The sequence below is a fragment of the Oryx dammah genome, unplaced genomic scaffold (assembly GCF_014754425.2).
Source record: "Oryx dammah isolate SB20612 unplaced genomic scaffold, SCBI_Odam_1.1 HiC_scaffold_9, whole genome shotgun sequence".
Taxonomy (NCBI): domain Eukaryota; kingdom Metazoa; phylum Chordata; class Mammalia; order Artiodactyla; family Bovidae; genus Oryx; species Oryx dammah.
The window spans coordinates 59,557,490-59,679,385 of record NW_024070193.1 but is presented as its reverse complement, the minus strand read 5'-3'; the positions used below and the strand labels follow the sequence as shown (position 1 = coordinate 59,679,385).

The 121,896-nt window shown below is 41.6% G+C and overlaps 1 protein-coding gene across 1 annotated transcript; it reads right to left on the bottom strand.

Annotated features, from left to right (window-relative positions):
- Positions 1–10,629: 10,629 nt before the first annotated feature.
- Positions 10,630–109,452, bottom strand: LANCL2 (LanC like 2). The gene is made up of 9 exons (XM_040246360.1): positions 108,927–109,452; positions 73,985–74,102; positions 49,344–49,551; positions 48,347–48,494; positions 46,596–46,742; positions 43,482–43,664; positions 20,432–20,608; positions 17,639–17,711; positions 10,630–13,246 (listed from the first exon to the last, which is right to left on the bottom strand). Exons 1-9 carry the CDS (start codon positions 109,113–109,115, stop codon positions 13,131–13,133), a joined length of 1,359 nt encoding a protein of 452 aa, XP_040102294.1. The 5' UTR covers positions 109,116–109,452; the 3' UTR covers positions 10,630–13,130.
- Between the last annotated feature and the right edge of the window lie 12,444 nt (positions 109,453–121,896).

Here is a 121,896-nt window from a genome sequence, read left to right as displayed (position 1 = left end):
CAGAAAGGCTTTGTGCTTCCATAGCCCAGACACTGATGTGGGGTGAGCATCTGGAGAGTCTTGGATAGGGCTGAGTGTATTTTTTCAGGTGGAGCATGTAGCCAGCCTCCAGGATGTCCTTCATGACCCCTACCTCCTGAGACATGTGCTCCCAGCAGTCCTTCCGCACTTAATACAATACTATACAAGTGATGGTGTACGACTGATATCTGGCCATGAAAGGATGACCTTGGTCTCTCCTAGATCCTCGCTCTGGGGCATCCGGCTGCTGTGTCATTTGGACTCTTGGGCAGCTATATGGTGAGTGTACTGGGTTGGAAGTGTTCCCCTCCTTCATCTCCTCCTTGAAACTTCAGGATGAGATCTTATTTAGAGATAGGGTCTTAGTTAAGAGGAGACCATAACTGGGTAGAGTGGGCCCATAATCCAGTATGACTGATGTCCTCAGAAGAATAGAAAGAGCCCAGAAGCACACACACAGTTGAGGACGTGTGTGAAGATGTAGACAGAGATCAGAGTGATGTATCAGCGAGGAAGAGGGCCAGGTGTGGTTGACAATCCTAGAAGCTATGAGAAAGGCATGGAAGAGATAGACCCTCCCCCAGATCCTGAAAGCGTGACTCTGACAACACCTTGATTCCAGATGTCCAAGTACTGAGACAATGAATGTTTCAAGCCACCCAGAAGTTTAACTTTGTATGGTGGCCCCAGGAAATGACAGAGATGAACTGAGCCCTCCTGTTGCCAACGCCAGCTTGCTAGCCCAGTGGGTACCCATCTTGGAAGTCTCCCTTCAGCTATAACCTCATGACAGACTCTGAGCTAGAAATGCTGACTGAGTTGTTCTTCAATTTCTGTCCTATAAAAACAGACATGTTTACTGTTATTTTAATTGATGTTTGGGGTATCTGGTTACACAGCTAAGACTAATACTGCACCGGTCTTGGGGAAAGGCCATACACTTTCATCAATGAATAAATTATTTATTTAGATCAGTTTATTTACTTTGATCCTGAACTCTGATGATGCTTTGGAGGCTTGTTTTAAGCAATCAACTTAAGTCAGAGATTATCAGACTGAAATAGTGGTTTGGGAAATGGTATGGCCTTTCAACCACCTTTTTCCAGTGGTCATGTATGGATGTGAGAGTTGGACTATAAAGAAGGCTGAGCACAGAAGAATGATGCTTCTGAACTGTGGTGGTGGAGAAGACTCTTGAGAGTCCCTTGGACTGCAAAGAGATCCAACCAGTCCTTCCTAAAGTTCAGTCCTGGGTATTCATTGGAAGGACTGATGTTGAAGCTGAAACTCCAATACTTTGGCCACTTGATGTGAAGAGCTGACTCATTGGAAAAGACCCTGATGCTGGGAAAGATTGAGGGCAGGAGGAGAAGGGGATGATAGAGGATGAGATGGTTGGATAGCACACCGACTCAAAGGACATGGGTTTGGATGGACTTTGGGAGTTGGTGATAGACAGGGAGGCCTGGCGTGCTCTGGTTCATGGGGTTGCAAAGAGTCGGACATGACTGAGCGACTGAACTGAACTGAACTGATGGCCTTAAAGGTGGTTGAAAATCCAAACTTTTATTCCACAGGGCACAAACCCTGATACTTCACACCCCCTGAACACACTGCCTTTCCTCCTGGGGCTCTCTCTTCAGCTTCTTGCCCAGTCTCTACTGCACGTCACAGTCATGGTTCTAATGGTCCTTTCCAGACCATTGTACTCCCATGGTTCCAGTTTCAACTAGGCCCCAATTACAGGAAACTTCAAAATATACAAACGAACAGAGATTAGGATAATGAACTCTTATGTAGCCATCACTGAGCATCAACAATTGGCCTTGAGTCCAACAGCCAATTTTATATCCTCTACCTCTACTCCTTCTGATCCTTCCTTGAATTATTTGGAAGTAAATCTCAAACATTTCATCCATAAGTATTACAACATGTAGCATTATCACACAATTAAAATTAATAATAGCTCTTTAATATTGTTAAAGGTATAATCAGTATTTATATTTCTTGTTATTTTCTTGCAGTTTTTTTTTTTTAAATCATGTTTGTCTCCAAATAAGGTCATAATACTGATTTCTGTACCTCTTGGACCTCTAGGTTTTCCCTCCATTTCTTTTAATCCCTTTGCTCTTTTTTTTTTTTTTTTTTTAAATGCTGTAAACGAAACCAGGTTGTCTGTCTTGCAGGCTTAGCCATAGTCTGGAATTTTCTGGTCGTATCGCCATCATCACAGTGATTCAACTGTCTCTGTGATGTGTGTCTTTCTTGTAAACTGATAGGCAGACAAGTTTAATCAGACTCATGGGTTTTTTTTTTTCCTCAATTTTTTTGAAGGTCAGCTTCAGAAGTAATGGTGTGTATTCAAATCAGGAGATACATGAAGTCCACTTATCTCCAGATAGCAACTATCACTGATGAGACTGATTAATTAAGGGGCAAAGTAGTAATATTCACATTCTCTTATTTCTTCGAGTGGCTGGAACACTGAGGACCGCACTTGTAAGAACAGAGTATAAGATAAGAACCATCCAGTTCACGTGCATGAGTAAATGCTTTGATTTGGAGAACATTTTCTGGCCACAGCCTTGCTATCTCTGCCCACTAAACCTTAAAAGTGATGTCACTCTATTATCCATTCTAATGGCCTATATTCCTACACTACCCTCACCTCTCAGTGAGAATGAAAATCAGTTCCATTTTTATCCTTGACTTTGAAATGTCTGAAGCAACACCCATAAATTTGTGTCTCACTGAATCTCTTGTCCACACCTCAGCAACTCATAGCTTGGGCAGCTTATCCAACTGTGAGTTGCCTTGTAGTAAAACATAGTTTGGACTTCCCAGGTGGTGCTAATGGTAAAGAACCTGTCTGCTAGTGCAGGAGATGTAAGAGATGTGGATTCAATCCCGGGGTCAGAAAGATTCCCTGGAGGAGGGCATGACATACCACTCCAAGGCAACTCTCATTCCCATTCTTGCCTGGAGAATCCCATGGATGAAGGAGCCTGGCAGGCTACCGTCCATAGGGTTGCAAAGAACTGGACACAACTGAATGACTTAGCATGCATGAAAATGTGGCTGAGCAGCCTCTGCAAAGGCATCATAAAGACGAGCGTGACATTGCTTGTAAGTGCTTCACACAGTCCAGCCCAGCATGTCATCATACATTAGAAATGAAATGCACTCAAGCAATTAAAGCCAGTAGATGCATGAGAGTCTAGAATAAAACTGTGAAGAATACCCTGATGCTGCAGCCCTCAAGCAGGTTATTGGGAACACTACTAATGACTCAAAAATATGCCAACTTTATCTTTATTTATATTTACTTTTTATTGAAGTATAGTTTCAGGTATACAACATGGTGAGTCAGTACTTTTATAGATGATACTCCATTTAAAGTTATTAAAACAATATTACTAGAATATGCTGTGGGTGTGTACATGCTACAGTGGCAGGGCAAGCATCTCCTAGGAGGAAGACCTCATGGTTCCTAGAAGAGATAGGGACGTGCTGTCACAACAGCAGGAAGAACTGGCAAAAGCTGCTGTGCCTGGTGGCCGGGCTGCCCACTGCGCTGTGAGGTGGTGCTGGCGCAGAAGCAGCCAGTCCATTATCACAAACTTTTTCCCCTGGAAAATGATCTGATGTCAGTTACTTAATCCCTGCTTACAGTAAAAGTGACAATTTTATTGAATATTTTCACTGTGCTAGAATTATTTAATTCTCCCCACAACCCTTTATTCTTTATTGAAAGTGGCAGAGCTCAGACTGGAACTCAGTGAGGCTGGTGTGAGAGACCACTTAGTCTCCCCACTTCTCCCCGGACACGGCATGGGCGATGTCACCAGGCCCGGCCCCTCTGTCCTCCCCTTCCCTCCTTCCACCTTGCTGCTCTCGGTGACCTTCGAGGTCTATTCTTCCAGACATGGCAAATATTTGTGATGGTAAAATAACTGAGAAACTATGGTGTTTTACAAACGCTTAACATTTTTCCATTATGTATTTTTCTATTTGACAAAAATAAAATGGTTTTCTATATGGGACAAAATCAAAAATAAAATGTTAGTAAGACCATTCAAGGTGAGGAAACTTCCACAAACAATCTGGGCACAAACAGCACCCACCCCTCACTACACCCTACACCTACTCGTGGCGGTAAAAAGGCTGGTGCATTAATGGGACATTTCAGTTCTGCTCCAGGTGTGGTGATTATGGCATGGGGTAGTGCTCAGTATAGCTCAGGAATAGTCCCTGAACACTCTCGTGAGCTCAAAAGCATTGGGCCATGCCAGGCCCTGCAAACTCACTGGGGAGCTGGGGAGAGGAGCTGTGGTCTGAGCATTTGGGCCCTCCCAGAGTCAGCGAGCAGCCTGTGCCCAGCTGATACCCAAAGAGCATGAAGTCAAGGGGGAGGAAACAGCCTCATCCTGAGGAAGCCCCCAGCCCACATCAAGAAGGGCAGAGCCCTCTGGCAGCTGCCCAGACCCTGCACACTGCAGGCATCTCAGCAGCACCAGGGCATCTGGAGGGCGGGGAAGAGGCTGGGCCCCCAGATACCATGATGCCTCCCTACCTGCCCAGCAGTGGGCTCCTCCCCTTCCTGAGACAAACTGGAGCCTTCTTTTCTACATGGAGTTTTGACCTTTGACTCAGAGGATAGGAGAGCAAGGTCATGGTTGCAGTACCATCAGAGAGGGTCGTTGTCCGTTCTTCCTCACTGGGGGGCTGCTCAGCAGGGACTGATGGATCCCAGACACTGATCCCAGCGCTTCCCCAACTGCATGATCCAAGCCACTCAACACCACTCGGACCAGAATTTCCAATCAGCTTCTGCAGCATAAAACTAGTAGACCAACCTTCTAATATGAAAGATAGAAACTAAAGCCAACAAACAGGAAAAGTAATTCAGATAAACTAAAAACCAAGTGGGACATGGCTGGAAAAACTGCTCTTCCCCTCCTGCTGACACATCGCAGCACATCCAGACTGGTCCTTCAGAAGCAACCAAGAGGAGAATGGGGTCCCCAGGGAGGCTCAGCCTGGCAGTTGCCAGAAAACGAATTCTCAGGTCATACCCCAGCCCTACTAAATCAGACAATCCCAGCAATCCATGTCCTAACAAACTGCTCCTGGAACTGCTGAGTGAAGTCTGAGCCCCTCCTCCCCTTTCCCACTCTTCTGGGCAACATTCACACTTTCTCTCCTCTCCTCACATCCCACACCTCATCTTCTTCCATCTTCACTCAGCAGATGCTGCCTCACTTCTCACTTCACCAAGACAAGCGAAGAAGCCAGAGGACTTCCAAGCTCCCCCCGCCACCACCCACCCTCTGACTCTGCACCCATCTGTTACCCACAGGCTCCTCGGGCTGAGCAGCCACCTGATGCCAGCTCCAATCTCCTCTGCCTACCTGAAGTCATCACTCCACAAATATCCCTTTCTGTTCTGCATCACTTTTAAAAGAAGCCCTCATTGGATCAGACTAATTTACAAACATGCTGTTATTTTTCTGAATAAAAAAGTTTTTTTCTTGATCCTATTTCTCTTGAAAACTATGGCCCCATTTCTTTCCTCTCTTTTGCAACAAAACCCCTTTAGTGTTGTCCGTTCTGCTCCCCAATTCATTAAGGACCTCGGGGTGATGAATGCAATGGCCAGTTCTGAGGTTTTCACTTATCAGGATCATCTGAAAGAGCCAGTCACTCTGCTGCACACTGCATTTTCCTCAGTGGCTCCAGGAACACAGACCCCTATCCAGTGACCTCTTCTTATCCTCCTTTGCTGGAGCAAACTCCTTTGGATTCTTAAAGCTGTAGGCTGTGCTTTCCCTGTTCCCTTTATCCTCACCTTCTGGGTGAGCTCATCCAGCTCTTAGGTGTAAATAATCAATATGCAAATGACTCCAAAGTGACAGTTCCCTCCCAGATCTCCCTCCCAACTCCAGCAGTCAGGCTACCTCACACTCCACATGCCTAAGCAGACTCTGATCCCCCCAGTAGCTTCTTGCACATCTAAGCTGCAGGCAACATCCTTTCCAAGGCGTAGGCACTCCAATTCTGCTGGCTCTTCCATGCTCTGGACCTGGCTGTCAGGAATCCTACTGGCTCTAGGACATATCTAGAGAACAAAGCTAGTGGAAGTGATCCAATTCCACTTGAGCTATCTCAAATCCTAAAAGGTGATGCTGTGAAAGTGCTGCACTCAATATGCCAGCAAATTTGGAAAACTCAGCAGTGGCCACAGGACTGGAAAAGGTCAGTTTTCACTCCAATCCCAAAGAAAGGCAATGCCAAAGAATGCTCAAACTACCACACAACTGCACTCATCTCACATGCTAGTAAAGTAATGCCCCAAATTCTCCAAGCCAGGATTCAGCAATACATGAACTGTGAACTTCCAGATGTTCAAGCTGGTTTTAGAAAAGGCAGAAGAACCAGAGATCAAACTGTCAACATCCGCTGGATCATGGAAAAAGCAAGACAGTTCCAGAAAAACATCTATTTCTGCTTTATTGACTATGAGAAAGCCTTTGACTATGTGGATCACAATAAACTGTGGAAAATTCTTAGAGATGGGAATACCAGACCAACTGATCTGCCTCTTGAGAAATCTGTATGCAGGTCACAAAGCAACAGTTAGAACTGGACATGGAAAAACAGACTGGTTCCAAATAGGAAAAGGAGTACATCAAGGCTGTATATTGTCACCCTGCTTATTTAACTTCTATGCAGAGTACATCATGAGAAACGTTGGGCTGGAAGAAGCACAAGCTGGAATCAAGATTGCCGGGAGAAATATCAATAATCTAAGATATGCAGATGACACCACCCTTATGGCAGAAAGTGAAGAAGAACTGAAGAGCCTCTCAATGAAAGTGAAAGAGGAGAGTGAAAAAGTTGGCTTAAAGCTCAACTAAGCTAACTAAAACTAAGATCATGGCATCTGGTCCCATCAGTTCATAGTAAATAGATGGGGAAACAGTGGAAACTGTGGCTGACTTTATTTTCTTGGGCTCCCAAATCACTACAGATGGTGACTGCAGCCATGAAATTAAAAGACACTTACTCCTTGGGAGAAAAGTTATGACCAACCTAGACAGCATATTAAAAAGCAGAGATGTTACTTTGCCAACAAAGGTCCGTCTAGTCTAGTCCGTCATGATTATGGTTTTTCCAGTGGTCATGTATGGATGTGAGAGTTGGACTACAAAGAAAGCTTAGCGTCAAAGAATTGATGCTTTTGAACTGTGGTGTTGGAGAAGACTCTTGAGAGTCCCTTGGACTGCATCCTAAAGGAAATCAGTCCTGAATATTCTAAGGACTGATGCTGAAGCTGAAACTCCAAAACTTTGGCCGCCTGATGTGAAGAACTGACTCATTTCGAAAGACCCTGATGCTGGGAAATATTGAGGGCAGGAGGAGAAGGGGATGACAAAGGATGAGATGGTTGGTTGGCATCACCAACTCGATGGACACTAGTTTGAGTAAATTCCAGAAGTTGGTGATAAACAGGGAGGTCTGGCCTGCTGCAGTCCATGGGGTCGCAAAGAGTTGGACACGACTGAGGGACTGAACTGAACTGAACTGAGAGTCCCATCATTCTTGCCTAGCCACATTGTTTCTCTCCTGGACCAGCCTTCTGGTTTCCTTGCATCCTCCTGGCATTTTCTCAGGAGTCAACACATAAATTAGGTATCATCCTTCCTTTGCACAAACCCTCAAGTGACTCTGTGCTTCACCCAGAGTAAAAGTCAAGAGTCTTTAGAATGGCCTTCCCTCCCCACTGTCCTGTCTCTGCTCTTGAGCAGGGCACACCATCTGTCTGATGCTTTTTCCAGACACTCGTCTGGCCAACTCCATGAACTTCAAGTCTTGGCTGTCACTGTCTCTAGTCTCACTCTGACCATCCTGCTTAAAACAGTAATGTTGTGTTCTCTCTACCATGTCAGTCTCTTGCTTTATTATATCCTATTATTACTTAATATCTTACAACATAGGAGAAAATTTGCTTATCTAGACTTACTGTCTCTCTGCTATACCACAAACTCCACAAGATGAGATTTTTTTTTGACTTTTGATCATTGATGGATTCCAAGTGCCTAGAAAAATGTATGGCACTGAATAAGCACATGACGACCATGTGCTGAATAAACTAACATCCTCAAAGAGATAAGATACTGCAATAAGAAATAAGAAGACATACACAAAAGATATACTAAGGACAAGAAAAACACCTGGAAATAAAGACACAATAGAAGGCTTTGAAAATGAAGTTGCAATCTCTAAGAAAGCAAAAGGCAGAGGAGAAAAAGCAAAAAAAAAAAAAGTAAATTTTTTAAAAAGAAAGTATTAGAAAATTTCTTAGACTTGAAATAGAGTTTCTAGGTTGGAAGGGCCTAACAAGAATCCAAGACTAAGCTCATTATCATGACAGAGAGAAAAATTCTACAACTTGCAAAGTAATCACATCAAAACACAAGACTGAACACAAAGAAACAAGAATCACTGTGACTTTGAGGTTCTCAGAGGTAACACTGCAAACTAGAAGTCCATATGATACCTTGAAATTTCAAGAGGAAAGTGGCTTCCAATGCAGAATTCTCTAAGCAATCTATGATTTAAGCGTCAGAACAATGACATCCTTCAGGCAGAAAAGGTCTCAGAACTTTCTGTTCAGCTGCAGGGAGTGTGGTCCTCCTTGATACTGGCGAGACTCTGGGAGCAAGTCTGTCCCTGTTCACAACCCTCCCTTTCAGAGTTCTGCAGTCAAGCATAAAGTTCTTGATAACTTCCCTATGGCCTCCCTGAGGAAATGGTTTGAAAAGCAGGCCTCCTCAGTTCTTGGGACTGTGGGGGTTATTTATACGATTATGGGTAGATTTAGGATTATGCCACTTTGGTACATGTTTTATTCTCTCATGAACGATACTTTAAGGAATGAGGTAGGGTCCCCATTAACACACGACCAGGACTGCGTCTGTGGGATGACCCCATGATAGCCACAAGAATCTACCTGGTACAGAAGCAGGAAGATCTCCAGGGCCATTAAACAAAGAACAGGCCAGAGAAACAGAAAACGCAGCCTCTGAACTTTTTGGTTTGGTGAAAGCCTGAAGTCGTGGTTTGGCTCCTCCTTGCCCCTGTGGCAACTCTTCCCCTCAGAGGACCATCGTGCAGCAGGCACCTGCAGTGTACACAAACAGCAGGCTGAAAGGGACTGAGGAGAGGCTTGGGATCTGGGAGCTGGACAGATCTGGATTTTCATTTTTACTCAGGAGAGTGAGCCCATTTCTCCACACAAAAGCACCACACCCACTCCTTCATCTACCCCATCACAGAGCACTCTCATGTGCTAGGTGCTTCCTCCACTTGTTGTTTCATTCTAATTCTCCCACTAACCAAATAAGGTTATCCTGGTTACACAGAAAAGCTCAGGAGGAAATTCCTTGTCCAAATTCATACAAGTAGCAGAGCCCAGATCCCACACATCCAGATTCCACAGTCTGTGCTCTTGACTTCCATTCCACAGGGTAATGGATGACAAGGACCAGCCTAACCTCACGCCAGAGGCATCACACTGCAAGACTGACCTGGTCAGCTTACCTGTGGTCCCCTCCTGCTGGGACCAGGAAGTGCACTCAGACCACAAGCCCCGCCCACACACCGAGGGGCTGTCCAAGGTCCTGCCAAAGGAGGGCGAGCACTGAGCCTGAGCTCCAGCCTGCTCACTTCCCGCAGGTGCTCAACAGAGATGGTGAGCTGCAAGAGGCGGGTTAGCAGTTCACTGTCAGCAATGAGCACGAGGCCAGGCATGCAGCACGTGTGACCCAAACATTTGCTGGGAGGAACTGAACCTCCCACCTCCAAGCTGGAGAAGGAAGGGGGTGGCAGTGGCACTTGGGATGCAGACTGGACATCTTTATAGCCCCCATGATCCAGAGACCTATCTCCAAGGAGCAGGGGCTTTGAAGGAGCCTGCAATCTTCCTCTGATCAGGAAAAACAGTGGTGCAGCACAGCCTGCCAGGGCCACTGGCCAGTGCGACAGAAGGGTGACAGGAATCGCGGTCACAGTCATGCTGGAAATGACACCTGGCTCTCCTCCAGACGTGATGTGGAAAAATTCAGACTTGGAAGGGCCCTTTTTAAACTTCAGCAAAGAGACTGGGACAGAGTAAAGGCAGTCTATAAAAACATTTAGGGAACCTGGGCTTCACACCTGAGTATTGCTTTTGTGAATTTAGCAAATGAAATAACAGCTGTAGATTGCCTCACAAAGTTAAGAATAGTTTGAGACTGCACTGAATGGTTCGAGGGGCCCAGAAGCTGGGGAGAGACGACAGGGCTTCTCTCAGGCTTCACTTTCTCACCTTCTGTATTGGGCACACAGGAGAGAAAGTGCTGAGTACAACTCACAGGTTTGGCCACGGGCAAGAACTATCCCTCATTTCAGCTGTGACCAATGGCAGGCCATCAGCTTCCTCACTGGAAAATAGTAATGAGTACAGTGCCCACCCCCAGGCATGCAGTGACCCCCTCCCCCCCAGCCATGCCATAACTGCACTAGCCATGCCATGATCCCGATACGCTGTTGACTGTTCATGCAAGCTCAACATAGGCTTCTCTTAGCATTACCCAGGTTCTGGAGGGCCTTGGAGTCAAAAAAGAAAGCTATTATTCTAGTGAGCTATCTAGGACATCACAACACAAGCAGTCGCCACATGTTCTATGAGGAAGGCAACCTTCACAGTGGTGATCAAGGCTCCCAACCATTGCTCTTGAAGGCAGAGAGGAGAGAACAGAGGAAGACCCCACAAGTGTCACAACAAAACCGTTTTTACTAAGTACTGAACTAGAGTACCCCACGCACTTTTTGTGGACATCAACTTTTTCTCTTTCAAATTTTAAAATGGAATTGTGCATACACATTATTTTAAAAGCTTAGACACATTTTGGAGAAAACGAACAAATCTAAGAAATCACTGAAGTGCTCTGAAATCCAAATTCACACACTCTCAGGACCACTACCTCAGTGGTGGGTGTTCTCTTTCTTCGGGGGACTGGAGCCTGTGTCACCACCAGGAGTCACAGACTGCACTGTGCTAACACATGCGGCAGGTAAGCAGGCTTCTAAACAAGCCCTGTAGGTAACATCGCCTCCATTCACCTCACAAGGGCTCTATCTCCCCTCAGTGTGTTCGGCAGAAGCAAGCTGAACACACAAGGCAAGATGCCCAGGTAATAAGGGTCACCCTCACTGCTTCTGGTCAGGAGACATGGCCAGAACCAGGGTTTCCACGAGCGGCTCCCTCTTGCCAAGTGGGGTGATTCCCGTGCTGCTGCTCTGGCCTCCCCTGGGAAATGAGCCAGCCTGGATATAACTCCGTGCCCAGGCCTGGAGGGCTGCCACTGAGGTCTGGCTGAGGTGGGAATGGTGCATGTTGCCTGACGTCAAGGGAGCTTTTCTGACGACAGCCCAACCCACTCCAGTCCCACCTGTGGGTCCTGGGAAACTGGGCTGCCTGAGAAGCACATGAGGAGACCCACGAAGCTGGTTAGAATATACAATCATGAGGATTTATACCTATGGAAGTCATCAAATTAACTTAAAAAACAGTCATGACACAGAAATGAGTGTCAGAAAATGAAGAAACGCATGAGGCATCGTTTAGAAACCAAAGGGCACATGTTAGGATGTTAGCCCCACAAACAAGGCTTGGCATCCCAAGAACTGTACATGTGCAAAGGAATCTCTCTTCTACGTGGACATTCTTCTTCTTCCTTTATGAAAGGAGTGGAAACCAGGGCTGACAAACATCTGACAACCCTTTGTAGACAAGGACCAGATGGATCTACCTTGTCTTCTATGATCAGGCCTTAGCCCATAAGCGGAAGTCTGTAGGAAGTCTCAGACTATTCAGACCATGACAACAAAATTCTTCTAAAGACAGATCTATGGTAAAAATACCATGAGGGTATGCTAATCCAAGCTAATGCCCAGTTTTAAAACAAAAAACGTCAGACAGACAGTGTAATTTTCTTGGTTAGAACTGTTTCCATATGCATATATGCAGACTAGTACTTTATGCTTAATACATTTCACCAAATGTTAGATTTCTATCACCTGAATAATAGACAAAAATAAGGACTATGTTCACCCCAAATTTGTACTTTGGTAACTTACTAAATTTTGAAAAAAGTTTAAGTGGAGGGACACGGGAATAACCTACCTGGAATTGTATCCACTGAACTTACAGCACTAAGTTATAATGCTGACAGAATTGAGGTGCAGTCTGTTTTAATAACATACACTGAACAGAGAGTTGCCAGCCCTCAGCCGCTGCTACTTGATTTACAATGTGGCCATGAAAAGCCTCCCCCAAATGTCCCCGGTGTCACGGGTCCACTCCTCAGGGTACAGGCTGCCTTGGATTGAGGAGGGTCTAGAACTTCACACACCAAGTCTGAGAATGGGAGTCCCAACAGGGGACAATGCTGGAATGCACCCCCTTTAGCTTCTTATAAACACTAAGATCACAACACACAGAGAGTGCACAGTTGACTATCTGGTGGAAAGGCTCTCCACCCCCGACTTCAGCAACCCTATTTTATTTTTTTCATTTTTGGAGTGGTCTTTCTCTCATGCTCATCTGAAAGGCACACGCAGAAAACGCTGGGAAGTTTTACCACTGGGACATCACTGTGGAGAATTTTGTTACATAAGAGACACCACCTGCCTATTTCCTTGTTTGTCAATACAGAAAACACCTCACTTTAAATAGTATGTACAGAGAAGTGGCTGCCGTGTGCCCTCATGCACAGCCAGCTCGGGCTCATGGACAGAGAAGGGCTTCTGTTTAGAACAACCTGCACCTACGACAGCAAACACCGAGAGTCATGCACACACAACAGAGGGCTGGACGTGCGGAAGTCATATTTCACACCAGTGAGGGGGCACTGTTACAGAATGCTGACGGGACGGCTGTCACCACACTCTGACACAGGGGGTCTAGGAAGACGTCTGCTTCTCCTTCTCCCGCCTTCAGGATTCCCAGTTGGCTCTGGGTCAGGCACTAAGCAACCTGGTGGCTTCAGGTCCAGTCAGGTCTCTTAGTAGTCTTTTTGAACCTTTGTATCCCTCTGGAAAGAGCTGAGTTCAAATGCTGGAAACCGTGATGCCTCTGGGGCCAGGATGTCAGACAGGAAGTGAACAGTGCCAGCCATGCCTGCAACGAGAAACGTGATCCATCATGAAAAAAACAGTGTGTGGTGGGGTCCCGAGCCAAGTGACCTTAATCACTGCCTTTACTGGGGCTGTAAGGATGTGGGGAAAGGTAGTGAGGACTTTAAAAATAACTTCACATACACAAATGGAAAATTCTTATATTAGCACATAGCAGGTTTTCTTCACTATCTTATTTTTAAATCTTGCATCTTGACACTTTATGGTGATTTCATAGAACTGCTAACAAAAAAGTTAAGGGCATTGCTATTGTGATATTCCAACATGTAAACTTCCTCTCAGAGTCTTTATGTTTTTATTTCAAATGTAAAGCTGCATTTTATATTTTCCTTAGGTTTTAAAAATATTAGTTAGAACAAACTTTACTTGCTTGGTTAAAATCCCCACCGCCAATCACTACAATAACTCAGCAGCCTACCCAAAGGAACCCTTGGTTGGAGGGAACTCCTGCAGAAAGGGGCCCAAGCGCTGGGGGCCCTGCCAGCCTCGTGGCCTCCACACAGCCACTCATCATCTGACTAGAACCAAGTTATTGGTGTCTCTTGCCAGGCATTTGTCAGGCACAGGATCCAGAAGAATTTGAGAGCTTCCCAGCCTCTGGGCAGGGAACATTCAAAGATTTTTACCCACTGGGGCTTTGAATTTGCCATTAATAAACTTGAATTTATGAACCTGAATTAACTTCATTTACAGTTAAGGTGATATCTATTATTCTGTTATTTCTACACACACACACACACACAGACACACACACACACACACAGAGAGAGAGACAGGTTATTCTGTTACATCTGAAAGAACTCATTTTTATGACATGATGAAAATTTTTTTCCTGAGAAACATTTTTTCATTATAAAATCTGTGAATACTAAAAGAGATCTTTTTGGCAAAAGATAATGACAAATATGCTAATTTTGCTCACTTGTCTATTATATGATTAAAATATTATCAATAGCAGAAATAAAACATGGCATATCACTACAGATAATTCAAAATATCAAAAAGATAATGAAGGGATACTACCAAAATTTTATGCACATAAATTTGACCCCACAGGTAAAATGGAGCAATATCTTAAAAATGCAAACTAATAAAACTCACTGAATATGAAATAGATAATTTACAGCCTGGTAAACTATTAAATTAAATTCATAAATCTAAGACTCTTGAAAAAGAAATCTGTACGCTAGGAAGGTTTTGTGGAAGAATGTTACCAAACAGTTAAATCAGAATTCTTCTACCAATTAACATACAATCTATTACAGAAAACAGAGAAAAATATCAATTTAGTAGGCCCAGTATTGCCCAGATAGCAAAACCAGACAGTGACAGTATAAAAAGTAAGGAAAACCACTAGACCATTCAGGTATGACCTAAATCAAATCCCTTATGATTATACAGTGTAAGTGAGAAATAGATTTAAGGGCCTAGATCTGATAGACAGAGTGCCTGATGAACTATGGAATGAGGTTCGTGACATTGTACAGGAGACAAGGATCAAGACCATCCCCATGGAAAAGAAATGCAAAAAAGTAAAATGGCTGTCTGGGGAGGCCTTACAAATAGCTGTGAAAAGAAGAGAAGTGAAAAGCAAAGGAGAAAAGGAAAGATATAAGCATCTGAATGCAGAATTCCAAAGAATAGAAAGAAAAGATAAGAAAGCCTTCTTCAGTGATCAGCGCAAAGAAATAGAGGAAAAGAACAGAATGAGAAAGACTAGAGATCTCTTCAAGAAAATTAGAGATACCAAGGGAACATTTCATGCAAAGATGGGCTCCACAAAGGACAGAAATGGTATGGACCTAACAGAAGCAGAAGATATTAAGAGGTGGCAAGAATACACAGAAGAACTGTGCAAAAAAGATCTTCACGACCCAGATAATCACGATGGTGTGATCACTCACCTAGAGCCAGACATCCTGGAATGTGAAGTCAAGTGGGCCTTAGAAAGCATCACTACGAACAAAGATAGTGGAGGTGATGAAATTCCAGTTGAGCTATTTCAAATCCTGAAAGATGATGCTGTGAAAGTGCTGCACTCAATATGCCAGCAAATGTAGAAAACTCAGCAGTGGCCACAGGACTGGAAAAGGTCAGTTTTCATTCCAATCCCAAAGAAAGGCAATGTCAAAGAATGCTCAAACTACCGCACAATTGCACTCATCTCACATGCTAGTAAAGTAATGCTCAAAATTCTCCAAGCCAGGCTTCAGCAATACGTGAGCCGTGAACTTCCTGATGTTCAAGCTGGTTTTAGAAAAGGCAGAGGAACCAGAGATCAAATTGCCAACATCCGCTGGATCATGGAAAAAGCAAGAGAGTTCCAGACAAACATCTATTTCTGCTTTATTGACTATGCCAAAGCCTTTGATTGTGTGGATCACAATAAACTGTGGAAAATTCTGAGAGAGATGGGAATACCAGACCAACTGACCTGCCTCTTGAGAAATCTGTATGCAGGTCAGGAAGCAACAGTTCGAACTGAACATGGAACAACAGACTGGTTCCAAATAGGAAAAGGAGTACATCAAGGGTATATATTGTCACCCTGCTTATTTAACTTCTATGCAGAGTACATCATGAGAAATGCTAGACTGGAAGAAACACAAGCTAGAATCAAGATTGCTGGGACAAATATCAATAACCTCAGATATGCAGCTGACGCCACCCTTATGGCAGAAAGTGAAGAAGAACTAAAAAGCCTCTTGATGAAAGTAAAAGAGGAGAGTGAAAAAGTTGGCTTAAAGCTCAACATGCAGAAAACGAAGATCATGGCATCCGGTCCCATCATTACATGGGAAATAGATGGGGAAACTGAAAACAGTGTCAGACTTTATTTTGGGAGGCTCCAAAATCACTGTAGATGGTGATTGCAGCCATGAAATTAAAAGATACTTACTCCTTGGAAGAAAAGTTATGACCAACCTAGATAGCATATTGAAAAGCAGAGACATTACTTTGCCGACTAAGGTCCGTCTAGTCAAGGCTATGGTTTTTCCTGTGGTTGTGTATGGATGTGAGAATTGGACTGTGAAGAAGGCTGAGTCCCGAAGAATTGATGCTTTTGAACTGTGGTGTTGGAGAAGACTCTTGAGAGTCCCTTGGACTGCAAAGAGATCCAACCCGTCCATTCTGAAGGAGATCAGCCCTGGGATTTCTTTGGAAGCAATGATGCTAAAGCTGAAACTCCAGTACTTTGGCCACCTCATGCGAAGAGTTGACTCATTGGAAAAGACTCTGATGCTGGGAGGGATTGGGGACAGGAGGAGAAGGGGACGACAGAGGATGAGATGGCTGGATGGCATCAGTGACTCGATGGACGTGAGTCTGAGTGAACTCCGGGAGTTGGTGATGGACAGGGAGGCCTGGCGTGCTGCGATTCATGAGGTCACAAAGAGTCGGACACGACTGAGCTACTGAACTGAACAGGCAAATATTCCTTATGACTATAGATGGAAAAACCATCAACAAAATATTAGCAAATACAATTCTGCAATACATAAAAAGCACTGTATATCATGGCCAAGTAAGGTTTTTTCTAGAGATGGAAGATTGTCTTACTATTTGAAAATGAACCAATGTGATTCACAGTGCTAGGAAGTTGAAGAGAAAACTTACATGATTTTTTCAGCTTTGTACTTAACAAAACTCAACACCCATCTATTATTTGATTTTTTTTATAAGTATTCATTTATTCCCTCTGGATTTTACTTTAGAATTACTATAAAATGTAGCCCTAAAGTAATTAAAAAGTTGCTGTCAATTTATCCCAAACCCATTTAACCTTTGCCCTTATTAGTTTCTGCAACTTATGTCAGAACATCTTAGTCTCTGCAGGTCTGTTTGGTTTTCCTGAATTATACTCTATGCATTCTGCCTGCAGCAGACTCTCAATGTGTTTGCTGGTTTCTTTCATTGCTCTTGTTTTTCAGACTTTCTTATTATTTTTCCAAGTACTAATAGTTTTACTTACTAATACTTTTAAATTACTAATATTAATTATTTATGCTTCTTTATATAACTTAAATAATTAAATGTATCTAAATAACTAACCAAGTTTGCTGTGAATAGATAAATACCATATGCAGGTGAAATGCAGAGGAAAAACTTATTATTTCTTCTATCACTAAGCAGCAAATAGTCTATGCATATATACTTCACAAAAGATCTAAAAATACATGGAAGAAGTTCACAGGAGCACAAATAGGCAATCTAAAGAGACTCAGTACAGTTTTCAGCAAGGAATAACTTTGCTCCTGTTATTTGCCAGCTTTGCACTGATCACTAAGTAAGATCAACTGTGATGGTGCACAGAGCCAGGAGGACCAAACGCACGCACTCAGAGACTTGAACCTGGAGTTTCCTTCTCTCTTACCTTCAAAGAGAGAATAGGGTCTGTCAGGAATTCGGCAGCCATGTGCTCCATAATCTAGACACCACTCTGCAAACTAGGAAGAAAGACATTTATTTTTAAGAGTGGTGTTTCACTTGGTGGAAATGGAACTAAGACACTGTAGTGACTTCACAAAGAATCAAAGGCCCAGATGCCCAGGCAACAGAGTGGCCAGCAGTGTGGGCCTGGAGGGACTTAGCACCTCTTCTGAAGAGGTGAGACCTGGCAAGTCCTGTCACCTGTCTAGGCCTGTTTCCTCATCTGTCAGGGAGGATTTACCCAGGAAGGTTGTCGGGAAGACTGAAGTAGAAAGCACACAGTTCACAACCTTCTATCTCTTCCAGGCATTGCCTTCCACCCCGGCAGGCACTCTGTGCGGATGAAAAGCCCTGCATGCTGAGCCCTGTTGCTGACTATGCAGCTTGCTCCTCTCTCCCCTCCTTTCCCCACTGAGCCCCTGGGCCTCCCACTGCTCACCCTATTCCTCTCAAAAACGCATCTCTTAGCTTTCTCAGCAACTCCTCTGAGCTCTCTGACACTTCCTTCTGAAACTTCTTCAACGGATTTTTGTGACACAATAAAACTCATGCTGCTTTCTACCCTCCAAACCCTCACACACTTCTCACTCTTTCGATGCACTATCTATCTGGTTTTCTTAGTCAGACATCAGGAAGATATTTGTACATTTCTGTCTTCTCCACATTAAAAAAAAAAATCCACCAAATTCTGTGGGCTCAACATCCTAAATGTTTCTAAATCTCTCTTTAGTATCACAGCCAGTATCCTTGGTTTGTAATTCTACATTTCTGCTTTTTAAAAAATATTAAGTGACTTAGTTGCTTGGCTGCATTGGGCCTTAGCTGCAGCACTGAGGTACACAAACTCTACAGTTGAGGTGCTCAGGCTCCAGAGCACACTGGCTCAGTAGTTGCAGCAAGCCAGCTTAGTTGCTCTGAATGTGGGATATGGGATCTTAGTTTCCTGACCAGGGATCAAGCCCACATCCCCTGAATTGGAAGGCAGATTCTTAGCCACTGGACCACCAGGGAAGCCACAACATTTCCTGCATTAATTATTAAACAACAATTTGGAGAAACCAAGATTGTTTACCTCTGCCTCATCCATCCACTGCAGCCATGGTGATCCTTCTGAGAGAGAACACTGAACGTGAATCACAAACCCTCATGAAGCTCCTCCTGACAGATGAGGACTCACGTGGCTGGTGGGGAGACCCACAGGTGCTGGGACCACAGGGCTTGGGCTCCAGCATCACGGGATCTAGGCAGGGGTCCAGGCCCTCTTAAGTGTGAGAGCTTTTAAGCACTCACAAGCTCCCAGTGAGTCTAAAGTGTAACCAAGGTTGAGATCTACTGACTAGGGGAAGGACTAGCTTTCTTTGGCCTCTGCCCTTCTGACTTCATCCCTCACCCTGCACCCCCTAACACTGGGCACTTGGGGTGTCAGGCTGCCCTGTGCTGTGCCTGCCTCCATGGTTCTGCAGGAGCTCTTCTCCTAAGGGAGAGACAGCCCCTCCCCATGCCATGCTTTCCTGGCCCACCTGAAAAGCTCTACATCTTTAGAACTAGCTGTGCCTCCTTCCTTGTGAAGTCTTCCCCAGTCCCCACAACTTCTTGCCCATCTGCCACTGTGACTGCTGTCACCCGAAGCTGCCCCTCATGTCTCTGCTCTAGCCAACGGAACGTCATGGCCCCAGGGTGCTCACCCTCCAGCTCCCTCTGCGGGCAGCTCTGCTCCCATCCCCCACCCCTGCAAAGTTTCCAGCTCTCCTTTGGGCCTCAGTTTACATGACACTCCTGGGCCAGCACCTGCCCTCAATGCCCTCACAAGACCCTGTGTGCACGGCCTTGGTGAGTGTGGGTACCACAGCTCTATTCCACCTGGTTTAAGAAAAGCCTTCAGAATAGTAACAAATATAAAAAATAAGCCACTCTGAATGCCCCCATCTACCCATGGTCTTATACATTTTGGTGTATTTTCTTCCAATCTTTTTTTCCAGTGTCTTCATAACTATTTTGTGACGTGTGTATAGCAAACGTTTACTGAGTCTTGCTTTGTGCATTCATTTTCAAACACCGGATGCATGTTTATTAGTCTCCACTTGGGGCCAGGCACTGTCTCGGCTCCTGGTTGAGAGCGTGGCACAGCAAGAGCAAGCGGAGCACCCCGCAGTGAGTAGCAGCTCCATCACTTGGGGTTGAGACCTCAGAGGTCCCCTCCACCAGGTGGATTTCAGAGGAACCCCAGGCCTGCTGTGCCCCACGGAGAGCATGGGCGGGGGGAAGTGGCAGTGTGGAGCACAGGGCAAGGCCAGAGGAGGCATGCGAGGGCTCAGGCACACGGGCCCTCCAGTGTGGGGGCCTGGGTTCTGTGCATGCAGCAGTGTGAAAGCACTGGAGGACTTTAAACAGGGGCACTTACTCATGATCTGCCCATTATCACAATTAATTTTTCTTGGAACAAATTTAGGAGGTGGATGGTATTTTTCCAGTTGAGGCTTAAAGAAGGCACATCCCAAAGTCATGAAGCTAATAAATGCACAGGAAGGCACACTTAACAGGTTGTGGGACTGCAGAGGGCATTTCCACTCGCCAGTCCCACTGCACAGAGAGGACCCCTGAGGCAGAGGGCCAGCAGGGACACGGCTGTGTAGAAGAAACTGCAGAGCTGGGCGAAGCATGTCTGAAACCAGAGAGCTGTTTTGGGCTTTGTGTGCTCTGGAGGGCTCAAAAGCTCTCTGGATAGACATGCTCTTACCTTGCAAGCTCGGTAGAGGTACTTTTTATCCTGTGTGATGTGGTATAGGGAAAGGAAGGAGTAGCCGTTCCCAGCGGTCCCATGGCAGATCCCATAGCCCTTCCGCAGCAGACCTCGCTGCCAAATCACGTCGCTGCACTCCACTGCGTCCTTTAGGTACTTCTCCTCCTTAAAAACCTGAGAAATGGAAAACAAAGCAGTGTTAAACTGGTGTCTTAAGTAACAAACAGCACAACACCTCCCCTTTCTGCTGAGAAAGTGTCCTGCCCTTAGGACACCTGAGGTGACTCGAGGTGAACTGAGCCCCGCGGCAGCAGCACCGCAGCAGGCAGCCTGCAGTCCCCTCCCCTCCACGTGGCTTAGGGGAGCCCCAAGACACTCCTCTCCCCCGCCCTCCTTCCAGTGCGCTGCTTCAAAAGCAGTTCAAAGGTTAAAAAATTATGAGGAAACTGACAAGATCTCTTTGGTACAACGGTCTGTCATACACAAACTGTTTCGTACTTCCTGGGACTTACAGGCTGAAGCTCTGAAACTACTACTCGTGTAGAAGGCACTGGAAGATTCCATACAGCCCTACCATCCACATCAAGAACATTCCATACCCTAGGTCAGCCATACACCCAATGCACCCGACAAGCTGTCATATAAACTGTCGCAAAGAAACCTGCACAGAGCATCTTCAGCCCCTCGGCGGAGGAAGCACCACCTCCACGCAGCGGTTTCCAGGGACAGAGACAAACACGCTCGGGAGAGATGACCCCGGCAGGGCAGGAGGACACGTTCACCATTCCAACTTCCCTTCACTCTGCTCTTTCTCCTCCCACTGCATTTGCTTTCCTTCCCACTCCTCTCCTCAGAATCTGTTATTTTATTCATAGCAATCTCTGCTGCTGAGCTCATTCCATTCTAGTGCAAACAAGTTTTAGACCATGGGTTCGAGGCAAACGGCCACTGGAGAAGAGTTCCCTAGGGTGGCCGAAAGGATCTTCCCTGTGACCTCTCAGGCATCCAACTGAGGAGGCACTGAGGAGCAGGAGAAACAGCACCTGAAAGGGCGTCAGCATCTGGGGGTCTGGCTGCTCACCATTCAAAAGCCAATGAGCAGGCCCGGTTGGTGGAAAGAAAATTTGCTTTATTTCAGATGTTGGCAACTGGGGTAGGGGGAGGTGGCGGACATATGTCCAAAGACCGACTCCGCCCTCAACACCACCACCAAGCAGGAGGTGAGAGCTTTTACAAACAGAGTCGGGTGGGGGGAGATTACATGCAGAAACAGCACAGTCATCTCTAACAGTCATCTTCAACTGGTCATCAGTGGTCTGACCGGCATCATCTTGGTTGTTATAGATACAGTTAATCTTCAGTTCTGCGGTGCACTTGTTCCCATTTCCTTGAAGTCAGTTCTCAGCACTGTGGCAGCTCAAGTCCTGGACAGTCTGGTAATCATGTAGATAGCTTCTCAAAGGTTGCTAAACAATGAAAGATGCAGGGATTCTTGGCCCCTGGAGAAGAATTCGATCCGGGGCAGAAACGAGGTCTGATTGTTCAGAGCTTTTGTGTAATAATGTGAAAGTGAAGTTGGTCAGTCGGGTCCGACTCTTTGTGACCCCAAGGACTGTAGCCCACCAGGCTCCTCTGTCCATGGGATTTTCCAGGTAAGAGTACTGGAGTGGGGTGCCATTTCCTCCTCCAGGGGATCTTCCCACCCACAGATAGGACCCGGGTCTCCTGCTTTGTAAGCAGACGCTTTACCATCTAAGCCACCAGGGAAGAACTGGTGTAATAAAGTTTTATTAAAGTATAAAAAACGTAGAGAAAGCTTCCGACAGACATCAGAAGGGGGCAGAAAGAGTGCTCCCTCCCTAGTGTTAGCAAGGCAGTTATATACTTTTTAATTAGTTATTACAATGAATCAGAAGAATGTTTGAAGATTGGAAAGACCTCCAAACCCATAATTTACAGACACATAATTTATAGACCCACTCCATAATTTACATTTTTAAGATAACAGGGTTAGCCAGAAGGTTTTCAGGAAGGTGAAACTGTCCTCAACCAGGATACACTGTTGTCAGTACAGAGTTCAGTTCAGTTCAGTCCTTCAGTCATGTCTGACTCTTTGCGACCCCATGAATCGCAAAACACCAGGCCTCCCTGTCCATCACCAACGCCCAGAGTTCACTCAAACTCATGTCCATCATGTCGGTGATACCATCCAGAAATCTCATCTTGTGTAGTCCCCTTCTCCTCCTGCCCCCAATCCCTCCCAGCATCAGAGTCTTTTCCAGTGAGTCAACTCTTTGCATGAGGTGGCCAAAGTATTGGAGTTTCAGCTTTAGCATCAGTCCTTCCAATGAACACCCAGGACTGATCTCCCTTAGGATGGACTGGTTGGACCTCCTTGCAGCCCAAGGGACTCTCAAGAGTCTCCTCTAACACCACAGTTCAAAAGCATCAATTCTTCGGCGCTCAGCTTTCTTCACAGTCCAACTCTCATATCCATACATGACTACTGGAAAAACCACAGCCTTGACTAGACAGACCTTTGTCGGCAAAGTAATGTCTCTGCTTTTGAATATGCTATCTAGGTTTGTCATAACTTTCCTTCCAAGGAGTAAGCATCTTTTAATTTCATGGCTGAAATCACCATTTGCAGTGATTTTGGAGCCCCCAAAACAAAAGTCTGACACTGTTGTCCCATTTATTTCCCATGAAGTGATGGGACCAGATGCCATGATCTTAGTTTTCTGAATGTTGAGCCTTAAGCCGATTTTTTTCACTCTCCTCTTTAGCTTTCATCAAGAGGCTTTTTAGATTCTGCGATAAAGATGGTGTCATCTGCATATCTGAGGTTATTGATATTTCTCCTGCCAATCTTGATTCCAGCTTGTGCTTCTTCCAGCCCAGCTTTTCTCATGATGTACTCTGTGTGTAAGTTAAATAAGCAGGGTAATAATATACAGCCTTGACGTACTCCTTTTCCTATTTGTAACCAGTCTGTTGTTCCATGTCCAGTTCTAACTGTTGCTTCCTGACCTGCATACAGGTTTCGCAAGAGGCAGGTCAGGTGGTCTGGTATTCCCATCTCTTTCAGAATTTTCCACAGTTTATTGTGATCCACACAGTCAAAGGCGTTGGCATAGTCAATAAAGCAGAAATAGATGTTTTTCTGGAACTCTTTTGCTTTTTCCATGATCCAGCGGATGTTGACAATTTGACCTCTGGTTCCTCTGCCTTTTCTAAAACCAGCTTGAACATCTGGAAGTTCATGGTTCATGAATTGCTGAAGCCTGGCTTGGAGAATTTTGAGCATTACTTTACTAGCATGTGAGATGAGTGCAACTGTGTGGTAGTTTGAGCATTCTTTGGCATTGCCTTTCTTTGGGATTGGAATGAAAACTGACCTTTTCCAGTCCTGTGGCCACTGCTGAGTTTTCCAAATTTGCTGGCATATTGAGTGCAGCACTTTCACAGCTTCATCTTTCAGGATTTGAAACAGCTCTAATGGAATTCCATCACCTCCACTAGCTTTGTTCGTAGTGATGCTTTCTAAGGCCCACGTGACTTCACATTCCAGGATGTCTGGCTCTAGGTGAGTGATCACACCATCGTGATTATCTTGGTCATGAAGCTCTTTTTTGTACAGTTCTCTTGTGTATTCTTGCCACCTCTTAATATCTGTGCCCAAGGACAGGGGAGGCACCCGAGAGGAGCCACCCCATGTCCAAAGAGTTGTGGCTGCGCAGGCGCAGGAGGGCCGAGAGGAGCTACTCCATGTTTAAGGTCAGGAGGGTTGGCTGTGAGGAGATACCTCTCATCCAAGATAAGAAGCAGTGGCTGCACTTTGCTGGAGCAGCCGTGAAGAGATACCCCACGTCCAAGGTTAAGAGAAACCCAAGTAAGACGGTAGGTGTTGCGAGAGGGCATCAGAGGGCAGACACACAGAAACCATAATCACAGAAAACTAGCCAATCTGATCACACGGACCACAGCCTTGTCTAACTCAGTGAAACTAAGGCATGCCGTGTGGGGCCAGCCAGGACAGGCAGGTCATGGTGGAGAGATCTGACAGAATGTGGTCCACTGGAGAAGGGAATGGCAAACCACTTCAGTATTCTTGCCTTGAGAAGCTCATGAACAGTATGAAAAGGCAAAATGATAGGATATTGAAAAAGGAACTTCCCAGGTCAGTAGGTGCCCAATATGCTACTGGAGATCAGTGGAGAAATAACTCCAGAAAAAATGAAGGGATGGAGCCAAAGCAAAAACAATACCCAGCTGTGGATGTGACTGGTGATAGAAGCAAGGTCGAATGCTGTAAAGAGCAATATTGCATAAGAACCTGGAATGTCAGGTCCATGAATCAAGGCAAATTGGAAGTGGTCAAACAGGCGATGGCAAGAGTACCCGTCGACATTCTAGGAATCAGTGAACTAAAATGGACTGGAATGGGTGAATTTAACTCAGATGACCATTATATCTACTACTGTGGGCAGGAATCCCTTAGAGGAAATGGAGTAGTCATCATGGTCAACAAAAGAGTCCAAAATGCAGTACTTGGATGCAATCTCAAAAACGACAGAATGATCTCTGTTCGTTTCCAAGGCAAACCATTCAATATCACGGTAATCCAAGTCTATGCCCCAACCAGTAATGCTGAAGAAGCTGAAGTTGAATGGTTCTATGAAGACCTACAAGACCTTCTGGAAGTAACACCTAAAAATGATATCCTTTTCATTATAGGACACTGGAATGCAAATGTAGGAAGTCAAGAAACATCTGGAGTAACAATCCAATTTGGCTTTGGAGTACAGAATGAAGCAGGGCAAAGGCTAATAGAGTTCTCCTAAGAGAACGCATTGGTCATAGCAAACACCCTCTTCCAATAACACAAGAGAAGACTCTACACATGGACATCACTAGATGGTTGACACTGAAATCAGATTGATTACATTCTTTGCAGCCAAAGATGGAGAAGCTCTATACAGTCAGCAAAAAACGAGACCAGGAGCTGACTGTGGCTTAGATCATGAACTCCTTATTACCAAATTCAGACTGAAATGGAAGAAAGGAGGGAAAACCACTAGACCATTCAGGTATGACCTAAATCAAATCCCTTATGATTATAGAGTGGAAGTGAGAAATAGATTTAAGGGCCTAGATCCGATAGACAGAGTGCCTGATGAACTATGGAATGAGGTTTGTGACATTGTACAGGAGATCGGGATCAAGATCATCCCCATGGAAAAGAAAAGCAAAAAAAGCAAAATGGCTGTCTGGGAGGTCTTACAAACAGCTGTGAAAAGAAGAGAGGTGAAAAACAAAGGAGAAAAGGAAAGATATAAGCATCTGAATGCAGAGTTCCAAAGAATAGCAAGGAGAGATAAGAAAGCCTTCCTCAGCGATCAATGAAAAAAAACAGAGGAAAAGGACAGAATGGGAAAGACTAGAGATCTCTTCAAGAGAGATATCAAGGGAACATTTCATGCAAAGATGGGCTCGATAAAGGACAGAAATGGTATGGACCTAACAGAAGCAGAAGATATTAAGAAGAAGTGGCAAGAATACACAGGAGAACTGTACAAAAAAGAGCTTCACGACCCAGATAATCACAATGGTGTGATCACTCACCTAGAGCCAGACATCCTAGAATGTGAAGTCAAGTGGGCCTTTGAAAGCATCACAGGAACAAAGCTAGTGGAGGTGATGGAATTCCAGTTGGGTAGCTCAGAGGTTAAAGCATCTGCCTCCAATGCGGGAGACCCGGGTTCAATCCCTGGGTCGGGAAGATCCCCCGGAGAAGGAAATGGTAACCAACTCCAGTAGTCTTGCCTGGAGAATCCCATGGACGGAGGAGCCTGGTAGTCCACGGGGTCGCAAAGAGCCGGACATGACTGAGCGACTTCACTCACTCACTCACAGTGTACAGAGTTTAAACTGAGTTGTTTGTTGTGTAATCATCAGTTTGAGGCTTAAAGATAAAAACGTTTTATATGACTAAGACTAAGGAATGTAGAGGGAAAAAAAAGTTTCTCCTTTCCTCCTCCTCGAGAATCCCAGACCCCATCTCCTCCTTGAGAACCCCAGACCCCTCTCTCCTTGGGGACCCCCAGACTTATCAACCTGCCTAGTAATTGACTCTCTCACTTCTCCTCCTGGTTTTTCAGTATCTGTAAGACAGCTCACAGGATATGGCTCAGAATATTATGTATAGCCCGTGCGAAAGAAGTAAAGGTCCCTGACTATGTTTAATGCGTACGTTATTAGTATTTAGTCTCGTCAGACTGTTCTCCTTTGTTTCGCATTTCTCACTTCTCTGATTAAACTTACTCTTGGACTGAAGTCTTCCACAGACAAAAGGCAGGCAGAGGAGATGATGGGGTGGGGGACGAGAACCATAGGGTCCTGCTCTGTTTCAAAGGAAGACTGTTTCAGAGGCTACGTCATGAAATCACAGAGTAAGCCCAGTCCCGAAGGAAACCTATGGCTCCTTTATCCTTTCCAGTGCTCTCCAGGAGTAGGTGAAATCAGGCAGAGCCCCTGCTCCCCTGCTTAGGCTGAAGCTGCTGGAGGTGCGCTGCGTACACTGAGCTTTCCCTTCCTCCCTCGGCACCAGGCGCACAGCCACCACACCCACCACCATGACAGGCTCATGCTCCAAGTGAGAAGCGACTTTTAATAGTGGGACATTTGGAAATTTAATGAACACGGACAAAAGCCCCCAGATTTAATCACAGATTTTATCTTTTCTACATTGTAGCCATTATAACTTGGCCAGAAAAATCTATTTACTGATCGACATTACCTCTCTCAAATGCTGAATTTCCCTGGAAGTGTCAGGACAGAAAGTCTGAAGAGACGTGCAATGCAGAGGGCAACATAAGGGATCTGGAGTCAGAAGACACCGGTTAGATTCTCTCTCCCACAACTGCTGACTGTATAACTTTGGGTGAGTTATCGTAACTTCTCTGAGCCTGTTGGCTTATGTAACAAAATGGACTGATGCTGAGATGACCAAATGTTGAAAATAAAGGCAAGGAATTGAGGCAGTCATTAAAAAACTTTAAGGATAAAAAAGAAACGATACTCAAAACATCAGAGAATGCTTTGGAAATCCCAGAGAAACCAGGCAGAATGGCCATGATCGAAAAATCCACACAAATAAATGCTGGAGAGAATGTGGAGAACAGGCAACCCTCTTGCACTGCTAGTGGGAATGTAAATGGATACAGCCACTATGAAAGACAGTATGGAGATTCCTTAAAAAATTAGGAATAAAACTACCAACTACCCAGCAAGACCACTTCTAGACATATACCCTAAGGAAACAAAAACTGAAAAAGACACATGTAACCAAATTTACAATAGCTAAGACATGGAAGCAACCTAGATATCCATCGACAGATGAATGGATAAAGAAGCTGAGGTACATATGGAAAGGAATACTACTCAGCCATAAAAGGAATGCATATGAGTCAGTTCTAATGAGGGGGATGATCCTAGAGCCTATTACACAGAGCAAAGTAAGTCAGAAAAGAGAAACACAAATATTGAATATCAATGCATATATATGGAATCTGGAAAGATGGTACTGATGAACCTATCCGCTGGGCAGCAACGGTGAGACAGACATAGAGAACAGACCTGCGGACACAGGCAGTGAGGTGGAAGGAACGGGTGAGACGAATGGGGGGAACAGCTTGGAAGTATATACACTAACAAATGTAAAATAGATAACCAATGGGAATCTGCTGTACGACTCAGGGAACTCAAACCCAGGCTCTGTGACAACCTAGAGGGGTGGGATGGGGTGGGAGGTGGGAAGGAGCGGATGTATGTATACTAAGGCTGACTGATAACACAATATTGTAAAGGAATTATCCTGCAATTAAAAATAAATACATTTAAAAGAAGAATGGAAAAAAATCAGAAAGAGGAAGACAAAAGAATAGCTTTGATCACATTAGAAAAATAATTATTTATTATTTTGTTCAGCATATGCTTCTTATAATTTAGGAAAACAGCTTTACAAAAATATTTATTTGCTAGCTTTCTCCATCTGATCACTTTTCTGTTATGAGTCAAAATGTCAATTAAAGTTGTTATGATAGAAAAAAAAAAAGACAGATATGCAGAAACTGATAAAACACCAATAGGTGAAATTAAAAACTTACTGGCAAGACTTAATACAGAAGAAATTATTAGTGAATATGAAGCTAAATAAATAGAAATTATACAATCTGAATTACAGAAAAAAAAATTAAAAACAAAAGCCTTAGGGACCTACTAAAAATTAAAGGCCTAACGTTTACCAAGTGTCATAAAAGGCATACAATTACAAGTTAAAAACCCAAAGGCTCTCAAGCAGGATAAACACAGATATACATAGGTACCTGATAAAACACTGAAAACCAAAAAGTAAAAGGATGTGTCAAGAGCTTCCAGAGAAAACACATACTTGTAAGAAAAATATACTACTACTAAAAAAAAGAATGACTAACATCTTAGAAACAGTTTGGGCCAGAAGACTGTGGAGCAGTATCTTTAAATAACTGAAAGGGAAAAAAGAACTGTTAGCATAGACATTCAGCAAAAATATCTTCAAAGAATGAAGGTGGAATTTACAAGAGCCTGGAAGCAACCTGACTATGCACTGATGGATAAATAAATAACGATGTGGTACATATACACAATGCAACATTGCTCTGAAATAGTACAAGGCTGAAAGAATGCCATCTGCAGCAATATGGGTGGACCTGCAGAGTAACATACTAAGTGAAGTAAGCCAAGTAACATATGATAGCACTTATGTGTGGAATCTAAAAAAATTATATATGTGTGTGTGTGTGTGTACATATATATATAATCTGAATTGCTTTGCTGTAACTATTGCTGTATACTATTGCTTTGTGAAGCTGACGATGACACTGTAAATCAACTATGTTGATGTTCAGTAGCCAAGTCATGTCTGACTCTGCAACCCCATGAACTGCAGCACGCCAGGCTTCCCTGTCCTTTGCTATCTCCCAGTTTGCTCAAACTCACGTCCATTAAGTCAGTGATGCCATCCAACCATCTTATACTCTATCGCCCCCTTCTCTGCTCGCTCTCATTCTTTCCCAGCATCAGGGACTTTTCCAGCAAACTGGCTCTTCACATCAGGTGGCCAAAGTACTGGAGTTTCAGCTTCAGCATCAGTCCTTCAATGAATATCCCGAGTTGATTTCCTTTAGGATTGATGGTTGGATCTCTTTGAAATTCAACGGACTCTCTCAAGAGTCTTCTCCCACACCACAGTTCAAAATCATCAATTGTTCAGCACTCAGCCTTCTTTATGGTCCAACTCTCATATCCACACATGACTACTGGAAAAAACATAGCTTTTGACTATACATAATTTGTCAGTAAGGTGGCTCAGAGAGTAAAGCATCTGCCCACAAAGCAGGAGACACGGGTTCGACCCCTGGGTTCGGAAGATCTTCTGGAGAAGGAAATGGCAACCTACTCCAGTACTCTTGCCTGGAAAATTCCATGGACAGAGGAGCATGGTAGGCTCCTACAGTCCATGGGGTCACAAAGAGCTGGACACGACTGAGCAGCTTCACTCACTCACTCACTCACTCAATTTGTCAGTAAAGTGATGTTTCTGCTTTTTAATATGTTGTGTAGGTTTGTCACAGCTTTTCTTCCATGGAGCAAGTCTTTCATGGCTGCAGTCACTGTCTGCAGTGATTCTGGAGCCCAAGAAAATAAAGTCTGTCACTGTTTCCATTATTTCCCTATTTATTTGCCAAGAAGTGATGGCATGACCTTGTTTTTTTTTTTTTTGAATGCTGAGTTTTAAGCTAGCTTTTTCACTCTCCTCTTTCACTTTCATCAAGAAGCTCTTTAGTTCCTCTTCACTTTCTGCCATTAGAGTGGTGTCATCTTCATATCTGAGGTTACTGATATTTCTCACAGCAATCTTGATTCCAGCTTGGGCTTCATCCAGCCCAGCATTACACATGATGTACTCTCCATATAAATTACATAAGCAGGGTGACAAAGGAGCCTTGACGTACTCCTTTCCCAATTTGGAACCAGCCTGTTGTTCCATGTTCAGTTCTAATTGTTGCTTCTTGACCTGCATTCAGGTTTCTCAGGAGGCAGGTCAGGTAGTCTGGTATTCCCATCTCTTTAAGAATTTTCCACAGTTTGTTATGATCCACATAGTCAAAGGCTTTAGCGTAGTCAACAAAGCAGATCTTTTTTTGGAATACCCTTGCTTTTTCTATGATCCAGCAGATGCTGGCAATTAGTTCTGGTTCCTCTGCCTTTTCTAAATTCAGCTTGTACATCTTAAAGTTCTCAATTTATGTATTCCTGAAGCCTAGCTTGGAAGAGTTTGAGGATTACCTTATAGCATGTGAAATGAGTACAAATGTACAGTAATTTTAATATTCTTTGGCCTTGCCTTTCATTGGGACTGGAATAAAAACTGACCTTTCCTAGTCCTGTGGCCACTGCTGAGTTTTCCAAATTTGCTGGCATATTGAGTGCAGCACTTTCACAGCATCATCTTTTAGGATCTGAAACAGCTCAGCTGGAATTCTATCACCTCCACTAGCTTTGTTTGTAGTAATGCTCCTAAGACCCACTTGACTTCTTACTCCAGGATGTCTGGCTATCGGTGAGTGATCACAGGATCATGGTTATCTGGGTCATTAAGATCTTTTTTGTGTAGTTCTTCTGTGTATTCTTGCCACCTCTTCTTAATCTCTTCTGCTTCTGTTAGGTCCTTATTGTTTCTTTATTCTTTTATTGTGCCCACCTTTGCATGAAACATTCTCTTGGAATCTCTGATTTCTTGAAGAGATCTCTAGTCTTTCCCCTTCTATTGTTTTCCTCTATTTCATTGCAATGATTGCTGAGGAAGACTTTCTTATCTCTCCTTGCTATTCTCTAGATCTCTGCATTCAGTTGGGTGTATCTTTTCCTTTCTCCTTTGCCTTCTGCTTTTCTTCTTTTCTCAGCTATTTGCAAGGCCTCCTCAGACAACCACTCTGTCTTGCTGTTGTATTTCTTTTCTTGAGGATGGTTTTGGTCACTACCTCCTATACAACGCTATAAACCTCCATCCATAGTTCTTCGGGCTATCTGTCTACCAGATCTAATCCCTTGAATCTATTCATCACCCACACTGTATAATCATAAGGGATTTGATTTAGGTCATACCTGAATGGCCTCATGGTTTTCCTTACTTTCTTGTATTTTGCAATAAGGAGCTGATGGTCTGATCCATAGTTAGCTCCAGGTCTTGGTTTTGCAGACTGTGTAGAGCTTCTCCACCTTTGGCTGCAAAGAATATAATCAGTCTGATTTTGGTACTGATGATGTCCACATGTACAGTCGTCTCTTGTATTGTTGGAAGAGGGTGTTTGCTATGACCAGTGTGTTCTCTTGGCAAAACTGAGCCTCTGCCTTCTTCATTTTGTACTCCAAGGCCACACCTGCCTGTTATTCCAGGCTATCTTTTGACTTCCAACTTTTGCATTCTAGTCCCCTATGATGAAAAGGACATCTTTTTTTTGGTGTTAGTTCTAGAAGGCCTTGTAGGTCTTCAGAGAATCATTCCAAGTTCAGCATCTTCAGCATTAGTGGTTGGGGCACAGATTTGGATTACTGTGATGTTGAATGGTTTGCCTTGGAAATGAACTGAGTTCATTCTGTTGTTTTTGAGATTACAGCCAAGGGCTGCATTTCAGACTCTTTGTTGAATATGATGGCTACTCCATTTCTGCTAAGGGATTCTCACCCACAGTAGTAGATACAATGGTCATCTGAATCAAATTTGGCCATTCCCCTCCATTTTAATTCACTGATTCCTAAAATGTCAGTGTTCACTCTTGCCATCTCTGGTTTGACCACATCCAATTTATCTTGATTCACGGACCTAACATTCCAGGTTCCTATGCAATATTGTTCCTTACACATCTTACTTTACTTTCACCACCAGACACATCCACAACCGGGTGTCGTTTCCGCTTTGGCTCACCCTCTTCAATCTTTGTGGAGCTATTTCTCTGCTCTGGCCCTGTAGTATACTGGACAGCTACTGACCTAGGAGGCTCATCTTTCAGTGTCTTATCTTTTTGCCTTTTCATGCTATTCAACTATACTCCAATTAAAAATAAATAAATAAACAAGAGTGAACAGAAGGTGCCAGTGGTTCCAGAGCCCTCTAAGATCACACTGTTTCATGTCTAATCCTCTGCAGAGTGAATCTAACTCTTGGGAGCCACTGGGCTAGAACATACTCTCTCCCTCCCTCAGACCTGGTCACTGAGACCTTGCTCCTCTCTCTCCTCTGTAGAACCCTGCTGTGGATTTCAAGGTATGAAATAAAATCCAGATTTTTTTTAATACCTTGTGAATTTTTCCATTGAGCTATAACATTCTGATATTACTTCCTTTTCCAAGGGAAAACTGGGTTGACTTTTTTCTTTTATGGTTTAATACATGACTATATGGAACAGCTTGTGGGGTGCAAATCATTATGTCTTATTGCCATGGTGTTTATCATTCCCTCATAAACACTGAATAACAATGTCTGCTCCAAGGAAATGAAGGCTTTTCCCTCTCTTCTTAAAGCTTTCATCTTTTTATCATATATTTCCTTTATCTTCTTCAAAATGGTTTCAACTATTAAAATTAAAGCCTTTAAGGAAAATACAAAAAAAGGAAAAAATGTAAGCTCATATTCAGTGAAGCTGGATTGGTGACAGGGTTTCGACTTGCCAAGAAACAAACATGACACAAAGTTAATAAAACTACTTAACTTTTTTTTTTTTTTAATTCTCAGAAGCAGAAGTGAAGTTTCAGGTGACTCATTTACTAAGACCTCTTCCAGAAATAATACTTACTTTATTAACTTACAGTATTTCACTAGTTAATTAAAAAAATAATTCCTAAGAGGCATTTTCATTGTACGTCTTGGAGAGATGGAATCCCGTAACAATAATAATATAAAAAAGCAACTTCAGTTTTTTTCTTTCTTTTTTTTTAACATCTTCCACTTAGCAGCCAATTTGATGGGGTGGAGGAATTGAGTTTCCCTAAGTATAGAGCAGTATTCATCTCCATCACTGCTTTTGCTTATTGTTGTGCGTGCTCAGTCGTTAATTCATATCTGACTCTTTGCAACCCCATGGACTGTAGCCCACTAGGTTCTTCTGTCCGTGGGATTCTTCAGGCAAGAATACTGGAGTGGGTTGCTATTTCCTTCTCCAGGGATCTTCCTGACCCAGGGATTGAACCCACATCTCCTGCAACTCCTGAATTTGCAAGCAGATTCTTTACCACTGAGTCTTATTGTTAGGCATTCTTAAAATGGTAGGAAACTTCTGGATCAGTTATTACTGTTCTCTGCAGTTTTTGGAATAATAAAGAAATGTCTGCAGAATAAGGAGAACATTCTTCACAAATCACCACAAGATGTAGAAGGAAGACTGAAGCACCACCCAGAGGGATGGCTTCAGATTTTGCCCATGAAAATGACCACTGTTGGAACAACCAGGAAATAACCAAAATGTTCATATATATTAGGAAAAGTTCCCTGGTATGTAATGTAGATGAACCAGTACTCCCAAAATGTCAAGCTCACCTTGAAATCTATAAAGCACTTTGGTACAAAATACCCACACACTAGTGCCACAGGAATATGAAACTACAGTAGGAATTCTACTGTTAGAATTTTATTGGTTCATTTGGATGTCATCATCATCACAGAGAACTGCAAGAAATTTCCTTAAATCAGGAAAAAGATACAAAATCTTTGTTACCACAAATACCACAACAATCAACAAACTGAAGGCTGTTTGCCAGACATGCATTCCTTGCACGAATCACCTCTTTGACAATGGATCACCCTCTCCTAAGTAATCTGCTGAATAAGCCAAAGCCGGGTCAAAGGAGTTCCAGCTGGCGCATTCAAGTGTGTGGTTCCAGGCAGAACAACCTGGTGCCTGTATGGTGCTAAGTACCTGAGGCAGGGCCTGAGGTATGAGACATTTAGCAACGTGTTGGGATCCAAAAGTATACACTACAACTAAAATATACTGTCCTTTATTTTCCATTTTTAAAAAAAAATGAAGGTGAAATAAAGACAAGTGATAAGTAACAACGGATAATCAATGTGTTGTTACCAAACTGACTATAAGAAATGCTAAAGGAAGCTCTTCAGCCTAAAGGAAAGATATGGACCTTCAAGAAGGAATGAAGAGCACTATAAAGAGCAAATATACAAATAAATATGAAAGACCATCTTCTTTGTCTTAATTTCTTTAAAATACTATTTAAAAAGCAAAATTATAAAACTAAAAATTATATCACTGGTTTTTAACATTTGTTGATTTATTTGTAATAAAGATATAAAGATATACATCTGACAGATGTAATAAAGATATAAAGAACTGTAGTCAAGAGAACTTGGCACTTACTACTTTATTCTTTTTTATGTGAAATGTACAATGTTAATTCTAAGGAGACTGTGAAAATTTAAGGATGTCCATTGCAATTTATATATTGAAATATTAAAGATGTATATTTAGCAACCACTAAAAAATGAGCAGCGAGCAGCTGAGAAGAGACCCCACGTCCAAGGTCAGGAGCAGCGGCTGCGCTTTGCTGGACCAGCTGTGTGGAGATATCCCACGTCCAAGGTCAGGAGCAGCGGCTGCACTTTGCTGGACCAGCCGTGACGATATACCCCAGTCCAAGGTCAGGAGCAGCGGCTGTGCTTTGCTGGACCAGCGAAGAGGAGATACCCCACGTTTGAGGTCAGAGAAACCCCAGAAGGACGGTAGGCACTGGAGTGGCTGTGAGGAGATACCCTACGTCCAAGGGCAAATGAAAAGCACGAGCAAGATGGTAGGAGAGGCGAATTCACACTTAGAATCAAACCCCGTTCCTGCCAGAGATGCTCAGAAGGCTCAAACAAACCTTGTGTGCACCAGGACCCAGGGGCCCCACAGAGACTGAGACAGAACTGTGTTTGAGCGTGTCCTGTGGAGGTACAGGTCAGTGGTGGGCTGTCACAGGGACAGGGGCTCTGGGTGCAGCAGACTTGGGTATGGCCTGAGCCCTCTTGGAGGAGGTCGCCATCAACCCCACCATGGAGCTGCCAGAACTTACACAGGACTGGGAAATAGACTCTGGGAGGGCACAAACAGAACTTTGTGCACCAGGACCCAGGAGAAAGGAGCAGTGACCCCAGAAGAGACTGACCCAGACTTGCCCGTGTGTGTCCAGGAGTCTCCAGTGGAGGCGGGGGTGGGTGCTGGCCTGCTGCAGGGCTGGGAACACTCGGTGTAGCAGTTCATGTGTGGGGTCTTTTGAAGGAGGCCACCATTATCTTCATTACCTCCACCAGAGATTCAAAGTGAAGTCGCTCAGTCGTGTCTGACTCTGCGGCCCCATGGACTGTAGCCCACCAGGCTCCTCTGTCCATGGGATTTTCCAGGCAAGAATACTGGAGTGGGTTGCCATTACCTTCTCCAGGAGATCTTCCCGACCCAGGGACTGAATCTGGGTCTCCTACATCTGAGCCACCAGGGAAGTCATTCCACCATAGTTTGGCCCTAGTTAAATAGCAGGGAGGGAACACAGCTCCACTCATCAATGGAAAACCGGATTAAAGATTTACTGAGAATGGCCCCACCACTCAGAATAAGACCCAGTCTCCTGCTGGCTCAGAGGTTTAAGCGTCTACCTGCAATGCGGGAGACCTGGGTTCGATCCCTGGGTCGGGAAGATCCCCGGGTCGGGAAGATCTCCTGGAGAAGGAAATGGCAACCCACTCCAGTATTCTTGCTTGGAGAAACCCATGGACGGAGGAGACTGGAGGGCTACAGTCCACGGGGTCCCAAAGAGTTGGACATGACTGAGCTACTTCACTTTCACTTTCACTTTTCCCCCTCAGTCAGTCTCTCCCATCAGGAACCTTCCGTAACCCTCTTACCCTTCTCCATCAGATGGCAGACAGACTGAAAACCACAATCACAGAAAACCAACCAATCGAATCACATGGACCACAGCCTTGTCTAACTCAATGAAACTTTTACCATGTTGTGTAGGGTCACCCAAGACCAGGTCATGGTGGAGAGTTCTGACAAAATGTGACCACTGGTGAAGGGAATGGCAAACTACTTCAGTATTCTTGCCTTGAGAACCCCACGAACAGTATGAAAAGGCCAAAAGATAGTACACTGAAAGAGGAACTCCCCAGGCGGTAGGTGCCCAATATGCTACTGGAGATCGGTGGAGAAATAACTCCAGAAGGAATGAAGAGACGGAGCCAAAAACAACACCCAGGTGTGAATGTGATTGGTGATGGAAGCAAGGTCTGATGCTGTAAAGAGTAATATTGCATAGGAACCTGGAATGTTAGGTCCATGAATCAAGGCAAATTGGGAGTGGTCAAACAGGAGATGGCAAGAGTGTGAATGTTGACATTTTAGGAATCAATGAATTAAGATGGACTGGAATGGGTGAATTTAACTCAGATGACCATTATATCCCCTACTATGGGCAAGAATCCCTTAGAAGGGATTCTTCATCATAGTCAACAAGAGTTCAAAACGCAGTACTTGGGTGCAATCTCAAAAATGACAGATCTCTGTTCATTTCCAAGGCAAACCATTCAATATCATGGTAATCCAAGTCTATGGCCCGACCAGTAATGCTGAAGAAGCTGAAGTTGAATGGTTCTATGAAGAACTACAAGACCTTCTAGAACTAACACCAAAAAAGTTGTCCTTTTCATTATAGGGAACTGGAATGCAAAAGTAGGAAGTCAAGAAACACCTAGAGTAACAGGCAAATTTGGCCTTGGAGAACAGAATGAAGCAGGGCAACGGCTAACAGAGTTTTGCCAAGAGAACACACTGGTCATAGCAAACACCCTCTTCCAACAACACAAGAGAAGACTCTACACATGGACATCATCAGATGGTCAGCACCAAAATTAAATTGATTATATTCTTTGCAGCCAAAGATGGAGAAGCTCTATACAGTCAGCAAAAACAAGACCAGGAGCTGACTGGCTCAGATCATGAATTCCTTATTAGCAAATTCAGACTTAAATTGAAGAAAGGAGGGAAAACCACTAGACCATTCAGGTATGACCTAAATCAAATCACTAACGATACACAGTGAAAGTAAGAAATAGATTTAAGGGACTAGATCTGATAGACAGCGTGCCTGATGAACTATGGATGGAGGTTTGTGACACTGTACAGGAGACAGGGATCAAGATCATCCCCAAGAAAAAGAAATGTAAAAAAGCAAAACGGCTGTCTGAGGAGGACTTACAAATAGCTGTACAAAGAAGAGAAGCAAAAAGCAAAGGAGAAAAGGAAAGATACACCCATTTGAAAGCAGAGTTCCAAAGAATAACAAGGAGAGATAAGAAAGCTTTCCTCAGTGATCTGTGCAAAGAAATAGAGGAAAACAATAGAATGGGAAATACTGGCAGTCTCTTCAAGAAAATTAGAGATACCCAGGGAAGATTTCATGAAGAGATGGGCTCGATAAAGGACAGAAACAGTATGGACCTAACAAAAGCAGAAGATATTACGAAGAGGTGGCAAGAATACACAGAAGAACTATACAAAAAAGCTTTACAACCCAGATAATCATGATGGTGTGATCACTCACCTAGAGCCAGACATCCTGGAATGTGAAGTCAAGTGGGCCTTGCTCCTGCTGCTGCTGCTGCTAAGTCGCTTCAGTCGTGTCAGACTCTGTGCGACCCCATAGATGGCAGCCCACCAGGCTTCGCCGTCCCTGGGATTCTCCAGGCAAGAACACTGGAGTGGGTTGCCATTTCCTTCTCCACAAGTGGGCTTTAGGAAGCATCATTACAAACAAAGCTAGTGGAGGTGATAGAATTCCAGATGAGCTATTTCAAATCTTAAAAGATGATGTTGTGAAAGTGTTGCACTCAATATGCCAGCAAATTTGGAAAACTCAGCAGTGGCTACAGGACTGGGAAAGGTCAGTTTTCATTCCAATCCCAAAGAAAGGCAATTCTAGAGAATGCTCAAACTACCACACAATTGCACTCATCTCACATGCTAGTAGAGTAATGCTCAAAAGTCTCCAAGCCAGGCTTCAGCAATTCATGAACCATGAACTTCCAGATGTTCAAGCTGGTTTTCGAAAAGGCAGAGGAACCAGAGATCAACATCTGCTGGATAATCAGAAAAGCAAGAGAGTTTCAGGAAAACATCTATTTCTACTTTATTAACTATAAGAAAGCCTTTGACTGTGTGGATCACCACAAGCTGTGGAAAATTCTGAAAGAGATGGGAATACCAGACCACCTGGCCTGCCTCTTGAAAAACCTGTATGCAGGTCAGGATGCAACAGTTAGAACTGGACATGGAACAACAGACTGGTTCCAAATAGGAAAAGGAGTGCGTCAAGGCTGTATACTGTCACCTTGCTCATTTAACTTATACGCAGAGTACATCATGAGAAACACTGGGCTGGATGAAGCACAAGCTGGAATCAAGATTGCTGGGAGAAATATCAATAACCTCAACTATGAAGATGATACCACGATTATGCTAGAAAGTGAAGAAGAAGTGAAGAGCCTCTTGATGAAAGTTAAAGAGGAGAGTGAAAAAGTTGGCTTAAAGCTCAACCTTCAGAAAACGAAGATCATGGCATCCAGTCACTTCTTCATGGCAAATAGATGAAGAAACAGTCACAGATTTTATTTTTTGGGCTCCCAAATCACTGCAGATGGTGACTGCAACCATGAAATTAAAAGACACTTACTCCTTGGAAGGAATGTTACGACCAACTTAGACAGCATATTAAAAAGCAGAGACATTACTTTGCCAACAAAGGTCTGTCTAGTCAAGGCTATGGTTTTTCTAGTAGTTATGTATGGATGTGAGAGTTGGACTATAAAGAAAGCTGAGCACCAAAGAACTGATGCTTTTGAACTGTGGTGTTGGAGAAGACTCTTGAGAGTCCCTTGGATTGCAAGGAGATACAACCAGTCCATCCTAAAGGGAATCAGTTCTGAATATTCACTGGAAGTACTGATGCTGAAACTGAAACTAATTCTTTGGCCACCTGATGAGAAGCACTGGCTCATCTGAAAAGACCTGATTGACTGATGCTGGAAAAGATTGAAGGGGGAAAAAAAGGGGACGATAGAAGATGAGATGGTTGGATGGCATCACTGACTCAATGAACATGAGTTTAAGTAAACTCTGGGAGTTGGTGATGGACACAGAGGCCTGGTGTGCTGCAGTCCATGGGGTTGCAAAGAGCCAGACATGACTGAGCGACTGACCTGAACTGAAAAAAATGTGCAAATAGATACAACTAAAGAGTCAACAGAGAAATTAAAATGGAATTCCTGAAAAAAATCCAATTAATCTCTCCTACCTCCCTAAAAGAGAAGGAAAAGAAAAGAAAAACAAAGTAGGGGGGAAAAAGTCCCAATATGTAGCCAATAGAAACCTTATTGAAAAACGGCAGAGCTAAATCCAACCATGTAAATATTATTAAACTAAACTTCCAAATTAAAGGCTGAGATTGTTAAAACTGCACTGCTAGACAAGGCCCAACTATGAAGAGACATACTTTAAATATAAAAACATCAAAAACTATAAAACATTGCTGACCTAATAGAAAGAAAATATAAACAGCAGAAACCATATTTGTGGACAGGAACATTGAATATCAATATCAAATCTACCAAAACTGATGTATAAATTGACTGCAATCTCAGTCATAATCCCAATAGGCCTCTTCTGCAGAGGTTGACGAACTGATTTCTAAATTTTATACTGGAATGCAAAGGGTCTAGGATATTTAAAACAATTCTGCAAAAGAAAAATAAAGCTGAAGTTTTAATATACCTGATTTTAAAGCTTAAAGCTAGAGTAATCCAAACAAGATGGTATTACGATGACAGATAAAGAGGCCAAAATAATAGAATAGGAAGCCCAGATATAAACCTATGCTTACTGGGTAATCGATCTTTGAATTAGTGCCTCTATAGGTATGAAATCAATTGGGGAAATAAGTCTTTGCAACAAACAATATGGGAACAATCAAACATCCGTACAGTGAGAAAATGAGCCTCAGTCCTTCACACAGTATATAAAACTTAATTTGAGACAATTCTAAATCTAAAATCTAAATCCATGATGCATGTAGGAGAATACTGTCTGTATAACCTGAGAGCGAGTAAAATTTCTTAGGTAGAGGGAGAGGGAGAGGGAGAGGGAGAGGGAGAGGGAGAGGGAGAGATGATTTGGGAGAACAGCATTGAAACATGTATACTATCACAGAAGGATCGAATCGCCAGTCTATGTCCGATGCAGGATATGGCACGCTTGGGGCTGGTGCACGGGGATGACCCAGAGAGATGTTGTGGGCAGGGGGGTGGGAGGGGGGTTCATGTTTGGGAACGCATGTACACCCGTGGTGGATTCATGTCAATGTATGGCAAAACCAATACAGAATTGTAAAGTAAAATAAAAAATAAATTAATTAATTAAAAAAAAAAAAGATTCAGAAAGTAATTGCCATTAAAAAAAAGAAAACACAACACTGATAAGGTAGACTTCACCAGAAGTTAAAACTTGATTCATTAAAAGATACCATACAGAATATTAAATTAGGCTGACTACAGACTGAGAGAAATTATTTCCAAAACGTATCTGCAAAAGGGCTTACAACTAGAAGAATTTTTATAACTCAATAATAAAAAGATAAAAAAGTAAATAAAACAATGTGGGGAAAAGATATGAACAGACACTTAACAAAAATATACAGTTAACCCTTGAACAATATGGGGGCGGGGGTACCAGTCCCCACTTGGTTGAAAATCCTTGTATAACTTTACAGTGGGGCCGATCTGTATGCCATTCTGTATCTTCATTCAACCCATCATGGACTGTGTTGTACCACAGTACTGTGTTTATTGAAAAAGATTCAAATGTAAGTGGCCCCACAAAGCTCAAACCTATGTTGCTAAAGGTTCAACTGTATGAACAACCCATGAGCACAAGCAAAATTGCTCGATATTATTAATCATCAGGAAAACATAAATCAAAACCAGAATGAAATACCCACCAGAAATGAAGACAACTTTCAACACCAAGAGTTGGCAGAGATGTGCAGCAACTGGAATTCTCTTACCCTGCTGACTGAATGTGAGACTGGTACAGCTCTTTCTAGCAGTGTCTTATGAAGCTAAACAAGTCATTCTGATCCAGCAACTCCACTCCTAGTTATCAGCCCCCAAAGAAATGCAAACATGTCTACAAAAAGACGTGTTCAAGTGCTCACTACACCTTATTCATAGTAGTAAAATAACCGAAACAACTGAAAGACAAAGGGATAAACTAATATGTCTATAACGACACTTCGTATCAGGAAGGTACCAGAATCTTGAGGAAGAAGGAAAGAAAGTATAGTTTGAAAATAATCTCTCCAGGTGACTCTGACAAACACCACCCAGAAGAAAGATATTCCATGTTAGAAATAATTAACTAACAAATGAGTTTTTAGAGAATTATTTATACGAAAACATTTGCTGATGAAAAGTTAAGGTCAAGAGCTGACCGTCAAGATGCATTTCCAACAGTTCTGCTGTGGAAATTACAGAGCAGGACTGTGGGTACAGGAAGGGAGGGTATGGTTTTCTCATACATTTAGCCCAGAATCAAAGGATAACTTTGATATTACTTTGCTATGACTTACATGGTTTTCTTGTGAAACATGTTTACTTTTTCAAATATAACTTTATTTAACTAATGTTAGTATTTGTTTATTAGTGGCTCAGTCCACACAAACTGCTAATGCCCTAAGGCCTAAATGTGTGGTTAGAAAGTGGAAGATTTTGTTACTATAACCTATAATTTACCATAAAGAACTGATCGTAGAAAAGTGAAAGTGTTAGTTACTCAGTCATGTCTGACTCTTTGTAATCCCAGGGACTTGTAGTCCACTAGGCTCCTCTGTCCATAAGATTCTCTGGGCAAGAATACTGGAGTGGGTAGCCACTCCTTTCTCCAGAGGATCTTCTCAACCCAGTAATCAAAACCAGGTCTCCTGCACTGCAGGCAGATTCTTCACCATCTAAGCTACCACAGAAACTCACTGATTGTAACTATTCACCAAAACAGCTTCCATCCATGAGGTCCGCAAACGTCCACAAACGTCCACAAACGTAACTGTTAGGAAATCACTTTCAATTAACAAAATACCTAATACATCACAGAAATAGTATTAAAAATCTTGACATTTTCTCCAAGACCATCTAAAATACTACATAATTTCAAATAATACATGTTCATACCAAGAAGAGTATGCCGTATGTGAAATGTGAGTAGCATCTATAGGAGGGAAAATCAAACATCAACCATTACAAAGATGCATTAAAAGAAAAAATTTCAAAAGCCATTTTACATGATAATTTCAATTTACATGGTAATTTTAAGTCCAGGAGAGAAATAACAGTATTCTTAACACTGTCCACTGACAGATTGAGAGTCTACTACAGTTAATCAGTAAAGGCATTGCCAAATTTCCAATAATACCCTGTATGTGTGAAAATTTGAACGCCATGTCCGTCTTTCATAAATAATTTTATAATACTTTTAAATTCAGATTTAAAATTTCCCAAATCATCATCATCATCATCCTGCAACAAAGGCTTATTCAGGGAAGGAAATGAAATGATGTGAAGTCAAACAAAAAGCAATGTGGCTATAATGCTACCTTACTGGTTATTCATACGTATGTCATCTAGGTTTTCTTACACATAAATATAATCCCTTTTAAGACACACATACACACTTACAGCTCTAACTATAGTGGTGATGAACAGTGAAATAAAATTTTCTGCTTACTAGTAGAAATATTAGCCCTAAAAGGTTTTTAGTTTGCAAGCAAATATGATTATCAAGACCAAACTGAAAACCCGGTGGTGAACACTGTGTGTGTGCACGTCGGATGCTAAGGACATAGCCTGAGCACTGACCTTGTATGCCTGCATGAGCACGTGGATGACACCGGGGGCCCCATGGCACCAGTGCACCAGTCGGTCTGTCTCATTGCTTAGTGACGACGGATAATTCCCAGATCGGAATCTTTTGTGGCGCATATAGTCAATACTAGGTTTCACCATTTCTGTCAAGGTTTCTTGGTCCACTTTTGCTGCTGGCTTTTAAACAAATAAAAAATTTAATTAATTTTTCCATAAGTATTTTCTTTTTTAACCCATATTGCAGCTAATATAGTTAAGCATCAATTACCTAGAATACTGAGGAACATATAAAACTAGAATTAATTTACCTCTCTGGTTACTTAAGGCCTGGGCAGACTTTTGCATCAATGCTTGCTGAGGCTGCAGATGAAGCTGAAGGCTGTCTGCTGGGGATTCCTCTTGCTCAGGGGAGGCCTTCAACTGACTGGATGAAGCCCACCCACAGTGCAGAGAACAGACTTCTTTATCAGAAGTCAACCTCTTTAAATGTAAACATCACCTATACACCCTCACAGAAATACCCAGAATAATGTCTGACTAAATGTCTGGGTACCACAGCCCAGTCAAGTTAACACATAAATTTAACCATCACAGACAGCTGGGGACTTTCCTATACCTTTATGTACAAATCTTTTATCTGAGCTGTTTCTGCAAGAGACTTCAATTCCCTATGTGAGGCAGTGAAGCACTGACAGCTGGGCTGAGGGAAGGTGCTGGAGAGAGGCTGGCTGTGGCCACAGTGAGGTCTCCTTGCTGACCGTGGGAACAGTCATGAAGCCCCGCCTTCAGTTCTGTGCTTCACTTCCAGTCTCATCTACACCTGACTTTCTGGAGTTAAAAAAACTGGGTTTACTCTTTCAGTCTACTTCCTGTTATCTCTAGTCACCTCACTGTGCAGGGTGATTCCTGCAGAGGCCCAGGTGGGCTCCACAGAGAGTTTCAAAGATGCCCTCCTGTGGCCCAGACTCACTCTCCACCTGCATACATGTCTGGCACTGGCTTTGAGGGCACCTTAAATTCCTGAGTGCAGGGCTTAAATTCCTGGCTTGCTTCTTGCTGGCATCCTCTTCCGCAGGCAGCTTGTGCAACCATCCTTTCCTCTCAGGTCGCCGACCGTTTCTTTGTTCCTTCATCTGTTCTCAGTCTACAGACTTGTCTAGTGGGGCTACCGAAGTCTCCAAGTCTCATCAAAGAAGCTGGGTGTCAGTTTTCTGTTTTCCTTGATGTTTTGACATGATGTTCAAGAACTGTTCTTTATTCTTCATTGTAAAAGTGGAGTTCAGTTCAAGTGATATTTTGAAAGCTTTTTTGTATGCTGTTCTGTTAGCTGTTCAAATGAAACCACACAGGAGCCCCCGCATGGTCAGGCTGGCACCATTGGGGAGAGGCGTGCACGGCCAGCTTCACGAGACCAGCTCTGGCATATCATTGCTTAGTGATCAGGAAGAGAACGCTGACATCAATTAGTATCCTTTACAAAACAGTGTCTCTATGTTTGTCACTTGAAAAGTAGGTGAGTTGAAAATTTTATGATTTGTGATTCTCTCAAGGAACCCCCTAATCTCTAGCAAAATTAAACTAAACACCTAAGACTAAATTATTGGTGATTTTCTTATGATTATGTTCCCCCTAAAGGTTTTACCACTTTTAAAAAAGGTTCAAAGGCCACTGTTATGAACATTTTTCTGAGAAAATAGAGAAAAAAAGACAATCTACCAACTGTCTAGAACAAAACTGCCATTTTAAAATGAGACATGGAATTCTGGCTGCTTGGGAACATGTCTGAACTAAGACAAAATTCACAAGTTGGAATACATAGGTGTTTTACTTTCTACAATGATAACCAAATATACTTAATCACCAGAGAAAGGAGTTCTAGTCCTGGGCAAATAGGAATTTTCTATTTTCCTTTAGTGAGTACCAGCATGATGAAAAAGATAAAAATAAAAAAGGGATTAGTAAGTAAAAAGTTTAAAAAGGAATATACAGGCTTTTAATTAAAAAGATCTAAACTCTAATCCATGTTCCTTGACACACTAGCTTTGTAATTTTGAATAAGTTTATGAAGTACTCTGTTATGGGTGTGGTAGAATAAAAAAAGGCTTAATTGGGGAAAAAAAAGCACAAACAGACCTTATTTTATTGTTCTTTGTTTTATTGTGCTGCACCTGTGTTTTTAAAAAACTGAAGGTTTGTGGCAACTCTGAATCAAGCGAGTCTGTTGGCACCACTTTTTCCAACAGGATTTGCTCATTTTGTTTCTCTGTGAAACATTTTGGTAATTCTCACAATATCAAACTTTTTCATTGTTATTATATGTGACATAGTGATATACAATCAGTGACCTGTGATGTAACTACTGCAAAAAGATTACCACTCACTGAAGGTTCCGATGACAGTTTAGCATTTTTTAGCAATAAAGTATTTTAAAATTCAGGTATGTACATGTTTTTTAAGGACATAATAGTATTGCACACTTTAAACAGACTACACTACAATGTAAACATAACTTTTACATGCACTGGAAAGCCAACACCTGTATGACTCCCTTCACTGTGACGTTTGCTTTACTGCAGCAGTGTGGAAGTGAACCTTCGATGGTGCTGAGGTCTGCCCAGAGAGGAGGGACTCACAGGCCGTAAGGCCGGACGCAGGCTGAAGCAGTATCTGGTGCAAGGTCTTAGACTATCTGATGCAAGAGTCAGTACGTGATTCAGCAGACAGGGGTGATTCAGAGACAAGAGCATAACCACAACAATAAACTGGTTAAAATTGTCAACACACCTGATACCAAGTTGGGGTTATCTGAATATGAAAAAGCCTCTGCCCTAGTCTGCATTCTAGAAGCCTTTTCTGCTTCTTGAAGGTTTTCCCCAATTAAAAGAGCAGGGGAAAATGGACAGAAATAAAGTGTGGGCCATCGACACCTTGTCCAGTACAAAACTGCACACAGAAGTACTCTCTCTCAGGAGGTCCCTGCTTGAGGATCCATGATTCTTATTTCATTTCAGCCTGCTTGGTTTGTGGTGAAACTTCAGTTCCCATTCTCAATTCAATCTATTACTTTATAACGTGGTTACTGCACTGCTATTACAGACTGTCACTCACCTGCATTAACATGTAGTAGATCCCGGCCATGCCATGGGCTGCTCCAACATACTGCTTCCTGTGCCACTGATACAGCAGGGGACAGCGCTCTACCTTCCTCTCTTCCCTGGACAGAGCTTTGCCCGATTCAATGATAGCACTGACTACCTACACAGATGATGAGACAGGTAAGTCTAGAAAACTTACATCTAATCTGTTTTAGTTTAATTAACAATAACAGCATGTCTTTATATACATAGATTACTTAATCTGAAAATCATTACATACATAGATCACTTAATCTGAAACTCTTTAATCTTTAATACATAGATTACTTAATCTGGAAAGATAAGCACCATTATCTTTATTAATCAATAAATATGGTCAGGGAGATATCAGAAGACAATCTCAGAATAGAAAAAGATATTAAGAAGTAGAACCAAGAGATCAAAAGGCCTTTGTATGGACAGTTTACGAGAACCTAGAAAAACTTCTTATAAAAACTATCCTGGACTACTTAGACTCAATGCTGCTGCTGCTGCTGCTAAGTCGCTTCAGCCATGTCCAACTCTGTGCAACCCCAGAGATGGCAGCCCACCAGGCTCCCCCGTCCCTGGGATTCTCCAGACAAGAACACTGGAGTGGGTTGCCATTTCCTTCCCCAGTGCGTGAAAGTGAAAAGTCAAAGTGAAGTCGCTCAGTTGTGTCCGACTCTTAGAGTACTGGAGTGGGGTGCCACTGCCTTCTCCAACTTAGACTCAATATTTTCCCCCAAAAGGCAAGTACAGTTGGCCCTCCATATCTGCTGTGGGTTTCACACCCATGGATTCAACCAACCTCTGAAAAAAATAATGGGGAAAATATATTCCAGAAAGTTCCAAGAAGCAAAACTTGAATTGGCTGCATGGGGACAACTGTTTACATAGTATTTTACATAATACATATCATATGGTGTTAGGTATGAAAAGTAATCTAGAAGTACACAGGAGGATATGCATAGCTTACATGCAAAGACTACATCACTTTATTAAGAGACTTCAGCATCCTGTCATTTTGGTATCCAGAGGGGGTCCTGGAATCAATCCCCAGCAGGTACTAAGAGATAACTGTATATCCACCAATGCTGGAGGAACTGGCTTTATTTATGAGAGATTATAGCAATGAGGTTTGCTGCAGGATTTTAGAATGACTATGTGGCAAAGTAGTATTTAACTGTTTCCTCATATCCTCTCTCCCCTCATACTTTTGGTAACAGGGCTCCAAGTTTTAGTGAGACATATCGCCTCAGAGATACAGACAGGGGGACACAGTCATCTGACGGGTAGGATGTGCGCACAAGTGAGGTGGGCAACTTCTGGTTCCTCCACGTCCTCACCACCCCCTGGGCTGGGGGCTCTCAGTGCCGTGCCGATAAGGGCATGGCCCGAGGATAAGGCAGAACAAAGAGAAAAGCTGGTCCCTAGCCATATTCACCTATCAGTTTAATTCACCATACTGCCTATCAGTTCAGATACCTCATGAAAGAGAAATAAACATTCTCTCTTCTTTAAGCTACTGTTTGGTTCTAGTAAAAACAGCTGACTTAATACAAACTTAAATTTTAAAAAAATCCCCAGAAGAAAAAATAAAAGAGCTATTTATTAATTTTATGAGAGGCCTTAGGAAATTACTCTTATCTAGAGGCAGAGTCCAGCTACTACTATAACTCTATGCTAGCAGACAGGCTGCCTGATGGAAAGGAGAGGACTCCCCAACCCATGGCCCCACAATACCTCTTTGATAGCTGACTCACACACAGCGCCTGGACCTATCTCCGTGTTCACGTAGAGTAAGGCGTACAGATAACCTGCCCGTCCATAAAGCAGCTCATCAGGAAGGTCTGAATCTCGACAGACGATGGTTCTCTGGAGTTGCAAAAGTCTACCCAACAAGAAAAATTCTGTTTTCCCAGAGAATGCCTAAAATACCTCTTCCTGAAACTGCAAGTAACCCTATCAGTTTAGGAATTATCTGTTTTTATTTTTCATTTAAAAGTGATTTTTTAAAATATCAAAAAAGAGGGAAAACAACAAAAACTTCCACTACAACACCAAACAAAAGCTTCTCTCTCAGATATCAAAATTAATAACACATCTTGCAGTTCAAAAGTTCTACATTTACTAATATATCTAAAGTTTATCGGAATATATACATATAAGAGAATTTACTCAGTTTTGAAACCCAGAATTAAAAGAAAGTGATTAGAAATTTTAATAAAAATCTTACTAAAATGTAGCCAAAGCTTGAGAATTAGCTTGAGTCACCCCATCTTTAACTAACATTAACTGACCAGCACATGCCAGACACTTCACTAGACCATGGCAGTGAGCTCTGATTCAAAAGAGAATAGAAACCAATATATGCAATAAAAGCTTACATTCTCTATATTTCATAACAACTGAACCAAAGAATAACTCAGTTACTATAGTGAATCTAAGGCATATAAGCCAATTTTCATGCACTGAAGGCAACCAAAAAATACTTAGGAAAAAACATGTTTACTCTCTTCCCTCAAATTAAGACAAACACATGCTTGGATAGAAAAGGAGCAAACAATCCCAATATTGAGACCAATCAGGCTCAAGATTAATTTTCAAACTTTTTTCTATTTGGAGAGAACTATTTGCAAGAGCAGGTGAATTAAAACAGAAAGTCATTTTCATTTTTTGAGTTTCTTTCAACATCAATACTGAGAATTTGGAAAAAACACTTCCAGTAGTAAAAACTCACTTTGTGATGCATTCCTGGGACTCACAATCACTTTTGAGTTTATGATATACAACAGCTCCAACGGCCAGGGGCCCAGCATCTCCACAGAGGAAAGTGACCCTTCGGCCATTCAGATTCCGAAGTGTTCTCTTTACGTAATCCAAGGATCGGAGCAAATAGGACTGGTCACATGTGACCCGGTACAACTGCAGGTACAAAAGGGCTATGCCTGGAATAGTCCCCCACCCCCACAAAAGAAGACAAGCATTAGAGCCTCTCCTTGTTATCATCAGGACATTAATTCATAATTACATGAAACTCCTATACAAAGTTTACACTTCTGAAGGAGTAACATTAAAAAAAATCACATATGATTTGTTTCTTAAAAATGAGGGGGAAAAAAACCCAGGGTAGAAAAAAATTTAGACAAGTTTAAAAGTTGCCAATTGCTCTAACACAATGATTCAGTAACTCCTAGATAAGGGAAATGTAAGACTTCCCATTCATTCCTCTTCAGTTTTCATTTGTCTCAAGGTTGTACATATTTTCCTTTGATAACTTGGGTCCTTTTCTTCTTAATTCTTATATAATGTCCTCCTCCTATATCTTATGCCAAATTACATGATTGCCTTTCTGAATTTTATACCCTTTTCTTTCCAATACCTATTTCTCACAATTTTTCAATTTTCTTTAGTGACCAACCAACCAGTTATCCAGCTCACCCTTTATGGAAGAGCCACATGACCCACTTTAAGGTAGTGATTTCACAGGACATAGCTTACCACCTATCCAACTTTCCTCTGTTAGATTAAAGAGCAGATCTGTTTACTCAAGGGAACCAGAGAGGTGTCTTTTTCTGAAAATCGAAGGAGGATGAACTATATGGCTTCTAAGGAAGCACGCTATTATTCCTGGGCTCAGGAAGTCAGTGTGACAGCTAAATAATATACCAATCTGTATAAATATATACTTAATAAAATTTACTCAGGAAAAAGTATTTTTAAAAAATGATATGCTGGTCAAAAGGCCAAAAAAAAATCTATTAATGTTTGAATTGAGGTTCACTAATATTCTATTCTTTATCTAATATCCTATTTTCACTTTTTATTTTTCATTTTGCTTTTTAAATTTCTCAAAATAGGTAGCTTCTTTCTTCTTTAATTTTGCTGTTCAAGGTATACTACTTCCCTTTGAGATTAACACCCACATATATTTTTTGAGAAGTCCTTTTCTCATTATCCATTGTTTTTACAAGTCATTGTGTCAAACAGATACAAACGGAGCACATTAATAAGCCCTAAAAAAGATCCTTCCGTATGATTCAATTATGATTTCAAGTGTGTGTTTTTTATATTCCAAAACTGAAATTATAAACATATAGAAAACAAGTTCAATACCAACAAATTTCAAATATAATAATCACTATAAAAGGTTCACCAGTACTCCCTTATTGACTCAGAAACCCCTAAAAAAAGGATGATGATCTGGGCAACATATGAACCTAAAAATCTATGGTTCTATATATTCAAAGCTTAAGTATTTTAAAGTAAATGATGACAGGCAAAGTATAAAAAAAAAAGTCATCATGACATTCTGCCCCTGAATACTTCAGTATGAAAATCTAAAACACAAACCTTTTCTTAGAAGCCAAATTAACACTGTAACTATCAAAATTAATAATTAGTAAAATTGAACTGTTTTTATTTTTTTTCTTTTTAGTAAATCTTTATATCAGTTTCGACATTAGTATTAACCTTGCTTCATAAAACAATGAAAAGTATTCCTTATTTTCCTGTTCTCTGAAACAGTGTAAGAGTAGCAATGATATTCCCTGTTCTTTAAAAAACAAAAACACTGACTCTTTTACTGTTTAAAAAACCTCCAGTTTTATGGAGGTACAATTGACAAAAAAATGTCCTTTTCATTATAGGGGACTGGAATGCAAAGGTAGGAAGTCAAGAGATACCTGGAGTAACAGACAAATTTGGCCTTGGAGAACAGAATGAAGCAGGGCAAAGGCTAATAGAGTTCTGCCAAGAGAACACGCTGGTCATAGCAAACACCCTCTTCCAACAACACAAGAGAAGACTCTACACATGGACATCACCAGATGGTCAACACCAAAATCAGATTGATTATATTCTTTGCAGCCAAAGATGGAGGAGCTCTATACACTCAGCAAAAACAAGACCAGGAGCTGACTGTGGCTCAGGTCATGAACTCCTTACTGCCAAATTCAGACTGAAATTGAAGAAAGGAGGGAAAACCACTAGACCATTTAGGTATGACCTAAATCAAATCCCTTATGATTATAGAGTGGAAGTGAGAAATAGATTTAAGGGACTAGATTTGATAGAGTGTGCCTGATGACTATGAATGGAGGTTCGTGACACTGTACAGGAGACAGGGATCAAGATCATCCCCAAGAAAAAGAAATGCAAAAAGGCAAAATGGCTGTCTGAGGAGGACTTAGAAACAGCTGAAAAAGAAGAGAAGTGAAAAGCAAAGGAGAAAAGGAAAGATATAGCATTTGAATGCAGAGTTCCAAAAAATAGCAAGGAGAGACAGAAAGCCTTCCTCAGTGATCATTGCAAAGAAATAAAGGAAAACAACAGAATAGGAAAGACTGGAGATTTCATCAAGAAAATTATACCAAGGGAACATTTCATTCAAAGATGGGCTCAGTAAAGGACAGAAATGGTATGGACCTAACAGAAGCAGAAGGTATTAAGAAGAGGTGGCAAGAATACAGAGAAGAACTGTACAAAAAAAGATTTTCATGACTCAGATAATACAACGGTGTGATCTCTCACCTAGAGCCAGACATCCTGGACTGTGAAGTCAAGTGAGCCTTAGGAAGCATCACTACGAACAAAGCTAGTGGAGATGATGGAATTCCAGTTGAGCTATTTCAAATCCTGAAAGATGATGCTGTGAAAGTGCGGCACTCAATATGCCAGCAAATTTGGAAAACTCAGCAGTGGCCACAGGACTGGAAAAGGTCAGTTTTCATTCCAATTCCAAAGAAAGGCAATGCCAAAGAACGCTCAAACTACCGCTCAATTGCACTCCTCTCACATGCTAGTAAAGTAATGCTCAAAATTCTCCAAGCCAGGCTTCACCAATATGTGAACTATGAACTTCCAGATGTTCAAGCTGGTTTTAGAAAAGGCAGAAGAACCAGAGATCAAATTGCCAATATCTGCTGGATCACTGAAAAAGCAAGACAGTTCCAGAAAAACATCTATTTCTGCTCTATCAACTATGTCAAAGCCTTTGACTGTGTGGATCACAATAAACTGTGGAAAATTCTGAGAGAGATGGGAATACCAGACCACCTAACCTGCCTCTTGAGACACCTATATGCAGGTCAGGAAGCAACAGTTAGAACTGGACATGGAACAACAGACTGGTTACAAATAGGAAAAGGAGTACATCAAGGCTGTATATTGTCACCCTGCTTATTTAACTTCTATGCAGAGTACATCATGAGAAACGCTGGACTGGAAGAAGCACAAGCTGGAATCAAGATTGCTGGGAGAAATATCAATAACCTCAGATATGCAGATGACACCACCCTGATGGCAGAAAGTGAAGAGGAACTAAAAAGCCTCTTGATGAAAGTGAAAGTGGAGAGTGAAAAAGTTGGCTTAAAGCTCAACATGCAGAAAACGAAGATCATGGCATCCGGTCCCATTACTTCATGGGAAATAGATGGGGAAACAGTGGAAATAGTATCAGACTTTATTTGGGGGGGCTCCAAAATCACTGCAGATGGTGACTGCAGCCATGAAATTAAGACGCTTACTCCTTAGAAGGGAAGTTATAACCAACCTAGACAGCGTATTAAAAAGGAGAGACATTACTTTGCCAACAAAGGTCCCTCTAGTCAAGGCTATGGTATTTCCTGTGGTCATGTATGGATGTGAGAGTTGGACTGTGAAGAAAGCTGAGCGCTGAAGAATTGATGCTTTTGAACTGCGGTGCTGGAGGAGACTCTTGCGAGTCCCTTGGTCTGCAGGGAGATCCAACCAGTCCATCCTAACAGGGATCAGTCCTGGGTGTTTATTGGAGGGACCGATGTGAAGCTGAAACTTTAATACTTTGACCAACTGATGTGAAGACCTGACTCATTGGAAAAGACCCTAATGCTGGGAGGGATTGGGGGCAGGAGGAGAAGGGGACGACAGAGGATGAGATGGTTGGATGGCATCACTGACACAATGGACATGGGTTTGGGTGGACTCCGGGAGTTGGTGATGGACAGAGAGGCCTAGCATGGTCAGGTTCATGGTGTTGCAAAGAGTCAGACACGACTGAGCGACTGAACTGAATTTGTATGTAAATAGTTTTTTGTTTCCTGCTTCAGAAATTCTGTCTTTTATTTTATAGAGTTTTATTATAATGTGTCTCAGTAAAGTCCTGAGTTGAATCTCTTTGGGAAAGTACAGACATCTTGAACTCTTAATTTCCATCTCTCTTCCCAGATTTTGAAAATTATCAGCCATTATTTCTTTAAATAAGCTTTTGCTTTCCCCTGTGCCCTTTTTCCTTCTGTGACTCCTATAATGCATTAGTTGTTTTCTTGATGACATCCCTTAATTCATGTAGGCTTTCTTTACTTTTATTCATTCTTTTCCCTTTTTTCTCCTCTGATTGGTTAATTATAAAGGACCTGCTTCAAAGTTCATAGGTTATTTATTTCTTGTTGATTCATTCTGCTGCTGCTGCTTTCTGCTGCTTTATATCATTTGTTTGTAGTCTTCAGCTCTAGGCTTCCTTTTTGGTTCTATTATGTATTGTTTTCCTGAACTGTTTTGTTTATGCATTGTTTTGTATTGTTTCCCTGATTTCATTAAAATGTCTTTCTCCATTTTCTTGTAGTTCATGAGCTTCTTCAAAAATACTGATTTGAATTCTTTATCAGAGAAACCATCAATCTCCATTTCTTTAGGGGTGGTTACTGGACAGTTATTTTATTATAAAATTCTGAAGTATAAGTGGTATTGTTTCCTTGATTTTTCCTGTTTCTTAAAGTCGTGTGTTGCTGTTTCAGCATGTGAAGATGCAGTCACCTCCTTCAGTCTTTATTGACAGCCTTCAGGAATGAAATGCCTTCGGTCAGCCTTACGAGGGATTCTCAGGCTTTCTCCGAACGTCTCTATGGATATGCCTCCTCCACGCTTTTTGTTCCCTGCTAGGGGAGAATTCTTAAGACTGTATGCCTCTCCTGATTCCATAAAGTCAGGCTGAGTGTTGAGTCTCCTGTTTGCTTTTCCTAGGGTAGTTGAGGGCTGCTCAAGTGTATATGCTTTCTCCCAATCCCCAGCTTTCTGCCCATGCTGAATGTCCACAAAGGTTGCACACACTGCCCTCAGGGGCACAAATAAGGTGGGTCAGTGTGTGAGTGTGGAATGCAGCATGTTGGAGGCCCAAGGTTATGGTTATGGGCCAATTTCCACAGGTGGTGTCCCCAGTGACTCAGGGGTAGGCTTCCTGATGGAGTCTGCAAAGTGGTTAGTGGAACTGTGTTGAATTTTGAGCCCTGGCTGCTATGCTCTCAACCTCTCCTTGCCCCTCAGTTATGCAGATCACCTCTGTATTCTGAAAGGGGTGAGAAAGAAGTGGGTGTCCTCAGTAGTTTCACACAGAGTTGTGGAAGCTGGGCACTCACTCACATGTTTTCACTTTCCTCTGCGGGAGAAATCACAGGCCAAGCGTCTCTCTCTTGGCACTGAGCTGTTGAGGATGAGGTGACAGGTGATGTGGGAATTTTCCTCTTACCCTTTTCAATGTGTCCAATCTCAGTTCTATATTTTTTTCTTTGCTTCAGTGATATCGTATAACTCCTCCATTGGACTCTTGGCTCCCAGAAAGGTACTCTCATTTGTGTGCAATTATCAAAATCAGTATTCTTTGGGTGGAAGAGGGAAACAGTACAGAACTCATGTTACAGCATTTTTGTCATTCTCCTTGAGATTTCCTGTTCTTTAACTAAAGTTTGGTAAAATTTCCCAGTGAAATTTTTGGCCAGGTAGTTGATGACATTCTCAAATTTTTATCTGGAATTATATCTATTTACACATTGTATCTCTTCCAGCGTCAGGTTTGGTAGATTATGTATTCAGAGAATTGTCCATTTCAGTTATATTGTGAAATAAATTTACGTAGTGAAAAGTAGTCATGCTATTCCTAAAATTTCCTGCTTTAAGGTTTCCCAATTTTATTGACGTTTCTATGCCTGGTTCTCCTATCTGCAGAACTCTGTTCCTCATCAATTGCTCTATGCTTATGTCCCTGTTTCCTTGAATCGTATCTTAGCTAGTGTTCTAATACAGGAGTCAGCAAATTTTTTTCCCCATAAAAAACCTAGATAATAAACTCTAGGTTAGCCCTTGAGGACCACATTCAGTCTCTGTTGGGTATTCTTTTCTTTCAAAATTCTTAGGAATATAAATAAAAGCCCTTTTTGGTAACAGGCCTGTGAAAAAACAGGCTGTATCCCAGATTTGGCCCATGAGCCATTGTTTGTAAGCTACTACACTAGCAGAGTCCTCTGCAATGCTCTGAATAAAAATATTTTCTAGGTTCTTCTTATATCTTTTGTTATACTTTATACGTTAGGAGGGTGGTAACCTAGCTGGATTTAAAATCTCATCTTCATTTTTACCTCCTTGAAAATCTTGTAGGGTGCTGGTGAACTTCTGAATGTGGCCACTTAGAGGTTTAACACCAAGGTGACTTCCTCCCTGTTGATGCTTCTCTCATACACCTCCTCCTCAACGACTGACATCCCACACCACAGTAGCACATGTGACAACTGATGAATTGATACTGATGCACCATTTTCACCAAAAGCCCACAGTTCATACTGCCATACGCTCTTGGTGTTATATATTCTATGGGTTGGGACAAGTGAATAACAAGACGTATCCACCACTGTAGACAAGCCAGAGCAGTTTCACTGTCCTAAATACCCTCTGAGCTCTGTCTGTTCATCTGTCCTCCACCTCTAAATTCACTGAAACCAGTAACCACTTCTACTGTCTTCATAGTTACATATTTTCCAGAATACCACATAATTGAAATCATATAGTAGGTAGCCTTTTCAAAGCGTCTTCTAGAAAGACTAGAAAGTTTTAAGTTTCTTCCATGTCTCTTTTTGGCATACCTCCTTTTAATGCTGAGTAATACTTCACTGTTTAGATGCACCATTTATTTACCGACTTACTCACTGAAAGACATCTTGGCTACTTCAAACTTGTGGCAACTATGAATATAGTTTGCTATAAACACTCATGTGCAGCTTTTTGGTGAGCCTAAGTTTTCACTTCATTTGGGTAATAAAGAGCACAATTACTGGAACATATAGTAAGAATCATGTTTAGTTTTGTAAAAAATTGCCAAACCATCTTCTAGTATGGCTAACTATTTTGCATTTCCATTAGCAGTAAATCAGAGTTCTGGTTGTTCCACACTGTCACCAGCATTTGGTACTGTCAGTGTTTTCAAATTTGGCAATTCCCTAATGACATGAGATGTTGAACATCTTTTCATATGTTTTCATATGGCTTACTTGCCATCTGTGCATCTTTTTGGGTGAGGTGTCTGCTCATGCATTCTGTCTATTCTATAAGAGGGTTGTTCATTTCCTTATTATTGGGTTTTAAGAGCTTTTTTGTTTATGCTTGGTAAAAATCTTGTATCAGGTATGTCCTTTGCAATTTTAAAAAATTTATTTATTTTTTTAGTTGAAGGATAATTGCCTTACAGAATTTTGTTGTTTTCTGTCAAACCTCTACATGAATCAGCCATAGGATTTCTTCCCAGTCAGTCGCTTATCTTCTCATTGCTTTTCACAGGGTAGTTTTTGAAAAAGCCTTATCATTTACAGGGATCTCTCTCTCTCTTTTTTTTTTTTCCCAAATTAAAGCTTTCTGGCACCCTGAATTGAGTAAAACCTGTGGTGGATTCATGTCAATCTATGCCAAAACCAATACAGAATTGTAAAGTAAAAATTAAAAATAAATAAATAAATTTAAAAGCTTCCAAAAAAAAAAAAAAAAAGAGTTATTTTTCCAATAGGATTTGCTCATGTTGTTTCTTAGTATCACATTTTGGCAATTCTCACAATATTTCAAACTCTCTACCAACAAAAGGATAAAGACTCACTGAATGCTTATGTTAGCATTTTTTTCACCAATATTTTAAAATTAAGGTATGTATATTGCTGTGGGTTTTTTTTTTTTTGGACATGATACTGTTACAAACTTAACAGACTACACATAACTTCTATATGCACTGAGAAACAAAAATTTATATGACTCATTTTATTGTGAAACTTGCTTTACTGCGGTAGTCTAGAACTGAACCTACAATATTCCCAGGGTTTTGGCTGTACTTCTTTCACAGATCACATCTTCAGTGTTGTATGTAAAAAGTCAGTTCCACACCAAAGGCCATCTAGGTTTTCTCCTGTGTTATCTTGAGGAGTCTTATATTTTATGTTCAAGTCCATAATCTATTTTGCTAATTTTTTTTTTTTTTTTGCTAATTCTTTTGAAAGGTATCTAGATTCATTCTGTTGCATGTGGATGCCCAGGTGCTCTAGAAACCATTTGTTGAAATGACCATCTTTGCTACACTGCACTGCCTTGATCCTCTGTTAAATACGGGTAACTATATTTCTGTGGCTCTAGGTCTGGGCTCTCTTCTGTTCTTTCACCAGTACTACACTGGTTGATTATTGCAGCTTATGAGTCTTATAGTCTTAAAAGTCTTGTAAAACTTAAAGTTAGATAGTGTTAGTTCTCCATCTGTTCTTTTCCTTCAATACTGAGTAGAATATTCTGAGTTTCTTTCCTCTCTGTATAAACTTTAGAATCAGTTTGTTGATATTCACAAAATAACTTGTTGGAATTTTGATTGGGACTGCATTGAATCTATAGCTCAAACTGGGAAGAAATGACATCTTGACAATATTGAGTTTTCCTATCAAAGAAAATGAAATATCTCACTTTAGTTCTCCTTTTAGTATCTTTAATAAAGAGCTTTGTAGTTTACCTCTCACAGATTTTTGTATATATTTTGATAGATTTGTACCTCAGTATTTTGGGGGATGCTAATGTAAATGGTATTATGTTCTTTAAATTTCACTTATTCATTGCTGGTATATTAAAAAAAAAACAATTTGTAAACATACTTCATATCCCACAACTTTTCTCTAATTGTTTATTAGTTCCAGAAAATTTTTTTGTTGTTGATTCTGATTTTCTACATAGAATGGCTATAACATCTGCAAAGGCAGTTTTATGTCTTCCTTCCAAATTTGCATACCTTTTATTTCCTTTTTTTGTCTTATTACATCCTAGAACTTCAAGTATGATGCTGAAAGCAGTGGTGAGCAACATTTTCACCATGTTGCTGATCTTAGCAGGTAAGTTTTAAATATTTTACCATTAAATATGACACAGTTTTTTTGTGATGTTCTTAACCAAGTTGAGGATGTTCCCCTCTATTCCTAGTTCACTGAGATGTTTAAGTCACAAATAGGCACTGGATTTTGCCAAACGCTTTCTCTGTATTTTACGATGTGGTTTTCTTTTTTTCAATTTAATCCCACTCCACTTTCAAATATCACTATAACACTTCATGGGTAGAGCAAGTATCTTATGATAACAAAATGTTCCTAAATTCATCTTCCTTTCTGTTGTATCTTACTATTGTTCATTTTACTTATACATAACATATACATGGTAGTAGGGTCATGCTCAAAATTCTTCAAGTTAGGCTTCAGCAATATATGAATCGAGAACTTCCAGATGTTCAAGATGGGTTTAGAAAAGGCAGGGGAACCACAGATCAAATTGCCAGGATTCACTGGCTCATGGAGAGGGCAAGGGAATTCTAGAAAAACATCTACCTCTGCTTCATTAACTAAACTAAAGACTCTGTATGGATCACAAAAAACTGGAAAATTCTTAGAGATGGGACCTCCTTACCTGTCCCCTGTCTCACTTCTTGCAGGCTAGTAAGCAACAGTTAGAACTGAACATGGGAAAATGGTTCAAAACTGGGAAAGGAGGACAACAAGGCTGTATACTGTCACCTTGCTTACTTAACTTATATGCAGAGTACATCATGTGAAATGCCGGACTGGAAGAATCATAAGCTAGAACCAAGACTGCTGGGAGAAATATCAACAACCTCAGATATGCAGACGATCCCACTCCAATGGCATAAAGTATAGAGGAACTGAAGAGCTTCTTGATAAGGGTGAGAGAGTGAAAACGCTGGCTTGAAACTCAATATTAAAAAAACTAAACTCATGGCATCTGGTCCCAACACTTCATGGCAAATAGAAGGGGGGAAAGTGGAAGCAGTGACAGATTTTATTTTCTTGGGCTCCAGAATCACCAGTGTGAATGGTGACTGCAGTCATGAAATTAAAAGGTACTTGCTCCTTTGAAGGAAAGCTATGACAAACCTAGGCAACATATTAAAAAGCAGAGGCATCACTTTGCTGACAAAGGTCCATATAGTTAAAGCTATGGTTTTTCCAGCAGTTATGTAAAGACATGAGAGTTGGACCATAAAGAATGTTGAGCACTGAAGAATCAATAATCAGTGCTTTCAAATTGTGGTGCTAGAGAAGACTCAAGAGAGTCCCCTGGACTGCAAGGAAATCAAACCTGTCAATCCTAAAGCAAATCAATTCTCAATATTCATAGGAAGGACTGATGCTGAAGCTCCAATACTTTGGCCACCTGACATAAATGAATCATTGGAAATGACTCTGATGCTGAGAAAGGTTGAAGGCAAAAGGAGAAGGGAGCAGCAGAGAACGAGATGGTTAGATAGTACCACTGACTCAGTGGACATGAATCTGAGCAAACTCCAGGAGACAGTGGAGGACAGAGGAGGTTGGTGTGCTGCAGTCCACTGGGTCACAAAGAGTTGGACACAACAACATATACATAATCATATATATATATGTGCATATATATAAACATACATATATGCTTATGTAACAAATATATTCATTGCTGTTATTTGAATATATATAACTGCAAAAGTAACTGCAGTTGGTGCAAAGAAGTGGGGTTCAAAAGTGCTTGGTTCAAAAATAATTGCGGTTCACTGATCCTAAAGTCAACCACAATTACTTTTGAACCTCAATTACTTTTGCACCAACTAGCAATTACTTTTGCTCCAACAGCAATTACCTTTGCACCAATCTAATAATTTGATCTGCGAGATCATTTGAGAATAAGAAAAATAAAAGTTTTAATTTCACCTTCACTTATTCATACACTAAAGCTCTTCCTTATTTTAAATGCAGATCCAAGTAACTCCTGGTGACTCAGATGGTAAAGAATCCGTGTGCAATGAGGGAGACCTGGGTTCAATCCCTGACTTGGGAAGATCTCCCAAAGGAGGGCATGGCAACCCACTCCAGTATTCTTGCCTGGAGAATCCCACTGGACAAAGAAGTCCACGGGGTCTCAAAGAGTCAGACAAACCTGAGTGACTAAGCATAGCAACAAGTAGTTAACTAATACCATTTTCCTTCTCACAAAGACTTGGTTTACCATTTCTTGAAAACAGAGTCAAATGGCAACAAATTTCCTTGACTTTTGATAAAGTTTTTATACCTCCTTCACTTTTAAGGATAATTTGAAAGGGTACAAAATTCTAGGATTATTTTTTAACTCTCAACACTTGAAATATTTCACTCCACTCTTACCTTGCTTACATTGTTGCTGAAAAGAAGTCTGGTGTAATTCTGATCCTTGCTTCTCTATAACAGGGCAGTTTTTTCCTTTATGTTCTTCCAAGAGTTTAAAAAATAAATATTATTGAAGTCTAGTTGATTTACAGTGTTGTGTTTGTTTCAGGTGTAAAGCAAAGTGAATCTGTTATACATATACATATATCCAGTCATTTTTCAATTCTTTTCCCATTTAGGTCTTTACAGAGTATTGAATAGGGTTTCCTGGACTATATGTGTGCTCAGTTGCTCAGTTGTGTCCAGTTCTTTGTGACCCCATGGACTGTGGCCTGTCAGGCTCCCCTGTCCATGGGATTTCCCAGGCAGGAATGGTGGAGTGGATTGCCATTTTCTTTTTCAGGGGATCTTCCTGACCCAGGGATTGAACCCGCATCTCCTTCACTGGCAGAGGGCTGCTCTACCACTGAGCCACCTGGGAAGCCCCGTGCTATACAGTAGGTGGTTATTAGTCATCTATTTCACATATACTAGTGTGTATGTGTCAATCCTACTCTCCCAAATCATCTTTCCCTCCCTGCTTTCCCCACTAGTAACTGTAAGTTTGTTTTCTGCATCTGTGACTCTCTATTTCATAAACAAGTTCACTTGTATCCATTTTTAAGATTCCACATATAAGAGATATACAATACTTGTCTTTTTCTGTCTGACTTACTTCACTCAGTATGACAATCTCTAGGTCCATATGTTCCTGCAATGGCATTATTTCATTCTTTTTCATGGTTGAGTAAATTACACTGTATACTGCCTCGAGGCTCCCCTGTCCATAGCATTCTCCAGGCAAGAATACTGGAGTGGGCAGTCATTCCCTTCTCCAGTGATTTTCCTGACCCAGGGACCAAACCTGGGTCTCCCACATTGCAGGCAGATTCTTTTACTGTCTGAGCTACCAAGGAAGCCCAGATATGCCCCACGTGTTTTTACCTACTCCTCCGTAGTGGACATTTAGGTTGATTCTGTGTCCTGGCTACTATAAAGAGTGCTATGATGAACACTGGGACGCATGTATCTCTTTCAAGACTTTTCTACCTTTGGTTTTGTGAAGTTTGGATATTAAATGTCTAGATGCAGGTTTTTGTTCTTTGTTTTTGGTGTTTATCCTGTCTGGTATTCTCTGAGCTTCCTAGACCCGTGGTTTAGTGCATATTAATTTGGAAAAATTCTTAGTCATTATGGCTTCAAATATTGCTTCTGATCCTTTCTGTGTTTCTTTTCTTTCTGGTAGTCCCATTTCACAAATGTTAAACCTTTTGTCATTGTTTCCCATTTCTTGAATATTCTGTTTTCTTTTTTTTCAGTTTTGTAAGTTTCTCCTGCTGTGTCTTTAAGCTAAGGATTCTCTCCTTAGCTGTGTCTAGTAGAGAATTCTTCATCTGTTACCATGTTTTTGATTTCTAGCATTTGTGTTCAATTCTTAGAATTTACATCTCTCTGCTTACATTATCCATGGGTTCCTTCAAGTTGTCTACCTTTCATTAAAACCCTTAGCGTATCATCATAGTATTTAAAATTCCTGGTCCAATAATTCCAACATTCCTTCCATATCTCGTTCTGGTTCTGACGTTTGTTTAGTCACCTCAAACTGGCTTGTTTTTGCCTTTCAGTATGTCTAGCAATTTTTCTGTTGAAAGGAAGACAAAGCACTGGGAAAGAGAAACTGCAGCAAGTAGTCTTACAGTAACGGAGTGCTCAGGAGTGCAGGGGTGGGAGCCTTGTATGGTCCTATGAGCAGGTCGCAGTGTTTCGGTGAACATGTGCCCCTGGGCCACGAGCTCCATCATACTCCTCAGTGTCTTCCTCCCCTTAGGCTGAACGGGATGCCGAGGGAGCTGGAGTCGGCTACTACACTTTCCTCGGGTAGCTTCTGATCCAGTAGGTTAGGCTCTGGTAAAATAATTTCCCCTGAAGGCTGGCCTTGTTAAGAACAGAATGCTCTGAAATATTTTAAAATGGTTCCTTTGCCCCTCAACCCCACGAGAAGCATGCAGGGATTTTTCTCCAATAACCACAGTGAGGACCTGGGATAACTGCTGAAGTTAATGTCACAAAAGTGTGGAAGCCTCCCTATGACTGGGTCCTCCTGGAGTTTTTTCTTTCTCATATTTGCCTACAGTGAGTTTATAGCATTAATCAATTGCAGTTTAGGTTCCTGTGGTGATTTCCCTTTGTAGGTCTCTGCTCTAGTAAACTGTGATTTTCTGAATCTCCCTAAATATTGCTCCTATTTTAGGTGTAGCTATTTGTCATGTAACCCCAATTTTCTGATGGATCCAGAAAATTGGGGTTATATGACAAATAGAAAAGTTGTTGATTTTTCAGTTTGTTCAGTTTTTAACTTTTTAGGACAGAGTGGTGACTTTTATTAGTAACTCCTTACATGTCAGGCAGAAACTGAAAGTTTTCCTTCGATTTAATTTTTTCTTGTTTTATTTTTCCTTCTATGTATTCCTATATTTTCATTTCTTTCTTCAACTCCTTGCAAGTTAGTCCTCATTTCTGGCGTGATTTTGTCTTTTCCTTGAATTTCTTTCTTGAGTTCTATCAATTCTTATTTTACATCATCTTACTGCTTTACCATCTCTCCTCAGAGTTCCATTATTTCTGCATTGTGAATATATTGCATAATTAAGTTACAAAATTAACGCTGAAAAGTGCTGCACTTTTTCTCCATCTTGTAGTAGAATTTTCTTGCTATGTTTTCTTTTGCTGACAAACTCTGATTTTTTAATTTTTTCTAATATTATGTAAATAATTGATCTTTTCCTTAAATTTGAAACAGATGGGTTTTTCTGGATCAAATATTAATAGGAAGAGTCTCTAGAAGAGGAAGATGGTGAGAGTGGCTTCCATCAGAAAGCCATCTTCTTTTTAGGTAAGGAACAGTTTACTTAATAAATGATGACTTTGGGTGGCCAGCTTTCCTTTGACTCTCATCTTTTTTGTTTCAGAAGGCACCTACCATTGATGTTTCCCTCCTTCCTACACATTAGCAGTGTCACCAGGAATGCGGCTTCTGCTTTCTAAGTTAATCCTTTTTTTCAGAATAGTGCTTTGTTAGAAAGTCTATAAAACCTGTGTTCCCCATATAACCAGATACCTTTCTTCTCCGCTTTGTCCAGCATTACCTGCCCACTTTTCACTCAGATGTGCCCTCCAAGTTTCCCCTCAGGCTGTGTCTCCCTCCTGCTGGGAAGGATCACTTGTGGGGAGTGACAGCACAGATTTTGCCAGCCCTGGATCCTTTGTCTTTCTTCCCCTGCTCTACCAATGCTCTTTCCATAGTCATTCTGGATGGTATTTGTTTTTAACCCTGTATTATTTGTGTATACTCTCTATCTCATATTTTGCTAAAGAGATAAATTTTGAATGGTTCAATTATTCTTCTTATATTGTACAGTTTTAGGAGACAAAGTCAGGGAGGTGTGGGTCTAAGTGGATTCCATACTGCTACATGAACCCCAAAGCCCTAAATATTATTTGAAATCATTCAAGCCAAATACTTCCATGATAATTCTCAGTGATCCCCCAAAATGACAACAATTGGGGATTTTTAAAAAACAATGATTCTTAGAATCATACCCTCTGAGTTCCTGATATAACTGTCCTGGAATGGAGTCTCTGTTTATTATAAAGCTCTCCAGATAATTCTGATACATAGCCAATTTGGGGCCTAACAATAATGGAGTTAAAACCTCTTTTCAACAAGAAGAAATGCTTTAAGTAAAAGACTTCATAGGGGGAAACCTGTACTAACTGATTTTTCCTTTCAAAATAACTGTATTCTTTGTATTTTACTTCAAGTTAGCCAAAATTATTTAACTTTATATTTAGGATAAATTTCTTTGGCTCTGTAAGAGAACTAGCTCCATGTCTGTCTAGGTATAAAAGTTTGAAAAATTCAATTCTATTGTTACTATGTAATATTGTAGTCACAATAGGCAAATAATAAATAAAGCATAACATAGAGTACACATGTAAACACAAATAAAGAGATCATGGCCATCATATTTGGGTGTCACTTGAAAAACAAGTACCAGTTCCTGGCGACCCCAACATTACACTTGTGTCCATGCTGTTTACTGATTAAACTATAAAAATTTAGCAAGAAAAGACTATACATTTACATGTGAATTAGCATTAACAATAATCAAACTGTGTTTCTAATCCCTCAAAACAAGGTCTGTCCAGCAAAACAGACACAGATGTAAAGAACAGTCTTTTGGACTCTGTGGGAGAAGGCAAGGGTGGGATGATTTGAGAGAATAGCACTGAAACATATATATTATCATATGTGAAACAGATCGCCAGTCCAGGTTCGATGCATGAGACAGGGTGCTCAGGGCCGGTGCACTGGGATGACCCTGAGGGATGGGATGGGGAGGGAGGTGGGAGGGGGGGTTCAGGATGGGGGACACATGTACACCCATGGCTGATTCATGTGAATGTATAGCAAAACCACTACAATATTGTAACTAGCCTCCAATTAAAATAAATAATTTTAAAAAAAAAACCACCAAAGTCTGTCTCATTTCTATTCCCTAGATAGCTATTATAATGTATGACACCATGGTAAATAATAAAAAGAATATAAAGATTAGTTAAGGCAAACTGATTTTGAAATTAAAATTTTTGATGTGAAGTGTTACTACTGGTTGCTTGCTTAATTATAATTATCAAAATAAAAATCTTTATGTGTACAAATGATTTAAATGAGTACAAATAGAAGGTTAAATCATTGATAACTATAAGGCCAGAAAAGTCACACAAATTTGGCTTGTCGCAAAGAACAAAGACATAGAAGCAAACGAAGAAAAACAGGCCTTAGAGCAGGTCTGTTCTCATACATTTAAAAAAAATCAGACATATATTAGGTCAGGTAATTAATGTTACAAAAATGACATACTAACTTCATATGACATTTAAACTTCAAGCAGAAAGAATTTCTTTAGAAATAAAACTACAGGCCTGGAAGGAACATGTGGCCCAGAATGGAAGCAGTTGGGGCTCAGGACAGGTAGGCAAGTGTTTAAGAATATTAATGTCCAGGAGACCTTCAAATGGCAGACGAATAAGATGGGGAGATCACCTTTCCTCCAACAAACACATCAAAAATTCATCTGCATGGGGCACAACTTCTACAGAACAACTTCTGAACATTAGCAGAAGACAGACATCCAAAAAGATATGTCAATCTTATCTTTGAGATAAGAAAAGAATGAGGTACAGCAAAGGATAAAGATAAAGAAAGAGACAAAGGATTTTGAGGTGGGGACCAGCACCCCGTGGAGGGAGTCACGAAGGAGGAACAGTTCCCACACGCTCGGAAACCCCTCATGGGAGGGCTCAGGGGAACCCTTGGACTCTCAGAGGGGAATCCAACAACAGGTGCTCAGAAGGCAAAACCGAGATACTTCACCACAGAGATCTTGCCAAACAGCCCTTCCCAGTCGAGAAGTGGCCTGAATGCATGCCACAGTGAGTGGAGGCTGGGTATCAAGGCTCAGGCTTTGGGGGTCGGACTCCAGAGAGGGGATTGGGGTTGACTACCATGAAGATACTCTGATGAGGTTAGTATGATACAGCTAAGGGAGTTCAGGGAAAAGCCTGGGCCTGCTAGAGAAGCAAGAGATCATTGCTGCAGGAAAGCTCCAACTCCCCACGCTCATGGAATGCAGGACCCCATCTTCACAAGTGCCAGAGGGAAAAGGAGACAGCGGCGGTCAGGGACTCCAGAAACAGAAAATCTGGCAGGAGAGCCAGATGCAGAAATAGACGCAACTGCAGTTTGCGATACCAGAGGGGGAAACGTGGGATACGTGACTGCTGCCAGGCCAGTGTGGGGGCCAGAAGCGGTGGACAGGAAGCCACTATGGTCTCGACCCCAGGGGCTGCAACTGCCACCAACCTGTGAGAGGGCACAGGTCACTGCCCACACTTTCCTGGAGGCCTGAGCAGCTTGGCATGGCCCACAACCTGAGGCCAATTCCCCTGGGGAAGGGCACGACCTTCCTTAGAGTGTGGCGACTTCCTGCAGATCTCAGCCTCAGTGGGCACTCCCCACACACCCCAAATGTGTCTGCCGTACCCCTCCCTTTCCCCAGTCCAGCTGAACAAGGGAGCCCTAGTAAGCTGCTATTTTTGTTCCCTCATGTCTAGGTGGAAAACAGACACGAGGGAGGCCTACAAGCAGAGGCAGGGGCTAAACCAGATCAGAGAACCAGGGGCTGTGTGAGCAACAGAGAGAAGGGAGAACAGCTCTTACAGCTACAGGTGCAGCAGATTAAATCCCCACAATCAGCCCAAAATTGTAGGCTCTAGGGGCAACTGTGGACGCTGGGAACAAGCAAAGCAACTACTGAGTAAGGCAAAATCTGTGTTTGAGCTGACATTACACTGCCCACAACAGGTCCAAAGACCTTTCCAGAAATGTTGGAAGACTTTCTGAGTATGTAGATCAACCACAGCACACTGTATGAAGAGGAAAATAAGGAATTAGTACAACATTCTTCTAGCTATCACTCTATATATTTTTCTTTTTCATATTGTTCTAATGATGGTCTTTCTTTATTAAACCTTTAATTGTTATTTTTTTTATGAACTACTTTTGCCTTTGTTCAAACATCTTGTTTTTAAATGAATTCATTCTATTTTTTCCTGTTTTTACAATACTCTTTAGTTATATTACATTTTTTCCATGTTTTTTACTTTCTATTTGTGCTAGTCTGCTGCTGCTGCTGCTAAGTCGCTTCAGTCATGTCTGACCCTGTACAACCCCATAGATGGAGCCCACCAGGCTCCTCTGTCCCTGGGATTCTCCAGACAAGAATACTGGAGTGGGTTGCCATTGCCTTCTCCACTGTGCACTGATTTTCACATATAGATTTGTTTAATGGCTTGATTACTCTCTTTGTTTTCGACTCTTGTTTTTCTCTTTTTCTTTTCATCTCTTTTTTCTTGCTCTTTTCTCAAGATAAGTGTGTGAGTTTCTTTGGGTGTTCTTGGCTGTGCTTTAACCATTAGTCTTGGGGGTTTGTGTTCTGTGCTGTGTGGCCTGTGACGTCTTGGAGCTACATTAAGGGGCTGGGCCTTAACCCCTGAGATGGGAGACCCGAGTACAGGACTCAGGACCAAAACACCTTCCAACCATGGAACGTTAATCACCAAGAGCTCTTCCAAAGGTCTCTCAACACTAAGACCAAGCCTTACCCCAAAGCAAGCAATCTTCAATACCAGACACCTCAAGCAAAACCTCCAGCAAAATAGGAACTCACATTTGCCCATTATCAGACAGGCTGCCTAAAGCCATAACAAGCCCAGAGAAACCCCAAAATACACTACTGGATATGGCACTACCCTTCAGGGAGACAAAACACAGTTCCACCACCAACAAGAACACAGGCACAGGTCCCCAACACTAGGAAACTCCACAAGTCACTGGCCCAACCCCAGCCATGTGGGGGGGAAACCCTGACAAATAAGAGGAACTACTACCTTCAAGCCTACCAAAAGGAGACCTCAAAAGCAATAAATTAAACTAAATGAAAAGAAAGAGAAACATGAAGCAGATAAAGGAAAATGGTAAAAACCCACAAGACCAAACAAATGAAGGAGAAATAGGTAGTCTTCCTGAAAAAGAATTCAGAGCGATGATAGTAAAGATATCCAAAATCATGGTAACAAAATGGATGCACAGGTAAATAGAATGGAACACAGATCTAGAATATATGAAAAATGTTTACCAATGACCTAGAAGAAATAAAGACTAGAAAGCCAGCAGCAAACAACACAATAACTGAGATTAAAAATACTCTGGAGGGAACCAACAGCAGAATAACTGAGGCAGAAGAACAGATAAGTGAACTTGAATATAGAATGGTGGAAATAACTGAAGCAGAACAGGACAAAGGAAAAAAAATTAAAGAAATAGCAACACTCCAGAGAACTCTGAGACAATATTTAGTGCACCAATATTCAAATTATAGGCATCCCAGAAGAAGAGAAAAAGAAAGGGTATGAGAAAATATTTGAGAATATTATAGTCAAAAACTTCCCAACATAGGAAAGGAAATAGCTACCCAAGTCCAAGGAGACCAGAGAATCCCATAAAGGATAAACCCAAAGAGAAACACACCAGGACATATATTAGTCAAACTAATGAAAATTAAACACAAAGAAAAAATATTAAAAGCAGAAAGGAAATGGCAATAAATAACATACAAGGATATCCCTGTAAGGCTAATAGCTGATCTTTCAACAGAAACTCTACAAGTCAGAGGGAGTAGCAGGATATACTTAAAAGTGAGGAAAGGGAAAAAACCTACAACCAACATTACTCTATCCAGCAAGAATCTCATCAGATCCAAAGGAGATATTAAAAGCTTTACAGAAGCAAAAGTGAAGAGAATTCAGCACCACCAAACCAGCTTTAACAAATGCTAAGAAAACTTCTCTAGATAGGAAACACGAGAGAAACAAAAGTCCTACAGGGAAAAAAACCTCAAAGAAAAAAAGTAAATGGTAATAGGATCATATACATCAATAATTACCATAACTGTAAGTGGATTAAATGCCCCAGTCAAAACACACAGATTAGCTGAATGGACACAAAAACAAGACCCTTATATATGCTGTTCACAAGGGAATAACCTCAGATCTAGAAACACATAAAGACTGAAAGTGAGGGGCTGGAAAAAGATATTCCATGCAAATTGAAAACAAAAGAAAGTGGGAGTAGCAATATTCACATCAGATAAAATGGGCTTTAAATACACACCATTACAAGAGACAAGGAAGGACACCACATCATTATCAAAGGTGGTAATATCTTGGATATTACCACGAAGAACAAGATATAACAATTATAAATATATATCCACCCAACACTGAAGCACTGCAATACATAGGCAAAAGCTAACTATTAAAGGGGAAATCGACAGTAACTCAATAATAGTGGGAGACTTTAACCACTCACACCAATGGACAGACCATCTAGATAGAAAATTAATAAGGAAACACAAGCTTTAAATGATATATTGGACTAGTTGGACCTAATTGATATCTACAGGGCACTTCATCCAAAAACAGTAGATTCCACTTTTTTCTCACTTTTTTCCTGAACATTCTCCAGGATAGATCACATCTTGGGTCACAAATCAAGCTTTGGTAAATTTTAAAAACTGGAATCATCTCAAGATCTTTTTGACCACAATGCTATAAAATTAGATGTGAACTACAAGGGGAAAAAAAACTATAAAAATCACAAACAAATGGAGGTTAAACAAAATGCTTCTGAGTAATGAAGAGATCGCTGAAGAAAGCCAAAGAGACGATCAAAAAATACTTAGAAGCAAATGACAATGAAAACGTGACAACTCAAAACCTATGGGATGCAGTAAAAGCTGTGCTAAGAGGGAAGTATATAGCAACACAATCCTATCTCAAGAAACAAGAGAAAATTCAAATAAACTACTTAACCCCACACCTAAAGCAACTAGAAAAAGAACAAAAAAAACCCCAAAGTTAGTAGAAGGAAAGAAATCATGAAGATCGGAGCAGAAATAAGTTAAAAAGAAATGAAGGCAACAAAAGCAACGATCAATAAAACTAAAGGCTGGTTCTTTAAATGATAAAAAAAAATTGACATACCATTCAGTTCAGTTCAGTTCAGTAGCTCAGTCGTGTCCGACTCTTTGCGACCCCATGAATCACAGCACGCCAGGCCTCCCTGTCCATCACCAACTCCCGGAGTTCATTCAGACTCACGTCCATCGAGTCAGTAATGCCATCCAGCCATCTCATCCTCGGTCGTCCCCTTCTCCTCCTGCCCCCAATCCCTCCCAGCATCAGAGTCTTTTCTAATGAGTCAACTCTTCTCATGAGGTGGCCAAAGTATTGGCGTTTCAGCTTTAGCATCATTCCTTCCAAAGAAATCCCAGGGCTGATCTCCTTCAGAATGGACTGGTTGGATCTCCTTGCAGTCCAAGGGACTCTCAAGAGTCTTCTCCAACACCACAATTCAAAAGCATCAATTCTTCGGCACTCAGCCTTCTTCACAGTCCAACTCTCACATCCATACATGACCACTGGAAAAACCATAGCCCTGACTAGACGGACCTTAGTCGGCAAAGTAATGTCTCTGCTTTTGAATATGCTATCTAGGTTGGTCAAACTTTTCTTCCAAGGAGTAAGTGTCTTTTAATTTCATGGCTGCAGTCACCATCTGCAGTGATTTTGGAGCACAAAAACTAAAGTCTGACACTGTTTCCACTGTTTCCCCATCTATTTGCCATGAAGTGATGGGACCGGATGCCATGATCTTCGTTTTCTGAATGGTGAGCTTTAAGCCAACTTTTTCACTCTCCACTTTCACTTTCATCAAGAGGCTTTTTAGTTCCTCTTCACTTTCTGCCATAAGGGTGGTGTCATCTGCATATCTGGGGTTATTGATATTTCTCCTGGCAATCTTGATTCCAGCTTCTGCTTCTTCCAGTCCAGCATTTCTCATGATGTACTCTGCATATAAGTTAAAGAAGCAGGGTGATAATATACAGCCTTGATGTACTCCTTTTCCTATTTGTAACCAGTCTGTTGTTCCATGTCCAGTTCTAACTGTTGCTTCCTGACCTGCATACAGATTTCTCAAGAGGCAGGTTAGGTGGTCTGGTATTCCCATCTCTCTCAGAATTTTCCACAGTTTATTGTGATCCACACAGTCAAAGGTTTTGGCATAGTCAATAAAGCAGAAATAGATGTTTTTCTGGAACTCTCTTGCTTTTTCCATGATCCAGCGGATGTTGACAATTTCACCTCTGGTTCCTCTGCCTTTTCTAAACTCAGCTTGAACATCAGGAAGTTCACGGTTCACATACTGGTGAAGCCTGGCTTGGAGAATTTTGAGCATTACTTTACTAGCATGTGAGATGAGTGCAATTGTGCGGTAGTTTGAGCATTCTTTGGCATTGCCTTTCTTTGGGATTGGAATGAAAACTGACCTTTTCCAGTCCTGTGGCCACTGCTGAGTTTTCCAAAATGCTGGCATACTGAATGCAGCACTTCCCAGCATCATCTTTCAGGATTTGAAATAGCTCAACTGGAATTTCATCACCTCCATTAGCTTTGTTCGTAGTGCTGTTTTCTAAGGCCCACTTGACTTCACGTTCCAGGATGTCTGGCTCTAGGTGAGTGATCACACCATCGTGATTATCTAGGTCATGAAGATCTTTTTTGTACAGTTCTTCTGTGTATTCTTGCCACCTCTTCTTAATATCTTCTGCTTCTGTTAGGTCCTTACCATTTCTGTCCTTTATTGAGCCCATTTTTGCATGAAATGTTCCCTTGGTATCTCTAATTTTCTTGAAGAGATCTCTAGTCTTTCCCATTATGTTGTTTTCCTCTATTTCTTGCATTGATCGCTGAGGAAGGCTTTTTTATCTCTCTGTGCTCTTGCTATTCTTTGGAACTCTACATTCAGATGGGAATATCTTTCCTTTTCTCCTTTGCTTTTTGCTTTTCTTCTTTTCACAGCTATTTGTAATAAAAGACATCCAATAGCCAAAGCAATCTTGAAAAAGAAGAATGGAGCTGGAGGAATTAACTTTTCTCACTTTAGACTTTACTGCAAAGCTACAGTCATCAAGACAGTGTGGCATTTTCACAAAATAGAATATAGACCAATGGAGCAGGTTAGAGACCCCAGAGATAAACCCACGCACCTATGGACGCCTTGTCTGTGACAACAGAGGCAAGAACATACGCTGCAGAAAAGAAAGTCTCTTCAATAAACAGTGCTGGGAAAACTGGACAGCTACATGCAGAAGAATGAAACTAGAACATCTCCTAATATCACACACAAAAATAAACTCAAAATGGATTAAAGACTTAAATAGTAAGGCCAGAAACTATAAAACTCTTAGAGGAAAACATAGGCAATACACTTTTTGACAAGATCATAGCAAGATCCTCTTTGATCCACTTCTGAGAGTAATAGAAATTAAAAAAAAAAAAACACAAGTAAGACATAATTAAATTTACAAGCTTTTTGCACAGAAAAGGAAACAATAAAGAAGATTAAAAGACAATCCTGAGAATGGGAGAAAATAACTGCAAATGAAATAACTGACAAAAGACTAATCTCCAAAATATATAAGCAGGTCATATAGTTCAATATCAGAAAAACAAGGCCCCATCAAAAACTGGGCAGAAGGCCTAAACAGACATTTCTCCAAAGAAGACATCCAGATGGTATCATTGGAGAAATGCAAATCAAAACGACAATGAGGCCTCACCTCACACCAGTCAGAACGGCCATCATCCAAAACTGTAGAAGCAAGAAATGCTGGAGACGATGCGGAGAGAAGGGAGCCCTCTTGCACTGTTGGTGGGAATGTAAACTGATACAGTTACTATGGAGAACAGAGATTCCTTAATAAACTAGGGATACATCTACCATATGAACCAGCAACACCACCACCACTGGGCATATATTTAAGAAAACCATAATTCAAAAAGACACACGTACCTGTGTTCACAGCAGTACTATTTACAATAGCTTAGACAAGGAAGCAACTTAGATGTTCATTAACAGAAGAATGGATAAAGAAGACGTGGTACATATATACAAAAGAACATAATTCAGCCGTAAATAAGAATGAATTTGTGTCAGTTCCAGTGAGATGGATGAACCTAGAGCCTGTTATGCTAGATTTTTTTTAATAAATTAAAAAAAAATTACAAAGCATTCATCAATGAAGATAGTTCAAAACTTCTTATAAAGTATAAAACATTATCATTTTAAAAGAAAAAAATTCAGATCTAAGTCTTACATATCATAATCCAAAAAGAAAACGTATCAATTACTTATACCCCATAGACTTACCTGTCCAACCAGTATAAGCAGAGCAATCATGTGGATCAGCTGTCTTCAGCCCTTCTTCCATTTGCTGTAGAAGATCTTTAATTTTGGTCTGGATCCGTCTTGTGAAGTTATTAATAATCTGACAACCAAAAGAAGACATAATATTAAATTACAGACGACCAGGATAATGCTGCAGCGGATGGGGAGATCCCCTGGAGAAGGGAAAAGCTGCCCACCCCAGTATTCTGGCCTGGAGAATTCCATGGACTATACAGGCCATGGGGTTGCAAAGAGTTGGACATGACTAGCGACTTTCACTTCACTTCACTTCAAACACTTCAACCAACAGTCTAAGTTGTAAAAACAAACAGATAGAAATTATAACTCCTGGCCCATTTCAATGATTCATTGGTTGGAGCGAGTCTACCTTGTTTTTACGAGGTTAAATTTTAAAATGGGAGCGTGCCCTATATGGATTCTAAGTAACAAGTAGGATCACAAAAAATAAGCTGCAGAAATCAAAGAAAAAAACAAAACAAAAAAAGAGTAAAGAGATGGATTTGACTACACAAACATTTTAATTTAAGTTAAAGAACATAAGATGGTTTAAAAGTCAATGACAAGGGAGGAATATGTACAATATAAAATATTATAAATAAAAGCAGGCTATGTAACAATATAGAAATACACATAAAATTATCAACATACCTTACAAAAAGAAAAAAATCAAATTGCAAGCATATGCAAACATTTTCAATCACTTAGCAATGAATGAATTGAAAATAAATACAAATATTATCAGATTAACAAATAATAAAACATTAAGTTCCAAGGCTCCTAGGAGCTAAGGAAGCAGATATTCTTACTAGAGTGCTGGTGATCTTTCTCAAAGGAAATTTGTCAGTAATTCTTAAAAATCTTATTTATTTTTGGCTGTTCTGGGTCTTTGTCACTGCGCACAGGCCTTCTCTGGTTGTGGTGAGCAGAAGCTACTCTCTAGTTGCTGTGCACAGGCTCCTCACCGTGGTGGTTTCTCTTGTTGCAGAGAATGGGCTCTAGAGCCCGGATTCAGTAGTTGTGGCACGCAGGATTAACTGCCCCACATCACGGGGGCTCTTCCCTGACCAGAGATGGAACCCTTGTCCTCTGCACTAGCAGGCAGATTCTTAACCAATGGATCACCAGGGAAATCCCACATCAATATTCTTAAACATGTAGTTGACAGTGTTGTCCAGATTTTTCTGCCTTTGATGATTTTTGAAAACTCTAGTCACTACATCAATCGCTGAGGTATAACTGTAATTCTCTTTTGGCCCCCTTTAGTGTACTTACAGTTCTATTATTTGACACAGACAAATTAGGACTGTTATGTCTTCTTGACAGGCTTTATCATTAAGAAACATCCCTCCGTGAGGCTACAGGGAAGTTATTTTCATGTTACTGGACAGTTAGGGCTTTCAGGCCAAATTTTACTGAAAGTTGGGATTCTGGACTAAAAGCAACCTTAGAATTATGTTACAACTGTGAAAGCCCCAGAGAATGTGTGTACATTTCAAAGGGGATGAGAGTCCAGAGCAGGAAGACACTTTCCAGTCATAGAACTGAAGACAAAGGAGCCTGGTCTTATCACAGAGAGATTTATTTACATTCCAAAGACTTCACTTTCTGACAAAGGTCCATATAGTCAAAGCTATGGTAGCTTTCCAGTTGTCATGTATGGATGTGAGAGCTGGACAGTAGAAAAGGTTGAGCTCCAAAGAGATGCCTTAGAACTGTGGTGCTGAAGAGAAGACTCTTGAGAGTCCCTTGGACAGCGAGGAGATCAAACCAGTCAATCCTAAAGGAAGTCAACTCTGAACATTCACTGGAAGGACTGATGCTGAAGCTGCAGCTCCAATACTTTGGCCTCCTGCTTCAAAGAGCCAGCTCCTTGGAAAAGACCCTGATGCTGGGAAAGACTGAAGGCAGGAGGAAAAAGGGGCAACAGAGGATGAGATGGTTAGATGGCATCATTGACTCAATGGACATGAGTTAGAGCAAACTCCAGGAGAAAGTAGGACAGGGATGTCCAGTGTGCTCCAGTACATCACGGGGCTGCAAAGAGCTGGACACAACTGAGTGACTGAATAACAGCAATGACAACTTTGATATTTCCGACGAAACCCTCTCAGAAAGGGAAGGAGAGACAGTTGTTTTCTTCCCTTTTATAAAAAGCACAGAAAACTTTACTTTTCTTCATTCTTTGCCTGTAATACAGACTTTGTCTACAAACCTTTGACCTGGGTTTTGCTGACTCAGGATTAGACATGAGACTCAGAACCACTCACTAGTTACTTTCTTTCTCATAAATAATCTCTGATCCAATAATCTCTTGTGTACATTCAGGAAAAACTTAATAAGTATAAATATTAAAAACTAAAGAACAAAAATTAGGCATCTATCCACAAACGGAAGAATTTTCATGTGAGCAGTGGAGCCCAGCACCTTACTCCAAGGGGCTTACAGCAACCCTAGCCCACCAGAGCACTGGGTAATGAGCAGGCAGACTTCAGTGCCAGCTGTGAAACCTACAGGAGACGGAGCCAGGTCCAGCCCCTGAGCTACAGTCTGGGAGTACAGGCAGAACAATGACTCAGCAGTCACCTTCAGATGAGACAGCCTTTGTGGAAATCCATATTTCCAGAGGAGAAGCATCAATATTCCTTTTGAGGACAAGGAAAAGAAGTTTGGATGAGCTGGAGTGGGTAAGAGGAATAGCTGGTCTCTGCCTGCATCACATAATGTAGAGGTACAGCACGTGGCTAAACCGATGGCCCATGATTTCTCCCACAGGGCAAAGGGAGAGCCACTGAGTCCAGTTTCTAAAGGGACAGCCACACTCGTTTAGTACCTAAGTCTGTGCAGGACTCTGCTGAAGAGACTTAATTCTCTCATTTCTCATAATGCATCCGGAGTATCCCAGAGGAAGTCCACGCCTGGGGAGAGGGAGCAAGTCAGAGAGCAGCATGTAAGACTCCCAGAGGCCATTAAAGGAACGTAGTCTCTGCTGATGCATTTTGGACTCTATTAGGAATCACGAAAAATCAAGGAGACATATGTCACCAAAAGATCACAATAATCTTCCAGTAACCAAATCTAAAGACAGGAAAATCTACTATTTACACAATAAAGAATTCAAAATAGCTGTTCTAAGGAAACTCAGCTATAAGAAAACACAGAAAGACAATTCAAAGAAATTAAAAAAAAAAAAAGGATGTGATGAAAATGAGAAATTTAACTAAGAAATAGAAATCACTAAAAAAACATTCTAGAGTTTAAGAGCTGAACAAATGAAATGAGAAATGAAACAGCATCAAAAGCAGGTAGACCACATAGAAAACCGAATCAGTAAAACAGCTAGGGGGACTTCCTGGTGATCCAATGGTTAAGAATCTGCCTTGCAATGCAGGGGACATGGGCTCGGGCCCTGGTCAAAGAACTAAGATCCCATATGCCACGGAGTAGCTAAGCCCTCACACCACTAACTACTGAGCCCCTGTGCTCCAGAGCCTGCAGACCGCAAAGAGAGGGTCTGTGTGCCACAGCAAAAGGACCCGCAGGACTCAGTGGAGACCTTGCATGCTGCATCAAAGACCCAACACAGCCAGATCAAGCAGTGAATAGTCTAAAAATTCTTAAAAAAAAAAAAAAAAGAAAGATAGGAACTTTGAAAGAACTCAGCCTAAAGAGAAAAAAGACTAAAAAAGTGAAGAAAGTCTGAATCATCTATGAAGACATCCTCAAAAACCCAATATCCAAATCATTAGAGTTCCAGAAGGAAAAATGAGGGAAAACAGGGGCAGAAAACTTTTTAAAGAAATAATGGCTGAGAACTTTCCAAATCTGGAAAGAGATCTGGACATCAAATTCATGAAGCTAATAAACAGATTGCCCCATTAAGTCAACCCAAAATGTCCTTCTCCAAGACATTTTATTTAAAAAACAGAAAGTATAAAAAATGAAACACAAAAAAGAAAAACCTAAAGACAGCAAGAAAAAAAGAAAACTGTAACCTACAAAGAACCTCCAATGGGACATCAGTGAATTTCTCAGAACTCTTACAGGCCAGGAGACAGTGGGATGATATATTCAAAATAATGAGAGAAAAAAACAATCAAAAATAATCCACCTGGGAACTTCCCTGGTAGTCCAGTGGCTCTGACCTGTGTTTCCCCTGCTGGGAGAACAGGTTTAATCCTGGGTTGGGTAATTAAAATTCTGCATGCTGCTTGGCATGGTCAAAACTTTAAAAAAATTTTTTAATTAAAAAAAAAAAAAACCCTCCATGTGGCAGAATTATCCTTCAGGCATATAAAGACATTTCCAGACAAAAGATGACGCAATTCATCATCACTAGACCTATCTGACAAGAAATACTGAAAGAAGTTCTTCAAGTTGAAATGAAAGAAGGCTAACCAGTAACATGAAAGAAAAAAGACACAGATAAACATATGGTCAAACTCAGAACCCTGTAATATGATGGTAACACAATGCTACTTTAAAGATTAGAACAAGAGTATCAAAAGTAAACAAAGTTACTATAATTTGCTAATAAATACACAACATAAGAAGGCAAATTATGACATTTAAAAAAACATAAAAGGAGGAAGAGTAAAAGTGGGAAGGTTTTGTATGTGATTGAAGTTAAGCCATTATCAGAGTAAAATAAGTAGTAAATAAGTAGTAAAATCAGAGTAAAATAAGATGTTTTATGTATGTCATGATAACCACAAAGCAAAGAATTTTACTAGATTCCCAAAAGACAAAGATGGAGAGTAAGAAGCATACAACAATGGGAAACCACCATTTCACAAAGGAACCCAGCAAGAATAAAACGGGAACAAGAGAAGTACAAAATAGCCAAAACACAATTAAAAAGATGGCACTAGGAAGCTCTTGTGTTTGTACTCAGTCAGTCATGTCTGACTCTTTGTGACCCTTTAGACTTCAGGCTCCTCTGTCCATGGAATTTTTCAGCCAAGAATATGGGAGTGGGTTGCTATTTCCTCCTCCAGGGGATCTTCCCAGGCATCACACCCAGGTCTCCTGCATTACAGGTGAATTCTTTTCTGCTGATCCATTGAGGAAGCCCAGTAAGTTCTGACATATCCACAATCACTCTAAATATATATAGATTAAACTTCTAATCAAAAGGCAAAGAATGGCTAGATGAATTAAAAAAAAAACAAGATCCAACTATATGCTGCCTACAAAAGACTCACTCTGGCCTTAAGAACACACAGGCTCAAAGTGAAAGGATGGAAAAAGACATTCGACAAGTGGAAACCAGAAGAGAGCAGTAGCTGTATTTATACCAGACAAATGATCTTAAGTGAAAAACAGTCACCTGAGACAATGGTCCTTCTATAAAGGGGTCAATTCCTGAAGAAGACATTACCAATTAGCAATAGTAATACAAATGCACTCAACACCAGAGCAACTAAATACATGAAGCAAATACTAACAAAGCTAAAAGGTGAAACCGACAGTAATACAACAGTTATAGGTAACTACACCACCACACTGGACAGGTCATCCAGTCAAAAAGTCAAGAGAACACTGGACTTGAATCATACATTAGACCAAATGAACCCAACAGACACATATAAGACATTCAGTCTGACAACAACAGAATACACATTCTTCTCAAGTACACACAGAATACTCTTAGTGGTAGATCAGATGACTGGCCACAAAATAGGTCTTACTACATTTAGAAGAGTGCAACCATACTATGTAACTTCTGTGCTCGTGTTCAGCTGCGCAGTTGTGTCTGACTCTGTGACCCCACGGAGCCCAAGGAGCCTACCAGGCTCCTCTGCTCATAGACTTTTCCAGACAAGAATCCTGCAAGTGGGTTGCCAATTCCTCCTCCAAGTTTTCTGACACTGGCATAAAAATGGAAATCAACAACAAGGGGGAAGTGCAAAATCCACATATATGAGGAATTTAAATAATATACTCCCAGATGACCAATGTCAAAGAAATCAAAAGGGAAATCAAACAATACCTTGAAACAAATGACAACTGAAACACAACATTACCAAAACTATACGATGCTGCAAAAGCAGTTCTAAGAGAGAAGTTTATAATGATAGATCCCTATAGGAAGGAAAAAGAAAAATCTTAAATAAATAACCTAGCTTTACACCTCAAAGTGAAAGTGGTAGTCGCTCAGCCATGTTCAACTCTTTGTGATCCCACGGACTGTAGCCCGCCTGGCTTCTCTATCCATGAAATTCTCCAGGCAAGAATAATGGAGTGGGTTACCACTTCCTTCTCCAATGGATCTTCCCAACCCAGGAACTGAACCCTGGTCTCCCACATTGCAGACAGATTCTTTACTGTCCAAGCCACCAGGGAGGAAATTAGCAAAAGAATAAACCAAACTCAAAATTAACAGAAGATAGGAAATAACAAAGATCACAGCAAAAATACATGAGATAGAAACTCTAGAAATACCAGAAAAGATTAACAAAACGAAGAGTCGATTTAAAAAAAAAATTTAATTGATAAACCTTTAGCTAAATTAAGAAAAAGAGAAGACAATAAATAAAAACAGAAATAAAAAAATACATTACAAGTGACACCACAGAAACATAGTTTACTCTTGGAAAGCATGGCTCTGAAATGCATCGGTCCACTTATATGCAGACACTTTTCAGTAGTAAATACTACAGCGCTACATAGTCCATGATTGGCTGAATTCAGGGGTGTGAAGGAATCAAGAACATGAAAGGCTGACTATATAAATTATATGCAGATTAACCCCCGTGTTGTTCAAGGGTCGACTCTACCAAGTATCACGAGACTACTATAAACAATTATATGATAACAAAATCGATAACCTAGAAAAATGGATGAATTCCTAGAAACATACAACCAACCAAAGCCAAATCAGGAATAAATAGAAAATATGAGTAGACCAACAATGGATTTGGAGATTGAAATCAGTAATTTAAAACGTCCCAGGAAACAGAACCCCAGAAATATGATGGCTTCACTGGTGAACTGTACAAAACATTTAAAGAATAATTAACACCAATCTTTTCTAAACTTTTCCCAAAAACTGAAGAGGAAGGAAAACTTACAAATGCAAGACCAGCATTACTCTGATTCCTAAGCCAGATAAGCACACTATTCATAACTAATATTCCTGATGAATATGGATGCAAAAATTCTCAACAAGATGTTAGCAAACTGAATTCACAAATACACTAAAAGGATCAATCAACAACTTCAGATATGCAGATGGTACCACTTTAACAGCAGAAAGTAAAGAGGAACTAAAGAGCCTCTTGATGAGGGTGAAAGACGACAATGAAAACTCTGGCTGAAACTCAACATTCAAAAAACTAAACTCATGGCATCTGGTCCCAACAATTCATGTCAAATAGACGGGAGGAAAGTGGAAGCAGTGATAGATTTTATTTTCTTAGGCCCAAAAATCACTACAGATGGTGACTGCAGTCATGAAATTAAAGGACAACTGCTCCATAAAAAGAAAGCTATGACAAAACTAGACAGCATGTTAAATAGCAGGGACACCACTTTGCCAACAAAGGTCCACATAGTCAAAGCTGTGGTTTTTCCAACAGTCATGAACAGATGTGAGAGTTCAACCATAAAGAAAGCTGAGTGCCTAAGAACTGATGCTTTTAAACTGTGGTGCTGGAGAAGATGTTTGAGAGTCTCTGGACTGCAAGGAGATCAAATCAGTCCATCCTAAAGGAAATCAACCCTGATTGTTCACTGGAAGGATGACGCTAAAGCTGAAGCTCCAATACTTTGGCCACCTGATGTGAAGAGCCTACTCTTCGGGAAAGACCCTGTGTGGGGAAAGATTGAGGGCAGGAGGAGAGGATGAGATGGTTGGTCGCCATCACTGACTCAATGAACAAGAATTTGAGCAAACTCAGAGACAGTGAAGGATGAGGAAGCCTGATGTGCTTTGCAGTTGTGTCCAAACAATTGGACACAGCTTAGTGAATGAACAAAAACGACTCAACCAAAAAACTGATATAAACAATAAAACCAGAAAAGTTGCATAATATAAAATTAACATATGGAAATCAGTTGTGTTTCTACTGCTGCTGTTCAGTCCCTAAGTCGTTTTGTACTCTTTCTGACCCCACGGACTGTAGCCTGTCAGGCTCCTCTCTCCATGGGGTTCTCTTGGCAAGAATACTGGATTGGGTTGCCATTTCCTTCTCCAGGGCATCTTCCTGCACCAGTGATTGAAGCCGCCTCTCCTGCGATGGCAGGAGGATTCTTTCACTGAGCCACCAGGGAACACTAACCAGAAACTTCTCAAAAAAGAAATAAAGAAAACAATTTCATCACAATAGCATCAAAAACAAGAAAATATTTAGGAATACATTTTATTATCAAGGAGGTAAAAGAGGTGTATATTGGAACTGAAAGCTTCTGATGAAAGAAATCGAAGATACAAACAAATGGAAAGATATCCTGTTTCCATGGATCAGAAGAATTAACAGGTTACTGCTGTTATGTGTTAAAGAGGAATAGTTGTCTGATTCTCCATCCAAGTGCTTAATAACTTTTTGACTCCAAGTTAGTCATTTAAGCCTCCTGTATTTAAACCTTTTAAACCATTTAAACCTTGGGTTTCTACCATTAGTCAAAGAAATGCAAAATAATAGTCATAAGAAGAAAAAAATAAAAAACTAGAGTATTATATCTTCATAACCTGATATGGCAGAACCCATAAGGTAGTATCCAGCCCACGTTTATTTCCCACACCTTCTTCCTTATCATCAGAATCCTGATTCTACTCACAGCAGCAACACATCTAAGCCCAGAAGAGCTACTTGCTGTCCCAGACTGCCTTATGACCAGGGACAGCCACAGGATACAGTCTCAACCAGGGAGAGACACGTGCAAGTCTTCCAGGGCCTCTTGGAAGGTTCTCACATTTCTTGATAAAAGAGAAACATAGAGCTGGTATTCCCTTCTTTTTTCTCCCTTTGTCCAGTTGTAACATTAGACAAGAAATCCAGGACTACAGCCATCTTATACTATAACACAAAAAATAGGAGAGAAATACCAACGTAACTGCAGAAATCCTATCTGATATCTTGTTGAAATGAATCAACACTTCTAGACTTTCTGTTATACAGGAAAAATAATCTGATTAAAATACTTCCAAGTTAACTCTTCTGTTCATTGTAACTGAATGTAGGCCTAAGATCTTTGCCTATAGTTTTAGCTCTGTCATGATAACTTGATTCCAAAGCAAATGCTTTATTCCTAATAAATGATACTAGAATATAGTTCTAAGGCTTATGATTATTCACTCTAATTCCTCTTAATACTTGTCAAAATTTCATTGTAAAAATAATTTCTCTGCCTTTGTTTTAAGGTATCTTTTCTGGTTCCTAACTTTTTAATTTTGTCATAAAAGAGATTTCTAACTTACATTGGAATCAAAGTCTCATGAACAAAGAAGAAAATCTGTTATGCTATAATTTTACTTGGAGGAATTTTAACTGGTTCATCTCATTTAATAATTCTATTACTATAAAAACAATTTATTTAATAATTAGTGAGCATTTACCATATGCCTGGCACTCAGTACCCTACATGATATTTTAATTAATCTTTCTCATCACTGAATGAGTCTCCGTTTCCTAGGCAAAAAATCTGAGGCTAGGTCACATGTCAGCAACAGACCTAACTCCTGGAGCTGTAACTAGACTATCTAATCCCAAATTTCCTGGAAGCCCCATGCTGAGCCCCTACTATGAAAATCTTTGCTTGATTTTCCATGTATAATTTATTTTTAGATTTGCAAAAGGTTGCCAGTTTTCACTCAGTCACACCATATGAATATGATACATATCCACCACAAAGCACAGAAACAGCATGAGAAGCTAAAGAATTCTGGAGGTTGATTTTTACTAACTACACTGCAATTCATGACCCAAATAATCACGATGGTGTGATCACTCACCTAGAGCCAGACATCCTGGAATGTGAAGTCAAGTGGGCCTTAGAAAGCATCACTATAAACAAAGCTGGTGGACGTGATGGAATTCCAGTTGAGCTGTTTCAAATCCTGAAAGATGATCCTGTGAAAGCACTGCACTCAATATGCCAGCAAATTTGGAAAACTCAGCTGTGGCTACAGGACTGGAAAAGGTCAGTTTTCATTCCAATCCCAAAGAAAGGCAATGCCAAAGAATGCTCAAACTACTGCACAATTGCATTCATCTCACATGCTAGTTAAGTAATGCTTAAAATTCTTCAAGCCAGGCTCCAGCAATACACAAACGGTGAACTTCCAGATGTTCAAGCTGGTTTTAGAAAAGGCAGAGGAACCAGAGATCAAATTGTCAACATCCTCTGGATCATGGAAAAAGCAAGAGAGTTCCAGAAAAACATCTATTTCTGCTCTATTGACTATGTCAAAGCCTTTGACTATGTGGATCACAATAAACTGTGGAAAATTCTTAAAGAGATGGGGATACCAGACCACCTGACCTGCCTCTTGAGAAACCTGTATGCAGGTAAGGAAGCAACAGTTAGAACTGGACATGACTGGTTCCAAATAGGAAAAGGAGTATGTCAAGGCTGTATATTGTCACCCTGTTTATTTAACTTATATGCAGAGTACATCATGAAAAATGCTGGGCTGAAGAAAGCACAAGCTGGAATTAAGATTGCCAGGAGAAATATCAATAACCTCAGATATGCAGATGACACCACCCTTATGGCAGAAAGTGAAGAACTAAAGAGCTTCTTGATGAAAGTGAAAGAGGAGAGTGAAAAAGTTGGCTTAAAGCTCAACATTCAGAAAATGAAGATCATGGCATCTGGTCCCATCACTTTATGGCAAATAGATGGGGAAACAGTGGAAACAGTGTCCGACTTTAGTTTTTTGGGCTCCAAAATCACTGCAAATGGTGATTGCAGCCATGAAATTAAAAGGTGCTTACTCCTTGGAAGGAAAGTTATGACCAACCTAGATAGCATATTCAAAAGCAGAGACATTACTTTGTCAGCAAAGGTCCATCTAGTCAAGGCTATGGTTTTTCCAGTAGTCATGTATGGATGTGAGAGTTGACTATACCTGAGCGCCGAAGAATTGATGCTTTTGAACTGTGGTGTTGGAGAAGACTCTTGAGAGTCCCTTGGACTGCAAGGATATCCAACCAATCCATCCTAAAGGAGATCAGTCCTGGGTGTTCATTGGTAGGACTGATGTTGAGGCTGAAACTCCAATACTTTGGCCACCTGATGTGAAGAGCTGACTCATTTGAAAAGACCCTGATGCTGGGAAAGATTGAGGGCAAGAGGAGAAGGGGACGACAGAGGATGAGATGGTTGGATGGCATCACCTACTCAATGGACGTGGGTTTAGGTGGACTCCGGGAATTGGTGATGGACAGGGAGGCCTGGCATGCTGCGGTTCATGAGGTCACAAAGAGTTGGACAGGACTGAGCGACTGAACTGAACTGAACACTGCAATTAGCAAGAAAATATTCTTTTCCCCCACACTAGGCAATTTTCCCAAACAATGATGCTCCAGAATGTTATAAAGCTAAACTACATTGGTTATTTCTAAAATAATTATATTTTCTGTATTTTTTATAAAAGTTCTTTGCGGAAATACAATATAAAATATTGTAAAATATAAAAATACAGAAATCTTTCAGAAAAGATTGACAATTAACTTTAAAAATTCATGATCTTAATTTGAAATAGAAGAGTGGAAAGTCTCAAAACAGGTGTTTAACATGCACATATAAATAACTCCTAAAGCAAAACGTAATGTTTTGAACAGGTATTTGTGAACCAAACTTCTGAGTTTGAATAATGCACCAGGAAAGTTTATGAATAAAATAATTTATTACACTCCTCATATATGTAGGCACCTGTGACACTTATCTAATTCTATCCTGACAACTCTGTAACAACGTTATTATCCCCGTGTTATGCACAGAGAAACTAAAGCTAACAATGAGTTGCCTACATTTTTCAAGACAATAAAAATGGCTTTTTAATTGACACTTTATTTGATATACAGAGATTATACACATCAACATATGGGCAAATGTACAGATACCAGTACAGATACAAGTATATATATGCCGTGCTGGGCTTTGCTTAGTTGCTCAGTGATGTCTAACTCCTCGCAACCCCAGTGACTGCAGCCCATCAGGCTTCTCTGTCCACGGGGGTTCTCCAGGCAAGAATATTGGAGCAGGTTGCCATGCCCTCCTCCAGGGGATCTTTCCAACATAGGGATGGAACCCAGGTCTCCCGCACTGCAGGAGGATTCTTTACTGTCTGAGCCACCAGGGAAGCAGTGGCCACAGGACTGGAAAAAGTCAGTTTTCAAGAAAGGCAATGCCAAAGAATGCTCAAACTACCGCACAATTGCACTAATCTCACAAGCTAGTAAAGTAATGCTCAAAATTCTCCAAGCCAGGCTTCAGCAATATGTGAACCGTGAACTTCCAGATGTTCAAGCTGGTTTTAGAAAAGGCAGAGGAACCAGAGATCAAATTGCCAACATCTGCTGGATCATCGAAAAAGCAAGAGAGTTCCAGAAAAACATCTATTTCTGCTTTATTGACTATGCCAATGCCTTTGACTGTGTGGATCACAATAAACTGTGGAAAATTCTGAGAGAGATGGGAATACCAGACCACCTAACCTGCCTCTTGAGAAATCTGTACGCAGGTCAGGAAGCAACAGTTAGAACTGGACATGGAACAAGAGACTGGTTCCAAATAGGAAAAGGAGTACTTCAAGCCTGTATATTGTCACCCTGCTTATTTAACTTATATGCTGAGTACATCATGAGAAATGCTGGACTGGAAGAAGCACAAGCTGGAATCAAGATTGCCGGGAGAAATCTCAATAACCTCAGATATGCAGATGACACCACCCTTATGGCAGAAAGTGAAGAGGAACTAGAAAGCCTCTTGATGAAAGTGAAAGAGGAGAGTGAAAAAGTTGGCTTAAAGCTCAACATGCAGAAAACGAAGATCATGGCATCTGGTCCCATCATTTCACAGCAAATAGATGGGGAAACAGTAGAAACAGTGTCAGACTTTATTTTTGGGGGCTCCAAAATCACTGCAGATGGTGACTGCAGCCATGAAATTAAAAGACGCTTACTCCTTGGAAGAAAAGTTATGACCAAACTAGATAGCATATTCAAAAGCAGACATTACTTTGCCAACAAAGGTCCGTCTAGTCAAGGCTATGGTTTTTCCAGTGGTCATGTATGGATGCAAGAGTTGGACTGTGAAGAAGGGTGAGTGCCGAAGAACTGATGCTTTTGTACTATGGTGTTGGAGAAGACTCTTGAGAGTCCCTTAAACTGCAAGGAGATCCAACCAGTCCATTCTAAAGGAGATCAACCCTGGATGTTTTTTGGAAGGACTGATGCTAAAGCTGAAACTCCAGTACTTTGGCCACCTCATGCAAAGACTCATTGGAAAAGACTCTGATGCTGGGAGGGATTGGGGGCAGGAGGAGAAGGGGACGACCGAGGATGAGATGGCTGGATGGCTTCACTGACTCGATGGACGTGAGTTTGAGTGAACTCCAGGAGATGGTGATGGACAGGGAGGCCTGGCGTGCTGCGATTCATGGGGTCGCAAAGAGTCGGACACAACTGAGTGACTGAACTGAACTGAACTGAAGCTAAAGAGGAACAGGTTATACCACAACTACTACACAAACTTTCAACCAATATAGTATATTATCACAATATTATACTAAGAACTTCAATTACCTTTTCAACTTAACCTTTTAGTACAAGCTGATGACATAAATGCTACTATCCTATATTAGTGAGCATCATTCTAAGTGTTTACATGCATTAACTAATTAAATAGGCACAACCTATGAGGAAGGGACTGTCACTGCCCAAATTACTTGTTCAATGTCTATGCTAGTAACAGGCTTCCCAGGTGGCGCCTGTGGTAAAGAACCCACCTGCCTATGCAGGAGACATAAGAGAGGCATTTGATCCCTGCATCAGGAAGATCCCCTGGAGAAGGAAAAGGCCACCCACTGCAGTAGTCTTGCCTGGAGGATCCCATGGACAGAAGAGCCCGGTGGGGCTACAGTTCGTAGGGTGCAAAGAGTCGGACACATCTGCAGAGACTTAGCACACAGCACACAGCATAGCCAGTAAGTGGCAGAAATGTAGGAGTCAAGCCTAGGTCAGTTCACGTTCTCAGGTGAAGTGCCCTTACTTCACATGTTGTTCCCAACTGATGGGAAACGGGGATTTGCAGTATCTTCTCGTCCCCTCCAGAAGCTTTCACTTCTGCTTTTATGTCATTATCTTTCCACATCACAAACTGGAAACTGGCTGGAGGAAAGGCTGATGTTTTGGGTCCAAAACTCTCACTCTGAGGGGAAACACCCATATCAGGTTATTTGAATGAAGAAAAAATAATTATAATTTCTGGGCAACTTAAAACTGCTATTTTCTTAAGTTTCCATGATATATTATGACACTGAACAAATTCTGAAGTGAAAAGAACACACTTTTAAACAAAAATATACAAAATTAAGTGAAGAAGTATAAAATGAAGCATTTCCAACAGTTCAAGATAATGCCAAGTTATAGAAGACAAGTAAAAATTCTCTTGATCTTCATTTCTGTATTTTAAAACTTTTAAAATCCTTAGGACCCATCAAGTCCTTCAGAATGGGCTCCAATCTGCCTTTGCATCCTGGTTACCACCCAATGTTACTCACGCTCCCTCCTCAGCAGTTAGATTTTACTCCCCTCTCCCTTCACTCAGTACTCCCCCCAGCCTGGCAAAGCCCATTTATTTTCAGATTCATAGACTGAGGCAGCTCCGAAGCCGTGGCAGTTTAATTCAGCAAACCAAAACCTAAGCCTGTAGGTGCCTCAAGGTTATGAAATCCAAACACCAAGGACAACCAACCACAGAGGCTTTAAATCACAGCCAATCAAGGTCTTCACTTTGCTTTCACACTTTTCTCTACAGTTGACCCTTAAACTCGACAGGTTTGAACCGCTCAGGTCCACCTGTACATGGATTTTTTCAACAGTAAATACTACACTACCACACAATTGCTGGTTGGTTACAGCCACAGATAAGGAACCATTGACAGGGAAGAATTTCAATACAGAGGAACCACCTATTTGGAATTAAGTTATGGGGACATTCAGCTGTTCATAGGGTCAGTGCCTCTAATCCCACATTGTTTTCCTGGCTCCTGTCAGAAAAGTGCTCCTAACCACTTTCACTTTAGTGTTTCCTGATCCAAATCAATTTGTGCTCCCTAACTCTTAGCATTTGCAATATGCCTCAGTTTATCTTTTAACAGTTCCACTGTCAGAAGGAGATCCTTGACAACCCCCAGGAGGTTTCCTCACTAAGACAGACCAAGTTTAATGAGATGACTTATTTTGCGAATAAATTAGCCTTACTACAATTATCTTAAATAGAAATGATGTTGATTGAGGAGAAAAAAAAATTATCACTGTTGTCCAGCCACTAAGTCATGTCCGACTCTTTGCAACCCTGTGGACTACATAAAGCACATCAGGCTTCACTGTCCTTCACTATCTCCCAGAGTTTGCTCAAATTCATGTCCACTGAGTTGATGATGCTATCTGACCATCTCCTTCTCTTTCACCTTCAATCTTTCCCAGCGTCAGGGTCTTTTCTGAGGAGTCAGTTCTTTGCATCAGGTGGCCAAAGTACTGGAGCTTCAGCTTCAGCATCAGTCCTTCCAATGAACATTCAGGGTTGATTTCCTTTAGGATTGACTGGTTTGATCTCCTTGCAGTCCAAGGGACTCTCAAAATCTTCTCCAGGACCACAGTTTGAAACCATCAATCCTTCTGCACTCAGCCTTCTTTATGGTCCAACTCTCACATCCATACATGATGGAAAAACCATAGCTTTGACTATATAGATCTTTGTCGGCAAATTGATATCTCTGCTTTTTAATATGCTGTCTAGGTTTGTCATAGCTTTTCTTGCAAGGAGCAAGCGCCTTTTAATTTTATGCCTACAGTCACCATCTGCAGTGACTTTGGAGCCCAAGAAAATAAAATCTGTACTGCTTCCACTTTTTCCCCTCTATTTGCCATGAAGTGATGGGACCAGATGCCATGATCTTAGTTTTCTCAATGTTGAGTTTTAAGCCAGCTTTTTCACTCTCCTCTTTCACCTTCATCAAGAGGCTCTTTAGCTCCTCTTCACTTTCTGCCATTGGAGTCATATCATTTGCATATCTGAGGTTGCTGCTATTTCTCTCTGCAATCTTGATTCCAGCTTGTGATCCATGCAGCCAGCATTTCGCATTCTGTACTCTGATATAAGTTAAATAAGCACGGTGATGATACACAGCCTTGATGTACTCCTCTTTCAATCTGGAACCAGTCTGTTATTCTATGTCCAGTTCTAACTGTTGCTTCTTGACCTGCCCACAGGTTTCTCAGGAGACAGGTAAGGTGGTCTGGTAGAAAATGGTAATACAACCTTGTGTATATCAGATTTTAGTCCTGTTCATTGTCTTTGAGGTTTGTTATATACATGTAAACTGGACTGGATCCTGAACTCTTCTAGTTTTTTCAAATACCTGGTTATGATTTTTCAAAGTAATATTTCCAATTTTCTCCCCAACTTTTTGATTTGGATCACTTGTTAGTGATTGTTCTTGAATGTCCTTGAAGGGACCATACCAATTCCTCCTTATACTCAGATGGTAGCCAAATTTCAGGGCCTTGAATCTTGGGTCCACAGCCCTCAATTAAAAAGGGCTCCTCTGGACTCTTGGAACTGCACACCAGCTGGAGATATAAAATGAAACTGACCAGGGAGATTCCTGCCCAGAAGCAGATGGCATCTCCTGAGATCCCAGAACAAGATCTTCATCTCAAAAAAAAAACCTTTATTCTTTTCGCTTTTTCACTACTTGTTTTTTTTCTCTGCTAATGTATAACGTAATGTTCCTTAACTCTGGCAACTATCACTAAATCTATTCCTGAGGCCATAGCTGTGCAACAAAAGTCAGTAGGTTTTCTTGCTAAGGTGGTTCTAGATAACAGAACTGCTTAGATCATTAACTGGCTGAACAAGGAGTGTGCACCAAAGCCAGTACCTTCTGCTGTACCTGGACATACCTCTGACATTGTAGCAAATGTAAGAAATTAGGAAATAAGACACTTGGCTAAAACAGGCTGATGCCCCTCAGGTATATTCTTTGATTTAGCTGATACCAACTAGTTTGGTTCATGCGCCCCTGGCTGAAAACTATTCTTCAGTCACTTGGTATTATCCTCCTAATAGTCCCCATCAGTCTCCCTAGCGGGCTATATTCTCTCAACCATCTTAAACACATGTTCACAGCCGTGAGCAGTATATCACACGGTCTCACTGCTCTTGGAGAAACAGATTCGAGTGAACAGTGAGATAAACAGCAAACACAATTCTTCCATGAACCTGACACCATAAGCTATGAGTTTCTCGACAAAGAGCAACTTAACTCTAATGGTGACTGAAGGTGGCACGTCTAAGCAATGAGGTCTATCTTTCATGTATGAGAACATGACCAAAAGGAGGATATTGTTAATTAAACAAGGAGACCATTAGGCTGAGGTGGCTCTGTGGCCCTGGTGGCCTACATAAGTGAACTAAAACCTAAGCCTGTAAATGCCTCAAAGTTACAAAACCAAAACCTATGGACAACCAATAACAAATAAGCATCTGGACTTTAGCCTATAGCAACTGGACTCCTGACCCTCAGAGTCTATATGAGATAATACATTTTTATGACATTATTAAGTTTGGGGGGCCACTTATTACACAGCAATATGTGGACAGTAACAATGGCTTCTTGAGTACCCGCTCAGGCATAGAAATGGGGCTGCTCCTCATACTGGCTATTCCTATATTCTTTAGAATTCCCTTTAGTTTATATGAGGCAATCTCTCATTAATCCAACTTTCATGGTTGGTAGTAGTTCTTTATATTAAACTTTCCCTATCAATTCACTGTCTGGTTTCTATCTCCTGAATGTATCACAGTTCTCGAGGCCACCAGTCCGTCATCAAGGGTTGGTAGGGCCAAGGTAAGACTCTGGGAAGAATCTTTCCTTGCCTCCTTTAGCTCTGTTTGCTAGCAATCTTTGACGTTCTTTGGCTTACAAATGCCTCACTCTAATCTGTGCCTCCATCGTTACATGGTCAACTTCTCTCTCCCTGTGTCCCTGTCTCTCTTCTAACAAAACAGCTATATTGGATTAAGAGCCTACCCTATTACAGTATGACCTTAATTAATTACATCCAACATAACCTTATTTCCAAATGTCCCATTCTGAAGTTCCAGGGCTCAGGACTTCATCTTTTGGGGAGACACAATTCAACCCATAACACCCTCATTTTCATGAAGCTTCATGCCTATCAAAACAAATGTACAGCTTGACAACTTCTATTTTAACTACATCCTTAATATTCTAAGGATTAAAAAAGTAATAATCTGTCAATTGTAATTTATCTGCACAGAAGACAGTGGAACTTAATCTTCATTTTACTTTAAAATTTCCCTAAATCTAAGTATTTTTTGTGTTAGTAAACGTAGGGTCCTGCTGCTGGCCTCTCTAAAACCAATACTTGAAAGGCAAAGTTGGTGGAAAGGAAAGTCTGCTTTATTTTGGAGGAGGGCAAACCAGGGGGAGGGCTGGTGGGACTCAAAGCCAAAGGCTGACTGACAGCCTCTGACTAACCCACTGACAACCAATGGGTTAGAGCTTTTAAAGGTGAACTTCAGGGGCGTATAAGCAGGAGGAGGAACGATGCACAGGAACGGCAGTCAGCTCCAGCAATCATCTTGAAGTTGGTCATGCAGTTGTGTGATCAGCAGCATCTTGATTGCTTTCAGTATACTTTGTCTTCAGTTCCAGGGTCAGTTTGCTCCCATTTCTCTGAGGCCAGTTCTCAGAGTTGTGGGAGCTTATTTCATGGATACAGTCTGGTCATACTGTAGTTAACTCCTTCCACCTTGTGGGGATTTCAGTATCTACAAAACACCTCAAAGGATATGGCTCAGAATATTATGTATAGCCCTTGAGGAGGAAATAAAGGCCCTTAACTATGCTTAATGACTAAACTATTATTATTTTGTCCTATTTGATTGCTTTTCTTTGCTTCTGCATTTTCTCACTTTTCTGATTCAACTTATTCTTTGGGTAAAGTTTTTTACAGACAAAAGGTGAACTGAGGACATGGGCAGGGGCAGACAAGGGGGGAACCATAATGTCCCATTCAGCTTCATTTCTACCTTTTAAAATCGGAAACCCCTCTCATGGGCCCTCATTCTCATGTCAAGAACACTTCCCCCTTCCTTTAGCATGTAACAACAACTGCTGGCGTGGGTCCCCACAAGCCCCATTAGTTATTTGTTTAGTTTAATTTCCATTTACATAAGCCAGTCTGGCATGTAGTTGAGGTCAAAATTATGTTTACCAGATATAAAGGTTAAAGAGAAAAACATGCAATTTCAGAAGCAGTGTTTACTTCTTTTTCTGCAGTAGAAAATGAAACTCTACTGTTCCCAACTCTTTACTGTTCTCAGGGAGACGCAAATGATGGGCAGAAGTTCCTGTCATACACCTTTAACCTGCAGCAGCATCTTTACTCTAAAACTTAGTATTAAGATAGCAATGGTAATGTGTATGAGTGACAGATTTTTAAAAATGTTTGCCAGAGATGTATTTTTACTACAAAGGATTTGAACACTAAATCACAAATATAACAGAAATAATGTAAAAACAAGAGAAATCTAGAGAAAAATCATTATTAATATATGAATTCTAAACCATGAGCACAAATTTTCAAGAGGAAGAATGACAATGTATCCATCTATCAGGGGCTTACTAGGTGCCACATAAGGTAGTCTAACAGACCATTTTATATATTGATGCTTTAACTCAATCTGGAGGAGGATATGTCAACCCACTCCAGTATTCTTGCCTGGAAAATCCCATGAAGAGAAGAGCCTGGTGGCTACAGTTCATAGGGGTCACAAAGAGTTGGACAAGACTTAGTGACTGAGCACTTTAGTCACAAACATTCCTGTGAATCAAGAATTGTTCTCCAGTTTTTAATTACATACAAGAAAAGAGAGTTTAGAACAGTCACTTGCCTAAGATTCCACATTCAGACCAGTAATAGCTCTTTCAAAATTGCCTTAACTTGGGTGAACTTATACCTTTTCAAATATAAAATATTTGGGGAGCCAGGGAGGTAAAGTGGGAGTTAGAGATCAGTGGAAAAGCAATAACCTAACCAGTGAACTTGGAGAAGGCAATGGCACCCCACTCCAGTACTCTTGCCTGGAAAATTCCACAGGCAGAGGAGCCTGGTGGGCTGTAGTCCATGGGGTCGCTAAGAGTCGGACACGACTGAGCAACTTCACTTTCACTTTTCACTTTCATGCATTGGAGAAGGAAATGGCAACCTACTCCAGTGTTCTTGCCTGGAGAATCCCAGGGACGGGGGAGCCTGCTGGGCTGCCGTTTATGGGGTAGCACAGAGTTGGACACGACTGAAGTGACTTAGCAGCAGCAGCAACCAGTGAACTTGTGGTTTTACCAAACCCAGCAAAGCTGAGTGCCGATATTCACATGTTCCTTCCTGCTTACTTTTCCACTACCAAGTTAGTTTGTTCCCAGATATCCCACTTCCAACTTCTGGGCACACAGGCCAGACCCATCAAAGCGACACTACTATGTATGAACAATACATGAACACAGGAACAGTACCAACAGATGGCCAGTGGGTAAGTTCTGCAGCTACGGGGGTGGGCCCTCAATGGTGGACAAATCTGCATACAATAGACACCAGAGCCCTGGCCCACAATTCCAAGCACCCTGAAAGAGCACACTTCAAAGGCATGTGAAATGAAATATTTCCTGCCATATCAGTAAACAAGAATGTCACAGCCATCAGCGAGGGCCTCCAAATGTGAATGAGGACTCACAAAAGTGAAAACAATGCCTGTGATGGAGCAGATGTCGCCACCCACCCGCAACCCCAGTGTGACTGATGAGGAGCTCAGGGGGATGCTGCTGCTGCTGCTGCTGCTACGTCGCTTCATGTCCGACTCGATGTGACCCCATAGATGGCAGCCCCCCAGGCTCCCCCGTCCCTGGGATTCTCCAGGCAAGAACACTGGAGCGGGTTGCCATTTCCTTCTCCAATGCATGAAAGTGAAAGTGAAGACGCTCAGTTGTGTCCAACTCTTAGCGACCCCATGGACTGCAGCCTACCAGGCTCCTTCTTCTGTGGGATTTTCCAGGCAAGAGAAATAAAAAACACAGGATGCTGGTCCCAGATAGCTGAGGTACATATGAAAGGAATGACTTCAAAAATCCCAGACTCTTGCATGTTCCCATACATAGGAGAACACTAAATTCCTTAACTTGATATATGGTTTTTCTTACTTAATAATAATCTTTGACGTTCAAACTACCTACCCCTGTTGTTACAAACTTCTATACATCCCGACTCCCTTCCATGTCTCCTTAAAGCTGTTTCTCAAGGTTACCTAAGATGCTGCCTCCTGGGCTTGAAATCCTCAACGTTCCCACAAAATAAAACACGCCCCACCTTCAGGCTGTGACTATTTTTTTCTTAGCCAACAGTTTTGGTGACCAACGCAACAGGACCCAAAGCACATCCCTCTCCTCTACCTACTCTACAAGGATCCAGAGCCTCGGTACCAACAGAGGCCCCTCTTGCCCATTTGCTTCCTCGGGAGTCTGGACAGACTTGAGTGAGTCTCTCCTGGTTCTCAGATCTCCCGTACTGGTTGATGATCCTGAGTTTTATTTGGTGGGGTATAGCAGGTACCTGTCCCCTCTCAGTTGAAAGACACTGAAGTATAGCCACCCAGGGTCTAGATACTAGGCGGGGCTTGATCGAAAGTTACCAAGGAATATTTGCCCAGTTGAAAGACACTGGGGACACCGGTTGAAAGATATCAAGGAAATCCTCACCCAATAGAAAGGTACTGGATCGTGGGATGGTTGAAAGATAGCAAGGAATACCTGGGGGCTCAAAGGAAAGACCGAGGTTGCTCTGACGTGGGAGGCTGAGTGGTCTGTCCTAAGCAGTAAAGTCAGAGCCTGACTTGATGCTCTTCCTCAGTTTGGCTGCCTTAACAGAATTTGTCAGAATAAAAGTGAAGATATTCCATGAGAGCTTTGCTTCAAACAAAAGGGACAAAACTTCTTTCAGGTAGTCATGGTTTTCTCAGGTGACTAAGAAATTTATGGGGGTGGTTGAGGCTGAGTCCTCATACTATGCAGTGGTCCCATAGGGAAAGTCACTCATTAAAACACTTGCTTGCCTGGGGGTCACAAATAAGAACTGGCCATTCAGCAATCTGAGCAACCACACTGGTCTCAGACTACTAGAGATAGATTCTGAGACAAATACGATGAGCTAAAACAACTCAGGGGTGACTCCCGGAGGAATTAGGCTCACAAGTCACACAAAGGCCCACCACATAATTTCACTAGTAATTTTATCTCTGACATATTCAACTTAAAATCTCTCAAAAGCAAAACAATGGGTGTCAGAAAGTCAATCTCCAACTAACACTCCAGATTCAAGGACAGTATCTACAGAGTTCATTCTGGCCAAGTACCTACTTAAGTTCAGTTCAGTTCAGTTCAGTCGCTCAGTCGTGTCCGATTCTTTGTGACCCCATGAATCGCAGCACGCCAGGCCTCCCTGTCCATCACCATCTCCCAGAGTTCACTCAGACTCACGTCAATCGAGTCAGTGATGCCATCCAGCCATCTCATCCTCTGTCGTCCCCTTCTCCTCCTGCCCCCAATCCCTCCCAGCATCAGAGTCTTTTCCAATGAGTCAACTCTTCGCATGAGGTGGCCAAAGTACTGGAGTTTCAGCTTTAGCATCATTCCTTCCAAAGAAATCCCAGGGTTGATCTCCTTCAGGATGGACTGGTTGGATCTCCTTGCAGTCCAAGGGACTCTCAAGAGTCTTCTCCAACACCACAGTTCAAAAGCATCAATTCTTTGGCGCTCAGCCTTCTTCACAGTCCAACTCTCACATCCATACATGACCACAGGAAAAACCATAGCCTTGACTAGATGGACCTTAGTCGGCAAAGTAATGTCTCTGCTTTTGAATATACTATCTAGGTTGGTCATTAAGTTTTCTTCCAAGGAGTAAGCGTCTTTTAATTTCATGGCTGCAGTCACCATCTGCAGTGATTTTTGGAGCACAAAAAACTAAAGTCTGACACTGTTTCCACTGTTTCCCCATCTATTTCCCATGAAGTGATGGGACCAGATGCCATGATCTTCGTTTTCTGAATGTTGTGCTTTAAGCCAACTTTTTCACTCTCCTCTTTCACTTAATTATATAATATACTATAATTGAAGAAATTATACTAAAGGAAAGTGAAAGTGTTAGTTGCTCAGTCATGTCCAACTCTTTGTGACCTCATGGATGGTAGACTGCGAGGGTCCTCTCTCCGACGAATTCTCCAGGTAACAATACTAGAGTAGGTAACCATTCCCTTCTCCAGAGGATGCTCCTGACCCAGGGATCAAACCCAGATCTCCTGCATTGCAGGCGGAGTCTTCACCGTTTGAGCCACCAGGGAAGCCCTAAAAATTGATGGGACTCTTTTATTACATTAAAAGCCAGCTTGGTAAAACCTTAAACAAAGGCCTTCAGGGGGAAGCTATTATTTCTCTGTGTCTTTGAGATGTAAATGTTCTACCTGATCATCCTAGATTGTTCTGTGTTTTATTTGTTCGGGTTTGGCCTATAAAAGGTTGAACTTCCCAGGGGGCACCAGACATAAAGAATCCTCCTGCCAATGCCAGAGACACAAGAGACTTGGGTTTGATCCCAGGTCTTTTTGCATGGTTTGAATCTCTGCTGAAATTTAATTTATTGGTGGCCAAATAATGGATCCTTTTAAAATTAGAGAAACTAGCAGATTAGGAAATGTAGGGTACTCTCATTGTAAACAGCTGTTTTGTTGGTACCAATAAAACAAAAATCACATTAAAAATGAGAAAACCATCTAATGTTTAACCTGAGAATTTCTTTTGTCTAAAACAAAGTAGAAAAACTAACCAGCTTCATTCGTAACCCTTATAGCCTTTACTTTACCTCAATATGTCTTACAGATGCTAATAAGAGCATTATAAAATCAATAGCAAAACCTTGGAAGGAAAGTCTAGATATTATTTCCAACGCAGAATTTTTTTTTTTTTTTGGTATAAGATGTACAAGTTGGATTTAGAAAAGACAGAGGAACCAGAGATTAAATTGCCAATAACTGTTGAATCATAGAAAAAGCTAGAAAATTACAGAAGAACACCTACTTCTGCTTCAATGACTACGCTAAGGCCTTTGACTGGGTAGATCACAATGAACTGTGGAAAATTCTTAAAGAGATGGGACTACCAAACCATATTACTTGTCTCCTGTGAAACCTGTATGCAGATCAAGAAGTAATAGTTAGAACCGGATATGGAACAATCAGTTCAGTTCAATTTAGTCGCTCAGTCATGTCCAACTCTGAGACCCCATGGACTGCAGCACACCAGGCCTCCCTGTCAATCACCAACTCCCAGAGCTTGCTCAAATTCATGTCCATCGAGTTGGTGATGCCATCCAACCATCTCATCCTTTGTCATCCCCTTCTCCTCCTGCTTTCAGTCTTTCCCAGCATCAGGGTCTTTTCCAGTGAGTCAGTTCTTTGCATCAGGTGGCCAAATTATTGGAGCTTCAGCTTTAGCATCAGTCCTTCCAATGAATATTCAGGACTGATTTCCTTAAGGATTGGCTGGTTTGATCTCCTTGCAGTCCAAGGGACTCTCAAGAGTCTTCTCTAACACCACAGTTCAAAAGCATCAGTTCTTCAGCATTCAGCTTTCTTTATGGTCCCACTCTCACATCCATACATGACCACTTAGTGATCATAAGGAATGGTAAATACACAGCACTGGGAAAACCATAGCTTTGACTAGACAGACCTTTGCTGACAAAGTAATGTCTCTACTTTTTAATGTGCTGTCTAGGTTGGTCATAGGTTTTCTTCCAAGGAGCAAGCGTCTTTTAATTTCATGTCTGCAGTCACCATCTGCAGTGATTTTGGAGCCCCCAAAAACAGTCTCTTACTGTTTCCATTGTTTCACCATCTATTTGCCAGAAGTGATGGGACTGGATGCCATGATCTTAGTTTTCTGAATGTTGAGTTTGAAGCCACCTTTTTCACTCTCCTCTTTCATTTTCATCAAGAGGCTCTTTAGTTCTTCTTTGCTTTCTGCCATAAGCGTGGCATCATCTGCATATCTGAGGTTATTGATATTTCTCCTGGCAATCCTGATTCCAGCTTGTGCTTCATCCAGCCTGGCATTTCTCATGATGTACTCTGCATGTAAGTTAAATAAGCAGGGTGACAATATACTGTCGGGAGCCGTGTTAGGCATTACTGACACAATGGAGGCATGGCCCCAGACCCCTCTCCTCATTCCAAAGGCATGGTTCCAGGATGAAGGAGTTAGGCCTTGTAATTCGGACTTGTTTTTTCCTCTCCTCGGCTGAGTTGACGGAAAAGGAATATTAAGGTGCTTATTGTTCTTGAGAGGAGCATGAAAAGGCACAAAGCCTTCTGCAGCTGTGCTCAGAGAATAATTCATAAAGTTAATCATTGACATTTGTTTAAGGACTTTTACAAAAGAGTGTTCCAGGATGAGCACATAGGCCGCAGCTTGAGGCCATGGGAGAGATTGCTATCTGAAGCCTATTTGTGAGGAAAATGTTTATGGCAAAGGAGTTTACTGAATTTAGGGCTTAGAAATAATTAAAATAGTTAGAAATTAAAGATTTAAGGAATGTTGTAAAGTTAGCATATTTTACTATAGCTTATAGAAGTTAGGAATTTTTAGAGACACTATAGCTAGAAGCCTTTTTAAGAGATAGTGAACTCAGGATGTTAGGGGCAAACAGGATTTAGGAAGATAAGTAGTAAACTGAGGAATGTAGCATGAGTTCCAATATAATCACAAGTTAACTATAGGACACATTAGAGGAGGTAGATAATAGATGGTAAAGCTGAATTCAAGAGAATCCCTGAAGCAGGAACTCTTGTTTGAAGAGCAACAATGGTTTATGGAGATAATAAATCTGGGTAAGGGGGAACTGAAAATGTGAAACCTCTGACCTAATGTTTTTGTAAAAGTATAAAAGAGAATCTTAAACTTGAAATAAATAGGCAGTCCAAGAAAACTGAGAGGCTGTCTCATTTCTCTGGTCGACACCGTTCATCTCTTCAGGTTGAATCCCTGGCTGCTGGAGCTGGACTCCCGCAATATACAGCCTTGACATGCTCCTTTACTGATTTGGAACCAGTCTGTTGTTTCATATCCAGTTCTAACTGTTGCCTCTTGACCTGCATACAGGTTTCTCAGAAGGCAGGTAAGGTGGTCTGGTATTCCCATTTCTTTAAGAATTTTCCACAGTTTGCTGTGATCCACACAAATACAGAAGAATGGACTAGTTGGGAAATGCTGGGAAAGATTGAAGGTGGGAGGAGAAGGGGATGACAGCGGATGAGATGGTTGGATGACATCACCAACTTAATGGACATGAGTTTGAGCGAACTCCAGGAGATGGTAAAGGCCAGGGAAGCCTAGTGTACTGGGGTACATGGGGTCACAATGAGTCAGACATGACTAAGCGACTGAATAACAGTGAGAATTTTTTTAAAAAGGAGTTACTGCAAGTGAATAAAGAAATCTTTGGATGGTTATTTGAAATTGGGTAAATAAAATAGACATTCATGTGATGAAAACAAGATTTGACATTATTACATTATCTAAGGTTAAATGTACAGAACTGTACAAAAAAGATCTTCACGACCCAGATAATCACAATGGTGTGATCACTCACCTAGAGCCAGACATCCTGGAATGTGAAGTCACGTGGGCCTTAGAAAGCATCACTATGAACAAAGCTAGTGCACATGATGGAATTCCAGTTGAGCTATTTCAAATCCTGAAAGATGATGTTGAGAAAGTGCTTCATTCAATATGCCAGCAAATTTGGAAAACTCAGCAGTGGCCACAGGACTGGAAAAGGTCAGTTTTCATTCCAATCCCAAAGAAAGGCAATGCCAAAGAATGCTCAAACTACCACACGATTGCACTCATCTCACATGCTAGTAAAGTAATGCTCAAAATTCTCCAAGCCAGGCTTCAGCAATATGTGAACCATCAACTTCCAGATGTTCAAGCTGGTTTTAGAAAAGGCAGCGGAACCAGAGATCAAATTGCCAACATCTGCTGGATCATTGAAAAAGCAAGAGAGTTCCAGGAAAACATCTATTTCTGCTTTATTGACTATGCCAACGCCTTTGACTGTGCGGATCACAATAGTCTGTGGAAAATTCTGAGAGAGATGGGAATACCAGACCACCTGACCTGCCTCTTGAGAAATCTGTATGCAGGTCAGGAAGCAACAGTTCGAACTGGACATGGAATAACAGACTGGTTCCAAATAGGAAAAGGAGTACATCAAGGCTGTATATTGTCACCCTGCTTATTTAACTTATATGCAGAGTACATCATGAGAAAACGCTGGGCTGGAAGAAGCATAAGCTGGAATCAAGATTGTCAGGAGAAATATCAGTAACCTCAGATATGCAGATGACACCGCCCTTATGGCAGAAAGTGAAGAACTAAAAAGGCTCTTGATGAAAGTGAAAGAGGAGAGTGAAAAAGTTGGCTTAAAGCTCAACATTCAGCATCTGGTCCCATCTGGTCCCATCACTTCATGGCAAATAGATGGGGAAACAGTGGAGACAGTGAGAGACTTTATTATGGGGGGCTCCCAAATCACTACAGATGGTGACTGCTGCCATGAAATTAAAAGACGCTTACTCCTTGGAAAAAAAGTTATGACCAACTTAGATAGCATATTCAAAAGCAGAGAAATTACTTTGCCGACTAAGGTCTGTCTAGTCAAGGCTATGGTTTTTCCTGTGGTCATGTATGAATGTAAGAGTTGGACTGTAAAGAAAGGTGAGCGCTGAAGAATTGACACTTTTGAACTGTGGTGTTGGAGAAGACTCTTGAGAGTCCCTTGGACTGCAAGGAGATCCAACCAGTCCATCCTGAAGGAGATCAACCCTGGGATTTCTTTGGAAGGAATGATGCTAAAGCTGAAACTCCAGTACTTTGGCCACCTCATGCAAAGAGTTGACTCATTGGAAAAGACTCTGATGCTGGAAGGGATTGGGAGCAGGAGGAGAAGGGGACGACCGAGGATGAGATGGCTGGATAGCATCACTGACTTGATGGACGTGAGTCTGAGTGAACTCCGGGAGTTGGTGATGGACAGGGAGGCCTGGTGTGCTGTGATTCATGGGGTAGCAAAGAGTCGGACACGACTGAGTGACTGAACTGAACTGAACTGAAGTTTAAATGGGCCAAAAGAGACCCCCTACTCATCCTCATCTTTAAAGCCAATCAAGTCTGTTTTATTTACAGGAGTTTTAACTTATGTATTTAAGGGGCTAGAAAAATTTACAGAGATATCTGACCAATAATTATTTGGGATAGTTAGGCCAAAGGGTCAGAACTCCTTGGCTTAAACCACACTCTGGGAATCCCAGAGCTTTATATATAAAAGTAGGTAATTGAACAGGGAAAAGAAAAAAAACCTTCTAAAACCTCTCCTCTAGGACCAAAGCTTACTGTTTAGATCCTAACGAAAACTAAACTTAAAGGTATTAAAGTTGGTGGAATTTAGATAAAAGTATATAAAATTGGTATAATTAAATAGGTTTTATATAAGGCAGTTACAGCTCTCATTTAATTATACTGTAATAGACAACTGAGGAAACCAATAGTTTGTTACTCAGTCCAAGCTCACTCTACTTGCCCCAGGAGAGACCAATGAATCCAAGAAATGAGGTGTTGAGGCAAGGAAAAAGTTTTATTCGGAAAGCCAGAAGACTGAGAAGATGGCAGGCTAGCTCCTCAAAACGACCATCTTGTGGAGGTCTGGATGCCAGGGTCTTTTATAGAGCCAGAGAGAGAGAAGCAACGAGGAACTAAAGTCAACAGGCAAAACAGAGAGGGAGAGTCAGCGAGGAAGTAAAAGGGTCTTCAGTCTTGAAAAACATCTCCAGGAAGAGCCAGCCTTTGGAAAAGGGTGTGTTAATGTCTTCTTTTTTTTTTTTTTTTTTTTAAGCCATCACAGGTAGGCAGGCAGGGATGGATTATTTCTCTATGAGCTGAACAAAAGCATTTTAGTTTATAGTGAAGCAGACGGGGAATGTCCTCTGAGGCAAGCTACTAAGTATGATTAAAGCAATGAAAACCAAGTCAAAGAACAGCTCCAACATGGAGTCAGAATTGGCTTCCTCCCTGCAACAGTTATCTGAGCCATACAAAATTAGTAAAACTGGGGACTAACGTGCAAGGGCTAATGAAAATAAAAATAGTGATTCTGCTTTTGTTTAATTTATAAACTCAGAAAAGTCTTTGCTAAATGCCTTATACAAACCTTTGAAAGCATAATAAGTTAAACTCTAAAGTTGGGAAACTAAGAAACGGTTTTTATCTCACAAATGTCTGAAAAAACAGAAATGTAAATGTAGCCCATAAAGACCTGAATTAGCTCAAGCCACTGGCAAGATCTGAAACCAAGGGAAAAAATGTGGCAGTTTTAAATCCAAGCTGCTGAGATTGTTTCCTCAGCCACACCTTACAGACAGTAAGCCTTAATTAACTCAGCAAGCAACTTTAATGTATTCCAACTGTTTGTAAACTAGTAACTTTATATGGTAATACCTGATTCTTAGTTAAGCTTTTAAATGAAGCCGTGAGATTGTTAGGGGAAGCACAATGAATGAAACAGCCCACCCTGGCCAAGCACCCTAGTAACCATTTGCATGAGTTGTTTTATGACAGGAGGTCCTGGTAAGGAACAGGGAACTAATAAGCCACCACCAACCCAAAGAGTTCGGGAAAGGTCAAAAAGAGACACTATGCGTCTGACCACCTCCCAGAATCCTCCTCTCCGGCATCCATCTTGGCTGAGCGATGACGACCCGAAAACTAATCCCATCAACATAAAACCAGAGACTTCCAAGCCAAGTGGCAGAGCAGTTCTCCTGGGTTCCCCTACCCTACTGCTCTCCACCTGGGTGGCCCTTCCCAGTAAAATCTCTTGCTTTGTCAGCAAATGTGTCTCCTCGGACATTTCCGAGTGTTAGAAAAGAGTCAACTTTCGAGCCTCGTTCCTGCAACAAGATCTCGAGTTTGCCTGTTTATATCTGTGTCCACATTATACATATAAAATATCTCTACTTCAAAAAAAATATAATTAGAATTTGATTTTAAAAGAGGTCTATGGCAGCCCACTTCAGTACTCTTGCCTGGAAAATCCCATGGATGGAGGAGCCTGGAGGGCTGCAGTCCATGGGGTCGCTGAGGGTCGGACACGACTAAGCGACTTCACTTTCACTTTTCACTTTCATGCCTTGGAGAAAGAAATGGCAAACCACTCCAGTGTTCTTGCCTGGAGAATCTCCAGGACAGGGGAGCGTGGTGGGCTGCCATCTATGGGGTCACAGAGAGTCAGACACAACTTAAGTGACTTAGCAGTAGCAGCAATCTTCATAAAAAGCTCTTACTTTTAAAGAATCTGGCCATGATGACTTTCAGGTTCACATGAACTGAGAAATAGTCAATGTTAAATTGATACCTGATATTAAGGTTTAAGTTTGTTAATCTAATTAAAATAAGACATGCTGTTAAGCTTATTTTACCTAGGTTTAATAAATAAGACCTTACTGGATCTCTTGCAAGAAAATAACTTGATATAATGAAACTTAAAAGTGAATGTAAATAAGAGCTTTAGAGTTAAAACACTTATCTTTTAGAAGTGACTACTTAAAATGATCTTTCCAGATATTTGAAAACTTAAAAATTCTGGAGTTATGTTAACTGATGTGATGAAAATGTATTAAATAGCTAAAAGATACTGAGACATCGATTACTAAGTAGAAAAACAAAGTATTCGGGAATATTAATGAAAATGTTTGGTATCACCTGAGATGTTCTCTTGAGAAATCTGTATGCAAGTCAGGAAGCAACAGTTAGAACTGGACATGGAACAACAGAATAGTTCCAAATAGGAAAAGGAGTACATCAAGGCTGTATATTGTCACCCTGCTTTTTTAACTTACATGCAGAGTACATCATGAGAAATGCTGGACTGGAAGAAACACAAGCTGGAATCAAGATTGCCGGGAGAAATATCAATAACCTCAGATATGCAGATGACACCACCCTTATGGCAGAAAGTGAAGAGGAACTAGAAAGCCTGTTGATGAAAGTGAGAGTGGAGAGTGAAAAAGTTGGCTTAACGCTCAACATTCAGAAAACGAAGATCATGGCATCTGGTCCCATCACTTCATGGGAAATAGATGGGGAAACAGTGGAAACAGTGTCAGACATTATTTTGGGGGGCTCCAAAATCACGGCAGATGGTGACTGCAGCCATGAAATTAAAAGACGCTTACTCCTTGGAAAAAAAGTTAGTTACCAACCTAGATAGCATATTCAAAAGCAGAGACATTACTTTGCCGACTAAGGTCCATCTAGTCAAGGCTATGGTTTTTCCAGTGGTCATATATGGATGTGAGAGTTGGACTGTGAAGAGGGCTGAGCACCGAAGAATTGATGCTTTTGAACTGTGGTGTTGAAGACTCTTCAGAGTCCCTTGGACTGCAAGGAGATCAACCAGTCCATCCTGAAGGAGATCAACCCTGGGATTTCTTTGGAAGGAATGATGCTAAAGCTGAAACTCCAGTACATTGGCCACCTCATGCGAAGAGTTGACTCATTGGAAAAGACTCTGATGCTGGGAGGGATTGGGGGCAGGTGGAGAAGGGGACGACAGAGGATGAGATGGCTGGATGGCATCACTGACTCGATGGACGTGAGTCTGAGTGAACTCCGGGAGTTGGTGATGGACAGGGAGGCCTGGTGTGCTGCGATTCATGGGGTCACAAAGTCAGACACGACTGAGCGACTGAATGACTGAACTGAACTGAACTGAGATGTTCTCTGTAAGAAAACAAATATTTTTAGAAGTTATCACTAGTGTTTATACACCTATCTACAGAATGCCAATGGTAGGTAACACAGTTCATAACTGCTTACTTAACTTTACTAAAATTGAGGTTTTAAGAGTTGAGGATTCTAATTTAAACATGGAATTAAAAAGCTATGAGAAATGCTACAGTAACTTTCAGTATACAGTAAGAAATGGAATGTATGTTTTTAGAAAGAAGATACGAAAAATGAAATTACATTTTATTGAGGAAAAAGAAAGTATGAGCCGGTTGATTTTACTTAGATGGAAAATGAGAGACAGGCTGAATACAGAAAGTGTTGAGAGATTTTGGAAAGAAAAAGGAAAAAGTCTTATCCATATCCAGGATTATCTAAATTTAGATTAAAGTTGACTAAATGGATTTTGTTAAGTAAGCTAGTGCAGGAATGGAACTGGATTTCTGGAGAAGTGCTCCTGGAAAAGTGCTCCTTTTTAATAATAAATTGTGTGAGTTTCTGCAACCTTAAGTGATCTCTATTTGTTTTCCTTTACTTGTTTTATTATTTTGGTTGAATAAGTATTCTTTCAGTGACCTATGATACTGTGTTTTAAAACATTTTTTATATTTCTAACAAAATTCCCAAATATCAAAATCTAACTAACCTGTTTTAGCTTCCAGCTGACTCAGGAGATAGATGGTTCGAAGGAACATCTCCAAAACATCTCAGAGACAAATGTTAAATTAAGTTTATTTGGTATTTTTAGTTCAAAAGCATTGTCAAATGATTGAAGGCGAACTTTAGGTTCTTTTCCAATGAGTCAACTCTTCACATGAGGTGGTCAGAGTACTGGAGTTTCAGCTTTAGCATCATTCCTTCCAAAGAAATCCCAGGGCTGATCTCCTTCAGAATGGACTGGTTGGATCTCCTTGCAGTCCAAGGGACTCCCAAGAGTCTTCTCCAGCACCACAGTTCAAAAGCATCAATTCTTCAGCGCTCTGCCTTCTTCACAGTCCAACTCTCACATCCATACATGACCACAGGAAAAACCATAGCCTTGACTAGACGGACCTTTGTTGGCAAAGTAATGTCTCTGCTTTTGAATATGCTATCTAGGTTGGTCATAACTTTCCTTCCAAGGAGTAAGCGTCTTTTAATTTCATGGCTACAGTCACCATCTGCCACTAAACTGGGTAACAAGTTACAAACTAATGGAAAAACTGATTACTTCATGCAGATCAATAGGAATCAACTACATGAAACTAAATGAACTAACGAATCATGATTTACATCTTTGACTTTAGAAAACATACTAACTTGAATCTGTTCTCCAGTAAGTTTTTTTTTCTTATGCTGTGACCTACAACAGGTTGATAAAGTATGCCTTTGTAAACAAAGATAAAACATTTATCTTTTTCTCTCTGCCTGATCCTGCCAAGATCTGGCTTCTCCAGCTGATCTCCTATGGACTTAAAGCTTACTGCAACTGGATTACAACTCATTAAATTAACAAATGTTTTAATTTGTTGTTTCCAAATTGTTTATGCTTTTGTCTCTCTGCTACACTGACTTTGTCAAGGTTACTAGCCAAATTGCTTATGTCTATTTTATAAGATTGCCCTCTCTTAGATGTGTAGCCAGGCCTCCAAAAAATGTAACAGTGACTTAAAGCAACTGATTAAAAAAAAAAATAGAGATCTGTATGCTTTCCGTAACAGTAACAGTGTATTCTAGGTATGGGAAGATGCAACAAAGGAAAGATCTTCTGAATGCTAATAGGTTAGACGGTAGAGGATCCAGTGAATCTTCCATTATCTATCAATGGGCCGAATCCAGAAGTTAACACCTGGAGCGACATATCAACAAGAACTTTCTTCTGATCTCAGACATCCTTCCAGAGCGGCGGGACAAAAAAACAAGTCATGAAAAGTCTCTCACATATGGTTGAATTTCCAGCCATGGAGAGGGACTGTGAAAGAAACATTTCCTACCACATAAGTAAACGCGTGTCCAGCCTTCAGCGTTTTGGGGCTTCCAAATGTGAATGAGGGCTCTCAAAACAGAAAACAATGCCTGCTATTCAGCAGATGCCACCACCCCCCGATCCTCAGCCTCAGTGCTGAGGAGCTCGGAGGCATGTGAGAAATCAAAAAAACCAGGATGCTGGCCTCAGATAGCTGACACGCACAGGACAGGGAAGACCTCAAAAACCCCACACTCCTGCATCTTCCCATTCACAGTCAATTCCTTAATTTGAGATTATCCATTTTCTTTAATTAACAATAAACTTTGATGTGCAAACTGCCTGGAGCCTTGTTACAAACTTAAATATATCCTAATTCCCTCTCCGGCCTTCTCCGGCAGTTTCTCAGGGCTACATGACACGCTGTCTCCCTGGCTTGAAGTCCTAAACACTGTCATCAAATAAAACACTCCTTTCAGGTTGTGACTATTTTTTTTTTTTTTTTAGGGGACTGGCAGGAGGAGCCAGGAGGCGCCGACCACGAAGAAAGAGACTAACAGCACAGAGGTTCACAGCCTTCCAGGGCCACGCGGCCCCCTGCCCAGCCCCCTTAGGCTGAGCCTCTCACGCCCCTGGCGTCCCCCGGGTCAGGCCGTGACCCAGGCGACGCGGAAGCGTGACGTCCGCGCGGCGCCGGCGGGTGACGTCGGCCCGAGGGGGCGGCAGTTGGACTCTACCATCGCTGGCGCCCCTGCCCCTCCCCTCCGGGCCTGGTGCTTCCCGGGCTTAGCAGCCTAGCGCCGACTCACCTTCCCGTCGCTGTGGAAAGGGAGGCCGAGCTCCTCGGGGGAGAGCTGGGTGCGAGAACATGGCGGTTCATCGGCCTGCCTCTCGGCGGCGGCCTCGTAGTCCGGGAAAGGGTTGGGGAACGCCCGATCTTCCATATCTGCGTCCCCGCCCAGCTGCAACTTGAGCCTCCGGGACATGGACTCGCCCATGTCGGCCGCGCGCCCTGCCCTCCGCGGGGCCGCGCGGTACGGCGAGCGAGCTGGGACAAGCCTCTTCAGAGGCGCTCGGCCCGGCCACGGCGGGCGGCGGTAATTCCTAGGAAAGCGGCGGATGCGCCGCGCCGCGCATACACGTGGCTGCGGCCGGCGCCCGGTCCCGCCCCGACCTGTCTGGGGATGGGCCCCCGGGAAGGCTGCGGCGCCTTGCAGTCACCAAGGCTCCGCGGTACGGGGTCCCCTCCGAGGAGGAGGAGGCTCCAGCCGGCCGGCGGCGCCGCGAGGACAGCGTCTCCGGGGAGGGCGCGGTCCTTCCCTGTCATCCCGCCGTTGGGGGGGTCTGGAGGAGGAGCCAACGCTTTTCTTTTTTTTTTTTTTTCTTCTTTTAGGTTAGCCCCTTTGTTTTGAATAAACGAATATCTTAGGTAACGGCAGGTAATGTGAAAGCATACTTAATCACCTAAATATTTCATTGACCCGGAAGTTCCTTCAGTAATTGTTAAATTGCCCAGGAACATAACGTGTGTAATAAAGGACACGAGCAAGTGAATTTGCAGTTGTATGATCACAACAGAGTTAACAGTCTTTACTGGTTCTCTCTTTTTCTTCTTGTTATTTCCTTAATTATCTGAAGCTAAATAGATCTTATAGATGTCATGATTTCTCCTCGAGGGTAATATATTTTTCCATTATTTCGTTTTTTAATTTTTGTATCCATTTAAACATGATTGAATGCCGGTTGGTACTAGGTGATGACAAAAGAGAGTTTCTGCCCTGGAGACTCCAAGTTAGTGAGAAAAGTAAGCATAGCTTAGCATGATATGAATACTCTTCTGAAACTAAAAAAGGTATACATTAATAAATCAAAAGTGACATGATAGAGGAAAACAATGTCTACCACAATAAAGGCTCTATTCTGCCTCTGTAGCCTGGCTTCCTACTCCTGCCTGTCCAGGTGTCTCCCCTGAACTGTACTACGATAAACAGGTTAAACAGCCTCTACCCATAGGATGATCATGGAAAACTCCACTGTAGGAGAAAATCACTGTAAAGGTGTTACTCAGCATAAACATATATTGTCAGTGTTCAAGGAAACAGAACTGATACACCAGGATGCCTTGAAGGCCCACTCCACTTTCCTGCTTCCTTTCTTTGTCCCAGTGTCCATCTTTCTCTCAACCTCAATGAGGACATTTTCTGATACTCCTGAATTGTGATACCTTCTTGTTGTTGCTCAGTCACTCAGTCGTGTTTAACTGTTTGAGACCCCGTGAACTGCAGCACGCCAGGCTTCCCTGCACGCCAGGCTTCCCTGTCCTTTACCATCTCCCAGAGCTTGCTCACACTCATGTAGGAAATTCAGTCCCCTAACTGCTGAGACTCATCTGTCTTAGGAGCCATCCCTCTCCCACTGCATGGACTTTTCTAGGCAAAATAACACCCAGCAGATCTTTCCCAAAGCCTGAGCTATTTAGACCCTGATGCCACAGGTATATGCAGCAGAAACATTCACTGCTGGCTTTGGTGTGTTAGGCCTAGTGACTTTTGCCCTCTCTCTACCCCTTGTTGACTGAAAAACCAATGCCCAGTCTAAAGGTTGACAATTACATTTTATTCCATGGCCGTACTGAGGACTATAGCCTGCGATGGCAGCCTCTCAGATAGTTCTGAGGAACTGTTCCAAAGAGGGAAAGGAGGAGCCAGGATACATAGGACTTTTCTGGGGAAAAAAAAAAAAAAAAACCCTGTAGTTGAATATCAAAAACTTACTGCTAATCACACACACACAAAAACTCCTGACTTCACAAATTAATGATTTTAGTGCCCTTCTAAGATGCAAGAGTCCAGGCTCATTGACATTATTCCTTTGATCTGCATCTTACCTATCTGGGGTTTCAATATCGTTTTTTTCTTCATTATGAATCCCCTTGGGGTGCCCCACTGGGGGCAACCACAGCGGATGATGGCTCCATGATCAAAACTTCCCTGGTTTACTGCAATGGCAAGGCGACATTTTGTTCACACCCTGGTGTGAGGTAAAGATAGTTTTTCTCCTTCTTAAAATCTTGGTGATAATCATGGATAACTACTGGCAGGTACATAAAAGGACAAACAATGTTTTCGAAGACCAAAAATCTAAACCTAATGAAAGGATTTGGCAAATTTTCCTAAACACTGTTCTACCTTCAGGTTCCTGTCTTCAGTGGAGATTTCATTCATACTGTTTTTCACGAAATGACAGTCTCCTTTCTTCACCTCCCGTCTCCAAGAGGCTTCTTAATGCAGGAGGCATGGGGATCTATTCTGACCTTTCAAACCTCGGGGCCACCCTCCTCTGCTGGACACTCTCTAATAACAAGGACTTGGCCAGTGCCTGGAAATTACAGACGTTTGAATTATTTTAGGCCAAACCAAGTTCTTAGGGAGGGTATCCTTCCCATCCCTTCTGTGTAATTGAGATGGTCAGTACAAGGATTAACTAAATACCCGTCCAAAACAAATCCCAGGAGTGGTAAGGGCAGTTGGCAAGTAAGGTTTCCTTTCTTTCAACGGAATCTAACTGGGAGAGGGGCATCTCTGTGTTCACCTGGCTGAAAACTTGGGCACCACTTAAGGTTCGAAACCCTGAAAGGGCCCAGGGAGTGAGACTTCCTCCTGTAGGATCAGGTTTTCCTGAGGGAGTGAGTAGGGATGCATGGCTGAGAAACCTCCAGATGGCATGCATGTTGGCAGTGGTCAGTTGAAAGAACATGAAGGCCTGAGGCTTTGCTTTTGATTTGTTATTTCTCTTTTTGTTATATTATTCACATTTGTCATCTGACAAGGTTTAGATTTGCACACCTTCCTCAGCCACCGGTGAGTCCTCTGGTCCCATTTATGCTTGCCAGAGCTGCGCAGGCTTCCATTAAAAGGACTTTCCTTTAGGTGGTACAAGAGGAAGTCCCACAAGGCAGACCAGCGAACGTCCTTTGTCTTACCTTGCAGTCTCCTCTGAGAGTTCCTTACCTTTGTCCATACCTCCTGTCCCAAGTTGTTAGCCAGGGAAAGAAACAAGCTAGCTCAAGGGTACGGGGAAGGGGTTTGCTTTACCTCCTGTCTCTTTTGATACATGCGATGGTTCCTTGCAGCTGCAAGCCATATACAAGCCCTATGTATGCTATACAACCCTGATTTAAGACAAATTTGATCCCTTAAGCCAGCAGTTCTCATAGTGTGATCAGACCCTTTAGGGAGGCTGTGAGGCCAAAACTAGCTTTGGGTTTTTTTTTTTTTTTTAAGGATAATTCAATATATTAACTTTAATGTAAACTAGAGCCTGATAGGCTACAGTCCATGGAGTCTCAAAGACTGGGACATGACTGACCTACTGACACTTTCATTTTCATATCTTAATGTCATTGTTTTAACTGTAAAGAAACAGATCCTTACAAGACCAGAATAACCCACAGGCCATGAGGTGGGTTTCTCTGTTTTCCTTTTTTTTTTTTTAATTTAAAAGAATGTTCACCAAGATGGTTCAACAAGTAAGGTAAATGACGTGGCTATGAACACTGCAGTTTTGCATGTCTAAAACGCAGGGAAGTGTGTTAGACAGAAGGGGTAGTCATTCTAATTAAACAGTTAAGTAACATCATGACAAATGGGTTTGCAGCCTCAAAACTGTCCATTTAGATATCTTATTTCTTAGTGATCAAAGGTTCCGCATTGTCTCCAGTCTTTTTGATACTGACCAGGGTTCTTGGCCTTCCCAGATCAATAGAAATTGACCAGAGGCCAGTCAAGAAATTCAGGTGAGGGTGGGCCCCCGCTGCAGGGAAAGGGGAATGAGAATAAGTAACAGGTTCCCTTGCTTGCTTGCTGAGGGGGTGGGAGTGAGTTGGTTCCTTAATACCGGGCAAGAGTAGGAATCTGTCAGGGGTTGGGCTAGAGGGAAGGCTTAGGTGTTTTGTCCACTCCTCTGGTGACATTGTATACAGGGGGCATGCACAATATACTGTTTTTTGCTCCCAGCTCTTCAGCAGAGGCAGTTGGACATTTTTGATCTTTTTGTATCTTTTGTCCATAATTTGCACAAACTGCACATGCACATAATTGGTTTTAGTCCCTTGTAGTTTCTTTGTATTTCATTGCTGGAGGAGAAGAGTGTCCCGGTGCAGGCCCTGGAGCTAAGGGTCCCAGGTCCCAGCCTGCCTCATTTTTGTTGTGTTTTGTGTGAAATCCATTATATAATGTAAACTTTTTGGACCTCCATCAACAGCAGTACACACTGGAGTTGTTTTTCTGGTTATGAAAGTTTCCATAGATATGCTGCAATGATCTTTAACATAAAATCTTTTGTAAGCTAGATAACCAATTGCAGCTGTCACAGAAGCAGTGGTAATGGGTGTTCTGGTAGTCATATTCTGCATACATATGCCCAGGACACTGAGCACTAGTAAGCCTGTGCAGACTGTTGGAGACAGGTGTGAGAGAGTACCCGCACTACTCTCTCCCTTTGGTACTGTATGGAAGCAACATTAGACATGATGTCACAGCAGATTAAATAGAGAAGCAGTCAGGTATCAGTTCAGTTCAGTCCAGTTCAGTCGCTCAGTCATGTCCGACTCTTTGCGACCCCATGAATCACAGCATGCCAGGCCTCCCTGTCCATCACCAACTCCTGGTTCACTCAGACTCATGTCCATCAAGTCAGTGATGCCATCCAGCCATCTCATCCTCGGTCGTCCCCTTCTCCTCCTGCCCCCAATCCCTCCCAGCATCAGAGTCTTTTCCAATAAGTCAACTCTTCGCATGAGATGGCCAAACTACTGGAGCTTTAGCTTTAGCATCATTCCTTCCAAAGAAATCCCACGGCTGATCTCCTTTAGAATGGACTGGTTCGATCTCCTTGCAGTCCAAGGGACTCCCAAGTCTTCTTCAACACCACAGTTCAAAAGCATCAATTCTTTGGCACTCTGCCTTCTTCACATTCCAACTCTCATATCCATACATGACCACAGGAAAAACCATAGCCTTGACTAGATGGACCTTAAAGATTTGCAAAAAAATTAAACAATACCCCTTTTCTCATGCATATTATTTTGTTTTTGAAAGTAGTTATCTTGCATAAAAATATGTTGTTTATGTTAAAGTTTAGCATCTAATTTATATTAATATGTTGACAAATATATTAACATAATATGTGAGAGTTGGACTATAAAGAAAGTTGAGCGTCGAAGAATTGATGCTTTTTAACTGTGGTGTTGGAGAAGACTCTTGAGAGTCCCTTGGACTGCAAGTCCATCCTAAAGATCAGTCCTGGGTGTTCATTGGTAGGACTGATTTTGAAGCTGAAACTCCAATACTTTGGCCAACTGATGCAAAGAGCTGACTCATTTGAAAAGACCCTGATGCTAGGAAAGATTGAGGTCAGGAGGAGAAGGGGACGACAAAGGATGAGATGGTTAGATGGCATCACTGACTCAATGGACACAGGTTTGGGTGGACTGTGGGAGTTGGTGATGGACAGGGAGGCCTGACGTGTTGTGGTTCATGGGGTCCCAAAGAGTCGGACACGACTGAGCAACAGAACTGAACTGATAACAAATTGTTAATTATAATTGACAAATTAAGGGTGTAAAGGAATTCTGAGACCTAACATTTGAAAACTGTTGCCTTCCCTGTTGCTACAAGCCTATGCATCAGGGACTTAGAGCATTCAAAGCAACACAGTGTGTATGTGAGCACTGCAAAGAACTCCACCCTCACTGCTGCAGCTGCTGCTGCTAAGTTCCTTCAGTCGTGTCTGACTCTGTGCAACCCCATAGACGGCAGCCCACCAGGCTCCCCCTTCCCTGAGATTCTCCAGATAAGAACATTGGAGTGGGTTGCCATTTCCTTCTCCAAGGCATGAAAGTGAAAATTGAAAGTGAAGTCGCTCAGTCGTGTCCAACTCCTAGCAACCCCATGGACTGCAGCCCACCAGGCTCCTCCGTCCATGGGATTTTCCAGGCAAGAGTACTGGAGTGGGGTGCCATTGCCTTCTCCAACCGTCACTGCTGGTGTTTGCTATTTCCTGTGAAAGTGAAAGTCAAAATTGCTCAGTGTGTCTGACTGTGACTGCATGAACTGAACAGTCCGTGGAATTCTCCAGGCCAGAATAATGGTGTGGGTAGCCTTTCTATCTCCAGGTGGATCTTCCCAACCCAAAGGTCAAACCCAGGTCCCCTGCATGGCAGGCAGATTCTTTACCCACAGTCTTTTTTTTTTTTTTTTTGCTAGTGTATTTTGATGTTATTTGTATAATTTCTTGCTTTCTGGAACTCAATTTATAATTGGAAAATGATGATCAAAGAAAGGCTAGGTGTCAATTCAAATATGAAAAAGGAGAGTTAGGAGATCCTGACCCAAATTGTGTGTGTGTAATCATAGATGAATCAATAGATTTAAAGCTTGTGCCAAGTTTTAAAATGTAAGCTGGATGCTAATGCTTACATGATAGTTGTAAAAACCAGAAACAATTTATATTGTAACCAATCTTGGGTTTTGCAAGCATTTGCAGAAAGAAGTGGTGGTGGACTGGGGGGTGTCCCCGTGGCAGCTCTCAGCAGCAGTCCTCTGTGACAGTGTCTTTGAGTGCTGAGGACAGGGCCACCACTCTCAAAGGAGTCCTAGCAGGGAGCATTCAGTGGCTGTCACCAGGTGAAAGCATGGTGATCCCTGAAAGTCTTTGAGCCAAAATGGGCAGCTTCATAACTCTCTTTCTACATTGGATCAAAATCTATCATGACTATCTAAAATATCTAATTTTATTTCTAGATCTCAGCAGGAATCAATGGGATGGTGTAGGTTGTTCTAGACTAACAGATAATAAGAAGGCAAAGATGAACCCAGCAGTTGGTTAGATCACAGGAAACGCTGAGAAAGAGCAGGACACATCGATGAAGTAGCAGCAGACTCTCAGCACTAGCTCGTCTGGACAGCTCCAAAATATGAGACGGAAAGTTTAACTCAGACAGGAGATCCCTGTGGGGTTCAGCTATCTCTGAGGTCTGGGGACAAGCAGGCAGCCCCAGCGTAGTCTACTTGCAAGGAGTGTGTCTTCCTCTACTCTCTGAGGGACACATGCAACCACTGAGCCCAGGAACAAAGCCTCAGTTGCAGATGTGGTAGGATTCTGAGAACAACGTAATGTGGGAGAATTCTGAGAACAATGGGGGCAGGGGCTCGTCCCCAGCTCAACTCAGATGGGTGCTCAGGAAAGAGAATGTCATCATGGTGAAGAAAGACGGGGCTTCATGGGTAACTGTGCATTGCCTGCTCCTTCCTGCAGACTGGGCACAGCCTGTGAAGGTGGCAGAGGTAGCATGGTGCCCTGCAAAGCCGATGCAGGCCTGGAGGCGTGGACTCCCCCACAAACATAGGACACACACTACAAAGATTCCCATAAATATTTGGGCGGGGGAGGGGGGTATGCAGTTTGCAGGTAAGGAGCCAGTGGAGAACCTGGCCTGCCTGGTACACAGACTAGTGGCAGAGATAAGTCCTTTCCAGAACAAAATACAGGATTTTTCAGTAACAAGCACTAAAACATACCTTTACTACTCAGATGGCTGCTCTGCCTCCATCTAGCTAATTCTTTCCTTAGCACTTCTCCATGCAAGGAAATACGCCTCTCCTGATGCAAACTGGGCTCTGCTTGGGACAGCACTCTCATTGATCAGGAAAGAGCTGGCTTACTAGCTATTAATACCTGATCTCCTTTGCAGATAATGACACGGAAAGTTCCCCCTCCTACTCTACATATTGTACTATATAAATGGTCCAGAACAGGCTAATCTATAAAAACAGAAAACAGAAGAGTGGAAAGGTCTAAGGGGAGAGGGATTAGGAAGTGATGATTAGGAGACACAGAGTTGGTTGTTTTATTTTAATGAATGGATTTATTTGAATTGGAGGCTAATTACTTTACATTGTTTTTGTCATACATTGACATGAATCAGCCATGGGTGTACATGTGTCCCCCATCCTGAACCCCCTCCCACCTCCCTCCCCATCCCATCCCTCGGGGTCATCCCAGTGCACCAGCCCTGAGCACCTGCCTCATCCATTGAACCTGGACTGGCAATCTATTTCACATATGATAATATACATGTTTCAGTGCTATTCTCTCAAATCATCCCACCCTCGCCTTCTCCCACAGAGTCCAAAAATCTGTTCTTTACATCTGACACAGAGTTTCTTTTGGTGATGAAAATGTTCTAAGTTGATTGTGATAATAATTGCACAACTCTGTGATATACTAAGGGCTTTCCTGTTGGCTCAGACAGTAAAGAATCTGCCTGCAATGCAGGAGACCTAGGTTCAATCCCTGGGTCAGGAAGATCCCCTGGAGAAGGAAATGGCAACTCACTCCAGTATTCTTGCCTGGAGAATTTCATGGACAAAGGAGCCTGGCAGGCTAGAGTCCATAGGATCTCAAAGAGTCAGACACAATTGAGCAAAAACTATTGAAGTATACACTTTAAATGAGTGAATTTTATGCTGTATGAATATATATCAATAAAACTGTTATGTAAAAAAAAAAAAAACAGTTTAGAAACTGATAGCCAATACCTAGGCAACAGAGTGCCATGATCCAGCTCTCCAACACCAGAGGTGAGTAAGAGGGTTATGCTAACCTGCATTATGTGAGGTGGAAAAACTCAAGACTGCTGGGCTCTATGCTGGGACAGATTTATTACAGATTGTTGGCAAAAAAAAAAAAGGCTTTGAGGGTGACATTACATGGCATCAGTCAAATGTGTTCTGTTATGATCCCTGTGAGATTTAGTCCAGGGACTTAAGGATGAAAGAGAAAGATAAAGAAAAAGAAGACAGAGATGGCATAACATACCCATAATACATTCCTTGGGATTTTCCAAGTTCTTTTCCTATGCCTAGAATTCTAGAAGACTGGCTGTGCCTTCTGGGAGGCATGATCCAGGTCCTGGCAGGACATATGAGGTTCTGTTCCATTTCTTTCCTTGAGAGCACCCTGCAGGGTACACAGCAGATGCCCCAGGAGCTCTGGGACTTCTGCCTCTGGAGATTCCCGAGGGTCACCTGGCTGGACCTAGGCTCTAGAAAAGTGGTCTGAAGAATGATTAGGTCTTAGTATGGGGCTGATTCAAACTGTTCACATAAATAATAGCCCCGCAAAACATTATTTGCCTTGGTCCTTATACACCCTAATGTATGTATCTGTTGATGAAAATTCAATTAACAATTAAGCTAAGAAGGAAAAATTGAGAATTTTGAAATTGAGGCCTATAACCTGGGAAGCAGCTTCGCGGAAATCTCTGAAAACTCTTCCACCTTTTAGAAGTGAAAGACACAGTCAAATACACTCGCAAAACAAACAGTCATACATAAAAATGACAGACTGATATTTTACATAAAGTACACCAGAGACACACAATCCAGGTTCAGTTCAGTTCCGTTCAGTTGCTCAGCGTGCCCGACTCTATGACCCCATGAGCTGCACAACGCCAAGCCTCCCTGTCCATCACCAGCTCCTGGAGCCCACTCAAACTCGTGTCCATTGAGTCGGTGATGCCATCTAACCATCTCATCCTCTGTCGTTCCCTTCTCCTCCTGCCTTCCCAGCATCAGGGTCTTTTCAAATGAGTCAGCACTTCGCATCAGCTGGCCAAAGTAGTGGAGTTTCAGCTTCAACATCAGACCTTCCAGTGAAAACCCAGGACTGATCTCCCTTAGGTTGGACTGGTTGGATCTCCTTGCAGTCCAAGGGACTCTCAAGAGTCTTCTCCAGCACCACAGTTCAAAAGCATCAATTCTTTGGCGCTCAGCTTTCTTTATACCCCAACTCTCACATCCATACATGACTACTGGGAAAACCATAGCCTTGGATAGACAGACCTTTGTCAGAAAAGTAATGTCTCTGCTCTTTAATATGCTGTCTAGGTTGGTCATAACTTTCCTTCCAAAGAGTAAGCGTCTTTTAATTTCATGGCTGCAATCACCATCTGCAGTGATTTTGGAGCCCAGAAAAATAAAGTCTCTCACTGTTTCCTCTGTTTCCCTATCTATTTGCCATGAAGTGATGGGACCAGATGCCATGATTTTAGTTTTCTGAATGTTGAGCTTTAAGCCAACTTTTTCACTCTCCACTTTCACTTTCTTCAAGAGGGTCTTTAGTTCTTCATCACTTTCTGCCATAAGAGTGGTGTCTTCTGCATATCTGAGGTTATTGATATTTCTCCCAGCAATCTTGATTCCAGCTTGCGCTTCTTCCAGCCCAGTGTTTCTCATGATGTACACTTCACAGAAGTCAAATAAGCAGGGTGACAATATATAGCCTTGATGTACTCCTTTTTCTATTTAGAACCAGTCTGTTATTCCATGTCCAGTTCTAACTGTTGCTTCCTGACCTGCATACAGGTTTTTCAAGAGACAGGTCAGGTGGTCTGGTATTCCCATCTCTCTCAGAATTTTCCACGGTTTATTGTGATCCACACAGTCAAAGGCTTTGGCATAGTCAATAAAGCAGAAATAGATGTTTTTCTGGAACTCTCTTGCTTTTTCAGTGATCCAGCAGATGTTGGCAATTTGATCTCTGGTTACTCTACCTTTTCTAAAACCAGCTTGAACATCTGGAAGTTCATGGTTCATGTATTGCTGAAGCCTGGCTTGGAGAATTTTAAGCATCACTTTACTAGTGTGTGAGATGAGTGCAATTGTGCAGTAGTTTGAGCATTCTTTGGCATTGCCTTTCTTTGGGATTGAAATGAAAACAGACCTTTTCCAGTCCTGTGACCACTGCTGAGTTTTCCAAATTTGCTCAGAGGACCATTTAATTCAGAGGACCATTATGTCTACTACTGTGGGCAAGAATCCCTTAGAAGAAATGGAGTAGCCATCATAGTCAACAAAAGAGTCCGAAATGCAGTACTTGAATGCAATCTCAAAAACAACAGAATGATCTCTGTTTCCAAGGCAAACCATTCAATATCACAGTAATGCAGGTCTATGCTCTAACCAGTAACACTGAAGAAGCCAAAGTTGAACAGTTCTATGAAGACCTACAAGATCTTCAAGAACTAACACCCCCCCCCAAAAAAATGTCCCTTCCATTATAGGAGACTGGAATGCAAAAATAGAAAGTCAAGAGATATCTGGGGTAACAGGCATATTTGGCCTTGGAGTACAAAATGAAGCATCCAAAGGCTAACAGAGTTTTGCCAAGAGACCGCACTGGTCATAGCAAACACCCTCTTCCAACAATATAAGAGAAGACTCTACACATGGACATCAGCAAATGGTCAGTACCAAAATCAGATTGATTATATTCTTTGCAGCAAAAGATGGAGAAGCTCTATAAAGTCAGCAAAAACAAGACCAAGAGCTGACTGTGGCTCAGATCATGAACATCTTATTGCCAAATTTAGACTTAATGAAGAAAGTAGGGAAAACCATTAGACCATTCAGGTATGAGCTAAATCAAATCCCTTACAATTATACAGTGGAAGTGACAAATCGATTCAAGGGATTAGATCTGATAGAGAGAGAGCCTGAAGAACTATGGATGGAGGTTCATGACAGCCTTCAGGAGGCAGTGATCAAGACTATCCCTAAGAAAAAGAAATGTAAAAAGGCAAAAATGGTTGTCTGAGGAAGCCTTACAAATAGCTGAGAAAATAAGAGAAGTGGAAGGCAAAGGAGAAAAGGAAAGTTATACCCATCTGAATGCAGAGTTCCAAAGAATAGCAAGGAGAGATAAGTAAGCCTTCCTCAGTGATCAGTGCAAAGAAATAGAGGAAAACAGTAGAATGGGAAAGACTAGAGATCTCTTCAAGAAAATTAGAGATATCAAGGGAACATTTCATGCAAAGAGGGGCACAATAAAGGACAGAAACGGTATGGACCTAACAGAAGCAGAAGATATTAGGAAGAGGGTGCAAGAATACACAGAAGAACTATACAAAAAAGATCTCCATGACCCAGATAACCATGATGGTGTGATCACTCACCTAGAGCCAGACATCCTGGAATTCAAAGTCAAGGGGGCCTTAGGAAGCATCACTATGAACAAAGCTAGTAGAGGTGATGGAATTCCAGTTGAGCTATTTGAAATCCTAAAAGATGATGCAGTTAAAGTGCTGCACTCAATGTGCCATATATCTGATACGGAATTAATTTCCAAAATGTACAAGGGACTACTAAAGCACAATGGTAAAATAAACAAGCAAGCAAACAAACAAAAACCAATTTTAAAGTGGGTTAACAACTTGAATAAAAAAGGCCAAATACATAGAACTGAAAAATGGAATAGTGGCTGACGGAGATAGGGCTGAGGCAGGGCAGAGGAGGGGGTGGAGGGTGGAGGGAAATAGGCATATAGTGTTAGTGACCCAAGAGGAATAAGCTTTCAAGATCTGCTGTACCACATATGGGATACTGAACACTTTAAAATTTGTTAAGAAGGTAGATGTCAAGTTAAGTGTTTTTTCACAGTAAAATAAAAACAACAGCAAACAAACAAAAGGTAGTTTAGTTACATGTCCTTTGATTTGTATTATTGTAAATATGTATCATCTACATATACTATAAACATCCAAACACAGTGTTAATCTTTCTTTTAAAGAAATTAATAGAATAAAAAAGGAACTTCAAGCTCTTCCTCCCTTGCAGTGGACAGCAGTGAATTATCTGTCTGTTCCTCTAGTTTTCAGCTGTTATTTTGGGCCCATTAAAGTCTCCTTGTCAAGAAACAGGACCCTATGGAGCCTTCCTG

Excerpts from the sequence above, each read along its gene's own strand:
- LANCL2 (XM_040246360.1), bottom strand. The coding sequence starts at position 109,115 with ATGGGCGAGTCCATGTCCCGGAGGCTCAAGTTGCAGCTGGGCGGGGAC. Across the intron at positions 49,552-73,984 it reads TGCTTATACTGGTTGGACAG|GCATAGCCCTTTTGTACCTG; the intron begins GTAAGTCTATGG and ends GGACTATTCCAG. Across the intron at positions 13,247-17,638 it reads ACCCTATTCTCTCTTTGAAG|GCATGGCTGGCACTGTTCAC; the intron begins GTAAGAGAGAAG and ends TTCTCGTTGCAG.